At 45.9% G+C, this 144,179-nt stretch overlaps 1 long non-coding RNA gene across 1 annotated transcript; it reads left to right on the top strand.

The window, feature by feature from the left end:
• Positions 1-44,569: 44,569 nt before the first annotated feature.
• LOC121284199 lies at positions 44,570-122,302 on the top strand. The gene is made up of 3 exons (XR_005944452.1): positions 44,570-44,684; positions 44,895-44,981; positions 122,114-122,302. It is a non-coding gene; the product is annotated as an uncharacterized LOC121284199 (long non-coding RNA).
• The last annotated feature ends 21,877 nt before the right edge of the window (positions 122,303-144,179 follow it).

Below are 144,179 nucleotides of genomic sequence, written 5' to 3'. Positions count from 1 at the left end.
GAGTTCCTATTTCAGGATCATTAGCTCAGGTCTCTGGATTACTGGCCCAGTAACTATGCTACCAAAGCCCTACCTACAGAGCAGGAGTCTTTAATTAATCTTGTGAAATACTTTGAGTCAATTACAGGTAACAAGGCCTCACTGTTTAATTATAGTATAACTTTATCAGTCAAACTGAGTGAGTGTATCCCTCAAATACCCGCTGCCACTTCCTATCACAAGTAGCTATGATTGGATGAACAAGTCTTTCATATATTAAAAATGCAAGGGTCCCTCAAAGGAGAATAGGCCAAGTTATTGAAGGTGTTTGTGCTTCCGTAAAAAATTATAACAAAACACTGATAAGCTGGCCTTCCTTTACAGACTAATTGCTTCACATCCCATTTTTGCAACTGCTCTGGGGGGAGCAATATGACTGTCACACTGGTATTATTTAGGAAAGAAAAATCTAAACAATCATTATAAGTGCGCGCTGTTGAAATCCTGCCCTTTTCTGAAGCTTCGACCTTCAGTAATTGATACTCTTGGGTCCATTATTGGCAAAAGGTTATCCTCTGGGCTGAGGCACAGCTTGCCCACTAATTACGCTGGAGAGTCAATCTACCAGGCCTGGTGATTGACAACACAGCCTGCACCTCGACTAATTGCCCATTGCAGGAAGTGCCTGGTTGAAGAACCGACGAGGGATCCCAGGTAACTCTCTTGATGTACTTGCCCACTCCCTTTACCCACCCCCTGCCTCCCAACTTTCTCCACCACAAACAGGATCCTGACACTAAACACCTCAGGTACAGGCTGACGCTCTTTTCTGTCTGCTAGCATCTTTAAAATTCTGGTAGGGTTTGATAGGGTAGACATAGAGAAAATGGTTCTAGTTGTGGCAGAATCCAAATTTAGAGAGCCATAAATATAAAATAGCCACTTAAAAATTTAATTGGGAATTCAGGGGAAATTTCTTCACCCGGAAAGGGGTGAGAATGTGGAACTCATGACCGCAGGGAGTGGTTGAGGCAAATAGCATTACTGCATTTAAGGGGAAGCTAGAGGGAGAGAGAAATAGTTGGAAATTTTGACCGGGTGAGATGAAGTAGAGTCAGATGGCTCATGTGGAGCAAAAACACCAACATGGACCAATTAGGCCAAATGGTATAAGATAAAAGTAAAATACTGCAGTTGCTGGAAATCTGAAACAAAGACAGAAAATGTTAGGAATGCCCAGCAGGTCTGACAGCATCTGTGGAGAGAGAAAAACAAAGTTAACATTTCGAGTCCGTATGGTCCTTCTTCAGAAGGGTTTATGTGCTGTAAATTCAAAGTAACTCTAGTACCAATAACAGGGATGTGTTCTGCATTACTCAGCACATTCACTGAGACACGTTGGGATGCAAGCTGTTCTATTTACTGTGCTACTCTTCCCCCCTCGTGCCCAATGGACTATGAAGGTGATGAGCATGGAGGATCAAAGATCTCTGGCTCAACCCGCAGTCGATACTGAGTTAGCTGCTCTCAGCCAGTGTGGTGGCATCCAGAATGCACAAAAGAAAGGGCGAGGAAAGAAATTTGAGCTAGCCTGTTAGACAATACAGTATTTTGTTATGGAGCCGTGCTTTATATCAAAAATTATTTTATTTATTTATTGGTCCAAAACCATTGGTCGAGTTTTAAAAGACTGAACAACAGCATTTCAATGACTTTAAAGCAGCAGCTTCCAAGATGGCCAGATATTTGCATAACTGTAACCTGCAAATTCCAAAGCCTTTAATATGGAGTCAGGCTGTCCAGAGGAACCCCTCAGAGCCAATCACCTTGTAGGAATGCGAATGGCCCGTCTCCTGACCCATTCACAAAACAGCTAAAAGGTATATTCAACTGGGTGTGGTAGAAGCCACTAGGGGCAATCACTTTGAACAATGGACTCAGGCTGAGCAGGGAACTCTTTCAGCTATAATATAATCATATCTACACCATGGACCTGGAATCAACTTGCATTGACCATGTTTGGGTAACTTGTCAGTTGGTAAGGAGGGATCATGTGAAAGGACAACTAAGACTCTTTTTCAATGAACGGCATGGCACTAGGAAGTTCTTAGGAACAAAGGGACCTTAGTGTGTTTGTCTACAGGTCTTTGAAGATGGAGAGGCATGTTAGTGGGGTGGTGAAAAAGGCATATGGGACACTTGCCTTTATCAATCGAGGCATAGATTACAAAAGTAGGGACGTCATGTTGGAGTTGTATAGAACATTGGTGAGGCCACCAGCTGGAGTATTGTGCACAGTTCTGGTCACCACATTATAGGAAGGATGTGATTGCACTGGAGGGGGTGCAGAGGAGATTCACCAGGATGCTGCCTGGGATGAAACACTTAAGTTATGAAGAGAGGTTGGATAGACTTGGGTTGTTTTCATTGGAGCAGAGAAGACTGAGGGGCAACCTGATTGAGGTGTACAATGTTATGAGGAGCATGGACAGGGTGGATAGGGAGCAGCTGTTCCCGTTAGTTGAAGGGTCAGTCACAAGGGGGCATAAGTTCAAGGTGAGGGGCAGGAGGTTTAGGGGGTATGTGATGAAAAACTTTTTTACCCAGAGGGTGGTGACGGTCTGGAATGTGCTGCCTGGGAGGGTGGTGGAGGCAGGTTACCTCACATCCTTTAAAAAGTACCTGGATGAGCACTTGGCACATCATAACATTCAAGTGTATGGGCCAACTGCTGGTAAATGGGATTAGGTAGGTAGGTCAGGTGTTTCTCACATGTCGGTGCAGACTTGATGGGCTGAAGGGTCTCTTCTGCACTGTGATTCTGTGATTCTGTGAAAGCCAGGTGTCTGACACATGTACACAGACCGGGTCATCTGTTTTATTGAACAGAACAGAATCAGAATGCCACAGAGAACTCCATGTCTCTTCTTTGAAATAATGCCGTGGGGTCTTTTACATACACTTGAGATGGCAGATGCCTCAAGTTTAACATCTCCCTGAAAAGCGGCACCTACGACTGCACCCTCTCAGCGCTACCATCAGAGTGTTGGCCTAGATTTTGTTCTCAAATCTCTGGACTGGGATTTGAACTTCTGATTCAGACACACGAGGACTACCAGCTGGTACCCAACTGATACCTACGGGTAGATCAGTCAGCAGTGTCACCAGCCAAGACAACACTTCACAGTACACTTCATCTCTTGAGCAAGTGTTTTTCGGTGCTCGCTGACCTACATTGGTTCCGGTTTAAGCAACACCTTGATTTTAAAATTCTCACCCTTCTTTTCAAATCTCTTCATGGCCTTGCCTTTCCCTGACTCTGTTATCTCCTTCAGGTCACACTCAGAGATATCTTCACCCCTCTAATTCTGGTCTCGTGAGTAGTCCTGATTTTAGCCACTCAATCATTGGTGGCTTCAGTGGTCAAAGCTTTGAACTTTCCACCCTACACCCTTCCACATCTCTCTCACTCTCTTTCCTCCATTAAGACAGTCTTTAAAGCCTACCTCTTTGATCAAGCATTTGGTCACTTGGCCTAATATCAACTTATGTAACTCGGAGTCGTGTTGCTTTTGGCACTCCTGTGAAGTACCTTGAGACTATTTATTTATTGTTCATTTACCGGGAAGGGCATCCCCTGGCTAGGCCAGTATTTATGTCCATCCCTAATTGCCCTTGAGAAAGTGGTGGTGAGCTGCCTTCTTGAACCGCTGCAGTCCATGTGCTGTTAGGAGGGAGCTCCAGGATTTTGACCCAGCGACAGTGAAGGAATGACGATATATTTCCAAGTCAGGATGGTGAGTGTCTTGGAGGGGAACTTCCAGGGAGTGGTGTTCCCATCTATCTGCCTTCTAGATGGTAGTGGTCATGGGTTTGGAAGGTGCTGTCTAAGGAGCCTTGGTGGATTCCTAAAGTGCATCCTGTAGATGGTACACATTGTTGTTACTGTGCGTCGGTGGTGGAGGGAGTGAATGTTTGTGGATGAGGTGCCAATCAATTGGGCTGCTTTGTCCTGAATGGTGTCAAGCTTCTTGAGTGTCGTGGGAGCTGCACTCATCCAGGCAAGTGGAGAATATTCCATCATGCTCCTGACTTGTGCCTTGTGCGTGTATGTGTAGGAGTGAGAGAGGAAGTGAGTGTGTGTGTATGTGTGGAGGGGGAGAGTGAGTGATGTGTGTGTGTGTATGTGGGAATGAGAGATTGTGTGTGTGTGAGAGACAGCATCAAGCTTCTTGAATGATGTTGGAGCTGCACTCATCCAGGCAAGTGGGGAATATTCCACCGCACTCCTGACTTGTGCCTTGTAGATGGCGGACAGACTTTGGCTGAGTCAGGAGGTGAGTTATTCGCTGCAGAGTTCCTAGCCTCTGACCTGCTCTTGTAGCCACAGTATTTATATGGCTAGTCCAGTTCAATTTCTGGTCAATGGTAACTCCCAGGATGTAGATAGTGGGGGATTCAGCGATAGTGATGCATTGACTGCCAAGTCGCAATGATTAGATTCTCTCTTGTTGGAGATGGTCATTGCCTGGCACTTGTGTGGCGCAAATGTTACTTGCCACTTGTCAGCCCAATCCTGGATATTGTCCAGGTCTTGCTGCATCTGAACTTGGTTGTCTGAGGAGTTGTGAATGGTACTAGGTATTGTGCAATCATCAGCGAACATCCCCACTTCTGACCTTATGATGGAAGGAAGGTCATTGATGAAGCAGCTGAAGATGATTGGGCCGAGGACACTACCCTGAGGAACTCTTGCAGTGCTATTCCGAGACTGAGATGATTGATCTCCAATAACCACAACCATCTTCCTTTGTGCTTGGTATAACTTCAACATTACACTTTACTAAATGTGTTTTCTAAATACAAGTTGTTGTGCATTTGGAAAGGTATGGGCTAATTAAGGATTGCCAGCGTGGATTTGTTGAAGGCAAATCCTGTCTGGCCAACTGGATTGGATTTTTTTGATGAGGTAACAGAAAAGGTTAATCCAGTAGTTGTATATATGCACATTCAACACAGTGCCACACAGGGGGCTTTTAAAAAGATGGAAGTCGTGGAACTAAAGAACAGGACAGGTTTTGTGCACTGAAGGGAAGAAATGGGTGATGGTGTTGAATGAATGATTTTCATTCTTGGAGATGGTTTGCAGTGGTGTTCCCTAAGGGTCAGGTTTGGGTCCATTACTCTTCTCGATTTTCATAAATGATTTAAACTTGCCATTATAAAATTTTCAGATGATAGAAAACTTGGCAAAGTAGTAGATAATGATAAAGATAGTTATAAGCTTCAGGATGACAGACAGGATGGTGAAAATAGCAGATGGAGTTCAAAAGTGTAAAGTGATGCACTTTGGGAGGACGAATATGGATAGACAGTAAATTGTAAATGGTACAATTTTGAAAAAGCTATTTGAGCAGAGATACCTCAGTGTTAAAGTATACAAATCCTTAAATGGCACAGGAAAAGTTGATAAAGTAGTTAAAAACATATATGGATTACCTCGGTGTAAAAGTAAAGGAATACAACATAAAAGCAGAGAGATCATGCTAGAACTTTAGAAATTGCTTGTTCGGCCTCAGTTGGTGCAATGTGGATAATCCTGAGCACCACACTTCAGAAAAAATGTGAAGACCTTAGAAATAGTACAGAGGAGGTATGTCAGGATCAAGTATCTCTTTAGTTATGAGACGATACTCTCTAAAAGACCATGTGAGTGAATTTTACAGCCCCCCAATTACTGGAATATTTGATGGCAGGAGAGCACAAAAAATAAGGCAGGTGGCCTTCCCATCCACCTTTGAGCTGTCCCAAATATCACAGTGGGCAGGTAAGGCGCCAGGCAGCCCACCTGTCCTTAGGTCTATTTAGGCTCTTAAGTTGCCAGTTAATTGCTACTTAAGGACTTCATTTCACCTCCGCCGCTATAATACGTACCGCTGGGGAAGGAAGAAGGAAGGAGGCCAGCCTGCAACTTTAACAGCTTGGGCTAAAAGGTGAGAAGGAAGGTGGCGTGTACCTCCTTTAGGGGTTCCCTGTGCCCACATTCCTCCTAGATGGTATACCCCCCCCCCCCCACAGGGCCCCTCCTCTGTCCTCTAAAGCCAAATCCCCTGCACCCCCCACCCCCTGCACCCTGTCCATCCTGAGTGTGTTCCCAATCCCTCTCCAGCCAAAACCAATGACTTACCTCTAAGTCCAGGAGACATCTTCCTTCTTCTCGGAACTGTTTGTAATCCCAGCATTGGCCACTACTGGCTTCTGGTGCTGCTGGGACTACAAGAGTTGATGGTCACTCTGATTGGCCGCAGCTCTCGAGGGTGGGACTTCCTGTTCCTGAGGGGCGAAAGTCCCACTCTTAGGTAATAAAGGCATCTCCCCCCCACCCACCCCATGTATTATCACTACAGGGCAGCCAGATTTAAAATCGACAAGCTGTCAAATGAGTCTTCAACTGGGCGTGCAAGGAATACATTCCCCCATAAAATTCACCCCCCATGTTCTTAGTCATCTATCCTACTACCTCCTTATGTGGTTCGGTATCAATTCTTTTCTGATGATGCTCCTCTGAAGCACCTTGGTCCATTTCACCATGTTAGAAGTGCTATGCAAATGCATGTTACTATTGTGAAACAATGGAATAGGAATAATCTTGGATAATGCTGGAGATGAAAGAGTCAGCATGGAGATTAAAGGCCATCTGTGCTATAAACATTTATGGTTCAGCAATGAAAAATGTGTTTGGATGGCTTCAAGTCCAACCCCATCATTAATTTTGTTAATGACCTGCTCACCACCATGTGAATCTGTGGTTTGCATGAGTTACTGAGAAAGTTTGTATTGTAGGAGCTATTCCTTTCCCCAGTTGTGCTGAATTCTTGTAAATTAACATCTCGTTAACATTCTGGGTTACACATTCTTAGGGCAATCAAATAATATTCTCAAGGGCGATTAGGGATGGACAATTAATGCTGGCCTAACCTGCGACAGCCATATCCCGTGAACAAATAAATAAAAGAAAAGAATGTTTTCTTACATTACAACATTGACTGCATTTCAGAAGATCTTCATTAGTTGTGAAGTCCTGTGGGATGTTCTGAGATCATGAAAGGCATGAAATAAGCACAAGTTCTTTTTCTGTCAAGCTCATTAAGAATTACTAATCATAAACAGTACATTATTCACCAAAAGTCAGAGGGAAAGGGACGCAGGCTGGGATTTTCCAGCCCCTCCACAATGGGAAGTGACAAGCCAGCCAAAAGTCCCATTGACTTTGGCGGGACCGGAAGATCCCGCTAACAGATGGGACTGGAAAATCCCGGCCGTAAACTAATAGGTAGGATTTGGAACAGCATTCTTTCCAATGAAAGGAAGTAATCACAACTTGGGAGGAATTTAACCCATCCTAACTTGGTGGGAAACATGGTGGCTGGGCCCACTGAATCATGGGGGACACCATGCGTCACCGTTGGTGGTGGGAAAGCCTCCTGTGATTAAGTTGAAGCCAGGAAGGGTCCCATGTGGGGAACTGACCTGCTTGCAGCGGGATGTCGATTAGGTTCATTAATGAATCAATTGACACCAATTATCACTGAGAGCATCAGAATTTTAGCAGTGGCTCAGGGATTAGATGGAGGCTGCCATTGATCTCCTCCACCTCCCAAAGGCCACCCAGCAAACCCCATCAGGTTGCCAGAGGCCTCATAGGGGAGTCCCCCGTTGTCAAGCACCAAGTACCCATCGAGGTACACAGCATCAGGATGGGAGGGGTCTGCTGAGGGTCACCTCCTTCCTTTGCCTTCAACACATCTGCCTTCCTCCCGCAAGCTCCCATCTCACCCTCATTCACCTGAATTCAGCGGTGATCCCTGCTGCAGTCCCTGGGGCACAACTGACACCAGCCACCACTGCTGGTGCCGCAGACTTTACTATTTACTTTGGGACCCCAACGCAGGGGATGAATGAGGGTCCCAAGCCCATATTTGCCAGCAGCAGGACTGACTTGGTGATCTTACCAGAGGCGGCCTCTTAATTGGAACAATGGTGGCAAACATTATTATCTTACATTGGTTGTTAGTGTAGCTATTAGCAAATTGAGGATTTTTTAAAAAAATTCATTTGTGGGATGTGTCTGGCCCAGCATTTATTGCCCATCCCCGGTTGCCCTTAAGAAGGTGGTGGTGAGCTCCCTTCTTGAACTGCTGCAGTCCATGTGGTGTAGATACATCCACAGTGCTGTTAGGAAGGGAGTTCCAGGATTTTGATCCAGCTTCAGTGAAGGAATGGTGATATGTTTCCAAGGGGCCATATCCAACAAGAGAGAAGCTAAACATCACCCCTTGATGTTCAATGTCATTACCATCATTGAATCCCCCACTATCAATATCCTGGGGGTTACCATTGACCAGAAACTGAACTGGACTAGCCATATAAATACTGTGGCTACAAAAGCAGTTCAGAGGCTAGGAATCCTGCAGCAAGTAACTCACCTCCTGACTCCCCAAAGCCTATCTATCATCTGCAAGGCACAAGTCAGGAGTGTGATGGACTACTCCCCACTTGCCTGGATGAACGCAGCTCTCACCATACTCAAGAAGCTTGACACCATCCAGGACAAAGCAGCCTGCTTGATTAACATCTCATCTACAAACATTCACTGCCTCTATCAACGATGCACAGTAGCAGCAGTGTGTACCACCTACAAGATGCACTGCAAGAATTCACCAAGGCTCTTTAGACAGCACCTTCCAAACCCACAACTACTAGCATCTAGAAGGACAAGGGCAGCAGATGCATGGGACCACTACTACCTGGAAGTTCCCCTCCAAGACACTTGCCATCCTGACTTGGAAATATATTGCCATTTCTTCATTGTCGCTGGGTCAAAACCCTGGAACTCCCTTCCTAACAGCACTGTGGGTGTACCTACACCACATGGACTGCAGCAGTTTAAGAAGGCAGCTCACCACCACCTTCTCAAGGGCAACTAGGACTGGACAATAAAAGCTGGCCCAGACAGCGAAGCCCATACCCCATGAGTGAATAAAAAGATTCTGTTTACTTTTTGCTGAGTAAAGAGATCCATCTGTTTTCTGAGTAATTAGACTATTTGCTGAGTAATTAGACTATGCTGTTTGCTGAGTAATTAGACTCTGTTTGTTGTTTGCTGAGTAATTAGACTCTGTTTGCTGAGTAATTATACTCTGATTGCAGTTTGCGAGTAATTAGACTCTGTTTGCTGTTTGCTAGTAATTGGCTGTTTCCTGAGTAATATTAGACTCTGTTTGCTGTAAGTTCTGCAATGCTGCCTGCCAAACCTCTAACTCAGAGGCTGACACAATGGTGCCAATGGACATAGAAACATAGAAACTAGAAGCAGGAGTAGGCCATTCGGCCCTTCGAGCCTGCTCCGCCATTCATTATGATCATAGCTGATCATCCAACTCAATAGCCTGCTCTTGATTTCTCCCCACACCCTTTGATCCCTTTCACCCCAAGAGCTATATCTAACTCCTTCTTGAAAACATACAATGTTTTGGCTTTGACTACTTTCTGTGGTAGCGAATTCCATAGGCTCACCACTCACTGGTAAAGAAATTTCTCCTCATCTCAGTCCTAAATGGTCTACCCTGTATCCTCAGACTGTGACCCCTGGTTCCAGAACCATCAGAAGCATCCTTCCTGCTTTGAAAGGAATTTCATATCTGTCCATATCTGTTCCATATCACAGCAGGAGTTCCTTAGGTTAGTGTTCCAGGCCCAACCATCTTCAGCTGCTGTACTCATGACCTTCCCTCCATCATAAGGTCAAAAATGGGGATGTTCATTGATGATTGCACAATGTTCAGCATTATTCGTGACTCTTCAGAAATTGCAGTTGTCCATGGCCAACAGATCCGAACAACATTCAGGACTTGGCTTAACAAGTGGCAAGTAACGTTTGCACCACACAAGTGCTGGACAATGACCATCTCCAACAAGACAAAATCTAACCATGTCCCCTTGACATTCAATAGCGTTACCATTACTGATTTTTAACCTTTGTTCTTTCATGGGATGTGCGCATGGCTGGCAAGGCCAATTTTTGTTGCCCATTCCCAACTGCCCTTGAACTGAGTTGCTTTCTGAGCCATTTCAGAGGGCAGTTAAGAGTCAACCACATTGATGTAGATCTGGAGTCATATGTCGGCCAGATTTCCTTCCCTAAATGGCATTCGTGAACTAGGTGGACTTTTACGACAAACAATGATTGTTTCAGGGGCACCGTTACTGAGCCTAGCTTTATATTCCAAATTTATTAAGTGAATTTAAATTGTAAGATTTGAACCAATGTCCCTGGAGCATGAGCCTGGGCCTCTGGATTACTAGTCCAGTGACATTACCACAAAGCCACCATCTTGCAGAGTAGATACAGGAAGTCTGTTCCCAATGGTGAGGGAGTCCAGAACCAGAGGTCACAGTCTGAGGATATGGGGTAGACCATTTAGGACTGAGATGAGGAGAAACTTCTTCACCCAGAATTTGCTACCACAGGAAGTAGTTGAGGCCAAAATATTGCATATTTTCAAGAAGGAGTTAGATAAAGCTCTTGGGGCGAAAGTGGAATAAGGATTTGGGGAAAAAGCAGGAGCAGGCTATTGAGTTGGATGATCAGCCATGATCATAATGAATGGCGGAACAGGCTTGAAGGGCCAAATGGCCAACTCCTGCTCCTATTTTCTGTTTCCTATGTTTCCCCTCAATCTCATCTTATGACTCCCCAAAGACTGTCCAACATCTACAAGGCACAACTCAGGAGTGTGATGGAATATTCTCCACTTACCTGGATAAGTGCAGCTCCAACAACATTCAAGAAGCTCAACACCATCCAGGACAAAGCAGCTCGCTTGACTGGCACCCCATCCATAAACATTCACTCCCTCCATCACTGACACAGTGTACCATCTCACCACCACTTTCTCAAGGGCAATTAGGGATGGACAACAAACCTGGCCTGGCCAGTGACAACTACATCCCGTGAAAGAATTAAAAAAGACCCTTTTCACGTTATCCTGGGGACAAGATGAAAAACGGATACTGTACTTTACCTTGGACATTGAATCATTGTTCCTGTTTGGAACAACTGGTCAACTGGAATTCTCAGCCATGTTAACATGTTCATACAGACATAATAGTGTTATCTTATGTAGCGTTTTTGGGAATTGAAGGATTTAGTGAAATCTCATACCTGTGCTCCTGCAGGAACTGAATTGATAAATTCTGAACTCATTTCACTCAAACACTTCAGAACCCCGTCGAGGAGAGCAAAGCATTATCCTTGTTGCCTGGGCTGAGTACCAAGCTAGATCTCGTCAGCAATCGAAAAGACCTCAGGAGAGAACAAAGCCAACGTTTTCATCTGTCAATCTTTTTTTTTGCTTTAGTTAAGAAGTACACTTTGCACCATGAGCTGTCTATTAGACTGACAGTGCCACTGGAGTTGAACATTGAGTGGGAAGGGATGAAATAATAGTTCTGCTGATCTTCTTGGGTTCTTAACTGTAGCTGTTCTGGCGATGAATGAAGGGACGCAGCTTTTTCAGAAACATGGAGAGGTTGAATGGATAAATAATGAAAGATTGGCCATGTTTGAACCTAACATGACTTGATGGAAACCAGACAGGGCTCGGTGGGGTGGAGGACGTTGTGTTTGTTGTGGTGGTGGTGGGGAGTGGGGGAACCTAAAACTTTGTGGGGAACTTACCCGATCCTTTCATGGGCATACCTGCCCAGAGTTGGATTGATGCCCAGTAAAGAAGTGTTTCTTTCTTTGTGGAGCAAGAGTGCTCCTCTGGGCACCCCAAGGAAACAATTGGCCCTCCCTTGCCTCAGGATTCTACCCTTCCCCTAATTGCAATTGTGTTCCGAGTTTCCCTCAACTCTGGCTGCTGAGATATCATTCCTACATCTCCCCATCTGTTATGTTCTGCCACTCAAGTTCCCACTAATGACCACTAGCCACACACTTCTTCTGCACCCCCTCTGCTCCCATGGACAAGAACAATGCCTTTTCAGTCAGACCCAGGCTCAGTCCAAGGCCGAAATAAATTTACCTAATCCTTGCACCTTCAAAGCATTTCCAGCCCCTTGGCAAGGCATCTCCTCTATTATGACACTGCACTGGGTGTCCTACTGACACAGTGGTAGAGATCCTGAAAGGAACCTATCCAGACGTGTCATGAATTACAAACCCAGGAAACAATTTAGAAGGCACGCAATAGGCCCCCCATGTGCCTTTGTTTATGAGGCAAAAAATGAGCCATAGCCATTTTCAAACCCATTCAATCATCTAATTTTTTCCATGGTAGCTGCCTCCAAGTGCAAAGTACTGCCCGGGCTCCTCCAATGGGAGTGTCTTTGAATTGAATTGTTTCAGTTCAAACGGGGATACATGCAGGTTGTAATTGGTGTAAGCAGGGTAAAGGATAGGGTAAGTTTGTTTTTACAAGTCTAAGAGCTAGGCTAACAAAAAAAGTTTAATCAATGGAAAAACTCAGCAGATCTGGCAGCATCGGCGGAGAAGAAAAGAGTTGACTTTTCGAGTCCTCATGACCCTTCGACAGAACTTGAGTTCGAGGCTATAGTTCTGTCGAAGGGTCATGAGGACTCGAAACGTCAACTCTTTTCTTCTCCGCCGATGCTGCCAGACCTGCTGAGTTTTTCCAGGTAATTCTGTTTTTGTTTTGGATTTCCAGCATCCGCAGTTTTTTTTGTTTTTATTTTTGTTTTTATATAAGTTTAATCAATTCTGGGAAGAAAGCACTTCTGAAGAGAATGGCTAAGACAGTAGAGAGATCAAAGGGAAAGAATGCACTTAAGGAAACACTGATGCCTATGTGAGGGGGTAGCTGCTTAACTCCCCCAGGAGACAGCAGGATAGCTGCTTAGATCTCTCAGAAGACAGCGTGAACAAGGCCAGACCTGAAGATCCAGTTGCTGTCAGCCTCAGAGGACAGTCCAAGGAAAAAAAAGCACCGTGTGGTAAAAATTACTGAAATTCTATAGATTTTGAAAATCTATAAGGATAATTGTTGAACAGAAAAGGGAAAGGTTAGCCCTGAGAGTCGTTAAGTTAAGGTCTTGTAGAACTGTTTTAAAGTACTGTTTACTGTGAGCAGCCATTCTTGTGTTTAAGGGTAGAATTTTCCGCTCGGTGTGCAGGTACATGCCCGGCATGCTTGAGCGTGAAATAGCGCGCGATGTCTTTGGGCGAGTGTCCCGATGTCATCGCATGCAGGAGCGATATATCGGTCGATGGGCATACGTGATAGTTGGCAGCACGCCCGTCAACAATTAAGAGGCTAACTAAAGCCATTAAAGTATCAATTAACAGGGATTTTTTGCTGCCCGTCCAGCCTTACAGTTGGTGGGCAGGCAAATTGGCCAGGCGGCCTTTACATGCACAGGATTTTTATAATGTCCACGCACGGGTGACTCATTCTGATACGTGGACATTATTTCCGGATTTAAAATTCTGTCTCTATTGATTTTAAATTTGTCAGCTCTCTTCCTTCAGGGTGTATTCATTCCACACTCCCCGCCACCCGCACTGACTTCAGTGCTTTCCTTCGTCCCGCCCTCACTCCAGCAGTGCTGAGCCTTTCAGTGCAGCCTTCTTGCTAGCTGGCCGTTAATTGGTCAGCCAGCATGAAATTGTGGTGGGGGCCGATTGAGAGCGGCGGCCCATTTCCCCAGCTTCTCCTGCCAATTGCGGCCAAGCTCCAACCTGAAAATTCGACTCTAAGTGTAATTGTGTTTTGTTTTCTCCACTTTCTTTTGATAAACATTTAGTCCACAATAAAATCATCACAAGTAGTTGGGGACATCATTTCATGATTTCAGAACCTCCCTTCACGCTATGTGAATCGCAAAAAAACATTTGGAAGCTGTTTCAAGTTTCTCTCTGGGATTTTGGCAACTCAGGATTTACCATCAGCCATGATGACCCGCTCCCCAGCACTCTGCTGCCCTACGCCCCAGCTCCCTGGCACTCTGCTGCCCTGCTCCCCAGCCAGCTGGCACTCTGTTGCCCCACTCCCTGGCACTCTGCTTCCCCACTCCCCGTCACTCTGCTCCCCACTCTCTGCTACCCGGCTGCCCTGCAGCAGAGAGAAGTGGGAGAGAAGCAATCTGTGATGGGGGGAGCAGCGAATACCAGCAGCAATGTGTTCAGGGTCGAGGCAGCTGAGTGCCGGGGATTAGAGCACCACAGTGCCAGGGAATGGGGAAGCAGAGTGCTGGAGATCTTCGGAGCATGGCAACCAAGTGTCGGGTGCGGGGCAGCAGAGTGCCAGGGAGCAGGGAGCAGAGTGCCGGGGAGTAGAGCAGCAGAGTGCCGGGGAGCGGGGAGCAGAGTGCCGGGGAGCGGGGAAGCAGAGAGCCTGGGAATGGTAAATCAGAGTGCCGAGGAGTAGGGTGCAGGACAGTACAGTGCTGGGGCGCAGGGCACCAGATTGCTGGGAGTGGGACTGCATCGAGCCAGGGCACGGGGTAGCAGAGTGTCTTGGAGCGGAGCAGCAGAGTGCCAGTGAGCTGGTGTAGCAGAGTGCCAGAGAGTGGAGCAGCAGAGTGCCAGGGAGCAGGGAGCAGAGTGCCGGGGAGTGGGGAGCAGAGTGCCAGGGAGCTGAGAAGCAGTGTTCCAGGGAGTGGAGGAGCAGAGAAGCAGGAGTGGGGTGGCAGAGTTCCAAGGAGTGGGCATCAGAGTGCTGGGGAGCTGAGCAGCAGAGAGCCATTGAGCTGGTGTAGCACAGCGCTGGGAGTTGGGCACCAGTATGTCAGGGCAGCAGAATGCCAGGGAGCTGGGGAGCAGGGTAACAGAGTACTGGAGAATGGGGCAACAGAATGCTGGGGAGGGGGTCAGCATAGTGCCGGAGAGCTGGGGAGAGGAGCAGCAGAGAGCGGGGGTATTGGGGCAGCAGAGAGCGGGGGTATCAGGGCAGCAGAGAGCGGGGGTATCGGGGCAGCGGAGTGCCAGGGTGCGGGGAAGCAGAGTGCCAGGATGCAGGGAAACAGAGTTCTGGGGAGCTGGGGAGCAACACTGAAGAGTGTTGGGGAGCTGGACAGAAGAGATCTGGGGAAAGGGGCAGAAGCTTGACAGTGAGTGGGGCACCAGAGTGCTGGGGAACAGAGCAGCAGGGTCTGCCCAGTAGCTGGGCAGCAGAGTGCGAGGAATGGGGCAATAGAGTGCTGGGGAGAGGGCAGCAGAGTGCCGGAGAAGAGAGGAACAGGGTGCTAGGTTGCATGGCAGCAGAGTGCTGAGGAGCTGGGGAGCAGGGCCGAAGATTTCTGGGGATCAGGGCAGCAGAGCACCAGGGAGAGGAGCAGCAGAGTGACAGAGAGCGGGGCAGCAGAGTGCCAGAGAGCAGGGCAGCAGAGTGCCAGTGAGCGGGGTAGCAGAGTGCCAGAGAGAAGGGTAGCAGAGTGCCAGAGAGCGGGGCAGCAGAGTGCCAGGGAACGGGCTAGCAGAGTGCCAGAGAGAAGGGTAGCAGAGTGCCAGAGAGCGGGGCAGCAGAGTGCCAGAGAGTAGGGCAGCAGAGTGCCAGAGAGAAGGGTAGCAGAGTGCCAGAGAGAGGGGTAGCAGAGTGCCAGAGAGCGGGGCAGCAGAGTGCCAGAGAGTGGAGTAGCAGAGTTCCAGAGAGTGGAGTAGCAGAGTGCCAGGGAATGGGTTAGCAGAGTGCCAGAGAGTGGAGTAGCAGAGTTCCAGAGAGTGGAGTAGCAGAGTGCCAGGGAGTGGGTTAGCAGAGTTCCAGAGAGTGGAGTAGCATAGTGCCAGGGAGTGGGTTAGCAGAGTTCCAGAGAGTGGGGTAGAAGAGTGCCAGAGAGCGGGGCAGCAGAGTGCCAGGGAGTGGGGTAGAAGAGTGCCAGAGAGCGGGCCAGCAGAGTGCCAGAGAGCGGGGCAGCAGAGTGCCAGGGAGCGGGCTAGCAGAGTGCCAGAGAGAAGGGTAGCAGAGTGCCAGAGAGCGGGGCAGCAGAGTGCCAGAGAGTAGGGCAGCAGAGTGCCAGAGAGAAGGGTAGCAGAGTGCCAGAGAGCGGGGCAGGAGAGTGCCAGAGAACGGGGCAGCATAATGCCAGAGAGTGGGGCCGCAGAGTGCCAGAGAGTGGGGTAGCAGAGTGCCAGAGAGAGGGGTAGCAGAGTGCCAGAGAGAGGGGTAGCAGAGTGCTAGAGAGCGGGGTAGCAGAGTGCCAGAGAGTGGGGTAGCAGAGTGCCAGAGAGAGGGGTAGCAGAGTGCCAGAGGGAGGGGTAGCAGAGTGCCAGAGAGCGGGGCAGCAGAATGCGAGGAATGGGGCAATAGAGTGCTGGGGAGAGGGCAGCAGAGTGCCGGAGAAGAGAGGAACAGGGTGCTAGGTTGCATGGCAGCAGAGTGCTGAGGATCTGGGGAGCAGGGCCGAAGATTTCTGGGGATCAGGGCAGCAGAGCACCAGGGAGAGGAGCAGCAGAGTGACAGAGAGTGGGGCAGCAGAGTGCCAGAGAGCAGGGCAGCAGAGTGCCAGTGAGCGGGGTAGCAGAGTGCCAGAGAGAAGGGTAGCAGAGTGCCAGAGAGCGGGGCAGCAGAGTGCCAGAGAGCGGGGCAGCAGAGTGCCAGAGAGCGGGGCAGCAGACTGCCAGAGAGTAGGGCAGCAGAGTGCCAGAGAGAAGGGTAGCAGAGTGCCAGGGAGAGGGGTAGCAGAGTGCCAGAGAGCGGGGCAGCAGAGTGCCAGAGAGAGGGGTAGCTGAGTGCCAGGGAGTGGGATAGCAGAGTGCCAGAGAGCAGGGCAGCAGAGTGCCAGAGAGAAGGGTAGCAGAGTGCCAGGGAGAGGGGTAGCAGAGTGCCAGGGACTGGGGTAGCAGAGTGCCAGAGAGCGGGGTAGCAGAGTGCCAGGGACTGGGGCAGCAGAGTGCCAGAGAGTGGGGTAGAAGAGTGCCAGAGAGCGGGGCAGCAGAGTGCCAGAGAGTAGAGTAGCAGAGTTCCAGAGAGTGGAGTAGCAGAGTGCCAGGGAGTGGGTTAGCAGAGTGCCAGAGAATGGGGCAGCATTGTGCCAGAGAGTGGGGTAGCAGAGTTCCAGAGAGTGGGGTAGAAGAGTGCCAGAGAGCGGGGCAGCAGAGTGCCAGAGAACGGGGCAGCATAATGCCAGAGAGTGGAGTAGCAGAGTGCTAGAGAGTGGGGTAGCAGAGTGCCAGAGAGCTGGGTAGAAGAGTGCCAGAGAGCGGGGTAGCAGAGTGCCAGAGAGAGGGGTAGCAGAGTGCCAGGGAGTGGGGTAGCAGAGTGCCAGGGAGAGGGGTAGCAGAGTGCCAGAGAGCGGGGTAGAAGAGTGCCAGAGAGCGGGGTAGCAGTTGCCAGAGAGTGGGGTAGCAGAGTGCCAGAGAGCGGGGCAGCAGAGTGCCAGTGAGTGGGGAAGCAAAGTGCCAGAGAGCGGGGTAGCACAACATTGAGTGCGGGGTAGCAGAGTGCCAGAGAGTGGGGTAGCAGAGTGCCAGAGAGTGGGGTAGCAGAGTGCCAGTGAGTGGGGCAGCAGTGTGCCAGTGAGTGGGGCAGCAGAGTGCCAGAGAGTGGGGAAGCAGAGTGCCAGAGAGTGGGGTAGCAGAGTTCCAGTGAGTGGGGAAGCAGAGTGCCAGAGAGTGGGGTAGCAGAGTTCCAGTGAGTGGGGAAGCAGAGTGCCAGAGAGTGGGATAGCAGAGTTCCAGTGAGTGGGGAAGCAGAGTGCCAGAGAGCGGGGTAGCACAGCACCTGAGAGTGGGGTAGCAGAGTGCCAGAGAGCAGGGCAGCAGAGTGCCAGTGAGCGGGGCAGCAGAGTGCCAGTAAGCGGGGCAGCAGAGCGCCAGAGAGCAGGGTAGCAGAGTTCCAGTGAGCGAGGTAGCAGAGTGCCAGTGAGCGGGGCAGCAGAGTGCCAGAGGGCGGGATAGCAGAGTTCCAGCAAGCGGGATAGCAGAGTGCCAGAGAACGAGGTAGCAGAGTTCCAGCGAGCAGAGTAGCAGAGTTCCAGAGAGCAGGGCAAGAGAGTGCCAGGGAGCGGGATAGCAGAGTGCCAGAGAGCGGGGTAGCAGAGTGCCAGAGAGCCGGGTAACAGAGTGCCAGGGAGTGGGGTAGCAGAGTGCCAGAGAGCGGGGTAGCACAGCACCTGAGAGCGGGGTAGCAGAGTGCCAGAGAGTGGGTAGCAGAGTGCCAGAGAGTGGGGCAGCAGAGTGCCAGTGAGCGGGGCAGCAGAGTGCCAGTGAGCGGGGTAGCAGAGTGCCAGGGAGCGGGATAACAGAGTGCCAGTGAGCGGGGTAGCAGAGTGCCAGACAGCGGGGTAGCAGAGTGCCAGAGAGTGGGGTAGCAGAGTGTCCGAGAGCGGGGCAGTAGAGAGCCAGAGAGCAGGGCAAGAGAGTGCCAGGGAGCGGGATAGTAGAGTGCCAGGGAGCAAAGCAGCATAGTGCCAGAGAGCGGGGTAGCAGAATGCCAGTGAGTGGGGCAGCAGAGTGCCAGAGAGCGGGGTAGCAGAGTGCCAGTGAGCGGGGTAGCAGAGTGCCAGAGAGTGGGGTAGCAGAGTGTCCGAGAGCAGGGCAGTAGAGTGCCAGTGAGCGGGGCAGCAGAGTGCCAGGGAGCAGGGTAACAGAGTGCCAGGGAGCGGGGTAGCAGAGTGACAGAGTGGGGCAGCAGAGTGCCACAAAGTGAAACAGTTACTGAGTGAGTGAGTGTGTGTGTGGGGGTGAGAGTGAGTGAATGTGTGTGGGGGGTGGGGATTGAGATAGTGATTGTGTGAGGGAGTGAGAGAGAGTAAGTGAGTATGTGCGGATGTGAGTGTGTGTGTGTGTGTGTGTGTGTGTGTGTGTGTGTGTGTGAATGTGAGAGAGTGTGAGTGTGTGGGAGAGAGTGAGTGTGTGTGTGCATGAGTGCGAGAGTAAGTGTGTATGGGGGTGAGTGAGTGTGTGGGAGTGAGATATTGAGGGAGTGGGTATGTGTATATGGGAATGAGAGTGTGCATGTGTGTGTGGGACTGAGAGAGTGAGTGAGTATGTGTGGATGTGTGGGAGTGAGTGTGTGAATGTCTGTTTGTGAGTGAGAGAATGATTGTCTGTGTGTGTGGTAGTGAAAGAGTGAGAGAGTGGGAGTAAGAGAGTGAATGTGTGATTGTGAATGTGTGTGAGAGACTGAGTGAATGAATGTGCATGTGGGAGTGAGTGTATACGTGAGGGTGAGTGTGTGTGGAGTGATAGAGTGAGTGAGTGAATATGTGGTAGTAATTGAGTGCATGTCAGGGGGTGAGTGAGAGATTGAGTGCGTGTGTGTGTGCGTGTGTGTGTGTATATGAGAGAGTGAGTGTGTGTGTGGGAGTGAGAGTGAGTGAGTGTGTGTGGGTGGTGGAGAATGAGAGAGAGAGTGGTGTGTTTGTGTGTGTGTGTGTGTGCCCGCGTGGGTGGGGTGAGAGAGCGAATGAGTTTGTGTGTGTGCAAGCGAGACTGTGAGCGAGTGTGTGGAAGTGAGAGAGTGCGTGTGTGTGAGTGTGTATGGGGTGGTTGGGGAATGAGAGTGAGTGTGTGTGTGCGTGCATGTGTGGTGGGGGGGAGTGACAGTGTAAGTATGTGTGGGGAGAATGAGTTAGTGTATGTGAATGAGAGTGAGTGAATGCATGTGGCGGGTGGGGAATGAGAGAGTGTGTGTATGGGAGTGAGAGAGAGTAAATGAGTGTGTGTGGGTGTGAGAAAGTGAGTGTATGTGTTGGAGCGAGAGAATAAGTGTGCGTGTGTATGGGTGTGAGAGAGTGAGAGAATGCAAGTGTGTGGGAGCGAGAGAGTGAGTTTGTGTGTAGGAGTGAGAGTTTGTGCGTGTGTGTGGGTGTGAGAGAGTGATTGTGTGTTTGGGAGTGAGAGAGTAAGTGTGCGTGTGGGTGTGAGAGAGAGTAAGTGTGTGTATGGGAGTGAGTGTGTGGGAATGAGATAGTGAGGGAATGAGTGTCTGTTTATGGAAGTGAGAGCATGCACGTGTGTGTGGGAGTGAGAGAGTGAGTGATTGTATGTGGAGGGGTGGGGAATTGGAGAGTGAATGTATGTGTGTGCATGTGTGTATGTGTGAGTATGGCAAAAGTACAATAATTTTCACAATATTTTTCTGGTTTATTCTGAAGTAGGTTTATGGGTATAAATATAAATGGTTCTGTCTGTGTGAGTTAATTACATTTGGAATCACGTAGACTGCAAGCTTGAGATCATCAAAAGAAGCCAGATGTAGAAATGGGCTTGAAGTACAACTGAAGAAACATGGCTTAGCATGTAAGGTGTGAAGGACATTTGCATTTTTTAGATAAACGAAGGAATTGTTTGGGTTTCAAAGGGATCTTAGTCTGTTTATCACTGACCAGATAAGCAAAGCTGAGCAGTGTGTTTATTTTTCCCAAAGGTTGCTTACAATATTGGCAACATGAAAGATTTTATATTATAAGGTACAATTTCAAAGACATATGGAACAAAAGAATTTACATACTAAAGAGAGAGAAACATATATAAAGGAGAATGAAAGGCCATGTGAGGAGAAGGTCATGTAAGATCTAACAGGAGTGTGTGAAGCAGCCCTTCAAGAAGCCTCCAGCCATTTGTGCAAAAGTCTGCTATGTAAAACAGCTGAAGTTGGGGAAGCCATTTGAAATTCCATTGTCAAGCGGGTGCTGTGTTAACCTGCCGATTTTGCTTTAAATCTAAAATCTATTTTGGACTGTTGCCTTAAAAGGGGTGTGTAACTAGGGCCCGAATCTTCTGGTCGGCATGCGGGGCCAGGCCTCGTTCACTGACTCGTAAAATGATGCGCGGTGACATCGGGCATGTGTCCTGGTGTCACTGCACGTCATTCCGATCTTCAGTTTGGCTGGCGCGCCCCAGAGTCAGCTGCGCGCCCACCGAACTGTCAAAGACCTATTAAGGCCATTTAACAGCCAATTAAAAGAATTAACAGAGCTGCCCATCCAGCCTTAAGGTTGGCGGGCAGGCAAAGAGCCCAGGCAGCCTTATTCCACGGGTGGGATGAGGTTTCGTGAAGTGTTTATTAATGCAATAAAACTTTTTTATTAAAATTTATTGACCTGCCCCATCTCATGTGACACTGTCACATGAAGGGAGATGTCTGAATAATTTTTTCCATTGTTTTTTTGAAGTTATTAATTGAAAATAACCTCCCTGAGGCACGGAGCTGCCTCAGGGGGATTTCTGCGCTCTTTCCTGCGCATGCGCGAAAGAGCCACAGGCCCCAACTCTCCCTCCACCCCCCACTCGCACAGGGATCACTCAGTACTTCCGGGTGCGTGTCACACTGCACCTATTAAGGCCTGCCCACATAAAATGGCGGAATGCAACCGATATCGGGCAGCGGTTGGCTGCGCACCCGCCCAAGCCCGGTCCCACTCAGCCAGCCCGACGGGGAGAAAATTTACCCCCAGGAGTCAGGAATTTTAGAAGTTGTTATAACGTTAAGTAATTGTAGTCTTATATATGTGTTTGAAATCTTTTATTTTGTTAACAAGTTGTTTAATTTAATTTTTAAAACTTCTAAAGGTCTTGGTGGACTCATTACTTCTGAATTCAGTGGACACATCACCTCGTAATAAAAACAAATTGCAAAACCGTTGTGATAGTGCGACCAAGTTTCCCTTATGGATTTGGTCCACCAGACACAAATCATCTCGCATGTCATAACTGTGATGTATTTGTGTGTGAAAGAGTGAGTGAGTGTGGGAGAGAAGGAGTGTGTGGGAGTGAGAGTGGGAGTGAGATGGGAGTGTGTGTGTGGGGGAGGAGTGAGAGTGAGTGTGTGGGGGAGGAGTGAGTGTCTGTGTGTGTGTGTGTGTGTGTGACTGAGGGAGTGAATGAGTGTGTGTTTGGGAGTTAGAGAGTAAGTGAGTGTGTGTGGGAGTGATAACGACTTAGTGTGTGTGTTGGGGAGTGAGAGAGGTTCTGTGTGTGCATGTATGTGTGCATGGGTGTGTGTAAGTGAGAGAGCAAGTGGTGTCTATCTTACTGCCTGTCTCACTTACCCTCACTACCATACTCCAACACTTACCCACTCACAGGGGTTACGGGTAAGTGAGTGAGCACCCTGAGACCGGGATTGAGCACAATCTGACCCTCTCACACTCTGATCATTTTTATTAATTACTCTTTTTTTTAACTTAACAACTTATTGCTATGGCTGGTTTAGTTTTTGAATGCTTAATACCTCAACATTGTTTTTAAAATTAACTTTAAAGTTGTGCTCAACCTTATCGTTCTGAAAGTTGAGGGAGAAAAATGGAAATGTGGCCTCCTCAAGCAGTAATGTTGGACAAGCCTGTCATACATCCAGCTGAGGGAGCAGTCAGGGGTTCAGTTTAACATCTGAGACAAAAGGTGGCACCTCCAACAGTGCAGCATTCCCTTAATACTACATTGGAAGTGTCAGCTTAGATTTGTGTGCGCTAGTCTGTGGAATTGGAATTGAACCCACAACCTTTCTGACCCAGAGATAAGAATGGTATCACCCACTACATGGCTGAACATGGTTAACAACAAAATTAATCATTTCTAAAGTTGATTATAGAAAGGATTACCAGTTAGAAGGAGGCCATTCAGCCTGTCCTGTGCATACCAGCCAAGAAAGAGCTATCTAGCCAGAGAAGCAGCCCCTACATTGGGCTTGAACTCAAGACCCTGAGATGAAGAGTCCCATATCCTGCACAGCTGAGCTACCCAGGCTGTTAGCCATTGAACAGGCATGTTAACTGCACTTTGGATGATCTGGTGAAAGGTCATTGACCTGAAACGTTAACTCTGTTTCTCCCTCAATAGGTGCTGCCAGACCTGCTGAGTGTCTCCAGCATTTTCTTTCTTTATTTTCAGTTTTGATGGTTCAAGCAGATGTGTTGCTGAATTGATTGACTCTCCAGGAGAGAAACAGCAATCTGTGCAGCTTACCAAATGCTGCAAGATCCTGCAGATGCCGGAAATCCAAAATAGAAAGAGTAAATTCCAGAAATACTCAGCAGGTCTGGCAGCGTCTGGAACAGAGAAACCAGGTTAATGTTTCAGGTCAATCACCTTTCAGCAGAGCCCTGTAGAGCTTCCTTGAACTCTATGTGAAAAGGAGAACCAGGTTTGCAGTTTAAGTTGTAGAGGCAGCACAAGGAGCCAGGCTGAGTGGTGTGTAGAGTCAGGGCAAGGCAAGAAGGCACAACTTGAGGAAGCATATGGCAAACAGGATGCTAGATTCGAACTAGAATCTAACCATTTAACAGGTTAAGTTCAAAAAGTGTTGATAACTTCACATGTCATAATGTAATAGTGCACGATAATTTAAATATGTTTTTAATGCAGTGTTTAATGATGGGGCTTTGTTCTTAAAAGGTAAGTGACCATTAAATTGACAAGTGTTAACTGGATAAAGTGATCTTCTGCAATTCAGCAGTATTGAGATTAAGATTTTAATTGTCAATTTCCCTCTGTGATTAAATCTTTTCTTTGAGAGTCCAACCATCTGTTCAGCCTTTTGAAGCAATGAAGCAGATGACCATCTGCTACACTATTCCAAAAGGCTTTAATGTATTCAGGTCTAGAGGCTTTGCGGACACAGCTGTTCTTTGGAATACCAAAATGAATGCTTGGTTGAGCTCCAAACTCCTCTGATGTATTTAGCCCAGCAGGGGTTTTTTGACAGAGCTGTCATGTGGTCTAGGAACAGTTAATAGGACAGATTTATGAGATGTTAATAGGATTAAAGTTTTTTGAAGAAGTTTTTGAATTGCTGTTAGTTTGACAGTTTCATGAAATTCTCAAAGATTTCCCAATGTTATTACTGAACTAATGTTTTCTGCTGATAGTGATACTGGGTGAATGGGCATCTGGGTGAGGAGGGGGCCAGGGGGGTATCAAGGGCCTTGGGGGCATGGAGAGGGCATGGGTGAGTGGGGGTGAGGGGGCTGTGAACAGTGAGGGTTAGGGTATATAACACTCATGTACAGGTTTGGGATGATGTTCCAGTGAATGGAGGTGGATCTTTTAACCTGCTGGCCTCGGCATCTGCCTGCCTATGTTCCCACCTCAGGCCTGCTGTAGGAGACTCCAGCCCGTCCCCATCACCCTGCAATGAAAATCGTGTGGGCGGGCACTGCCAGACAGGAGGAGGGATTGTGATGTCAGGAAATGGCCTGACTCATGATTCCCGCCTCGAGGATGAAAATCCTGAACTTATTGTCCTACCCTAGTTATCCTGAGAAGATGGTGACTTGCGAGTCCATTTAGGGGCTGTTAAGAATTGACCATATTGGTATAGGGACTGAAGTCACACATAGGCACAGACCGGATAAGGATGGCAGGTTTCCTTCCCCAGAGGACATTAGTGAACCAGTTGTGTGTTTCAGGAAGTCAGACAGCTTCAAGGTCGCTTTTAGTCTTTTCAAAACTCAACTGAAATTCTGAAAATACCCTGTTGGGATTTGAACTCTTGACCTCTGAAATAATGGTACAGGCCTTTGAATTACTGCCCTATCTGCCATGGCCCAGTTGGTAGCATCTCATCCTTTAGTCAAAGTTCATGCCCAACTCTAGAGACCTAATCTAGGCTGATACCCCATTGCAGTGCTGAGGGAGTGGAGGAGAATAGGCAGGGGAATGGCACTAGGCCATAATGTCATATTCACTCATTATTCTGAGTGCTGCCTTGTCAGAAGTGCTGTCATTCAGATGAGATATTAAACGGATGCTCTGCCTGCCCTGTCCCACATGGATGTAAGAGGTCCCATGATGGCACTGTTCAAAGCTAGAGCTGGGGACTTCTTGCCTGTGTCCTGGTCAATATTTACCCCTGAACAAACTTCACTGAAAAAAACAAGTGACCTGGTAATTATCACATGGCTGTTTGTGGGAACTTTCTGTGTACAAATATGCTGCTAACATTACAATGGCAACCATTGGCTGTTTGAGAAACCTATTTGAGTTATGAAAGACACTATATAAATGAAAGTTATCCCTTTACCAAACTCCCACAGCCCTCCCCTTCACTTATGCTCCCCTTCAAATTTCAAGCCTCTCATACTCTCCACACACTTTTCTCTAGCTTCTGTCTCTTAACAAATCCCAGCCCCCACACCTACCTTCCTCTCATCTATCTTCCCCTTGAGTGTCAGCCATACCTCAGTTAGTAGCACTCCAGCCTATGTCCAAAGGTGTAGGTTCATCTCAATATAGAGAGTTGAGCCCAAAGTCTAAGGCCGTCACTCCCAGCGCAGTACTAAGGGGGTGCTGTGCTGTTGGAGTTCCTACTTCCAGAATAGACATGAAACCATGGCCCCATCTTCCCTCTCAGGTGGACCTGAAAAATATAAGGATGCTACTTTGACAGACAGGGGCATTCTCCCCAGTGCCCTGATCATATTTATTTATCAACCAACATTGCTAAAAGAGATTACCTGGCCATTGTCTCATTGATGTGTGTGGGATCTTGCTGTGTACAAATTAGCTGTTGCATTTCTTACCTTGCAAAAAGGATTATACTTCATTGGCTGCAAAGCACTTTTTCACGCCCTAAGGCTGTGAAAGGCGCCAAAGAATGCAAGTTCTTACTAGCATAACTACAATGCAGCAATACCTATGTTGTGCCTGAGAAACAAAAATTGGATGGTTAAAAAAAGATTCAACCAAAAATGGAAGTAAAAGAAAAGGGAGAACGATTTTCAGAGTTACAGGGAAAGGGATTGATTATATAGCCCGTTCACAAAATTGGTGCAGGTATGATGGGCCCAGTGACCTCTTTCTGTGCTGTGTCATTCGATGATTTTATGTGGACCTTCTGTTGTAGAAACTTTGTTACAGCCTTTGACCAAATTCCAAGAAGACTGTGGCACTCTACCCTGTGTTACAACCACAGCCAATATTATTCGCTGAGCAAGCCAAAACTCAGAGGAAAACTTGTCTTACTGATCCTAACCTTTTTTTTGTACTTTGAAAATGAGGGAAAAAAAACTGCTGATCTCAGAAGCATAAAATCCCAGTAACACTATTAGGGTTTTAAAATTAAAAGATTTATTTAAAAAAAGGAAAAAAAACTTAAGCAGAGAAGGTTAAAGTTACACAGTTGAAAGGGTTTTACAAACTATTCCCCCCAAAAAACCCTCTTGTTCAGAACACACAAATAAACAACTTGGCAATAGCTGCCTTATAGATTTTTAACCATAAAAATCCAGTAATATTACCCAAGGCAAAAACTGCTGTCACTTTAGTAAGGTATACCACACAACCCCTCACTCTCTTCCACCCAGCTGTGGACATCCAAGAAAATTCAGAAAACAAACTGCTTTCTGAGACAAAGACTTTTCTGGTCCCATTGGATGGCTGTTTCAGCTTCTCTCAGCACAGGGCTAGTCTCTGGACATTTCCCACACAGCCACCAACTCAGTACAACATCTTTCCTTAAATATCCTTTTCCCCTTTCATCTTAGACATTCCATTGTCCTAAGCATCTCTTTGAACTTAACTTAAAAATATAAAAATCTTTCATGTTTTCCTATTGCCTCCACTTTCGGGTCAAATAAAATTTAACAACCTTACCTTGTCAAACTATGAAATCTTTATAAGTTGCAAAAGTCCCTTGTCACTTCTAAACTCCCTTTTGAAATTCAGCAGCTGGAAAATCATTTCTCTACTTACCTCATAATGCAAATTTTAACCAACCTATTTACTTATAAATCTAACCTCACCATAGCCTCTCATTACAAATGCATGAACCTAACACTTTTACCTTTCATCTCTCAGTTCCCAGAGACAAGATCTTTATTAACCTTCCCCCCAGTTCAATTAATCATGGGCACATACACAGCCTTCTTTACAGAATACCACCATATTCCCAAAAATATTTTTAAAATAACATCCATCTTCACACCTGACTGATGCTATTACTAGGCCTCACATAGGATACATGGGTTAATGGGGTTTGTTTGCATGTGGTAGAGAGACAGTAACTAAAGCTACACGTGGAAATCAGTCAGTGTTGGTAACAAGGTGATTGAATATTTACAGATGTTGAGCACGAAAACATCAAATGAGCTCCACCGAAGCACTAAGAATGGAAGGCAGCTCACTGCAATAATCTGTGTGGTTCTGCTGATTATTTGATATCAAACTTTTCAGATTGATGCATGCTAAATGTTAAGCCAGGGATAGGGATTGAAACTTAATCTTAGAAACTGCAAACCCAAAATTAATGGAACACCTGGAAAACTAGAACTAAAATTCCTGTGTCACAAATGGACTTGAATTATTCAGGCTAGTTTCTGTTATGAGCGTAGTATAAGGGTGTTCAGCATGCCAAACGTTAATGTGAGACCGGAGAACAGTACTACCCACATTGTAATATAGAGAGTCAAATGATAGTAGAATGTGTGTGGAGAGAGTTTGAGAGAAGTCGGCATGAAGATAGTACCTAGATAGGGCTATATCTTGGAGATATGTATATAGCTGTGTGTTTTAACAATAAACATTTTATGTTCAACCATACAAGCTTCCAGACATCTTAGTGAGATGCCAAACAACCTTACAACATGGTGGCAGTAGTGGGATACAAACCCACACCTCCTGAGAATGAGACACCAAACAACCTGACAACAATGAGCACAATTGGGAAATTGGCCATGAATCGATCTTGGCATTGGGCTGAATAGTTTATAGTTCAAGGTTTTGCTAAAATACATATGCATGATTACATGAGCTAGAACTTTTGAGCAGATTATTAAAACATAAGTGCCTCAATCCAGAGCGGTGAAATCTGGACTTCAGTCTGTGTTGCTTGCCTGAACCCATCGAAAATCCTGACGCATGTCTAAGCACTGCAAGTCCCAATTTAAACTTCTGAGGGCTGACTTGCACTGCCCCGGACTCTCTGCAAAAGTCTGTTACGCTGACCTCAGTGTTGGAGGCTTGGGCTAGATATGTGCTACTTACTTGGATACTTACTGTAAAATTATTAGGCAGCTTAACTCTGGTGTGACTCATTGATGAGCAATGTACCTCAACCCACCATAAGACATAAGACATAAGACCATAAGACATAGGAGCAGAAATTAGGCCATTCGGCCCATCGAGTCTGTTCCACCATTCAATCATGGCTGATAAGTTTCTCAACACCTTCTCCCTGCAACCTTTGATCCCCTTACCAATCAAGAATCTATCTATCTCGGTCTTAAATACACTCAATGACCTGGCCTCCACAGCCTTCTGTGGCAATGAATTCCATAGATTCACCACTTTCTGGCTAAAGAAGTTTCTCCTCATCTCTGTTCTAAAAGGTCTTCCCTTTACTCTGAGGCTGTGCCCTCGGGTTCTAGTCTCTCCTAATGGAAACTTCTTGTCCACGTCCACTCTATCCAGGCCTTTCAATATTCTGTAAGTTTCAATCAGATCCCCCTCATCCTTCTAAACTCCACTGAGTATAGACCCAGAGTCCTCAAACATTCCTCATATGTTAAGCCTTTCATTCCTGGGATCGTTCTTGTGAACCTCCTCTGGACCCTCCACATGGCCAGAACATCCTTCCTGAGATACAGGGCCCAACCTTGCTCACAATATTCTAAATGTGGCCTGACCAGAGCCTTATAAAGCCTCAGCAGCACATCCCTGCTTTTATATTCTAGTCCTCTCGAAATAAATGCCAACATTGCATTTGCCTTCCTAACTACCGACTCAACCTGCAAGTTAACCTTAAGAGAATCCTGGGCTAGGACTCCCAAGTCCCTTTGCACTCCAGATTTCTGAATTCTCTCCCCATTTAGAAAATAGTCTATGCCTCTATTCTTCCTACCAAAGTGCATGACCTCACAATTCTCCACGTTGTATTCCATCTGCCACTTATTTGCCCATTCTCCTAATCTGTCCAAATCCTTCTGCAGCCTCCCCGCCTCCCAAATACTACGTGTCCCTCCACCTATCTTTGTATCATCTGCAAACTTAACCAGGATGCCCTCAGTTCCTTCATCTAGATCGTTAATATATGAAGTGAAAAGTTGTGGTCCCAACACTGACCCCTGCGGAACACCACTAGTCACTGGCCGCCATCCTGAGAAGGACCCCCTTATCCCCACTCTCTGCCTCCTGCCAGACAGCCAATTTTCTATCCATGCTAGTACCTTGCCTCTAACACCATGGGCTCTTATCTTACTGAGCAGCCTCCTGTGCGGCACCTTGTCAAAGGCCTTCTGGAAGTCCAAGTAGATAACATCCATTGGCTCTCCTTTGTCTAACCTACTCATTACCTCCACAAACAATTCTCACAGATTTGTCAGGCATGACCTCCCCTTGATGAAACCATGCTGACTTTGCCCTATTTTACCATGCACTTCCAAGTATTCTGAAATCTCATCCTTAATAATGGACTCTAAAATCTTACCAATGACCGAGGTCAGGCTAATTGGCCTGTAATTTCCCGTCTTTTGCCTCACTCCCTTCTTAAACAGGGGGGATTACATTAGCGATTTTCCAGTCCTCTGGGACCCTCCCTGACTCCAGTGGTTCCTGAAAAATCACCACTAACACCTCCACTATCTCTTCAGCTATCTCCTTCAGAACTCTGGTGTGTGATCCATCTGGTCCAGGTGCTTTATCCACCTTCAGACCTTTCAGTTTTCCTAGCACCTTCTCCTTGGTAATGGCCACCATACTCACCTCTGCCCCCTAAGTCTCTTGAACTTTGAGGATGTTACTCGTGTCTTCCACCGTGAAGACTGATGCAAAGTACCTATTCAGTTCCACCGCCATTTCTTTGTTCCCCACTACTACTTCTCCAGCGTCATTTTCCAGCGGCCCAATGTCCACTTTTGCCTCTCTCTTACCCTTTATATATCTAAAAATCTCTTGCAATCTTCTTTTATATTACTGGCTAGTTTACCTTCATATTTAATCTTCTCCCTCCTTATTTCTTTTTTAGTTGTCCTCTGTTGGTCTTTGTAGGCTTCCCAATCCCCTGGTTTCCCACTGCTCTTCGCCGCATTGTATGCTTTCTCTTTAGCTTTTATGCTGTCCCTGACTTCTCTTGTCAGCCATGGTTGCCTCATCCTCCCTTTAATATGCTTCTTCTTCCTAGGGATGAATTTCTGCTGTGTCTCCCAAATTACTCCCAGAAACCCCTGTCATTGCTGTTCCACTGTCTTTCCTGCTAGGCTCATCTCCCAGTCAATTCTGGCCAGCTCCTCCCTCATGCCTCTGTAGTTGCCTTTATTCAACTGTAATACTGTTACATCTGATTCCAGCTTTTTCCTCTCAAATTGCAGGGTAAATTCTATCATATTATGGTCACTTCCTCCTAAGGGTTCCTTCACCTTAAGCTCCCTTATTAAATCTGCCTCATTACACATCACTAAATCTGGAATTGCCTGTTCCCTAGTGGGCTCCACCACAAGCTGCTCCAAAAAGCCATCTCGTAGACATTCCACAAATTCCTTTTCTTGGGATCCACTACCAACCTGATTTTCCCAGTCTCCCTGCATATTGAAATCCCCCATGATCACTGTAACCTTGCCTTTCTTACACACCTTTTCTATCTCCTGGTGTATCTTGTGCCCCACATACTGACTACTGTTCAGAGGCCTGTACATAACTCCCATTATGGTTTTTTTACCTTTGCTGTTCCTCAACTCTATCCACACAGATTCTACATCATCTGACCCTACGTCATTTCTTGCTATCGATTTAATTTCATTTCTTACTAACAAAGCAACCCCACCCCCTCTGCCAACCTGCCTATCTTTTCGATAGGATGTATATCCTTGGATATTTAGCTCCCTGTTCTGATCCCCTTGCAGCCATGTCTCCGTAATGCCCACCACATCATACCTGCCAATTTCAATCTGCGCCACAAGTTCATTTACCTGATTTCGTATACTGCATGCATTCAGATACAACACCTTCAGTCCTGTATTTCCCGTCCCCTTTCTCATTGTCATCCCTTTATCTGATGTGCTTGAAGTTAGCTTCCTAGCCCTTTCCAAACACTCCGTCCTATTTTGTGTTCTGGGGACTTTAATAGCCTCTCCTTTCTTTTCAGTTTTTTCCATAATTTTCCATGTAGTTGAATCCACCCCTCCCCACACGCTAACCTGCTGCTTTGTTTCCCATTAGTCATATTTCCTGGAGTTTTACTCTTCCCTCCCCACCACCACCACCCCCCCCCCCCCAACTTTCTAGTTTAAAGTTCTGTTGACCACCCTATTTACCTTTCTCGCTAGAACATTGGTCCCAGATCGGTTCAGGTGGAGACCGTCCCAATGGTACAGATCCCTCCTGTTCCAATACTGATGCCAGTGCCCCACGAAATGGAACCCCTCTTTCCCGCACCACTCCTTTAGCCACGTGTTTGCTTCCCTTATTCTCGCGTCCCTATGCCAATTTTACACGTGGCTCGGGTAATAATCTGGAGATTATAACCCTTGAGCAGCTATTCTTTAATTTAGTTCCTAGTTCCTGATAATCCCCAAACAGGTCCTCTTTCCTACTCTTACCTATGTTATTTGTCCCGACGTGGACCACAACAACTGGATCCTCCCCCTCCCTCTCCAATATCCTTTCAAGCCGGTCAGAGATGTCCCTCACCCTGGCACCGGGCAGGCAACATACCATGCGGACTCTCGATCCTGCTTACAAAAGATGCTATCAATTCCCTTAATTATAGAATCTACTACAACTAACACTTGTCTTTTTGCTCCCCCCTCTTGAATGGCCTCCTGTGCCACGGTGCCGTGGTCAGCTGGCTCATCCTCCCTACAGACCTGTTCCTCATCCACACAGGGAGCAAGTACCTCGTACCTGTTGGACAAGGTCAAGAGCTGAAGCTCCTCTGTTCCTGAAAACAGGATCCCTCTATCTGCCTCACTTGCAGTCACACCCCGCTGATCCTGACCACTGACCGGATTTGAGGTACTTAATCTACCAGGTGTGACCGCCTCCTGAAACAAAGCGTCCAGGTAACTCTCCCCCTCCCAGAAGTGCCGCAGCGTCCGGAGCTCGGACTCCAGCCCATCAATTCTGAGCCAGAGTTCCTCCAGCAATCAACGCTTGCTGCAGATGTGGTCATTGCAGCTCGCAATGGGATCTGCCAGCTCCCAGTCATACAGCTACAGCACATCACCTGCCCAGCCATCTCAACTTCGATAATTAATTTATTAATTAGCTTTGCAGTGTTTTTTTTTCAAATTTGGTGCAGATTTCCTATCAACCATTCAGGTCACAGCTTTCCTATGATGTCACTTTTTCAGTTTTGGCTTCAGTTACCCTGTGCCCCGAGGTCACCGCTCCAGTGCTCCTCCCTCCGAGTCTGCTCCCTGGAGACAAGGCCGCGAATCCCCGAGGTAAGCTAGATTTATACTCACTGCTCCAGTGCTCCTCCCTCCGAGTCTGCTCCCAGACACTCCCTCCGAGTCTGCTCCTACTCGCCACACATACCACCTCCACTGACCTGACCCAGCTACTCCCGGACCTGACTGGGCTATTGTCTTCTTTTTGCTTTGTATTTCATAGATATTTCTTGATCTATTTAAGCATGGTAAATTGGTATAGTTTTATTAAGATAGCTCAAAATGGGCTTATCGCAACCAATTCATTTTTCATTGGAGTGTCTAGTCCTCTGCTACCTGAATTTAAATCATTAAAGATGACATTAATAAAAACTATAGTGAAAGATTTACCAATTCTATTGGTGTACACCAGTCTGTTCTTTGGTAAATTAGACAGCACCTTCCAAACCCACGACCACTACCATCTAGAAAGTCAAGACCAGCAGATAGATGGGAACATCACAGCCTGGAAGTTCCCCTGCAAGCCACACACCACTCTAGCTTGAAAATATATCGCCGTTCCTTCACTGTCGCTGGATCAAAGTCCTAGAACTCCCTCCCTAACAGCACTGTGGTTGTACCTGCACCACATGGACTGCAGCCATTCAAGAAGGCAGCTCACCACCACCTTCTCAAGGGCAATTAGGAATGGGGAATATATGTTGGCCCAGCCAGTGAAGCCCACAGCCCATGAATGGATAAAACAAATTAAGTATTTTTAACATGTAAAGTTTATCTTTGGAATGCTGTAAGCGGATATTTAGTCACTGAGTATATTCAAGACCGAGATTGATAGATTTCTGGACTTTGAGCTTTTGGAATTTTGGATTTGAATCAAAGGGTTTGAGATTAGGGCAAGAATGTGAAATTGAGGTAGAAGATCAGCCATGATCCTATTGAATGGCGCAGCAGGTTTGAGGGGCCGAATGGTCTACTCCTGCTCCTATTTCTCAAATGAAAACTTTGAAAAGGTGCCTCCTAATCACGGTGTGTGAGAGAAGCCAAGCCCAAGTTGAAGAGCCTCCACAAAAAGCAGCAGAGAACGCAATCAGCAGCGGGAACGTGCCATGTTGGTCTGGGGTCATGGCCAATTTTATGGGTGGGGCTGACCTCAGATGAAATGATTTTTAAACCAGTGCTAAAGATTACAGAAACTCATTTTGTACTAGACATAGCTTCCGTTTAAAATGCTCTGTTGATTTGCATTGGTTTGACTGACCTCTACCAGATTGCACTGCTAAAGCTAATGCTAACTGGCTGAAACTCCATCCTGAATTATCTTATTTTAGAAAAAAAACATGCATCCTTGATTAGCTCAGGGCATACCTAAGCACATGACATCCTTTGGAGCAAAGTCACATGTAGGGAACTTAGCAGCCAATTTGCACACAGTGAGAACCCACAGAGAGTAACGTGATATTGACCAAATAATCTTGCTGAAAAGAGAGACATGTTGCCGAAGCTTTTTGTCCTCAAACCATCAGGACAAATGCAAGAATGGCAAATTTCAAACGATCATAATTTATTTTAGAAGAGAAAATGGAGGGGAGGCTGATTGGCTCATAAGTTGATTCTGATTGGCTGTCGCATTTCCCAAGCAAAATGGGACTATAGTCTCCACAAGTTCCGGGTAATTCAAAAAAGGCACGAGGCTTGAGCGTATTCCTTTTGTTTGAAGAGAACGGGTCCCTCCGTCTGAATGTATGTCACTTCTAGCAAGCATAAACGAACTATGTTATAACCTTGACAGATTACCTTAAATTGGTTGTTAATGTACTTAGTAGAGCACTCAGGAAGGTGTTGGTGAGAACTCAGGCTACTCGGCAGGTGCCTCAGCACATCCAACCCCATAGATGGTGGCGGTCGAAGAACCACAGTGTGCTTTGGACAGGAGTTTCCTCCATGTCCTTCACCTGAAGGTAAAGCTATCAACATGAACCTGCTCTTCACAGCCTTCTGCCTCACCTTTGCCCATGTCCTGCCATTATAGGACCCTTGCAATTTTCTGTGCTATCTTCTCCATGGGAGTCAGGTTAATCACAACGCCACCGGATCAAGACAATTCATGACGGCTGCGACAAGGTTGACATATAAGCTTGGTCAAACTGATGGAAAGACAGAAGGAGGGAAGCAAAGAAGAAAGGAAGGAAGGAATGAAGGACTTGCATTTATATAACACCTTTCATAACCTTAGAAAGCCTCAAATCTAATGCTTAATTCTGCGCAATTCTGTGATTTCTTTTCTTGGCGTGCAGGCACTGTTGTAATGTAAGAAACATGGTAGCTAATTTGTGCACAGCAAGATCCTAGAAACTACATGAAACTATTTGAAGAAGAGCAGGAAATGTTTTCCCGGTGGAGGCAGGTTCAATCAAGGTATTTGAAAGGGAATTGATAGTTATCTGAAAAGAAAGAATGTGCAAGCTTTACAGGGAGAAGGAAGCGGGAATGGTGTTAGGTGAATTGCTCATTTAGAGACCCGGTGTAGACACAATGGGCTGAATAGCCTCCTTCTGCACTGTAACAATTCTGTGACTTGCGTCCTGGCCAATATTTATCTTTCAACTAAAATCACTTAAGAACAGATTTTCTGCTCATCATCACTTTACCACGAGGCATCATTGGGTGCCTGGCTTCGGCCATTTGGCTTATGCAGATCCCAGGGCAATGAAGTGCTCCCTTCTGAGTGGATCTGGGTGATCAAAAGCCAGTTATTGGCAGTGATTACTTGATTTCTTGATAGTCTACATATTCCTTATTCTGGGATGGTGATTTCCAGTCTTGTTCATGGTCTGTTCATTCCATGACAGCATTCCTGTTCCCACAAAGTGGTGGATGTGTAGAGTCGGTTCCTTGTTGAATCAATCAATGCCTGGTCCATTAACTGTCTTTTAAAGGAATGCTAGCATAGTGATTATGAGAGTAGACTAATAATCCAAACATTGAGACTGATGATCCACTTTAATAATTTCAAATCCCATGGCAGCTGAGGGGCTTAAACTCATAAATAAACCTGGACTACAGAGTTACTCTCAGTAATGGTGACCGTGTGACTACTGCATTGTTGTAAAAACCCATCTGATTCACTAATGTCCTTTAGGGAAGGGAATCTGCCGTCCTTACCCAGTTTGGTCTACATGTGCCTCCAGATTCACAATTACGTGGTTGACTCTTAATGCCCTAGAAGATAAGGGAAATTAGGGATGGGGCATAAATGCTGGCATTGCCAGCCATGCCAACATGCCGTGAATGAATAGTTAAAAAAAATTCAGGTGGACTTTGAAAATTGGCTGGAATAATTTAAGGAAGACCAGGGAGTTTTTTGGACCAAGATTCCTCCCTCTTCCAACAAAAGCATGCCAAATGGCCATTCCATTTATTATCTGTGGGATTTTATATTGAGGAAAATGGTTGTAATATTTTCCTACAAAACAACACACCCAAAATAATTCAATGAGCACGAAATGTGTTGACATGTCATCTGGGAAGTACAAAATAAGGCGGCATAGCAATGCATATCATCTTCTTTCTTAAAGATCTGAAGAGTAAATATATGAATGGAAGGTTACAAGGAAAGCTACTGATGAGCTAATACTTTACAGGACACAATGGCCCAAAGTTTTGCCCGTGAAAGGTGTCAAAAGGACCTGTCAATGTCACCTGTCAAAGGGAGCTGTCAATGTCACTTGTCAAAGGGAGTGTCAATGTCACCTGTCAAAGGGAGCTGTCAATGTCACCTGTCAAAGGGAGCTGTCAATGTCACTTGTCAAAGGGAGTGTCAATGTCACCTGTCAAAGGGAGCTGTCAATGTCACTTGTCAGAGGGAGCTGTCAAGGCATCTAAAAGTCCTGCTTTCTAAGTCTTTGAAAAAGATTGGAGCCTAGAGTGTTAAAAATATCATTGCCTGCTATTTCACTCTGTCTGTTGACATAAGCCTGATGGTTTCCATTACTGGAGTAGTGCTGCATGACTGATTTCACAATTATCCATTATCACAGCAGGGGGTGGGGTGCCTGCCATTTCACAGTTTGATTGACAGCTACAAGTGGTTAGAGTCTCCTTGAATGGGACAATGAATCACAATGGTTGTTGTAAAGGATTGTGCACTTGAGTGAAATATTTGTTATAAAACTTTATTTAGTTGAAGGAATGTAAATACAGTAAATGAGTTTTTATGAATGAGAGTGTTTTTATTCAATATAGTGAAGCCTGCAAGAGATACTTAGAGTTTTATTTTATCCCATCTTTGCATGGGTTCTGAGATCTGACCATGATGAGTTGGCATGGTAGGTTTAAGAGCAAAGGGTGGTGGGTGGGGGGGCATGAGTTAGCATGAGTGGGTACTAAGTTAGCTTAGGGGCTATAAAGGCTATGGGGGTGGGTGGAGGGACGTATGTTGGTATGGGGGTTATATAAGGCCATGGGATGGGTTGAGAGGCATAGGTTGACTTGGGGGTACTAGGGTCCATAGAGGGTGGTTCGGTGGCACACCAGGGCATTGGGGTAATAGGGGTTGTTTGTGAGGCATACTTCGGGCATGGGGAGCCATGGAGGTGTGAGATGGTATGGGTTGGGGCCCTGTGGGGGGCTGGAGGGATGTTTGATTCTTTTAGTTAATTTTTGGACACAGTGCTGGAGCCCTCGGGCAGGCCTTCCACCCACCTCCGCACACGATACCCGCCTCCTCACTTCTTCAGGGGTCGCCCACCCCAGTCTCGAATACGGCTCACCCCGTCAGACTGAAAAGTCAGTGTCCGGCAGCCATTTTTAAAGGTCAGGTCCGGAGAGCTTGGAATTCTCCTGTTCCTGGGCACCCTGCCCAGGAATGAAAATATGGGCCACTGAGCCTTGGAAAATGTGTTTCATGGGATGTGAGCGTCACTGGCAAGGACCAGCATTTTGTTGCCCATCCCTAATTGCCCTTGAACTGAGTGGCTTGGAGGCAAATATAGGCCAGGCTAGGTAGGAATAGTAGATTTCCTTCTCTAAAGGGGATTAACTTTTACAACAACCAATGATAGTTTCACTCGCTATTAATAAAACTAGCATTATATTCCAGGTGCCATAGTAGGATTTGAACCCAGGTCCCCAGGATTTGACTGCTGGATTATTAGTCCAGTAACCTAACCACTGTACCATCCTAAAGGCACTTACATAGAGGGGAGTAATTTGTTGCAAGTCTGGGTTAGCCAAGGAGAATGGAAGATGCAAGGTTCTCCTTGCACTGCCTCCAACCTTTAGAATACTAAATTTGGGCCCCACAGATTTTACTACCATCACTTTACAGATAAACCAGAATCTGCTTGAGGCTGTCCACTGATGTTGGTGATCTGACCTGTGCAGTATGCATTTGAAAAGGAAGAAAGACTTGCATTTATATAGAAACTTTCATGACCACTGGATGTCTCAAAGTGCTTTACAGTCTAATAAGTACTTTTGAAGTGTAGTCAGTGTTGCAATATAGGAAACAATGTTCACACAGCAGGTTCCTTCAACTAGCAATGTGATAATGACTAGATAATCAGTTTTTCCAACCACATATTCGTGTCATCACTGGGACTGCCTATTTCCATCTCCGTAACATTATCTGACCCTGCTCCTGCCTCAGCTCATCTGCTTCTGAAACCTCTCATTTCATCTCTACTTCTCCTGCTTTCCTTGCCTTAATTGTTACCTCTAGACTCGACTATTTCAATACACTCCTGGTCCCTCTGCCTACTTCCATTCTCCATAAACTTCAGCTTATTTGAAACTCTGTTGTCCATATCCTAACTTACACTAGTTCTGTTCACCAATCACCCCTGTGCCCACTGACATGTATTGGCTCCCCATCCAGCAAATACTTGATTTGAAAATTCTCACCTTTGTGTTCCCCATAGTTCTTCATAGTCACATCTCTTCTTATCTCTGTAACAGCCTCCAGATCTCTGCCCTCCCCCAATTCCATCCACTTGTGCAAATCCTGTCATTAATGCATCCTAGGTTTCCTAAGTTCAAGAGGAGAGGTGAGAATGACAGCCCTTGATATTAACTACTGGTTGGAGTCATACCTGGCACAAAGGAAGACCATTGTGGTTGTTTTAATCTATTCGTTCACGGATGTGGGCATCGCTAGCTAGACCAGCATTCATTGCCCATCCCTAAATGCCCTTGTCAGAGGGTTAACAGTTAAGAGTCAACCATATTGCTGTGGGCCTGGAGTCACACAAAGGCCAGGCCAGGTAAGGACAGCAGATTTATTTTCCTAAAGGACATAGTGAACCAGACGGGCTTTTACGATAATCAGCAATAGTTTCATGGCTATCATCAGACTTTTAATTCCAGATTTTTATTGAATTCAAATTTCACCATCTGTTGTGTTGGGATTTGAATCAAGGTCGCACAGAGCATTGCCCTGGGTTTCTGGAATACTAGTCCAGTGACAATACCACTGGGCAATCACCTCAGCTCCAGGACATCGCTGCAGAAGTTCTTCAGGGTTGTGTCCTAGGCCCAACCATCTTCAGCTGCTTCATCAATGACATTCCTTACATCATAAGGTCAGAGGTGGGATGTTCGCTGATGATTGCACAATGTTCAGCACCATTCGTGACTCCTCAGATACTGAAGCAGTCCATGTCCAAATGCAGCAATGTCCAATACCCAGGTTTGGGCTGACAAGTGCCAAATAACATTCGCGCCACACAAGTGCCAGGCAATGACCATCTCCAACAAGAGACAACCTAACCACCGCCCCTTGACATTCAATGGCATTACCATCACTGAAACCCTCACTATCAACACCCTGGTGTTACTATTGGCCAGGAACAGAACTGGACTAGCCATTTAAATACTGTGGCTAAAGGAGCAGGTCAGAATTTGGGAATTTTGTGACGAGTAACTCACCTCCTGACTCCTCAAAGCCTGTTCACCATCTACAAGGCACATGTCAGGAGTGTGATGGTATACTCCCCACTTGCCTGGATGAGTGCAGCTCCAACAACACTCAAGGAGTTTGACACCATCCGGGACAAAGCAGTCCATTTGACTGGCACCCCATCAACTAAATTAGACCATTGGTGCACCATAGCAGCAGTGTGTACCATCTACAAGATGCACAGCAGCAACTCACTAAGGCTCCTTCAACAGCACTTTGGAAACCTGAGACCTCTAACAGTTAGGCGGGCAAGGGCCACAGATGCATGGGAACACCAACACCTGCAGGTTCCCCTCCAAGGCACATGCTATCCTGACTTGGAACGATATCGTTGTTCCTTCACTGTCATTGGGTCAAAATGCTGGAACTCCCTCCGTAGCAGCACCTGTACCAGATGGGCTGCAGAGGTTCAAGAAGACAGCTCACATCACATTCTCAAGGTCAGTTAGGGATGGGCAATAAATTTGGCCTAGCCAGCGACGCCCACATCCCATGAATGATTAGATAAAAGCTCCACCATTGGTGGCTACACCTTCAGCCATCCGGTCCTAAGCTTTGGAATTCCTGCCTTAAACCTTTCCACATTTCTACCTCTCCCCCTTTTCCTTAAAGCTTTGACCAGGCTTTGACCAATACCTGCCCTAATACCTTCATATGTGGCTCACTGTCAAATGTCACTTTATAACACTTCTGCGAAGTGTTTTGAAATGTTTTACTCTGTGAAAGATGTTACAGAATTGCCCGTTGTTATTGTTGCTGTTGTTGGGTGGAGTCTCAGGGGGGTCTGTGCAGACATTGGAACATGCTTTTCTCATTCTGTATGTTCCCATGTTCTTACCCAAATCTCTCTGTAACACTCTTTGTTTTATTCCTGGCTGAGTTCCTGTACTCAGTCTTCCAGCTAGGAAAACAGGTCAGTAAAAATTGGAGAAGTGCAGGGAACCATGAAACAATCTTTCCATTTGGAAGCCTCTTAATGGGAACAGCCGTCAGTGAGTAAATCATTTCCTTAATGGAATAGTTCCTTATTATACAAACACCAGTAAAAACTGTATATGCTAATGCCACTTGGCAGTGTGGTGTCTTGACAGTGCCCCATATCTTTAGCAATTAATCTATCTCTAACAGCCGTTTTGCATTTGGTGATAAAGAGGATGTGAAACAGGCCCACTGAGCTCTTTAGGCTTAGAAAACTAACAGAATCTCAAATAAACTCATCACCAAGGACCACCGTCTTCATTCTTCCTCAACATCCAATTAAGAGATTAAAGTAACCTCTGCAAATGACGATTGGATTGGCTTGTGGACCATCCACTGCCAGATGGATGACTGTAGATCACGGCATATAAGTCAACCTGGCTTCCAAGACGACCCCAATTTTTCAGGCCCAAAAATCATGTTTCTGCATATACCCAGTGCATAAGTCGACTACGTTCCCCTCTGCCCCCCCCTTTTCAGCCACGATATGCTATACTCACATGAGTGGTCAGCCTCAATTTTTCACCCCACAAATGGATGTCTTTCTTATCGTTACCTTATAACTGAGTGTAAGGGATCAAGCAGATGATATGTTGTGAAGATGTGCGGGAGTTTAAGGCACGCCCCTGCAGAGCAGACCCCATGTGGTGAATGACAAAGATGGTGACCACCCACACCCGCACCAGTGGTTCATTTTCACACTTGGTATATAAGTTGACTACCGTTTTTGGAGGGATTTTTTGAGGCTTCAAAGGTCGACTTAACATCCGACATCTATATTATTTGGATTTGATAGATCAACAAAAAACAACAGCAACTTGCTTTTAGAAGCAGTTTCGAAAAAATATATTAATGACTTAGATTTTACCACAATTTCAAAATCAACAGATGACCCCGAACTGTGTGAACTGTGATGAGGATAGCGATGGACTTCGGGAGGAGATAGACAGGCTGGTGGAATGGGCGGACACGTGACAGATAAAATTTAATGCAGAGACATATGAAGTGACCCATTTTGATAGGAAGAATGAGGAGGGGCGTTACAAAATAAAGTTTACAATTCTAAAAGGGGTACAGGAGGAAAGGGATCTGGTGGTATTTGTGCACAGACCATTGAAGGTGATAGAGCAGGTTGAGAAAGCGGATAATAAAGGCAGACAGGAATCTGGGCTTTATAAATTGAGGCATAGGGTACAAAAGCAAGGAAATTATGATCAACTTTTAGAAAACACTGGTTCAGCCCCAACTGGAGTATTGTGTCCAGTTCTGTGCACCACATTTTAGGAAAGATGTGAATGCTTTAATGAGGCTGCAGAAATATTTACATTTATATTTACATGGTTCTAGGGATGAGGAATTTCAATTACGTTGACGGACTGGAAAAGCTGAGGTTGTTCTTCTTAGAGGAGAGAAGGCCGAGAGGAGATTTGATAGAGGTGTTCAAAATCATGAGGGGTCTGGACAGAGTAGATAGGAAGAAGCTGTTCCCATTGGCGCAAGGGTTGAGAGCCAGCCGAGTCAGATTTAAGATGATTGGCAAAAGAACCAAAAATGACCTAAGGAAAACATCCTTTTACGCTGCGAGTGGTTGGGATCTGGAATGCGCTACCTGAGAGTGTGGTGGAGGCAGATATCCAATTGCGCTTTCAAACAGGAAGTGGAAAATCAGCTGAAGAGAAAACAATTGCCGGGTTACAAAGAAATGGCAGGTGGGTTGCTCTTGCTGAGAGCTGGTGTGGTCTAGAGGGGCCTAATGGCCTCCTTCTATGCTGTAGCCATGGGTGAGATTTTCCGGCCCTTGCCTGCCGCCTGGATCATCTGGTCCCGCTGAAAGCCCCATAGAGAGTCCTGCCACAGCGGGGCCGCAAAATCCCAGGCCATGATTCTATTCTGCGTGCTCTAACTCCTTGGTCAGTGGAAACATTTTCTCAGAATTCACCCTGACAAGCTCCTTAGATTAGATCCCCTATCACCCACGTAAACAGAGAATATAGGTCTAGTCTATTGGAGGAGGTGGTACCTTTTGGATGGGATGTTAAACCATGTACCCAGGTAAGTGGGCACAAAAGATACCAACGTACTATTTTGAGGGAGGGCAGGTGAGCTCACCCCCAGTTCTGTGGCCAGTATGTATCCCTCAATCAAAATTAAATTAAAACAGATTTGTTGGACATTGTCATATTGCTGCGTGCAGATTAGTGGCTATGGTTCCCTACATTACGACAGTGCCTACACTTCAAAAGTACTTCATGGGCTGTAAAACACCTTGAGATGTCCTGAGATGGCAAAAGTCTTTCATTTTATCCAAAGACATCCCATTACGTTGTGGCACTGTACAAATGAATGTTCCTGGCTGGGGTAACGATTGTATCAAATAGAAGTTATGTCTTTATGTGCCCCATTTGATGTCCTGGACTAGCTACAATTACCTGAAGTGGGTGGGTGGGTGGGGGGGGGGTGGAGTTCAGAACACAGTTTTCAGAGTTTTTTCTTCCCTTGTGGACTCTGGGGTTTTTTTTGTGGCTCCTTCAGGTGTTTACATGGTTCCATGGGTGAATGGCACATAGGGGTGTGTGAGAAAATGCCATGATGGTACAGCTATTGTAAAGAATTGCTATATCAGCTAGTTTTTCTCATGCCTATCAATTTTGTAAGCTTTGTCTGCTTCCCTGAAGTGCAAGACACTCAGTTGTAAAAACCATTGGTCATGCAGGGAGAAGGCTCGCAGTGACCTCCTCAGGTCAGCTAGGGGAGGGCAATAGGGCCAGTGACTCCCACGTCCTAAGACCAATTGATGGGTGGAATTGCAAGTCGAGCAGGTTCTACATTGGTGGCTGATCTTCTCCAATGGATAATCAGAAAAGCGGTAGAACAAGACAACAAAGTGGGGGGGCAATTAGGTCCATTGTATCTGTGCCGGCTCTTTGAAGGACATTTCCAATTAATTCCATTCCAATAACAAAAAACATATTTATATAGCGCCTTTAACATATTAAAACCACGCCAAGGAGCGATATCAAACAAAACTTGACACTGAGCCACATAAGGAGGTATTCGGTCAGATGACCAAAAGCTTGGTCCAAGAGCCAGGTTTTAAGGAGTGTCTCAAAGGAGGAAAGTGGGGTGGAACGGCAGAGAGAGATTTAGGGGTGACATTACAGAGTTTAGGACCTCAGCAGCTGAAGGCACGGCCATCAACGGCGCAGCAATTAAAATCGGCCGGAACTGGAGTGGCCCGGATACCTCAGAGGACTGGAGTCGGTTACAGAGAAAGGGAGGGTCGAGGCCAGGCAGGGATTTGAGTACAGGGATGAGAATTTTTCAAATCCCACTGTTGCTTAACCGGGAGCAGGCGCAGCACTGCGCACACCCCACAGCTTTGCAAATTGACGTCTGAAGACTAAAATTCACCCCTAAGTAAACTGAGCAGCTTTTGAAAATGCCCTATTCAGTTTGGCAGCGCTTTTCAGAAGGAAGCCTGCTTGCCTTGTTTGCATTCTGTTCAGGGATCACTTATCTGCTAACTCTTTTAACATGTTGCTGTTTCCCACTGACTTTTACAGGGAACAGGGAGTTATTCTGAAAAAAAAATCCCCCACTGAGCTGAAGCAAATTTTCTTTTTCTTTCTGTGAGTTATGATTTATGACTATTAATTGCGGTATTTATACCCTGCTGAATTGAGGCAGGCAAAGGAGGCTGGGAATTCCACATCTGGAATTGTTACCAAAAGGGAAGCTCTCATCCTGGGAGAGAAAAGGAAAAGTCAGGCAGGATTCGAACCAACTGCTTCTTATTGATAATGATAAAGGGTCCCCTGAGCTGTGCGCCAGATTCCCAGCCTCCTGCTCCCACACCAGCCCCTTGCATTCCCTCCACCACCGTCCCCCCACCCCCACAGCCATCACTGCTGACCCCCTCAAGAAACCTTGGCCCAGATTCCTGAATAACTCACAGCCACAGTCACGCTGTAGTGGAAGAAAAATATTTGGTCAATTTTAAATTAGCATCAAACATACCATAAATCATGAGCAGTTTTTTTTTAACGCTCTGAGTGAAATAACCCAGAGTTTTGCAATATTTTCCACTGTGTCTTTTCCTTAAAAAAAAACCTTTGATGGGAAAATAATATGGCTTTGTTTGCCTCGGACCCTTGGCAACAGCCTTGACTTAGGCCACCTGCAGACCCCTGGATGGTGGGAGCCAAGGCCTAACATAAGGCCTCACTTTAAGATTGGGAACATGTCAAGAAATTCAGGACACTCTCTCTAGAAAACAGACGTGTCTGCCAGTGAACCATACTAATGCCTTAAACTGAAAGACTGAGATTAACAGCGGTTTGCGTAATGAGATATTACTTCAAAGTGCGCAGGCAAAAATTTCAAACGGCTTCTACCAAACAAAGAAAGTATTATGAAGCCGTTCAAATTTTTAAGTGCATTTCATGTGGTGGACCTGAACTCCCAAAGCCCAAAGGTTGGATCTCAGGTACGGTGTCAGGAGTTCAGGCACATAAATGTTTTAATTAGTGCTCAGTGTTTTGATAGGAAATTCTTTAATGTCATATGGCTGTGAACTAAAACATTATGCAGTGTTGCTCACTTCAGTGCATCTTGCTAAGTGTATAATTTTGGATGTGTGTAATACTCCTGAAAACAAAGTGGTTTAACCTCCATTCATATTTTGTTTTCATTTTAGCATAAGAAAATAATTTGTGGCCAACTTGTCTCTCAACTGGAAAACCATAACCTTCCAACCCAAAAGCGAGAACTGTACCAAATAACAGTGAGTTTGCACTTAGAAGTAAAAAATTAACATGAGCGACGTAACCCTCTAACAATCCAAGTTCCATCATTGAGTCAAAAGTGGCTCAATGTCAAACACCAACCAGGAACGTCTCCCAGGCAGTCCCCCCATTTATGCCATCAGCACAGCCTGCTCAAATCTGGATGGACAGAAATTTCCTCCAATTAAATATTGGGAAGGCTGAAACCATTGACTTTCTAACCCACTCCAAATTCCATTTCCTAGCTACCAACTCTATTCCTCTCCCTGGCAACAACCTGAGACTAAACCTGTCTGTTCACAAACTTGACCGTGAGATGAGCTTCTGGCCTCATATTCGTGGTATCACTAAGACTGCCTATTCCCACCTCCATAACATCGTCCAACTCTATCCCTGTCTCTCAGCTCATCTGCTACTGAAACCCTCATCCATGCCTTTTTCACCTTCAGACTTGACTATTCCAACACACAACTGGCTGACCTCCCATATTCTACCCTACAGAAACTTGCTGCCCATGTCTTAACTCGCACAACAACCATTGCCTATTACACCTGTGCTTGCTGACCTACAGTGGCTCCCCGTCAAGTAACGACTTGATTTTAAAATTCTCATCCTTGTTTTCAAATGCCCTTCTCTACCTCTATTTCAGCTCCACAGCCCAGTGAGAACTCTTTACTTGTCAAATTTTGGACACTTGTGCATCACCAATTTTAATTGCTCCACTATTGGTGGAAGTGCCTTCTGTTGCCTAGGCTCTAAGCATTGGAATATCCACCCTCCACCTCTCTGCCTCTCTACCTCAGTATCCTCATTAAGACCTCCCTTAAAGTCTGTTGTACGGTGTTGGTTACAGATCAGTAGGTTTGAAGAAACCTTCGTAGTCATACATAAGTGTCTTTATTGACTCTTAGAACTATTTACTGATATGCAGTAAAGGTTACAAGCCAGGGGCTGTCTCTATGCTCGTTGGAACACAGTTTTGTTCAACAGCAGACTGGCCCTTGGCGCAGGTCAGGTGCTCTCGTACCTCACTGTGCGGGTGGTACTGTACTTAGTCCCACATTAACCCCACATGAAGTGTAGTCACTGTTATAATGTAGGAAACATGAGATAATAAGCAGATAGTCTGTTTTAATGACGTTGGTTGTGGATGAAGTATTGGTCAGGACACAGGGATAACTCCCTGTATCTTTGAAATAGTGTCTTGGGGTCTTTTATATCCATCTGCGAGGGCAGGGAGGGCCTCAGTTTAATGCCTCTCCTGAAAGATGGCACCTCTGACAGTGCTGCACCAAAGTGTCACTTCAGCCCATAGGTGTTTGACCGTGACAAATTATTTTCTTACGTTAAAACCAATTTGAGCACAGCTAGCTCCCACAAAGAGCTTATTCATGGGGCGTGGGCATTGCTGGCTTGTTCAGGGTCAACCACATTGTTGGGTCTGGTGTCACAAGTAGGCCAGACCAGGAAAGGACAGCAAATTTCCCTTCCCTAAAGGGCATTAGTGAAGCAGGTGGGTTTTTATAACAATCAACAATGGTTTCCTCATCATGATGATGAGACTTTTAGCTCAAGATTTTTTATTGAATTCAAATTCCACCAGCCATCATGGTGGGATTTGAACCCAGGTCCCCAGAACATTACCCTGGGTCTCTGGATTACTAACCCACTGACAATACCACTGTGCCACTGCCTCCCCTGGAGCCCCAAGGGTGAAATAAATGAGCAGGTAATCTATTTTAGTGACGTTGGATGATGATATTGGGCCAAAACTCCAGAGAGAACATACTGTATTCTGCTTCAGAATAACGCCATGGGATCATTCATGTTAACCGAATAGGTCAGAGGGATCCTCAGGTTAACAGTTCATTCGGAAGACAGCATTTCTAACATTGCAGCACTCCCTCAGTACCACACTAGAGGAACAGCTTAGGGCTCTGTACTGAAATCTCTAATGTGCAGCTTGAACCAAGACCTTCTGATTTAGCGCCAGGAGAAGTACTTTAGAGGCTTCATTGTAATGCTGTACATTTGCCCAATGTCTGTCTTCATTGTACCCCACAGCAACTGCAGAAACAGAAAACTGCGTTAAAACAAGAAGCCAAAACCAAAATCTGAAACCCGATGAACCTGTGCTCGTAAACCAGTTTTGTCCATGTTGTGCTTGCCCTCAGCCCTCTTGGTTGCAGATTTAACTGACCATCCAGGGCGCTGCTGCCAAAGTGATCGTCTAACAAACGAGGAGTCTCACCATGATGGTCTTCCAGTGGAGCCATCTTACTATGGATCACTGCCAAACATCAAACTTGCCAAATGCCTTTTCCCCTGTTCCAGGCAGTAGCTCAGTGGCTATCACTCTCAACTCTGAGTCTGAAGGTCATGAGTTCTTGGCCTGCTCCAAGTAAACGTGAGCCTAAAGCCTGTGCTGACCACTATCTGGTGACATACTGAGGGAGTGCTGCCCTAATTCTGGTGAAGCTTTAAACTGAGACCCCTCCTGCCTTCTCAGCAGCCCTCAAGTGATCTCTCTGCATTACTTTGAAGAGGAACAGGGCAGAGTCCTGGATGACATTTATCCCTCAACCATTGTTGTGGGAAAAGATTATATGATCATCAATTTTGCTGCTATTTGAGGGATCTTCCAATGGGACGGGAGCTGGTTTCTGTGTTTCCCACCGTACCGCAGGAATCATTCTCTGCACCCTATTGAATTGAGCAAACCAATTTCCCAGACCTCGTTCCAAGTGTGTTGATGAGATGCAGCTGATGTATCAAAAACAATGTATTTCTTTAGCCTGAAGGCCTTTCCTGCTAGTAAAATCCATTAGGCCATGTCTTCTGTGCTGTAGTAGACATGGATCTTTAATTTAATATTTAATCTTCTCCCTCCTTATTTCTTTTTTTAGTTGTCCTCTGTAGGCTTCCCAATCCCCTGGTTTCCCACTGCTCTTCGCCGCATTGTGTGCTTTCTCTTTAGCTTTTATGCTGTCCCTGACTTCCCTTGTCAGCCATGGTTGCCTCGTCCTCCCATTAGTATGCTTCTTCTTCCTAGGGATGAATTTTTGCTGTGTCTCCCAAATTACTCCCAGAAACTCCTGCCATTGCTGTTCCACTGTCTTTCCTGTTAGGCTCATCTCCCAGTCAATTCTGGCCAGCTCCTCCCTCATGCCTCTGTAGTTGCCTTTATTCAACTGTAATACCGTTACATCTGGTTCCAGCTTTTTCCTCTCAAATTGCAGGGTATATTCTATCATATTATGGTCATTTCCTCCTAAGGGTTCCTTCACCTTAAGCTCCCTTATCAAATCTGCCTCATTACACATCACTAAATCTAGAATTGCCTGTTCCCTAGTGGGCTTCACCACAAGCTGCTCCAAAAAGCCATCTCGTAGACATTCCACAAATTCCTTTTCTTGGGATCCACTACCAACCTGATTTTCCCAGTCTACCTGCATATTGAAATCCCCCATGATCACTGTAACCTTGCCTTTCTTACATGCCTTTTCTGTCTCCCATTGAAACCCAACTGAACAAGAGTTTACGCTGCCCGTGCCATCTTGAGCTCATCGCACGGGCAAAGCAGGCAGGCAGACAGCCCACATTTTGCAAAACCTCATCCAAGGGTAGGAGAAAAAGGGTCAGCGGCATTGTCAGTGTGAGTAACGGGGAGTTTTGGAGATAGTTTGCAGTTGGTTGCTTATTTGAACATGACAGCTTCACCTCGGTTCTGAGCATCATTCTTAGCATTTCTAGGCTTCAGCTCAGGACTCATTGGTGTCTCCAAGGCCCCCGGGGGATTTTGACCATGTGGACCCTTCCAGGCATCAGGCAGCCTTCTGTTACCCTGGTAATGGGGATTGTGGTCTCCGCTGGAGGCACCTCTTCTGAGGAGGAGCAGGAGGGAGAGGAGGGAGGTGTCCCAATGCAGCTTTCAGTGGAGGGACCTGTGGGAGGAGAGGTGCAGGCACAAGAGGCTCAGGGCCAGCAGGTGGTAGAAGGCAGAAGGAGCCACAGAATTCGCCACTATCCTGCTGCCAGGGTTTACAGCTACCTCAATATGTCCGAGGTGCAATGCCGAAAGAGGCTCCGCTTCTCCAGGGAGACTGAGACCTCCATTTTCAGATGATTGGGCCTGAGGTCAGCTCCGACTGTGTGGGTGGACACCCCATGCCAGAGGCTCTGAAGGTCACAGTGGCCCTCAAACTCAATGCCTCCGGCTCCTTCCAGGGTTCAGTAGGGGATCTGTGTGGAGTCTCCCAATCAGGTCCACAGTTGCATCAAGCTGGTGACAGAAGCCCAGTTCAGGCAGTTAATTACATTTATTCATTTCTGTAAGGACAAGGCCAGCCAGGCTGAGCGAGGCTGAAACTTTGCAGCGATTGCTGGGTTCCCCAGCATCCAGGGTGCATTCGACCGCACACATGTGACCATCAAGGTGCCAGCGGGTCAGCCGGGTACCTTCGTCAACAGGTCCAGATAGTGTGTGACCACATGATGTAGATTCTGCATGTCTGTGCAAGGTACCTTGGCCACTCCCATGACGCTTATATCCTCAGACACTCCCAAATGCTGAGACTATTCAGTGCTCCAGCCCAACTGGATGGATGGCTGCTGGGTGACAAAGGCTATCCGTTGAAAAGGTAGCTTATGACACCTCTCCACCACCCAAGGGCAGAGGCAGAGCAGGTATAACAGGAGTCATGCCTCAATAAAGGCAGGAATAGAAGACCATAGGTCTTCTGAAGACACTTTTCTGATTCCTGGACTGTTCAAGGGGAGCACTACAGTACCCCCAGAGCACGTGTCACTGGTAGCGGTTGCATACTGCGCTCTGCACAATCTGGCACTGGCAAGGGGGGACCCACTGGAGGAAGAGGGTCTTGACGCAGCTCCACAGGCCACAGAGGATGAATCCAGGAGTGAGTCAGAAGAGGAGCACGGCTAGGAGAAAACTGGGAGTGTGGAGACAAATCTCTGTGTCCTTTAGGGAGGCAGGGACACCAGGGACAGCTTGATCCAACGCTCCTTCAACTCGGCTGCCAAAGGTCAGCTTCCACCTCATGCCAGGGCTGCCACCTCCATCCCGGATGTCTGAAATGACCCTTTCATTTGAACCCAAGGTCCACTCAGTGCCTGTGCAATAAATTTTGGAGCCACTCATACCCAGCATGCCCTGCACCAAAAAAATACAAAGGTGAAGCATACTTGGGCCATAATGGCAAAAACAAAATTGATCTCATTTTGAAAATTCAAAAAAGTTAACATAACCTTCTCTGGTCTTCATTCTCAGACCGGTAAATATAAACAAAACATTACATAATAGAAGGTCAGCTGTGACCAGTCCCTCTTGTGCTCAATGGTTCCTTATACTTACGTTTGTGTGTGCTAAGCTTGGTTCCCTCCACCTTGCTGGCAGCGGCATTGGAGACAGTTGCTGACTCTGGTGTCTTGTTGGCCTTGATGACCTTGGTGGTCATCCTTTGGCCGTGGAGCCTGTGCTGGCCCTGACTGGGTGGGAGCAGCCAGTGCCATGACTGGCATCTCCCCAATCGTCGCAGCCTCATCAGATGCCACGGTCACTGGCAGAGGGGCGGAGGAGCTGGTGCCGTCATCCAGAGCGCCCTGAGTGGAGCCCACAGAGATGACATGCGGCTCGTGCACCAAAGTGAGGTTGATCTGGACCTCCCTGCTTGTCATTGATGGACGGGTACCTGGCTGGGATACTGGGCGCCTCATCCATCTCCCACACTGGTATTGACCACCTGAGGTCATTGCCTGTGTGAGGGCTTGCAGGTCTGAGCGCAACCCCAGGAACCCCTGATTCTGTCCCTGGAGCTGCCTCTCCATGAGAGTCGCCACTCTCTCAATGGAGGAGGCATTGCGCTCAGCCATGAAGGTCAAAGTAGTGCTCATGCTCCACGTGGACACCTCTACAACAGAGACCATGGCACGCACACCCTCATGGATTTCCGCCAGATCCTCTCACATATCCCACTGGATATCCAGCATCTGCTGCCTAATGGACAACTCCAGGTTGCCTGTCTTTGACTCAGTATCGTCCTGGTCTCCAGCAGTCCTCTGACTGCCGGCGCCCTGAGCACTCTCTGCCTCCGCCAGCTCCTCAAGCGAGTGTGAAGTGCTCCGATATTCTAGCCGAGGATCTAATGCCCGCGGAGGTGCTGGTATCTGTGCTGGTGCCTGGTTCAGAGAGCGGGTGTGAGTCAGGTGCATGTGAAACCTGGTGGTCCTCTGGCGTCACGGGTGGCTCTTCAGGCTCCTGCGCTTGAGTGCGTGCTGGTGAATCTAAGGGAGGACAACAACGTGTCATTAGTTTAATCATCACACTGTCACTGTGCATGCCAGGCACCCTGGTGAGACAATGGAGATCTGCTTCATGGTGCCATCGTTTTTCAATGATCAATGGGGAATCCAGTTTTGAGGCTCATGTCAATGACAAGACTACACTAGAATGTTTGCACCATCCAAAACTCTCAGCTCTGTGCACTGCACTCTTACCTTCGTCTGACAGCCCAGCCTCTCCACAGCCGGTTGATCAAGGTGCCTCTCCACCTCCAAGGAGTCCTGCTCAAATCTGGATAGGATTAGGAGGTGTGGGGGTCCCCCGCCAGTCCACGACCTCTCAATATTGTTATGGGATGTTTTCTCCTGAAAGAACAGAGGAGCGTTGATTAGTCCACTCTCTACTTGCGGCACCACTGCAGCCTGGCCAACCCAACCTGAGGAACACCTTGCAGGACACATCCGAGATGTGGCCCTCGAGCCGCTAGGCACTTAGTCCAAGCAACCAGGACTCACCCCTTTGGCCAGCTCTGATGTCAACACCCCTGAGCTCCATGGTGGGGGGACAGCCAGACCTTAACACTTCAACACACAAGCCAACACGGTACTCACCCTTACCAAGCGCAGCGGGTTACTAAACCTTTTGTGGCACTGCACCCATGTGCGCTGCATAACATCGTGACTGATGACCTGTGCTGCCACCTCCTCCCAAAATCTTTTTGTTAGGTGTGGTGGCCTCCTCCTTCTGGCTCTGAGGACAAGGACCTCTTGGCAGCCAGGAGGATCGCGAGGCACTCATCCGAAAACCAGGGGGACAAGTGCCCACCCGACTTGCCCTCCTGCCTGGCATTCCAGCTGCACTTGAGGCCTTAACTTCAGTGTTGACAATGCTGCAAACATGTTCTTCCCTGGCAGCCTTCAGGGAGCTGCCTGAGCCGTTGTTAAGCCGGCCGCCTGGTCACCATTGTACCCTGCGGCTGACAGGCCCCCGTCCCCCGGCGCCTCTTCCCGACCATTGCGAAGATGCCTTTCATGCTGGGTGGGCCTTAATTGGCCAGCCTGGAATCGCAGTCGGGGGCCATTCGCGGGCAGCGGCCTCTTTGCTGACCGATCGTGGGCCCACCCATTGTGCATGCCCATCAAGGGTAAAGTTTAGGCCATGGTGTTGCTTTGGCCATTACTGGTTTGACTGCTACTTCACCTGATTGTTCCGTTTAGGGTTCAGTGATTTCTGATGTAATTCAACACATTATAGAGATGCAATAGGACTCCCTTTAAAGGCAAGTATTTTGAGACTGAGAAAAGACAATTGGGAGCAAGGTAGCAAAAGCACTGCTTCACTAATGGTTGGAAATTCTACCATTTAATCTCCACAGCCAGTGGGGTCTACCCTCAAACCTGTGATGCAGTGTAGTTGGATTTCCAAACGGCATTTGACAAGGTGCCAAATCAATGGTTATTACACAAAATAGGAAAGTTCATGGTGTTGGAGGTAGCACATTAGCATGGATCAGGGATTGGTTAGCTAACAGGGAGCAGAGTATGAATAGATGAATCATTTTCAGGTTAGCAAGCTGTAACCAGTGGAGTGCCACAGGGATCAGTGTTGGGACCTCAGCTATTTACAATTTATATCAATGACTCGGACAAGGGATCAAATGTATGGTTGCTAACTTTGCTGATGACACAAAGGTAAGTAGTAAAGTAAGATGTGAAGAGGATATAAGGAGCCTGCAAAGGGATAGAGATTGGTTAAGTGAATGGGCACAAATTTGGCAGATGGATTATCACGTGGGAACAGGTGAACTTGTCCATTTTGGCAGGGAGAATGAAAAAAAACAGCATATTATTTAAATGGAGAGGCACTGCAGAACTCTCAGGTACAGAGGGATCTGGGTGTCATGATACATGAATCACAAAAGGTTAGCTTGTAAGTACAGTAAGTGATTAGGAAGGCAATGGAATATTGTTGCAAGGGGAATCAAGTTTAAAGAACCTAAGTGTTGCTACAGCTGTGAGGTAGGCTTTTGATCGACAAAGGTGTCAAGGGTTATGGGGAGCAGGCAGGAAAGTGGAACTGAGGCCACTTTCAGACCAGCCATGACCTTATTGAATGGCGGAGCAGGTTTAAGGAGCCAAATGGACTACTCCTGCTCCTAATTCTTGTGTTCTATCATAGACTTTACCCACCTATTCGATTTTCTCCACTACCCGTGCTTTCTGGAACTTGCTAGTGCCTTATTTGAAAGACAATACCTCTGACAATGTACATATGAACAAGGAGCAGGAGTAGGCCATTCAGCCCCTTGAGCCAGCTCTGCCATTTACTAAGCTCATGGCTGATCCGATAGTAACCTGAAATCTGCAGAGCAACTACCGCCGATTCCCTATGAACCCCTTGCTTACCAAGAATCAATCCACCTCTGCCTTAAAAATATTCAAAGACTCTGCATCCACCACCTTTTCAGGAAGAGAGTTCCAAAGACTCACAACCCTCTGAGTGAAAAAAATTTCACCTCATCTCTGTTTTAAATGGGCGACCCCCTATTTTTAACCAGTGACCCCGGTTCTAGATTCTCCCACAAGAGGAAACATCCTCTCCACATCCACCCTATCAAGGACCCTCAGGAATTTAGATGTTTCAATCAAGTCGCCTGTTACTCTTCTAAACTCCAGCAGATACAAGCCTAGTCTGTCCAACCTTTCCTCATAAAACAACGCACCCATTCCAGGTATTAGTCTGGTAAACCTTTTCTGAACTGCTTCCAATGCAGTTACATCCATGTGCTTAAGTTTCTGGAGTGGGACTTGAACCCACTATTATCCAATTCAGAGATGAGCGTGCTACCTACTTTGCCACGGCTGGCAATTTCCTTTGACTCACCCCTGCCCATCCTGGTGACAGTAGTCACATGTTTGGGAGATTGGCAGGCTGTCAAATGTGTTGCATGACATAATGTGTTTACCGCAATAGAGGTTTAACATCTGACTCACCCTGAAGAGTTAATGCAACATGCCTGCCTGGGGCCCAGATGAAACAAATTACTGGCGCAGGAAATGTGTAATAGTTTTCTCTCTTGCAACGTCCCAGCCCAACTTAAACACCTGACAGTGCTGGAAAAGGCCCAAGGAAACATCAGTTGCAATGTACAAAAAAGTTCATCAGGCTAATGAACCTTGGTGTTCCTTGTGGCATGTTTAATTCAGCTCGGAAATTAACCCTGTTTCGGCTCCACTGTAGACAGTGAGTGTAAATCTTTCTGTACAGTAGCCCAGTCGTCTTATCATCTCCAATGCTGACTTTTCCAATCAGTCACTTTAAGTGGCTATGATCCCTTAGCCACAGTTTACTGTTAGAACCTGTCTGTGTGCAGCACGTGAAAGGGCTTTGATTGCTAAGTTATAATAAGAGTCTTGAATGAACGGATGTAATACAGTGGTGATGATGTCACTGGACTGATAATATAGAGAATGCCAGATGAAATTCAGCCGTGACCAGTAAGAATGTGAGAAGTTTTCCAGAAGCCCTTCATTGATTTGGGATATCCCGAGGCTGTGGAAGGGGCTATATAAATGCAAGCCTTTTTTGTAAAAGAAGGGTTAAATAGATGTATTCTTAAGTAATTATTGCCTTTGAGGCTTCAGGACAGAACCTCTTTCCTCAGGTAATGAGATGCATCAGGTGAAGTGCAACATAAAGTGCATGATATGTGGTGTGTGGATGGAGCAGATCTGACAGGTTTGAAAGCTAATCCTTATTCTGCTTGTTCATTCTTAATACCATGTGTTCATGCCTTCCAAATGTTTCCAACATGCACCCAGCTTATTCACTCTGGACGGGGAACACCACACAAAGGGAGCATCGTAACCCCAATATCCACCTAGCCCCGTTTCAGCTCAGTGTACGAATGATGAATTTGCCTTGATGATGTAATTTTCACTGGAACAGGTGCCATTTATTCCCTTTTATTCAGGGTGTTCTATACAGGGAGCAATTTGGCGATTATGACCTATCTAAGGGTGGTTCAGCTGTTCATCCCAAAAAATCCTGGGAGTGCTATTTTCATTTACTATTTCCATCTGGGACCAAAAGGGTTAAATTATGAGAACAGGCTGCATAGATGAGGCTTGTACTCCCTCGAGCCCAGAAGGTTAAGTGGTGATGTTATTGAGGTGTAGAAGATGATCAAAGAAGTTGATCAACTTTATAGAGATAAGCTATTTCCTTTGGTGAGGGGAGTCCAGAACAAATAGGCATAAGCTTAAAATTAGAGCCAGGCCCTTTGGAAGGAAATCAGGAAGCACTTCATCTCAGAAAGAGCAACGGAACTCTGGAACTCTCTCCCTCAGAAAGCTGCGGATGCTGCAGATAAATTGTGTGAATGACCTCAGGGGTCTAAACCTCCACAGGAAGCAGTCCATACGCAAATGCAGCAAGACCTGGACAATATCCAGGCTTGGGCTGACAAGTGGCAAGTAACATTCGTGCCACACAAGTGCCAGGTAATGACCATCTCCAACAAGAGAGAATCTAACCATCGACCTTTGGCATTACAATCACTGAATCAATATCCTGGGGATTACCATTGGCCAGAAACTGAACTGGACTAGCCATATAAATACTGTGGCTACAAGAGCAGCTCAGAGGCTAGGAATCCTGCAATGGGTAACTCACCTCCCCAAAGCCTGTCTACCATCTACAAGGCACAAGTCAGTAGTGTGATGGAATACTGTCCAGTTGCCTGGATAGGTGCAGGTCCAACAACACTCAAGAAGCTCAACACCATCCAGACAAAGCAGCCTTGTAATTGGCACCATATCCACAAGCATTCACTCCCTCCAGTAGTGACGAACAGTAGCAACAGTGTGTACCATCTACAAGATGCACTGCAGGAACTCACCAAGGGTCATTAGGCACATTCCAAACCCACAACCACTACCATCTTGAAGGACAAGGACAGCAGACACATGGGAAGTTCCCCTCCAAGCCATTCACCACCCTGACTTGGAAACATATTGCCATTCCTTCACTGTCGGTGGGTAAATCCTGGAACTCCCTCCCAAACTGCACTGTGGGTGTACCTACACCATGGTACTGCAACGGTTCAAGAAGACAGCTCCACAGCACCTTCTCAGGGCCTCCTTTCCCATTATTTCATCAATTAAAATAAACAGGCACATGGGAGCAGGAGAAGGCTGTCATGTTATTATAATGATATAGGCACCAATCACTCATAAGAGATCAGGTAAACACATTGTGGGTTCATTTATTAAGACTAGGCACATGAGAACAATTATACATGGGTATAAAGCTTGAAGGCATCAGAGATGTACATGTGTGCTCCGCTCAAAGCAAAAGTGAAACTAAGCCTAGATTGCATGACACGTTATTCTTCTAGTGACATCATGCTTAAAGGCATACTACAACACAGGCCATTCAGCCCCTTCCACTATTCAATTGACTGATCTATTCTTAACTCCCATTTTGGTTCCATAACCCTTGATACCCTGATTAAAGTTATTAACCCAGGTTTTGAAATTTTCACTTGACCCCCAACCTGAACAGCTTTTTTAGGGGATGGAATTCCAGGTTTCCATTACACCTTATTTTTTTATTCTTTATGGAATGTAGGTATTGCTGGCAAGACCAGCATTTGTTGCCTTATGAATTGAGTGGCTTTTTAGCCACATTACAATGGATCTTGATTCACATGTAGGCCTAGACTGGAAGATTAGGGAACCTGATGGGTTTTTAAGTCAATTGATGATAGTTTGATGGTCACCATCATTGAGACAGGTTTTCAATTCCAGACTTATTAATTGAATTTAAATTTCACCAGCTGCTCTGGGTGGGGGGGAGCGGATTTGAACCCATGAACCTAGATCACTAGTCTGGACCTACTGAATTACTAGTCCAATGACACTACGACTACACAACGCTATCATCTCCTCTTGCTTCTCGATAAGGACTGTTGGCAGCTTTTCTGGCCTCACAGAAGGAGCTCTACCTCTCCTCACCTATTGTCCACGTTCCATAGAAGGAGGAAGACTGGTGGAGGTGGAGGAGGGGAAGAGAAAGAAAAACACAAAGAGCAGAAAGAAAAGACCAGGCTACTCACTTTGTGTAAATTAGCAGTAGTTAGTATTGGCTCAATTAGCTGACAAGATGACCAGTCCCAAAGCTCTCAAATATTCGGCCTTCTTTCTGGCGATGGGTGCCTCGGTTGTCATGGTTTTCAAGTGTGAGTCTTGCTTTCTCTTTTGGTGAGGGAAGGAGAGGTGAGAGGCCAGCTGCTGCTGTCATACTGAGGTGCATACAATTTGGACTCATACAGTGAGTAAGTGCCATTATGATGCTGAGTATGTCCGGCATTTTCTCTGTCTATTAATCTCTTATTGGTTTGATTCTTATAATCATGGAAAAGCTGCCAGTTTGTTAAAATTTTGCACCTTGCTCAATAACCTAAATTCTTTGCATGATTAAATAACGCTGAGTTTGCCGAGGTCTGTGAAATAATCCCAGGGATGCCATGGCCAAGTGGGTACCCTGCAATAGGATTTGTGGGAAGGAAACTTGCATGAGTCTAGTAACCTGCAGAAGTAAAGCACTTAAACACTGTGAAATGGGTGTTACTATCAATTTGACCAATTGTTTGCGTTGAGTGTGATCTGTGGACTAATTGGGAATGTACAACATTAGGGGAGATGGTGGCATAGTGGTAATGTCCCTGGACTAGTAACCCTGAGAGCCAGGCTAATGTTCTTTTGGCGGGGGGTGGGGGGGGTGGGGGCTGGAGGGGGGGGGGGGGGCGGTGTTGCGTGCAGGGGACATGGGTTCAAGCTGCACCATTCCACCAGCTGGTGGGATTTAAGTGCTGGGATTGAAAGCTAGTCTCAGTAATGGTGGAACTATCATTGACTGTCATAAAAACACCTACCTGGCTATCCCTGGTTAGGGAAGGAATTCTGCCATCCTTACCTAGTCTGGTCTGCCTGTGGCTCCAGACATCCTCAGCAATGTGGTTGTCTCTTATCTGCCCTCTGTTATGGCCTCACAAGCCGTTCAATTTCAAGGACAATTAGGGATGGGCAACAAATGCCGGGCTTTTCAGTGATGCCCACATCCCATTGATGAATAAAAAAATGCAATCATTGTAGTTAGCAAGTAGCTGTCATGGGCCAAATGGCTCTCCTTTCTGCCATAAAGACTCTATGAAAAGGGGTCCTCCAATTAAAAGGTTTGACAACCATTGCTGTGGTAAGCCTCTAAGGAGCAACAGCTGTAGAATTACCGCACAGAAAGAGGCCATTGAGCCCATCAATCCCATGTTGGTAACCAAACCCAGCTCAGACCAAGGACTGAACTGGAACCTTCTGTGTGTTTTTGACATTGGGGAGACCAGGGCAGAGGAGGTGGTAGGGTGAGGGGAGGGTTGGAGAGAGGGCACTGCAATGGCTTTAGCAGTGCAGTTTGGTTGGTCCAATTCTATCACCAAAATAACAACAGCTTGTGTTTCTATAGCATCTTTAACAGGTAAGTTTACCATGGTGTTGCATGGGAGCGAAGTCTGACAAAACTTGACACTGAGTCAAAGACATTAGGACAGGTGACCATATTGCTTGGTCAACGAGGTAGATTTTAAGGAGTATCTCAATGGAGAAGAAAGTAGGCAAGAGGCTTAATGAGAGAATTCCAGGCTTTAGGGTAGTTGAAGACAAAGCCATCAATGGTGGGGTGAAGGAAATGAGGAATGTGCATTGTCAGAGTTGGAAGAACATAGGAACAGGAGAAGGCCATTCAGCCCTTCAAACCTGCTCTGCCATTCAATACGATCGTGGCTGATTGAGCACTTCAATTCTTTTTACTCACACTATCCCCATAGCCCTTTACATTACTGTTAGTCAGAATTTTTCAGTCTCTACCTAAAACATACTCAGGGACTGAGCTTCCACATCCCTCTTGGGTAGAGAATTTCAAAGATTCACAATCCTCTGAGTAAAGCAATTTCTCCTCATTTCAGTCCTAAGTGGCTTCCCCCTTATTTTGAAATTGTGGTCCCCTGGTTCTAGACTCCCAAACCAGAAGAAATATATTACCTGTATCTACCCTGTCTATTCCTTTAAGTATTTTTTAGGTTTCAGTGAGATCACCTCTCATTCTTCGAAACATTAGAGCATACAGGCCCAGTTTCCTCAACCTCTCTTCATAAGACAGTTTCGCCATCCCCAGAACAAGTCTGGTGAGCCTTTGTTGCACTCCCTCTATGGTAATAATATCCTTTCTGAAGTAAGGGGACCAAAACTGCACACAGGTGCGGTCTAGCCAAGCTTCTATACAACTGAAGCAAGACTTCACTACACCTGCACGCAAATCCTCTTGTGATAAGGACTAACATTCCATTAGCCTTCCTAATTGCCTGCTGCACCTACATATTAGCTTTCAGTGACTTATGGACAAGGATACCCAGGTCCCTTTGTACATCTACACTTTCTAATCTCTCACCAATTAGGAAATACTCAGCACATCTGTTCCTTCTACCAAAGTGGATAGCCTCACATTTTTTCCACATTATATTCCATCTGCCATGCTCTTTCCCACTCACTAAGTCTGTCTAAATCCTCCTGTAGCCACTTCATATCTTCCTCACAATACATATACTTGCCTAGCTTTGTATCGTCCACGAACTTGGAAATATTACATTAGGTCCTCACATCCAAATCATTGATATATGTTGTGAACAGCTGGGACCCAAGTACTGATCCTCGTAGGACCCCACTAGTCACAGCCTGCCAATGTGAGAATGACCCGTTTATTCCTACTTTCTGTTCCCTGCCTGTTAGCCAATCCTTACCCCATGCCAATATATTGCCTCCTATCCCATGTGCTTTTACTTTGCTAATCAAACTCAAGTGGGGAACTTTATCAAAAGCCTTCTGAAAATCCAAGTATACCACATCCACCAACTCTCCTTTATCAATTTTGTTAGTAACATCCTCAAAAAACTCCAACACGTTCATCAAACATGATTTCCCATTCTCAAACCCATGCTGACTATACCCAATCAGATCGTTATCATCTAAGTGTCCACTTATCACATCCTTTATAATAGATTATAGCACTTTCCCTACTACTGATGTTGGGCTAACAGGTCTATACCTCCCCGTTTTCTCTCTCCCTCCTTTCTTAAATAGTGGGGTGACATTTGCTACCTTCTAATCTTCAGGAACCGTTCCAGAATTATAGAACTTTGGAAAATGATCACCAATGCATCGACCATCACTATAGCAACCTCTTTCAATACTCTGGGATGCACAATATCAGGTCCTGGGGACTTATCAACTTTCAATCCCATTAATTTCTCCAATACAACCTTCTTAGTTATACTAATTTCCTTCAACTCTTCATTCTCCCCAATCCCTCGGATCTCTAAATCTTGGAGATTTCCTGTATCAGTGAAAACAGACAGAAAATAATCATTTAGCTTCTCTGCCATTTCTCCATTCCCCATCATGAACTTAGAGAACTTGAAGTACTGGAGGATGTAACGGTGATAGGGAGGTATGAGGCCATGGAGGGATGAGAATTTAAAAGTTGAGGTGTTGCCAGTGAACTGAGAGTTTTCATTCATGAGATGTGAGTGTCATTGGCAATACCAGCACTTGTTGCTGGTATTGCCAGTTAAACTCAACCACATTACTGTGGACCTGGAGTCACATAAAGGCCAGGATTGTAGATTTCCTTTACCTTCTATGTAATCTCGCCCTAGCCCTCTGCAAAACTCCAAGGTATGTATGCTCCTCCAATTCTGGCCATTTACACACCTCTGATTTGTGAGCCAGGTGGGATTATATAGCAATTTTTGCAAGTTTCTTGGTCACCATTAGAGAGCCTAGTTTTCAGTTCCATATTTTATTAACTGAATTTAAATTCCTACACCTGCTGTGGTGGTGGGATTTGAACCCATATCACCAGAGCATTACCCTGGGCCTCAGAATTACTAGGTCAGTGACAATACCTCTACACCACCATCACCCCAGTCTGATTTGGTGCACATGAGGATATAGGCAGAAGAGTTTATGGAGGGTAGGCAGGTAGAAGACAGGACAAGAGAGCACTGGAATTGTCGATCTGGAGGTAGCCAAAGCACAGCCACGGCTTTTAGTAGCAGATGGGCTGAGATAATAAACAGGATACTTGTTGGTGAAGATGCCTTTTGGATCGAAAGACATTGTAAAGTGGATGGGCAGGCGGCACCAAGTTATAAAACTTGTTTCTTCCATTGTTTATCAAGGAAAGCTCATAAAAGGACACAGGAGGATATTAGGGGCTGTCAGCCTGGTTTCATTGCCAAACGATTTTCTGTCCACAAAGCATCAAATTAACAGCCTCTGACAGCTGAAACCTCTTGTTGGGGTCAAATTGTAAACTTCAGGTCACCTGAAATCCAATACCTGCCCCGTCACTCAAAAAAAAAAACGATTGAATCTTAGAGAAAGAAAAACTTTGCAGATAATGTAGGAAATTTGGAGGAAATAGGACATAAACTGAAAAGTGAACGAGAGAGAGAGAGAGGGAGAGAAAAATAAACCAGACACCCAAGCCGTCTATCAAAAGTTCAGCCACTTACAATCATGGAATCGTAGAGACAGGAGACCTTTCGGGCCGCTATGACAATGCTAGCCTTCTGAAAGATCTACCCAATTAGACCTGACAACAACAACTTGCATTTCTATAGCATCTTTAACCTAGCAAAATCCCCCCTAAGGCGCTTCACAGACAGTGTTGTCAGACAGAATTTAACAACACATCCTAGAAGGAAGCATGAGGACAGGTGGCCAAAAGCTTGGTCAAAGAAAAAGGTTTTAAGGGCAGTTCTAATGAAGAAGTGAGAGGTAAAGAGGCAGAGAGGATTAGAGAGGGAATTCCAGAGCTTAGGGCCTTAGCAGCTGAAGGCACAGCCACCAATGATGGAGGGAATTAAATCAGAGGCCAGAACTGGAGGAGTGTAGATACCTCGTGGAGTTGAAGGGCTTGAAGAGATTGCAGGGAAAGAGAGAAGGTAAGAGAAGGAAAGCGGAAAACTTGAAAATAAGAGTATTAAAATCCAATGTAGGTCAGCAAATACAGAGATAGTGAATGCCTGAGACTTGGTGGGAGTTAGGGTCCAGGCAGCAGAGCTTTGAATAAGCTGAAGCTTATGGAGGATGGAATTTGGCAGGCTGGAATAGTCGAAACTCTAGGCAACAAAGCACGGATGCTAATGTATGGTCAGAGACAGGCGATGTGAGACAGGTGAAAATAGGTCATCACAGTGAGGCTTTCCTCACAGCCTTGCAAATGTTTCCTTTTTACACATTTATACAAATTTCTTTTGAAATTTCCGATTGAATCTGCTTCCATGGGCCTTTCAGGCAGTGTTAATCTTGATCCAAGTGGTCATACTCTCTCCTCTGTGTCAGAAGGTTGTGAGTTCAAATCTCATTCCAAAGACTTGAACAGAAAAACTAGGCTGGTACTGCAGTGCAATACTGAGGGGGTGCTGCTCTGTCAGAGGTACTGTCATTCCTCTAAGATGTTAAGCCATCTGTCCTCTCAGGTGCATATAAAAGATCACATAGCACTGTTGCAAAGAAGAGCAGGAGAGTTCTCCCTCATGTCCTAACCAACTATCTATTAAACTGCATCACAAACGCAGATATCTAGTCAATTATCGGACAGTTTTTGTGGGAGCTTGCTGCACCTGACTCTGGTGATTGTTGCTTTAAGGCCAGCCTGACTGAGTAAGGGTCACGTGGTCAGAACAGCCAATCCACACTGCGTGTGAGGAATCTTCGATAAGGGGACCAAAAATGTTCACAGTATTCTAGGTGTGGTCTAACTCGTGCCTTGTATAGTTTTAACTCTTTTTGAGTCAACCACATTACCAAAATCAGGGACAAAGTAAAAGCAGCCTCTAAATTAGGGAGACTGCAAAAAGAAAGACTAAATTTAAAGGAAACTTACAAACATTAGACCAAAATGTAACTGAGGGTCATTAAAGCGCCCCAATCCCCGCGGTGCCCACCAGGCACAAAAGGCCTCGACAAGCCTGCAGACACCACGTACTCCCTCTCCAGGGACACCTGGCCGTGAACATAGCCTCAGAAGAGGGGCAGACAGTCGGGTCAGTCGACCCTCTCGATCACCCACTGCCTGGACCTGTTAATGGCCAATTTGGTCAGGCCCAGGAACAGGTTCACGAGGAGGTCCTCCTCCCTCCCGACCCCTCTCCACATTGGGTGCCCATAGATCAGGAGCGTGGGACTGAAGTGCAAACAAAACATTAATAAAAGGTTTTTTAAATAACTGAAAACGGAGTGCGGCCTAAAACACCCTATATAAAGACTTCCCTATTTTTATACTCCATTCCCTTTGAAGTAAAGGCCAACGTTCTATTTGCCTTCCCTATTACCTGCTGAACTTGGTATGCCACCTTTTTGTGATTCATGCACAAGGACCCCCAAATCCCTCTGTGCTCAGCTTTCTGCAGTCTTTCTCCAGTTAAATGATATCCAGCTCCTCTACTCTTCTTGCCAAAGTGCATAACCTCACATTTTTCCACACTATGTTCCATCTTCCAAGTTTTTGCCCACTCACTTAACCTGTCTATATCCCTCTGTAGACTCTTTGTATCATTCTCACCACTTGCCTTCCCACCTATGTTAGTGTCATCCACAAACTTAGAGGTAGTACATTCACTCCCCTCAACCAGTCATTCATATATATTGTAAATGATTGTAACCCCAGTCCTGATCCCTGTGGCACTCCACTAGTTACAGGTTGCCCTCCTGAAAATGCCCCCCTTATCCCAACTCTCTGTCTTCTATTAGTTAGCCAATCCTCTATCCATGCTAATATATTACCCCCAATACCATGGACTCACCTTATTAAGTAGTCTTATGCGCAGTACCTTACCAAATGCCTTTTTAGAAATACAAATATATTACATCTACTGGTTCCACTTTATCTATCCTGCTTGTTACCTTCTCAAAGAAGTCTAAGAAATTTGTCAGGTATGATTTCCCCTTCATGAGGCCATGCTGACTCTGCTCGATAATGTTATGTATTTCTAAATGCTCTGCTATTACATCCTTTATAATAGACTCTAACATTTCCCAATGACAGATGTTAAGTGAACTGGACTATAGTTTTGCCTCCCTCCCTTTTTGAATAAGGGCATTACATTGACAGTTATCCAATCCTCTGGGACTTTTCCAGAATCTAAGGATTCTTGGAAGATTACTGCCAGTGCATCCACTATCTCTGTCGCTACCTCCTTTAATAACTTAGGATGCAACCCATCAGGTCCAAGGGACTTAACGGCCTTTAGACCCAGTAGTTTCCCTAGTACTTTTTCTCTGGTGATAGCTATTGTATTTATTTCCTGCCCCCAACCCCAGACCCACCTTTTGCCCCTTGATTATTTAGTATTTTTGTATTTTTGTTATTAATATCTTCTACCGTGAAAACTGATGCAAAGCATTTATTCAACTCCTCTGCCATTTCCTGGTTCCCTGTTATTATTTCCCAAGCCTGATTCTCTAAGGGGCCGATGTTCACATTGGTCTCTCTCTTTCTTTTTATATATGTAAAGAAGCTCTTACTGTCCATTTTTATATTACTTGCTAGTTTACCCTCAAAGTTTATTTTCTTTCTCTTTATTTTTTCTGGCCCTCTTTTGTTGGTTTTTAAAACTTTCCCAACCCTCTGGTTTACCACTAATCTTGGACACATTGTATGTCTTTTTCTTTCAGTTTGATACCACCCATAACTTCCTTGGTTATCCACTTCCTAGAACCCTTCTTCCTTTCTGGGATATATCTTTGTTGTGAGCCATGAACTCACATTAACCATCATTTCTGCTAAACTCCTTTCCCAGTCCACTCCAGCCAACTCCGCCCTCATTCCTTTGTATTTATCCTTATTTAGCACAATTATTTCTGACCCAAGTTTCTCACTCTCAAACTGAATGCTAAATTTTACCATGTTATGGTCACTGTTTCTCAGGGGATCTTTTACTCTGAGATCATTTATTAAACCTGCCTCATAACACATTACAAGATCCAAAATAGCTTGATCCCTGGTTGGATCCATAACATATTGTTCTAGGAAACTGTCCCAAATGCAATCTATGAATTCTTGCTCATGGCAACCTCTGCCAATTTGATTTTCCCAATCTACATGAGGATTAAAGTCACCCATGATTAATGTACTGCCTTTTTTTACATGCCCTCATTATCTCATGATTTATTCTCTGTCCTTGCCTGGGATGAAACATTTAAGTTATGAAGAGAGGTTGGATAGACTTGGGTTGTTTTCGTTGGAGCAGAGAAGACTGAGGGGCGACCTGATCGAGGTGTAAAGGATTATGAGGGGCATGGACAGGGTGGATAGGAAGCAGCTGTTCCCCTTAGTTGAAGGGTCGGTCACGAGGGGACATAAGTTCAAGGTGAGGGGCAGGAGGTTTAGGGGGGATGTGAGGAAAAACTTTTTCACCCAGAGGGTGGTGACAGCCTGGAATGCACTGCCTGGGAGGGTGGTGGAGGCAGGTTGCCTCACATCCTTTAAAAAGTACTTGGATGAGCACTTGGCACGTCATAACATTCAAGGCTATGGGCCAAGTGCTGGTAGACAGGATTAGGTAGGTAGGTCAGGTGTTTCTCACGTGTCGGTGTAGACTCGATGGGCCAAAGGGCCTCTTCTACACTGTGGGATTCTGTAATTCTGTGATTCTCCAGGATAGCGACTGTTAGGGGGCCTATAGGATCCTCCCACCAGTGCCTTATTCCCTTTTTTACTTCTTACCTCCACCCATATGGATTCTACATCTTCAGATCCAAGATCATTTCTTGCTCTTGTACCATGTTGACGTGAAAGGCCGAATCATTCGTAACCATGTGGATCACCTGCGGAGCAGGGAGGTGGTTCCACAGTCAGTGTTGCCACCAGGGAATGTTATTGAACCTGTAAACACTGAAGTGCCTAATTGACCTGTTATGGAGATAACTGGTTTCTCCATTGAATCAAATAGTGATGAACTGCCTGTGCCAAAAAAAGTACCCGTTATTGCAGTTCCTGTTAGTGTCAATCCTGTAGGGGAGCGTCAGGCTACAGAATTACAACGCTCTCCCGAAATTGAAAATACCCTCAATGACTTAATTTGTAATTGCTGGGCCTATGTATATAAGTGTATAATCTGAATACATGACAAAGTGCAAGTATGATTATTTCTAGGATTTTTGATATTGGTTCCTATTCACCTGTATAAAGTAATTTATGTAAGGAATGTTAAACAAGGAATTAAAGGGGGGAGGGATGTGGAGGTTGTTGCTTTTAAGGCCAGCTTTATTGACTAAGGATCACATGGTCAGAACAGTCAATCAACGTTGAGTGTGGGGAATCTCATAAGGGGGGTGGAGTTTTCCTAGCCTGGGGGAGTATATTGTAGCCTTGCTAGAAGCAGGCAGCTAATCCAACAGCTCTGCAAATAAAGTTCATTGTTCAATTAAAGAAGCCTCGTGGTAGTACATCTCTACACTAACTGTGACGACACTTCAAAAGTGCTTAATTGTTGGAATCTCCTGAGGTTGTGAAAGATGCTCTATAAATGCAAATCTTCCTTTAATTCATTCCAGATCATAAACAATTCACTGCATGAAAAAATCCTCTTCACCTCCCTTTTGAGTGACAGAACCAGAGCTGCAAAAGAAAAGCTGAAATTGAAGGGGGCTTACAGAGACCGTGCTGGGGATGCCCTCTGGCAGTGATACCATTGGAGTCAACTGGAGGGAACCTTACTTGCGTCAGTGAGAGCAAGTGCCCAATTTGTTAAGTAGATGTTCACTGTTCACACCAACAGTGCTGCAACTGTTCCAGTGAGCAAGTATCATCATTCATTTGCGAAAGGGAAGATGAGCAGCATTTGGCACAGATAATTTTCATAAATAAGTAGTCAAGAGGGCGAGATTTGCTCCATCAGTGGCAAAAGTACTGTCCACTTGGCAATGGCACTTTGATAAGGGTTCTTACTTTGGATGTAGCATCCTCAAAGCTGTCTTTTGTCACCTTGAATTAATGAAGCAACCCCTGAAGAAGGTGCAGAGATTTACTAGAATGATAGCAGGCTGAGGATCTTCAGCTCTGTGGAGAGACTGGAGAAGCTGGGATTGTTCTCCTTAGAGCAGTGAAGGTTAAGAGGAGATTTGATAGAGGTATTTGAAGATCATGATTGGTTTTCATAGAATAAATAAGGAAAAGCTGAGGTTCAGTGACTGAAGGACACAGGTTTGAGGTGATTGGCAAAATAACCAGCGGGGAAAATGAGGCAATTTTTTCACGAAGTTGTTATGATCTGGAGGGCACAATCTAAAAGGGTGGTAGAAGCAGATTTAATAATAAATTTCAAAAAGGAATGAGCTTTTTATATTCTTTCATGAGATGTGGGCATCACTGGCGAGACATCATTTATTGCCCATTCCCAACTACCTTTGTGAAGGTGGTAGTGAGCCACAATCTTGAATCGCTGCAGTGTAGGTACACCCACAGTGCTGTTAGGGAGGGAATTCCAGGATTTTGACCCAGCGACCCAGTGAAGGAACGGCGATATATTTCCAAGTCAGGATGGTGTGTGGCTTGGAGGGGAACTTCCAGGTGGTGGTGTTCCCATGCATCTGCTGCCCTTGTCGTTCTAGATGGTAGAGGTCGCAGGTTCGGAAGGTGCTGCCTAAGGAGCCTTGGTGAGTTCCTGCAGTGCACCTTGTAGATGGTACACACTGCTGCTACTGTGCATCAGTAGCAGATGGAGTGAACGTTTGAGGTTGTGGAGGGGATGCTAATCAAGCGGGCTGCTTTGCCCTGGATTGTAAGTTTCTTGAGTGTTGTTGGAGCTGCACGTGGAGACTATTCCATCACACTCCTGACTTGTGCCTTGCAGATGCTGGACAGGTTTTAGGGAGTCAGGAGGTGAGTTACTTATCACAGATTTTCCAGTCTCTGACTTGTTCTTGTAGCCACAGTATTTATAGGGCTAGTCCAGTTCAGTTTCTGGTTAATGGTACACCCCAGGAAGTTGATCGTGGGCCTTTGAATGTCAAGGACATATAGGTTGTCTCTTATTGGAAATGGTCATTGTCTAGCATGAATGTTATTTGCCACTTATTAACCCAAGCCTGGATATTGTCCAGGTCTTGCTGCATTTGGACATGGACTGCTTCAGTATCTGAGGAGTTGTGAATAGTTCTGAACATTGTGCAATTATCAGTGAACATCCCCGCTTCTGACTTTATGTTGGAAGGAAGGTCGTTGATGAAGCAGCTGAAGATGGTTGGGCTGAGGACACTACCCTGAGGAACTCCTGCAGTGATGTCCTGGACCTGAGATGACTGACCTCCAACAATCACAACCATCATCCTTTGTGCTAGGTATAACTCCAACCAGTGGAGTGTTTTCCCCCTGATTTCCAGTGAGTCCAGCATTGCTAGGGCTCCTTGATGCCACACTCAGTCAAATGTGGCTTTGATGTCAAGGGCAGTCACTCTCACCTCACCTTGGGAGTTCAGCTCTTTTGTCTATGTTTGAACCAAGGGTCATTGCTAAACAATTGCCCCTTGGTAGCACTGTTGATGACCCCTTCCAATACTTTATTGATGATCGAGAGTAGACTGATGGGGTGGTCATTGGCCGGATTGGATTTGTCCTGCTTTTTGTGTACAGGACATACCTGGGTAATTTTCCACAGAGCTGAGTGGATGCCAGTGTTGTAGCTGTACTGGAACAGTTTGGCTAGGGGCGTGGCAAGCTCTGGAGCACAAACCTTCAGTACTATTGCCGGAATATTGTCAGGGCCCATAGCCTTTGCAGTATCCAGTGCCTTCAGCCGTTTCTTCATATCACATGGAGTGAATTGAATTGCCTGAACTGTGATGCTGGGGACCTCCGGAGGAGGCCGAGATGGATCATCCACTCAGCATTTCAGTCTTCAGGTTGTTGCAAATGCTTCAGGCATATCTTTTGCGCTGATGTGCTGGCCTCCCCCATCATTGAGAATGGGGATATTTGTGGAGCCTCTTCCTCCAGTGAGTTGTTTAATTGACCACCATTCATGAATGAATGTGGCAGGACTGCAGATCTTAGATCTGAACCATTGTTTGTGGGATCGCTTAGCTCTGTCTATCATTTGCTGCTTATACTGTTTGGCACGCAAGTAATCCTGTGTTATAGCTTCACCAGACTGACATCTAATTTTTAGGTATGCCTGGTGCTGCTCCTGTCATGCCCTCTAGCACTCTTTATTGAACCAGGGTTGATCCGCTGGCTTGATGGTAATGGTAGATTGTGGGATATGCTGGGCCATGAGGTTCAAGTACAGTCCTACTGCTACTGATGGCCCACAGCGCCTCATGATTGCCCAGTCCTAAGTTACTAGATCTATTTGAAATATTTCCCATTTAACGAGATGGTAGTGCCACACAACACGATGGAGGTTACCCTTAATGTGAAGGCGGGACTTCGTCTCCACAATGACTGTGTAGTGGTCACTCCTACTAATACTGTCATGGGCAGTTGCATCTGTGGCAGGCAGGTTGGTGAGGATGAGGTCAAGTATGTTTTTCCCTCTTGTTGGTTCCCTCACCACCTGCCGCAGACCCAGTCCAGCAGCTATGTCCTTTAGGACATGGTCAGCTCGGTCAGTAGTGGCGCTACCAATCCACTTTTGGTGATGGACATTGAAGTCCCCCACCCAGAGTACTTTCTGTGCCCTTTCCACCCTCAGTGCCTCCTCCAAGTGGTGCTCAACATGGAGGAGCACTGATTCATCAGCTGAGGGAGGGCGTTACATAGTAATCAGCAGGAGGTTTTCTTGCCCATGATAGGCCTCCCTCACTGCTTGATCATTCTGTGAGCTGGATTTTACCACTGGCTTTGAGACTCAAGCCCACACTCGCCAAAGTTTTCCTGGAGGCGGCTTCCTTATTGGCTCCTTCTGTGCTTGCCATCTTATTAAGGACAGCGGGCGTGTCCCAATGCTGCCAGCCCAACTAGACTCCCAGCAGCACTGGAGCCTTGGCAGCCTCTCAAAGGGCAAGGTGGGTTCTGCTGAGGCAAGTCGGAGACTGCAAAGGCAGTTCAGCGTGGAAACACCATCGGAAGGCATGCATTTGTATTGAAAATGCTGAGCGCCACAGTCCTTAGAGTGGAGGGAAACCCCTCTGGGTGGATTGCCTCAGGCTGCGTTGTGGTCTTTCCTGCCAGTAGCGTCACTGGCTCTGGGGTCCTTCCTGCCTCCCCCCCTCCCCCGACCTGCCACAGGCTGGTTGCCTCCATGGAGATGGTGTCCTCCGGAGGTGGCAGGAAGCCTCTCCACGAGCAGCAGGGTGTCAGCAAGCCCTCTAAATTGCCCCTTATTGGGGTCTTAAGCATCTCAATTGCTGGCCACATTCAAGGAGCAGGTAGCTGATTCTACTCCCTGCTCATCCTGGGAATGCTCCCCAGCAGCAGGAAAGCTTGGGGGAGGTATCTTGTCGTGACTCCCCTCCCCCACCCAGACCCCCCCTCCAAGGCCGGGAGAAGTACAAACCGAAGTCGGGTTTAATACTTCCCACACTGTTGAAATAGCGACTGGTCATAAATCTTTCAGATATATTTCACTGTGTCTGAGCTGCTGTGATTTAAGGAACTTTGGGGATGCATTAGCACAGCCTATGATGCAATCAGAGTGAAATTGTGGAATCTGAAAGCAATATTTAAAAATATCACAACAAGGTTCACATTTATACAGGAATGAGCTTAAAGAGGCAGCACCCAATGCAACACAAACAGAAAGGAAACATTCTGCCCCATCCAGCTGAATCAAGGGGCAGAATGACTTCTAGCTTCAGGCAGATTAAATGCCCTGACCAATTCAGGAAGTTAAAATCTGAACTTGTCTTAAGCACCGCAATCCAAGGGAATTTTTTTCCTCGTTTTTCATGACTGAGGAGGTAAGATTTGATACAGTGATTTCATCCAATCAGATCTTCATTCCCCTCATTTTGGTGTCAGCTGAAGCTTTTTCAGTTGACTATGCTCCAGCTCCCCAGGCACCTCTCAACTCACTGGTGCTTTAACCAAACAACCATTTTTGATGTTGAAGTCCTGATAATGAGTGAATGACTATTCTAACACAGGATCTATCATAGCTTCACCCACTGATGTCCTCACTTGCAAACATACAGACGAGTACTTGCTCATCCAGGTGAGATATCTGAATGAGGCTTTTCCAGCCTGTTCAAGTAGAGGTAAAGGGTCTCATGCCATTCTTTGTCAAGGAGCTGAGTTAGGCAAGCAGAGTTGACCCTCACTGCGCATTCTATTCTGCAGGTATGTGCTGGATTCTTGACCCCTCACCTCCTGTGGATCAAAAAGTCATAGAAATTTACAGCATAGAAGGAGGCATTTGGCCTGATCCCACTTTTAAGGACTTGAATCATGACTTTGAGAGTTACTATTGAATCTGCTTCCCTCACTCTTTCAGGCATTAGAGTTCCAAATTATAACAACGCACTATATGAAAGAAATTCTCCTTTCATCCCCATTGGTTCTCTTTTTTAAAAATTCTTTCATGAGATGCCAGCATTGCCCATTTGTCCTTGAACTGAGTCAGTTGTTTGGCCATCTCAATGGATAGTTAAGAGTCAATCACATTGCTGTGGATCTGGAGTCACACATAGGCCACACCAGGTAATGATGGCTGATTTCCTTATCTAAAGGGCATTAATGAATCAGATTGGCTTTTTATGGTAATCAATGATAGTTTTATAGTCATTATTACTAAGACTAGATTTCCATTCCATATCTTATTGATTGAATTTAAATCCTACCAGCTTGGGATTTGAACCCATGTCCCTAGAATGTTAGCCTGAGTCTCTAGATTACTAGTCTAATGATATTACCACTACACCACATCTTCCCCCTTGCCCTGCTACCCATGAGAACCAATGCTCCTTATCAAAACCCCCCCTCCCCATATTATTGAACACCTCTCATAAATCAACTCTGTGCCTCTATTTACAAAGCCAAGGATCCCATATGCTTTCTAAACAGGCTTCTCAAATTATCCTGCCACCTTCAAAAATGTGTGTATGTGAAACGCCAGTGTTCCTGAAGCCATTTGTAAGTGTCAGCTGCCAAGTGTCTTCATCCAATAACGGTGTCTCGGACTGGGATGAGGGGGACATCAGGCAGGGTTACTGATCCTGACTTCTGTCCAATGGTACCTGCTGGAAGTGCATGTACGTGAACCTTAGGGTGAAGTCAGCATCGGAGTCAGCTGTACCCCCTTCTGCTCATGGCCTACATTGGCTCTTGGTCATGCTTCAATTTTCAAATTATCATTATTGCTTTCCTGTCCCTCTCTGGGCTTGTCTCCACAATCTCCCCCAATGCCATAATACTCCAAGATATCTGCTCTCCTCTAATTCTGGCCTCTTGAGTATCCCTGATTTTAATTTCTCCGCTATTGGTGACCATGCCTTTAGCTGCCTGGGCCTAAACTCTGGGATCACCCCCCTTGCTAAACGTCTCCACCTCTATCACTCTTGCCTCTGTTATTATGCTCTTTCAATTTTGATCTCTTTTCAAAACATTTGATGGGTTAAAAATTGATAAAGATGAACTATTTGACAGGCTGTACTTGAAGTTAATAAGGCGCCAGGACCAGATGAAATGCACCCAAGGCTACTGAGAGAAGTAAAGGTGGAAATTGTGGAGGCAATGGGCATAATTTTCGAATCATAGGAAGTTTACAGCACAGAAAGAGGCCACTTGGCCCATTGTGTCAGCACCGGCCAAAAAGGCGAGACACCCAGCCTAATCCCACTTCAGGGGCATACACATACACCTTTTAAGTGAGATGAAGGCATCAGCCTTTACCACCCCTTCAGGCAGTGAGTTCCAGACTCCTACCACCCCTTGAATGAAAAGACTTTTCCTCATCTCCCCTGTAATTCTTCTACAAATCACTTTAAATCTGTGGGCCCCTCGTCACTGACCTCTCTGCTAAGGGAAAGAGACCTTTCACATCCACTCTATCCAAGGCCCTCACAATTTTCTATATCTCAATCAAATCTCCCTTCAGGCTGCTCTGTTCCAAGGAGAACAGCCCCAACCTATCCAATCTCTCCTCATGGCTGTAATTTTCCAGCCCTGGCAACATCCCCATAATTCTCGTAAATGTTGTAATCCTCTTTAGATACAGGGGCGGTGCCAGAGCACTGGAGAATTGCAAATGCTGCATTTTTGTTCATTAAGGGTGGAAGGATAAGCCCAGCAACTACAGTCTATTCAGTGGTATAGGTGCTTCCACAAACAATAATTGTGAGACAAAATTAACAGTCACTTAGCCAAATGCAGGCTAACTAGGGAAAGCCAGCACAGGTTTGTTCGGTGCAAGTTTGTGTTTGACTTGTGTTCGGAAGAAGTCATATTGGACTTTAAAAGTTAACTCTGTTTCTCCTTCCACAGATGCTGCCAGACCTGCTGAGCTTTTCCAGCACTTTCTGTTTTTACTTCAGATCCCCAGCATTTTGCTTTTATTTTGAGTTTGACTGGGTTTTTTGATGAGGTAACAGAGAGGGTAGGTGTGAGTAACGCAGTTGATGCGGTGTATATGGACTTCCAAAAGGGAGGAATGGTTCCAGATTAGCACTAAGTGCAGAAACGGGTGGGGCAAAATGACATTTTACCCACCGGCCGCAGTGGCAGCTTTTTAGGATGCATCGTCCCAAACCCGTTGCGTTAATTATGCATTCCCAGGAAACACGCCGTTTCCATGGCGAGCGGGCTCTCATTCACCCGCCACTTCATCATCTCGCCGCTTAATCATGCCAGGTGCTAAATTTAAAGTGCAGCCGCACGCACACCTCTCTCAGTGCTTCCAGCCCACGACTCCTGCAAAGAAGCCATGGCCCTGAAAGGCAAAAAAACTGCAGCCCCCCAGGTTCAATGACACATCCCTCGAGCGCCTTTAGGGGGCAGTGGAGGCTCGCCGTGATGCCCTCTACCTCCACTCGGGCCGCAGGATGGCAGCAACCTCGCTAATCAGGCTTGGGAGGTGGTGGCAGTAGTGCTCAGCGCCAACGCCCTGCAAAAGAGGACAGCCACCCAGTGCCGCCAGAGGATGAAAGGTCTCCTCCATTCCCCCACTCTCAACTCACTCACTCACAAACACATCCAAAGGGCCCTCGCTCACTGCGAGTTCAAGAGACATCACCATTCACTCTCTCACGCACACCTTCATCCCATCCGTGGGACCACTCACCACCCACACATGCCAGGCATACTTATCACCTGGCCTGGCAGGTGTCCTGCTTACGCTCTCTCCATCTCTATTCATGCAGGACAACAAGAGGGAGAGGTCACAGACTGGTGGAGGAATGCCTGAAATCAAGGTCGCCACAGATTTTGAAAACAGAGCCATCCAGCTGGCCGGCGAGGGTCTGGACCGGTCCTGTGCTGATGGTGAGGTCAGTGATGCTCTACCAAGTGCAACATCCATCAGCCAATCATACTGAGTGATGTGTCATGTTTCACAGGTCGCTGCAATGCTCTAATTATCTCTCCTTGCTTTCGCCAGCACATCTGGAAAACAACCGATGAAGTCCATGACCCAGGGCCTCCAATCAAGCCCCAAAGAAACCTCTGAAGGCACCCTCCTTGAAGTCCCGTCACAGCACTCACCCACACCCTCCACCAGCGCAGAGACACACACCTCAGTGGGACCTAGCTGTACGGATCACAATCTGGTGAGCAAATCACACTGTATGATCCAGGACAGGGACTTCCCAGGCCCCCGGCATTCAGAGGATGTCTGGAGGCCAGAAATTTGCTGAGTCCGAGTCAGATGTCGAGCCTCTGGACTCGGTCATGTCACAGTTGCTGGAGCTGCAAAGGCAAACTCGGGAACATCAGGAAGGGATGTCCACTGCACTCCTCAGAATGCATGGCCTGATGGGGGAGTCCGTCCGCCTTCAGGCTGAGGTGATAGCTCCAGCATGCCAATGCGCTTTGGTCAACACAGGTAGGATGGTAGCTACCATGGAGACCTTTGTCGAGGATGTAGCTCATGCACTGCTGCGTGGACTGAATTCCATCACTGACGTCATAGTTGGCCTCCAGCAGTATGTACACAAGAGGGATGCGGGGCAGCTTGCTCTCACTCCTGCTTCTCCTTCTCCTCAGTCAGGGGCCCTTGGGCACCCATACAGCGGAGGATTCCCAGGCGCACACCCCAGGGCCATCCACCCAGGTGACTCCAGGACTGTCCAGTCCATTCAAATTCCTGTGACCTCAGCATCTCCAGCTCCACAGGCTAAGGAAGGTGCCACTGCCACACAGCAGGACCCCGAAAGCAGGCCGGGGCCCTCCACGTCTCAACCCTCCAGAGGATGCCCACCAAAGTCATCACAGACAGGGAGCAATCAGCAGGCTGCCTCCACCCCCATTGTGGATGTCCGGGGAGCACCAAGATGTAGCGGCAGGGTTAGGGAAGTTAAGAAGAATTATTTACCTGGACCCAGGTGTTGATCAGTTGTACATAATGTTCACTATTGTTAATAAACTCCCAAGAACGTCTCCTTGCTTTTGGCTCCTTGTTCTGATGAGCAGTGTTTGTGTCACTCAGAAGTGAAACCTTTCTGCACAAGATAGGGGCTGGTATCTCGATCTAGGGCCTCTTCCCTGTGTTCTGTACAGCCTTCAGACCACAGTGATGGTCCAGCCTCACACCTTCTGGACACATTACTGATGCCTGCACCTCAGCTGTGCTGGTCATTGCTGCCAGAATGTAGTGGGCAGGTGCCACAGAGTTTCTTCATTCTCTCGGTGTGCTCTCAGCACCTTTAAGATGAAACTGGCCCCCATCTCTTCAGCATCTGCGATCGGCGATGCTGTGCTCCTGAAGGGTGCTGAAGGCGGATAAATGATCAGGTGCATTTAAGGTTTCATGGCTGCGTCTCCATGATATGACCCTGATCACAGAGCGTAAGTGAGCTGCCCTCAGCCACACAGGAGTCAGACATTCTCAAAGGCTATGTGACGATTTATGGAGTGTCCACCTGCATGTTGTCATCATCCTCCTGCAATCAAGTGACTATTAGGGCCTCCACTGTGTCTCCATGACAGGAGCCTTATTACAGAGGGTATGTGCACTGCCATAAGTGAGACAGGAGTCAAACGTTCACAGATGTAATGTGAGGATCTATGGGGACACCTCACTGCATGTCGTCATCATCCTCCACAAATCTAGCAGCTATGAGGGCCTCCCAAGTGCACCTGCCTCATCTGGCCAGTGCGAGGGCCCCATCCCTGTCACCATTGCCTTCAAGGACCTCCTCACCCTCATTCCCATTGACATCGTCCTCATCCAAGGAGACATCCAGCTCTCCCCTCTCCTCCTCAGCCAGCTCCTCTCCCCATTGCAGCACCAGGTTGTAAAGGGCACAACAGGCGACAATGGTGCGTGTCACCCTCTGCGGACTGTATTGCAGGACTCCATCAGACCGGTCCAGTCACTGGAATCTGATTTTCAGCATCCCGATGGTTTGATCCACCAAGTTGTGAGTTGCAGCATGAGCCTCATTATAGCGTCGCTCTGCTGCAGTCTGAGGCCGCTGCTCGGGTGTCATCAGCCTCTGTGGGTAGCCCTTGTCCCCAAGGAGCCAACCCTGCAGCCTCTGTGGACTCTGGAAGATCTGTGAACGACTGAGAATGTAGGGGTCATGGATGGTCCCTGGAAACCACGCGCACACCTGCAGGGTGTGTTTGTGGAGGTCGTACAGCAGCTGCACATTCAGCGAATGGAATCCCTTGCGATTGATGTAGTTGACCGTATGTTGTGATGTAGACCTGAGCCCCACACGAGTGCAGTCGATCGCACCCTGCACCTGTGGGAAACCCTAGATCTGGGCAAATCCAATCGCTCTTACACTCTGGCTCTCCTGGTCTTGGGTGGAATGCCCTTGCAAAGATGGCATCAGTGACCTCATGGATGCATTTGTGGGTAAAGGCTTGTGATATCCCACAGAGGTCACCTGTGGAGCCCTAAAGGAGCCACTGGCATAGAAATTGAGGGCCGCGGTCACTTTCATGGCCACTGGCAGTGGATGCCCTCCATGTCCACATGGCACCAAATCCTGCAGCAGATGCCAGATGTGACTGACCAGTTCCCTAGACAGCCACTGTACTTGGCGACACTGGTTCTTGGTCATCTGCAAGAATATAGACCCTGGCTGTTGCTCGGCACCGACCAGTGATGGCTCGCTGTGTCTCTTTGGCATGTGTGCGGAAGCCCCAGCCGCCCCTCCTTCCTGAGCGTGCTGCTCTGTCCTTTGTGCAGCCAGGAGCCTCTGTCACCTTCATCACCCTCTTCTCCGTTGTCTTCACTCTCTGTATGCCATAAGGCATACAGCTAGTTCACCAGGCTCCATGCTCCTGATGTACTCCTCCTGCAGGATGAAAGAGAGACACGTGAGTTAGCCTGGGTGTGCTAAGAACCTCTCTTGGTTAAGTCTTGAGGCCCCTTAACGCAGAGTGCTGGCCACTGCTTGGATGGCCAGAATTAGCGTGCTGTATGGCTGCCCAAAACCCCACCTTCCTTTGTCCCAATCCGCCTGACCGATTGGTGGCACTCCATGCTGCACTCTCAGCTCAGGTTCAGGCATCCTCCTAACCCGCACTGCAAGGCTGCGCTGTTAGCTTGAATCATGGGGGAGACTGGTCCAAACCAGAATGATGACATTGCAAGGGGCTGTGAGCACCTCCACCAGTGAGTGCTCCACAGCTTCAGCAAGGAGATTATACAACGTGCCCAGTTGTCCAACTGTTCTGCAGTCCAGCAAAGCGCTTGTTAGTTTGCAGTCTATGCCCCAGGGGTGAAAAGCTTTGGGGCACTTGGTGACAATTTGATGCCTCTGCATTGCTTGAATGGACAGATAAGCTAGAGGCCCAACTCCAATCATATCAATGTGGCTGTGCCTAAACTGTCTCAGTGGCTGAGGAATGGTTATTTTATACAAGGAGTCCCTAATGCGTGGCTGCTTCCCTCGCCCACTCCCCCAATCCGCATGTGCTTGTGCGCTACCTTCAACCACCGGGCAGCCCTTGCCCTCCCCCCAACATACTTCAACCTTGAAGTCTAGCAGGCGTCCCTCACCAGCACTCCGCAATGTTACTGCGCACTCAGCCCTGAGTTCCCCTCAAAGTGTAGCCCGCCAAGTGCACGCCTTTTATATGCTGTTGTGAAACACATCAATGTGGGCGGATGATCCAGCAGTAAGGGAATGAGTCCAGCAGGCTGGCCTTATGATGATATGTGGATATATTACAATGATGTTCCCGATGTCTGATGGTGGGAAACGTGACTCGCCATCGATGAGCTGAGTGGATGATCGCAAACTGATTTCACAAGGTCTTGAAACTGATTTTTTTGGCCTTCTCGCCATATTGTCCACTCATGACACTGAACACGCCAGCGGGCACGGACAACTCTGCCCAATGTCACACAACAGGAGTATGATCAAAGTTAGAGCTCATGGAATAAAATGGACAGTAGCAACAAAATTGGTTGAGTGACAGGATAATGCAAGACTTGGAGGCATTGTGAACTGTGAGAAGGCTAGTGTAGACCTTCAAAAGAACATCGACAGGTTGACGGAATGGGCAAAACAAGTGGCCGATGAAATTTAATGCAGAGAAGTGTGAAATTATTCATTTTGGTAGGAAGAAAGCAGAGACACAATCATTTCAATCCTAGGACATTGCTGCAGAAGTTCATTGGGGTAGTGTCCCAGACGCAACCATCTACAGCTGCTTCCTCAGTCAGAAGTGGGTATGTTCACTGATGATTGCATATTTCACAGCTGTTCAGATATTGAAGCAGTCCATGTACATATGCAGCAAGATCTGGACAATATCCAGGCTTGGGCTGATAAGTGGCAAATCACATGCGTGCTACATAAGTGCCAGGCAATGATCATCTCCAACAAGAGAGAGTCTAAAGCTCTCCCTTTGATATTCAGTACCATTATCATTTCTGAAGCCCCCACTATCAACATCCTTGAGGGGTTACCTTTGATCAGAAACTGAACTGGACTAGCCATATCGTTAGGAACTAGAGATAGTTTTTAGTGAGTTATATTTATATTCTGTGGCTGTTAGGAACAAGATGCAGCTTTAAGTTTAACTTATATATTTTTTATTTCTTTGTTTGGTTTCATTTCAGAGGTTCTGTGAAATGGAGCCAAGAAGTCTCTATGCTCTGTTTGTATATCTGCATTTTTAATAAGGTTTTACAACTCTTGAAGTGAAGAGCTGGGTTACAAAGTGGTTTAGGGAAGTTAAAAGAAAACACATAGGATAAAACTCTGCTGGTGCCTAGCAACTGGAGATCTAGAGAGACGGGGAGAAACAGAAAGCAGTTTTAGTTCACTGGATATGGGAATGCCACAGGGTGAAATCAGAAAGTCTCAGAACAAAGAAAAAAGTCCCAAAACCTGGGAGTGAGTAGAAAAGGGGTCCCCAAGAAAACCTTTCAGTCAAAAGAAAAGAACAGGAATCTGAAAAGGCCCTGTTAAGTGAAGTTAAGAGTCAGAAGCAGAGGAAAAGGCTCCAAGTTAAAAGACAGCTGCAGGGAGCTTGTAGGGACTTGGAACAAAGTGGGCTTCTGAAAAGTCAAAAGATCCAAGGAGACAGCGAAAGCTGGTGACACCTTACCACCGGCCTGTGAAGTGGTGGCGTTCTGTTGGCACAGCTGAGTCTCTGAGAGACTGCATGGAGGGTGAAGCTTGAATGCGCATGGCAATCCAGGGAAGAGGAACATCAGAAGGAGAGATCGAAACCCTGGAGGTGGATCCTTGTTGAACACATCTGAGAGAAACTGCCGCTTTTTAAAAAAATTTGTTTGTGGGGTATAGGTGTCACTGGCTAGGCCAGCATTTGCTGCCCATCTCTAATTGCCCTTGTCCAGAAGGCATTTTTATTTTTAAGAGTCAACCACATTACTGTGGGTCTGGAGCCACACGTAGGCCAGATGAGGTAAGGATAGCAGATTTCCTTCCTTAAAGGGCATTGGTGAACCAGATGGGTTTTTATGACAACTGACAATTGTTTCATGGTGATCTAAAGTCCAGATTTTTATTGGATTCAAATTTCACCATCTGCCATGGGGGATTCAAACCCAGGTCCCCAGAGAATTACATTTGGTCTCTGGAATAATAGTACAGTGATAATACCACTACACCAGCACCACCATATCCCCTCTGGCTCTTTTGGAACTTGCATTATCCTTATGAATCTGTATATATCTGTAAAGGTACGGTTGTGGATGAAGGAGGTTGTGTAATGTAGTTAATCTTTCTCCTTTTAAATAAATGTTTTATTATTTTGTTGGAAGTTCACAGCTGACTCCTGTGACTCTCCATTCAGTAGCTGCCCTCCATGCCTCTAAACAAAAAATAAAAGTTAGGATCTATCCACCCAGAGATCTGACTTGTCCAGTAGCAACATCAACTGGGATCATGTCAATATAAATACTGTGGCTACAAGAGCAGGTTAGAGGTTGGGAATTTTGCGGCGAATCACTCTCTTCCTGACTCCCCAAAGCCTGTCCACCATCTACACGGCACAAGTCAGGAGTGTAATGGAATACTCCCCACTTGCCTGGATGAGTGCAGCTCCAATAACTCTCAAGAAGCTTGATACATCCCAGGACAAAGCAGCCCCGCTTGATTGGCACCCCATCCCACAAACATTCACTACCTCCACCACCGACTCACAGTAGCAGCAGTGTGTACCATCTACAAGATGCACTTCAGGAATTCATCAAGGCTCCTTAGACAACACCTTCCAAACCCATGACCACTACCATCTCCACTTAGGCTGTCCCTCGGGGACAAGGGTGACTTGCTTCCAGACTAAAAATGAGTTCTCAAGTGACTGAAGAGTCCAATGCGTAACCTACAGCCTCTGTCACAGACGGGGCAGACTGTGGCAAGGTGGGTGGTGTGCCCAGGTTGCCGTGCGCTCTTTTCGCTGTTGGCGCTTGGCTTCAGCTAGCCGTTGGTGATGAGGCTCAAGGTGTCCCGTTCCTTCCCAGGTGCGTTTCCTCCACTTCGGGTGGTCTTGGGCCGGGGATTCCCAGATGTCGGTGGGGATGTTGCACTTTTTCAAGGAGGCTTCGAGAGTGTCCTTGAAATGTTTCCTCTGCCCTCCTAGGGCTCGCTTGCCATGTTGAAGCTCCGAGTAGAGCGCCTGTTTCGGGAGTTTCGTGTCAGGCAAGAGGGCGATTTGGCCCTCCCAGATGAGCTGACCGAGCGCGGAGAGTGCTTCAATGCTGGGGATGTTGGCCATGAGTGAGATCACTGACGTTGGTGAGCCTATTCTGCCAATGGATTTGTAGAGTTCAGAGTTTTGAGGTGCCTGTTGAACGTAGTCCACATCTCTGAGGGCGGGTATCACGACTACCCTGTAGACCATGAGCCGGGTTTGAGGTCCTGGTCTTCAAACACTCTCTTCCTCAGGTGGTTGAAGGCTGCGCTGGCACACTGAAGGCAGTGTTGAACCTCGGCATCGATGTCTGCCCTTGTTGACTGTAGGCTCCCAACGTATGGAAAGTGGTCCACGTTGTCCAAGGCCTCATCGTGGATTTTGATAACTGGGGAGAAGTGCGGTGTGGAGGGGGCAGTTTGGTGGAGGACGTTTGCCTTACACATGTTTAGTGTGAGGCCCATGCTCTCATACATCTCGGTGGAGTTGTTGATGATGGCTTGGAGCTTGGCCTCTGAGTGTGTGCAGATGCAAGCATTGTCTGCATACTGTAGTTCAATGACAGATAATGTGATGACCCTGGATCTGGCCTGCAGGAGGTGGATGTTGAACAGGTTCCTGTTTGTTCTGTAGTTTAGCTCCACTCCAGCGGGAAGCTTGCTGAGGGTGAGATGGAGCATTGCAGCAAGGGAGATCGAGAAGAGTGTCGGTGTGATGACACAGCCTTGCTTGACCCTGGTTCAAATGTGGATTGGATCCATGAAGGATATGTTGGTCAGGATCATGCCTTGCCTGTCAGTGTGGAGCAGGTGGAGGATGGTGACAAACTTTTGGGGGCAACTGAAACGGAGGAAGATGCTCCATAACCTTTCATGGTTGACAGTGTCGGAGGCTTTTGTGAGGTTAAAAAAGGCCATTTTCAAGGGTTGGTGCTGTTCCCTGCATTTCTCTTGCAGTTGCTGCTCGGTGACCAGGAGATCCAGGTACTGATCAGCCTCAAGCGGAGGCATTTCTGAACCTGAAACAGCCCAACTCGAGATCAGGAAAGCAGCTCTACAGGCGGCTGAAGGCTGAGGTCCAGCTAAAAACCTGGAACTTAAAAAACAGAGAAAGCGCAGGAGATCCAACAGTGAGCCGACATCCATGACATACGAGGTTTCTTCAGCGCAGTCAAGACCACCTGCGGCCCAAGCACCCAGGGCCTCACTCCACTGCTGGCCAAGAATGGAGAGGTGCTCATCAAGGACAGGGAAGCAGCCAGTGCCCTCTGGAAGGAGCACTTCAAAGATCTTAACAGAGACCCTGTCTTCAACACGAGTGTCCTGAAATCCATCCCGCATCTTGCTACCCACAACCACCTCAGCACAACCCCAACCCGGCACGAGGTAGAAAAGACCATTCGACAGCTAAAGAGCAACAAGGCATCAGGAGCATGTGGAATCCCTGCCGAACCAGTGAAGCATGGGGGGGAGCACTATTGAATACGTGGCCTCATCTCTCTTACCTGGCAGGGGGAGAAAATGCCAGGAGATCTCAGGGACGCCATAATCGTGACCATCTTCAAGAGAGGTGACAAGTCTGACTGCGTTAACTATAGAGGAATCTCCCTGCTGTCAGCCACAGGGAAGGGGAAAGGTCACTACAAGAATCCTCCTCAATCACCTTCTCCCTGTAGCTGAAGATCTCCTCTCAGAGTCGCAATGCGGATTCTGTCCGCTAAGGGACACAATGGACATGATCTTCACCGTGTGGCAACTGCAAGAGGAATGCAGGGAACAGCACCAACCATTGTACTACCATCTGGAAGGACAAGGGCAGCAGATAGATGGGAATCACCACCTGCAAGTTCCCCTCCAAGTCACTAACCATCCTGACTTGGAAATATATCACCGTTCCTTCACTGTCGCTGGGTCAAAATCCTGGAACTCCCTCCCTAACAGCACTGTGGGTGCACTTACACCACATGGACTGCAGTGGTTCAAGAAGGCAGCTCACCACCACCTTCTCAAGGGCAAGTAGGGATGGGCAATAAATACTATTTGAGCCAGTGATGCCCACATCCTGTGAATAAGTGAATTTAAAAAAAACGCGCCTTCCACAACCTCAGGACATCCCAAAGCTCTTCACAGGCAACAAAGTACTTTTGAAGCATCGACATTATTATCGTGTAAGAAATACAGCAGCCAAGTCTCTGAAGTAGAACTTGAAACCCAAACCTTTGATTTAGAGGCGAGATTGCTACCCATTGAGATACGACTGACATCATTAGGCAGTAGCTACTCTGATGCCAAGTTATGGGTTTTATCCAACTGTGGGGATAGCCTACTCCTATTCAATCATGCTCTCTTTCTGTGCTCCCCCCCACTAATTTTCCACCTCCTGCATGCTATTAGTAGTCTTTAGTGACTCAAATTTGGCACAATTATTAAGCTTTTGAAAAGATGGTTAATGAAGATATGAGTTGACAGTGTGAGAAATGGAAACATCACATGAGTCTAGTCAGGATTAAGCTTTCGTCTTTTTTTATTTTGGCACACAGATTCATAAGAATGTTAGTGAAGTTATGATTCCTTATTTCTATCCTCCCAGATCTCTGCTGTGGGAGGTGTTGTTTATTGGGAAAACTGGATCATAAAATCACCCCAACATCAACAATGGGGATGAACTTAAGGCCAGAATTGAAGCAGCACAGCAATAGAGTCATAAAATGGTAACTACATAGACTCAGCTAGACCCACACCCTTCCATTTTCCCTGTAGTCCTGCAAATGTTATGGCTCTTCAGATAATTATCCAATTCTCTTTCGAAAGCCACAATTGAATCTGCCCCCACCACACTCTCAGGCCATATATCCCATATGCTGACCACTCGCTGCATAACAATGCCTCTGCTTCTTCTACCAATCACGTTAGCTCAGTGTCCTCTGGTTGTCGACCCTTCTGTCAGTGGGAACAGTTTCTCCCTATCTACTCAGCCCAGACCCCTCATGATCTTGCACACCTCTATCAAATAGCCTCTCAATCTCCTCTTCTCTAAAGAGAACAGCCCCAGCTTCCCTAGCCGATCTTTGTTGCTGAAGTCTCTCAACCATTCTCGTGAATCTTTTCTGTGCCTTCTCCAATGCTTTCACATCCATCCTGAAGCGTAATGCCCAGATCTCACCTGTGTCAGCTCTTTGAAGGCACTTTCCAATTAGCCTCATTCTCCTGCTCTTTCCCCTTATGCAAATATTTTCCCCTCAAGTATTTAACCAATTCCCTCCTGAAATCTTTTGAATGCCTTTCCCATCCTCCTTTCAGGCAGCATATTCCAGGTCACACAAACCTGCAGCGTAAAACAAATTCTTGTTTCCTTCGTGGCTCTTTCGTCAATGACTTTAAATCTTTCTCTCAGGTTATTGACTCTTCTGCAGTTTCTCCCCATTTATTTTATCAAAAGTCTTTATAATTTTCAAAACTGTCAAAACTCCCTTTAACTTTCACTGCTGTAAGGAGAACAGCCCCACCTTCTCTAAAATTCCTCGTCCCTGGTAGCATTCTGGTCAATCTCCTCTACACCCCCTTCTAGGTCTTGAGATTTTTCCTAAGTTGCTCTTGCCCCCACCATTCCATCCCCAAGTAGCCGGTTTTCCAATCTCCCTTTGGCCTACACCTCACTGTACTTTTGGGTTGCTCTCTGAGCTAGCCCTTTCTGCATACATGCTCTACTCCTCTAACACCAGGCTTCTTGTTCCTCATTCCCTCCAGACCACCATCAGCTGCCTCTCATTCAGCCCCTGCATTCCTGTCTCTGGAGTTCCCTCCTTTCCTTCAACAGCCTCCATTCTTTGCCTATGCCTTCTGTTCTCAATCCAGCCATTTCATCCTCCTCTTCACCCATTCTCAATGTTGACAGTAACCCCAATTACCTTATCAAAGGTCATGGTTACATAGGAACAGGATGAAGCCATTGTTTTTATTTATTCTTTCATGGGATGTGGGGTTCACCAACAAGATCGGCATTTGTTGCCCTGGAACTGAGTGGCTTGCCAGGCCATGTTGAAAGCAGTTAGTAGTTGACCACATTGCTGTTGGTTTGGAGTCACATGTCAGCCAGACCAGGTAAGGATGGCAAGCTTCCTTCCCTAAAGGACATTAGTGAGTTTACAACAATCATCAACAGTTGTATGGTCACCATTACTGAGACTAGATTTCAATTTCACTAGCTGCCGTGGTGAGATTTGAACCCATGCTCCCAAAGCATTAACCTGGGTCCCTAGTTTGCTAGCCCAATGACCACTACCACTATGCTACCATCTCACCTATTTTGTGCCTTGAATTGTTCCACCTCTTAATTAGATCATGGCTGATCTGTACCTTAACTCCACTTACCTGCCTTTGTTCCATATTCCTCAATATTCTTACCAACAAAAGCTCTACTGATCCCAGTCTTTAAAAAAAAGCAATTGACACCCTACCCCTGTCCTCCAGCACTTTGGGAGGGAGCATCCAATATTTCCACCACCCTTTGTGTGAAAAATAGATTCCTGATTTCATTCCTGAATAGCTTGGCTCTAATTTGATGGTTAGAGTCATGGAGTCACGAATTCATTGTAGGACTGAAGGAGACCCCGCTGCTCTCTGTAGAACAATACTATCTGTCCTATTCCCCCATTCTATTCCTGTAGCTTTGCAAATGTATTTCCCTCAAGTGCCCTTCCAATTTATTTTTTAAATCATTGATCACTTCCACTGCTACGAGTCTCATAGGCAACTCATTACCGGTCACTGCATTCAAAAGGTCTTCCTCGCATCTCTTGCCCAAAATCTTAAGTTTGCGTCCCCTAGTCCTTGTATGATCAGCTAATGGGAACAATTTTCTTTGCCGACCTTATCTAAACCAGTCATAACCTTATACGCCTCTATCAAACCTCCTGTTAATCTCCTCCGCTCTGAGGAGAACAACCCCAGCTTCTCCAACCTAACCTTGTAGCTAAAAGCCCCATCTCTGGAACCATTCTGATAAATCTGCTCTGCCACTCTCTCAAGGATCCTCACATCCTCCCTTATGTGTGGTGGCCAGAACTGAATGCAATGCTTCAGTTATGGCTGAAGGAGAGTTTTATACAAGTTCAGCAAACATCTCTGCTTTTACACTCAATGCCCCTGTGGATCACCACCTTGGTGTGATAGAGAGGCTTGTACTCCAACGGTCCCTTCAGCAATGTCATCGGGAGCTCCAACTGGGTAGGGACAACCATTGGCAGCAAGGTTGGGAGAGGTTCCAGACAAAATGCGATCCAAGAATTCCTCAGCGCAGCACAGGTGAAGGAAGACTGTGCGTCTCACTGAAGGTGCAGGAAGGTTGCAGCAGAAAGGTGGTCCTAGTCATCTCAGTTCAACACGTCACCAAAATCTGACCACCATCCCATCAACAGCATGTGAATAATGAAAGCATCCCAAGGTCTCCACTTTAAACAAAGTCACATGCAGAGTTCTACCAGGGTTGTACTCAATACTTCTATTTTCGAAGCCCAAGATCCCACATCCTTCGCCAACTACTCTCTCAGTATGTCATGGCCAGTTTCAGACATCAATGGACATACACCCCTAGATCCTTCTGTTCCTGTACACACTTGAGAACCATATCATTAAGTCTGTATTGTCTCTCCTTATCCCTTCTGACAAAAGTCATCACCTCACACTTCTCTGCATTAATTCCCAGTTGCCACTTGTCTGCCCATTCTGCGGGCCTATCTATGTCCTGTTGCAGTCAATTGAATCATCGTCACTGCGTGCTACACCTCCAATTTTAGTATCATTGGCATGTTAGTGATCCTAACACCGAGCTTTGGGGAACACCACTCTCTACCACCCTCCAGTCTGAAAAACAACCATTAACCAAGATTCACTGCTTTCTGTCCTTAAGCCAATATTTTATCGAAGCTGACACCAACCCTCATATCCTATGTGCCTCACTTTTGTTAACTAGTCTTTTATGTAGTAATTTGTCAAACAGTGTCTTAAAATCCATACAGGCAACAGCCATTGCTTTCCTTTCATCGAGCTTCTCTGTTACTTCATCAAAAAATTCAATTAGACTGGCCAAGCACAATCTGTCTTTTACAAATCTGTACTGAGTCTTTTTAATTAATTCAAACATCTCCAAGTGACTGCTGATTTTATTCCCCTGATTATTGTTGCTAAAACCTTACCCACCATTGATGTTAAACTGACCAGCTTGTCATTGCTAGGACTGTCCTTACACAGGAATAAGGCTGTCATATTTGCCACTCTCTGTCATGCACTTTGGTAGGAAAAATCAAAATACAGCCTATTATTTAAATGGAGAGAGACTCCAAAAAAGTGCAGCACAGAGGGATCTGGGTGTTCTTGTGCATGAAACACAAAAAGTTAACATGCAGGTGCAGCAAGTAATTAAGAAGGCAAATGAAATTTTGGCCTGTGTTGCTTGGGGGTTGGAGTTTAAAATCTTGTTACAACTGCACAGGGTGTTGGTGAGGCTGGAGTACTGAGTACACTTTTGGTCCCTGTATTTACTAGGCTGATTCCTGGGATGAAGGGGTTGACTTATCAAGAACGGCTAAACAGGTCAGGAATTTATTCATTCGAGTTTAGAAGAATTATTGAAACTTACAAGATTCTGAGGGGTTTTGACAGGGTAGATGTTGAGAAGATGTTTCCACTAGTGGGGGAATCTCGAATGAGGGGTTATAGTTACAGAATAAGGGGACACTCAGTTAAAACTGAGATGCGAAGGAATTTCTTCTCTCAGAGGCTAGCGCATACCTGGAATTCTCTACCCCAGAGAGTTGTGGAGGCTAGATCACTGAAAGTATTTAAAGAGGAGGTAGATAGACTTTTAAAATATTGGGGAGTTGAGGGCTATGAGGAGCTGGCATGAAAGAGGAGTTGAGGCCTGGGGTAGATCAGCCATGATCTTATTGAATGGCAGAACAGGCTTGAGGGGAAGAATGGCTTATTCCTGCTCTTATTTCTTATGTTCTTATGTTCTCTAATTCTCTGGCACCTTGCCTCGTATAGAGGGAAGATTGGGAAATCACAGTGACCCTTCCATTATCTCCGCTCCAACTTCCTTTGGCCACATGGGATGCAAGCCAACTGGGCCAGATGACTTATCCACTCAAGTCATACCCATCATTTCCCTCACCTCCCTCCTATCAATTTTCACCCCATCCATTAATTTACCATCTCTGCTTCTGCCGATATTTTGTCAGCATCCTGTCCTTGCGCAAATGTCGAGACAAGGTGTTCCTTACGTATTCTAGCCTTGTTCTTATTCTGGAATTTCCCCCTCCCCCACCAGAGGAAATAGGTCCTCTCTATCTGTTGTAATATGCCTTTAAGGGATAGCAGCATACCATCACTAGAAAGGGAAGTGCGTCACGTGGTCCGGCCTCAGTTTCACTTTTGATTTTGAGCAGAGCATGTGGCGCACAGCCCTGCTGCTGATGTCTTCAAGTTTTTTTATCCATGTATTTATGTTCTCATGTACCTTGTTTAAATAACTGAACCCCCAGCATGTTTACACAATCCCTTAAGAGTGATTGGTGCCTTTATCTTATTACAAAAACACACTATCTACCTTATTAAACCCTTGAATTATCAGAAATGCCTCAGTTAGATCATCTTCCATACATAAATAAATACAGGCCTTGTCTATTCAACCTAGTCTCACAATTTAACCCTTTGAGCCCTGATACCATTCTTGAGAATCTGTGCTGCATCCTCTCCAAGGTTAATACATATCTCGATGAGATACGGTGCCCAGAACTGAACACGCTTACTCCAGATGGGGTCTGACCCCGGGGCCATGTCTAACTGAAGCATCATTTCCTGCCTTTCGTAGTCAAGGCCCCTTATGACAAAGGACGACGTTCTCACAAAATACCTTTCCGAATGCTTTTTTCTACCGCTGCACTGACTGATAGTGATTTGTATGCACTTGAACATCTTTGCTCCTGCGCAGATTGCCATTATAAAGCTTCTCTGGTGCCTGAGCAGGTTGTTGCATAGTGGCTGTGGTTTTGGACTCAGCGCCTGAGAGGTTGTGGGTAAGCCACCAGTGTCACTGGGAATTATCGGGCTGGGACCTCAAAACTGGCTGGGTTGTTCTCACTTGCTTTCAGGGAAGGGAGCCTGCCATGCTTAAGCGTAACTCCAGCCTGCACTTTGGTGGATGGGTGGCTAATGTGGACCTGCCAGAATCAGGTACACCCCTAAGGGTAATTTTAAAAAAAAAGCAACTCTGAGAAGCCTCCCTGCATGTGAGGAGTGCTGCATAAAAGGGAGTCAGTGCTGCAATATTAACGAGTGTTCTGAAAAGCTTCACACTGCTTCCAAAACAGAAACAATGCAGCCCCAAGGAGATTGTCCTACTGGCAAGAAAGAAAGGATAAGTATTTATACAGTGCCTTCATGCATTCTTCTGAGATATCCCAAGGTTTTTCCCATACAAATGAAATACTTTGAAGAACATGTTGCCATTATTTTAAGTGCCTGGATACAGTAGACACAGCAAGATCCCACAGGCAGCAGCATTGCTGGTTTAAAGGTTGCATTATCATAGAAGCATAGAATGGTTCCAGCACAGAAGGAGGCCATTCAGTCCATTGTTTCTGTGCTGGCTCTCTGCAAGAGCTACTCAGGTAGTCCTATTCACCAGCCCTGCAAATCTTTTCTCTTCAGATAATTATCCAATTCCTTTTTGAAAGCTGTGATTGAAACTGCTTCCAGCACACTCCCAGGCAGTGAGTATTAAAGTTCATTCCTTTGTAGCACAGTAATGTTACTAATCCCTCAATCTTAATGTCAGCCTTGCACCTCATCACTTTTGATGACTCTCCAGTGTTGCTTCAGGCCTAAGAAATGTGATCTGCAATCATGTTTGCCACTGGTTACATTTGCCCATTTTGTTTTAAATAGAAACTTACAGCAAAGAAATGGCTCACTCGGTCTAACTAACCTATGCTGTTTTTTTTACATTTTCTACGAGTTTAGAAATATTGACCTGGACACTGGAGAGCAGTCCCCAGCTCTCCTTCAGAATAGCCTTGTGGGATTTTCTATGTCCACATGGAAAGTTAGGTGAGGCCTCGGTTTAACATCTCTCCAAAGATGTTGCATTTGTCTCGAGCCTTTGATGTCCTCAGGACTTTTCAAAGGTCTTTACCGTCAATGAAGCACTTTTGAAGACATAGGAAACATGGCAGCCAATTTACACACAGGAAGCTCCCAAAAACAGCAGCATGATAATGTCCAAATAATACAATGCCACTGTAACTCCATTTAAAGTCCTTAATGATCAGTATCCCCCAAAAGTGTAGTTATTACAGAGTCCGTTTTGGGCCCCTGTCTGAACGTGCAACAGGTCAGGGTTTGGCTAATAGAAGCATCATTTCTGAGCCACAAACTAATGTTTCAGATTAAAGAGCAGCAAGGTGCAGAAAATTCAGACCAGGTTAGCTGGGAGTCCTCACCGAGGCCTCAAAACCGCTCAGTTACCGTTGCTGATAGCTTTTGCTGCTTTACTTCAGCTACCAGGGACCCGGCTGTGGGAAACCATGATTGTGCTGTGCAAATATCTGAAGCAGTGGATGACATTTCCACCCAAAGATGCATTTACCACCACCTTCTTGAGCTGGGTTCCCTCTTTCATGCCCCAAAAACCATCGGACGTGAATGAGGAGGTCACTTTCATTCATTCAGCAAAGCTTGCTGTTTGTTAGCTGACCACCTCTCCCTCACCTTTAACCTCTGACCCCATTTCTTGCCTCCTTGTTAACTGAACTGATTAGACCTCCCTTTCACACCCAACTTAACCTGCAAAGAAAGAACTTGCTGTTATGTAGCACCTTTCATGACCTCAGGACGTCCCAGTCAAGAACGTGTAGACACTGCTACTTCACAGGATATGCGACAGCCAATGTTTGCACAGCAAGATCCCGCAAATAGCAATTTATTGAAGCTCATATAATTTGTTTCTTTAAAAGCAAAATAGTGCAGGTGCCAGAGATCTGAAATTAAACCAAACAGTGCTAGAAAAGCTCAGCAGGTCCAGCAGCATCTTAGGAGAGAGAAACAAAGTTAATGTTTCAAATCCAAAATGACTCTTCTTCAGAACTGTTTTTCTGTTTTTGACTGTAATCTGTCTTTTAGCTATTCTTGTTGAGGCCTAACTATTGCCAGGTCACCAGGAAACTTCAAATAGTGGTCCTAAAACTTCTGGCAACCAACTGAGAGGGCAACTGAAAACAGCACCCCTGACAATGCAGCACACCCCTCTCAGTACTGCTAGCCTGGATTTTGGACCCTCGTCTCCAGAACAGGATTCACACTCCTGACCATCTGGCTCCAAGATGAGTGTGCTAACAACTGAGTCACCGCCACCCCTTCTCTCAATGAGTTGAATTTGAGAGCAACATAGAAGCAATGAGATGTTATCCAGTGGCTCAACCAGGAACATGGGCATACAGGAGCCAGTGAGGGCTGGATCGGGCTTGGTCATGATGCATGTGGGCAAATAGTCTGCTAACTCTGGGCTCGAATGAGAATAGATACTGGGGTGAGGTTCAAGGGATAGCTTGCTTGCTGTAAGAGGTCAACACCTTCAGAAGCAAAGGTGGGTAGAGACAAAAACTTTTTTTAATGAGAAACAGCATGTTTAAAAGATTACACTAAGAAACACACCCACACTCATGCACACTTGTATACGCACACACATAAACACAGTCACGCACTTGCATGCAAACAGACACACTCATGCGCATTTAAGTACACTCACACCCATACCTCCCACTCAAAAAACCTCAAATGCACCCACACGCACTCACGTGCTCACACACACGTGCTCACAAACACAAACTCAGTTACACACTACACACTCACACACACACAAACACACACACACACATGCCCACACTTGTAAACTCACACATCTGGCAGAGAAAGAGTCTTGATAAGCAAGGGAGTGAAAAGTTATCGGGGGTAGGCAAAATGTGGAGTTAAGGTTCCAATCCGAACTTATTGCATGGAGGAGCAGGCTTGAAGGGCTGAGTGGTCTGCTCCTGCCCCTAATTCATATGTTTGTACACACACACACTCAAACATACTCACATACACTCACACTCACACATACTCACACACACACAAATATATACTCAAACAGACACACACACACACATACGCTCATATATATTCACATAATGCACATACTGATGCACACACATACATGCTCACACACATTCTCGCAGAATGCACATACTCACATACTTACGGACACATACACACACACACACACACACACAAAATTACACATGCTCACACACTTGTACACTAAAAAAGTCATGCACACATAGGCTCACAGGAACATTGTCACACACAAACTCACGAGGAAAGATGCACTTACACAGTCACACACACCCACACACACACACACACACACACAAACCACCAAGCCATGCTTAACTGGAATAAAAATTCTATTCGCCAGAGAAATCTCCCAGATGTATGGGCCTCATCTCGTTTTAATATTTCATCACTGGCCGAGAAAAGAATGAGCTCCAGATGTTTTGGTTCTTTACCTTCCTGTTTCCTCTCACATTTCTCACAGAGCAATAGAATGTGACATTTTTTTGGGGGGGGGCGCGGAGGAATTAATCTCCTCCAAGAAACAAAGGGAAGAAAAATATGTAACGACATTTCGGTCCATACGTTACAGTCAGGCTTTGAACTTGATAGGGTAGCAAAATCTCAGCTTTCACAGTCATTCCAACATTTTGCACAGGGTGCGGGGGCAGGGGAGAAGGATTAAACATAAGACACTGGATGTAATGGATCACTATGGAAACAACATCGTGGTGTGTCCATTCCAAACATTGATATTTATTGAGGTTATTTAACAGTGTACTCTCCACCAATACACTGCCACTGTGTATTGGAGGATGAGGGAGTGAATGTTTAAAGTGCTGAATGAGTTGCCAAACAAGTGGGGCGTTTTATTCTGGATGGTGTTGAGCTTCTTGAATGTTGTTGGAATCACACTCATCCAGGCAAGTGGGGAGTATTTCATCACACTCCTGACTTGTGTCTTGTAGGTGTTGGATAGGCTTTGGGGAGTCAGGGGGTGAGTTACTCACCACAGGATTCCCAGTCTCCAACCTGCTCTTGTAAGCACAGTGTTGATATGGCTGGTCCAGTTAAGTTTCTGGTCAATTGTAATCCCCAGGATCTTGATGCTGTAGGCTTCAGCTATGGTAATGCCACTGAATGTCAAGGAGAGATGGTTAGGTTTTCTCATAATGGAGATGGTCATTGCTGGGCACTTGTGTGGTGCGAATGTTACTTGCCATTTATCAGCCTAAGCCTGAGTATTGTCCAGGTCTTGTTACATCTGGACATGGACTGCTTCAATATCTGAGGAGTCATGAATGGTGCTGGTCATTGTGCAATCATTAGCGAACATCCCCACTTCTGACCTTGTGATGGAAGGAAGGTCATTGATGAAGCAGCTGAAGATGGTTGGGCCAAGGACACTGCCTTGAGGAACTCCTGCAGTGATGTCCTGGGACTGAGATGGTTGGCCTCCAACAATCATAACCATCTTCCCTTGTGCTAGGTATGACTCCAACCAGCGGAGAGCTTTTCCCCTGATTCCCATTGACTCCATTTTTGCTCGGCTTTTGATGCCACATTCGGTCAAATGCAGCCTTGATGTTAAGGGCAGTCACTCTCACCCCACCAGTTGAGTTCAGCTCTTTTTTCCATGTTTGGATCAAGGCTGTGAAGAAGTCAGGAGCTAAGTGGTCCAGGCGAAACCGAAACTGAGCATCAGTGAGCAGATTATTGCTGTGTCAGTGCCACTTGATAGCATGGTCGATGACACCTTCTATCACTTTGCTGATGATCGAAAGTAGACTGATGGGTGTGGTAAATGGCCTGATTGGATTTGTCCTGTTTTTTTGTGGACTGGACATAGCTGGGCAATTTTCCATGTTGTTGGGTAGTTGATGCCAGTGTTGTAACTGTACTAGAACAGCTTAGCTAGGGGCATGGTTAATTCTCGAGCACAATTCTTCAGCACTAATACTTGGATATTGTCAGGGCCCAAAGCCTTTGCAGTATTGTAGTAATTATAGTTTTGAGACATGTAGGAGTTTAGCTTTAAGAATATTCCTGTGTTGTAAGAGCACATGATCTGTGTAAACCAATCAGTATGTAGAGCAGGGAACCGCTAGGGGAGAGTTCTTCTTTAGTTATAGAGTTAGATGCACACAGATAGTTGCTGCTGCGGTCTTGTAAATAACGTGAAATGGTTTTACTAGGAAAAGTTGCCTGGGAAATCAACTCTATACAAGTATCCAGTGCTTTCAGTTGTTTCTTGATACCACGTGGAGTGAATCAAATTCACGGAAGACTGGCACCTGGAGGAGGCCAGGATGGATCATCCACTTGGCATTTCTGGCTGAAGAAAGTTGGAAATGCTTCAGCCTTATCTTTTGCACTGCTGTGCTAGGCTCCCCCATCATTGAGGATGGGGATATTTGTGGTGCCTCCTCCTCTGGTTAGTTGTTTAACTGTCCAGCGTCATTCACAACTGGGACTCCCAAACTTTGGCCTCATCCATTGGTTGTGGGATTGCTTAGCTCTATTGCATGCTGCATCTGCTGATTAGCAAGCATGCAGTCTTGTGCTGTACTCCACCAGGTTGGCAACTCATTTTTAGGTATACCTGGTGCTGCTCTTGGCATGACCCACTCCACTTTTCATTGAACCAGATGGGATTTTATGACAAAAGCAAAATACTGTGGATGCTGGAAATCTAGAACAAAAACAAAAATACCTGGAAAAACTCAGCAGGTCCGACAGCATCTGCGGAGAGGGATACAGTTAATGTTTTGAGTCTGTATGACCCTTTATCAGAACTAAGACATGTAGAAATGAGATGAAATATAAGCTGGTAGAAGTGGATTGGATAGGAGAGCTCGATAGGGGGCCAGTGATAGGTGGATGCCAAGAAGAGACTGCCAAAGATGTCATAGACAAAAGGACAAAGGGGTGTTGATGGTGGTGATATTATCTGAATGATGCGCTAATGGGGACATTAAGGGAAGCAAGCAGGACAAGCGATTGGCAGATGGCCCTAGTGTGGGTGGGGTGGGGGGAAGGGATCGAAATGGGCTAAAAGATGGAGATGAAACAATAGATCGAAATAAATTTAAAAATAGGAAGGAAAAGAAAATTATATTTGTAAAATTGTATATTTAATGACACTCCAGTAGTTTCGTGATCATAATTAATTACTTTTTTAAAAGATTTATTTTAATTTCCCCGAGCTGCTGTGGTGGGATTTTGACTCATGGCTCCAGGTCATTAGTCGGGACCTCTGGATTATTAGCCTAGCAACATTACCACTGTCCTACCACTCTCCTGGCCCTTATCCCATTGTTGTTCATGGGATTTTACTGTGTGAAAATTGGCTGCCGTGCTTCCTATATTTCAATAGTAACTGTATTTCAAGGGCACTTCATTGCTGTAATGCACTCTGGCACATCCGGAGGTCATAAATGCAAGTCACTTCAGTTATGAGGAAAGATTGGAGAAGTTCCTTGGAGAGGAGAAGGCTAAGAGGAGACTCGATAGAAGTTTTCAAAATCATGAGGGGTCTGGACAGAGTAGATAGGGAGAAACTGTTCCCACTCATAAACAGATCGAGAACCAGAGGGCACAGTTTTAAAGTGTTTTGCAAAAGAAACAAATGCGAGGTGAGAGAAAGCTTTTTTACACAGCGAGTGGTTCGGGTCTGGAATGCACTGCCTGCAAGTGTGGTGGGTACAAATTCAGTTGAGGCATTCAAGAGGGCATTAGTGATTATTTAAATAGAAACAATGCGCAGAGTTACAGGGAAAAGGCAGGAGATTGGCACTAAGTTAAAATGCCCAGAGCATGATGGGCTGAATGGCCTCCTTCTACACCGTAGCAATTCTGCGATTCTGTGAAGTTATTCTTTCTTCCTTCACGCTTCCTCTAGGCTGACCCTGTAGCATAAGTATTGAAGAAATCTAAAAGCGAGGTTAAACCAAGGCCCTATCTGACTGCTTGAGATGGGAGGAGGGTGACAGTGGAGATTGAAGAAGAAGGCCATGGGAATTTTCCTGTCTCCCTCACCGACAGTTATCCCTCAACCAAGATAACTAAATCACTGAAAGGCCATTGATCTGAAACATTACCTCTGTTTGTCCCTCTCTTAGATGCAACCAGACCTGCTGGATATCTCCAGCACTTTTATTTCAGATTTTTAACATTCACTGTATTTTGCTTTTGTTTAAATGGCACAGATTGGCCGGCCTCTTCAGAGTTAGAGAATGACTACCGTGCCTCACTTGATCTTTGACCTTTGGAATCTGACAGACCTTAAATCCTAACTTGAGCTTCCAGAGGCTTGGGGTGGTTGAGGAGGGGGCTTTGGAGGAGGGGGCTGGTGGATAGGGCTGGGGTGGCGCAGGGTGCCTGGGTTGGGGGGTTGGGGGGTGAGAGGGGTGAAGGTTACTCACCCTATTTTCAGGCTGCTACTGATTTCTTAATTAGAGGACATAATTGACCCCATAGTGTTAGATGGCAAACCCTGTTAGCTACATAGCAAAGAGATAGACACAACACAACTCCCATTTATATGCTGCCTTTAATATAGAAATAAGTCCAAACACATTTGACAGAGGTGTAAACTCCTCTCTGAAGTGGAGCCGTGGGATGTATTACAACCACCTGAGAGGGCAGACGGGGTTAAAAACAGGAAACGCTGGTATTGCTCAGCAGTCATGCACCATCTGTGGAGGGAAGCAGGGTGAACCCGAGGATTGAAAGCACTAAATTGCAGGAAGACAGGGGAGGTAAATCTCATTGAATCCAGGGAGCTGTAGGGAGGGAAGAAGCACAGAAGATAGATGGACAAACAGGACAATCATTTAACCAACTTCTTTGAGCAGTAGGTCGCTGAGTAAAATTATATGTCACATGAAATCCTTTGTGGTACGTAGCATGGTTACAATGACTTCAGCTTACATTGGTGGAAATACTCAACAGATTGAGCCTTTTAATTACCAAAGAAAGAAATAAATCACTGTCTGCCGCACATGATGCATAAACGGATGTGGTTCTCAAAGGCACCAAATCCACAGTCGACATGAGAGGAGTAACACCATAATTATCATGATTCACTTGTGTTCGTGAGGATGACTTTGTCCTAGATTTTACCAGGAAATTCATCTTAATGTTCTGCATTACTGAGATATAGGTTATTTCCTGATCTATTCATTTTCTCGTTAACTCTAGTGGTAACCTACATTTTAGGGCTTGACCTTTCACCTTGGCTTCCCCGCATGACAACATAATAGGCGTCAAGGTTCTTTCTCACAGGCAAAAATGTCCAGCTCCCCTATCCTTTATTAGCAGTTTCATTCATTTTTTTCTTATTCCTCAATTTTCTGGATTCCTCCTTTGACCTGGCCTCATGCATATTTTCCGATTTCAATCACTCCACCATTGGCAGCTGAACCCCAAGCTCTGCACTCCCCTCCCTAAACCTCTCTGATTCTCTCTCGTTGAGTTATAGCAGCATAGAAGGAGACCATCCAGCCCATCAGGCCCTCCTTTAAGATGCTTCCGAAAACCTCATTCTATGACCAAGCGTTTGGTCTCCTGGCCTCAACTCTCTTTATGTGGCTTGGTGCCAAATTTTATTTGAAAACATTCGTGTGAAGCACCTTGGGACCGTTATTATGTTAAGGGTGCTATCTAAATGCAAGTCATTGTTGTTGACTGGGATACACTTCCACAACTGCTGACCTCCTGCAGGGAACTTCCCTAAAAGGATCATTCTTGGTCGGGAACCTCAAGGGTGTATAACAACGGGATATTTAAACTCCTAAAAACTGTATGGACAGCAAGAGACCATGACCTACAGTCCAGGAGTCTAGATTAGTTATTTTCAACTTTCCTATTTGAATGTCTTATGAATGGAAATACTCCAGAGGGCATCTTGCCATATTAATGCACATTCCTGGAGACCCCTTCCAATTATTGACACACTGTCCAGAACAATACCTTTGATGAAAACTATCATTCTGTCTCACCCTGACTGTCCAATCTCCACTCATTTAAGTCCAAGGGTCACAGGCGTATACAGCAGACAATTATATTCATCTCCAGACCTGATGAACCACATAAAGCACTATTGGGGCTTACTTTCCTCTACCAAAACTGCTTACTATTCCAGGGTCATCCCAGGCTTACTTTCTTCATGGTAAACCCTCTCAATAAACCCCTCTCTCTCCTCAGGTCCTGACCCCACACTTCAACTTTGCTGCCATCCCCCCTTTTCTCACGAAACCAATCCTTGACCCCTTTGAACTTGCAAACTACCACCCCATCTGAAACCTTCTTTTCCTCTCCAAAGTCCTTAAATGTGTTGTCACCTTCCAAACCCTTGCCCATCTTTTCCAGAACTCCATGTTTGAATCTCTCCGATCAAGTTCCTGTCCCTGCCACAGTACCGAAATGGCTCTTACCAAAGTCACATATGACACCTTAGGCAAGCATAGTGAAACCATCTCTCCTCGCCCTTCTCAAACCATACAGGCTTTAACATGGTTGACCACACCACCCTCGTCCAGTGCGTCTCCATGCTGGTCCAGCTGAGTGGGACTGCACACTGCTACTCCCATTCCTATCTATCCAGTTGTTGTCGGAGAAACACTTGCTCTGCCTGCTTCCATACCTTTACCCCAAGGGTAAATCTTTGGCCGTCTCCTATTTCTCATCTACATGCTACTCCTCAGCGACATCATCCAAAAGCACAATGTCAGATTTCACATGGAGACTGACGACACCCAGCTCTACCTCACCACGACCTCTCTCAACCCCTCCACTGTCTAAATTTTCCAGATGCTTATCTGATATCTAGTACTGGATGAGCAGAAATTTTCTCCAACTAAACAATGGGAAGACTGAAGGCATTGTCTTTGGTCCCCACCACAATATTCGTTCCCTAGATATTGCCCCCGCCCCTCTCCTTTGCTGAGACTAAAGCAGGCCGCTCACAATGTTGGTATCATATTTGACCCCAAGATGAGCTTCCGATCACATATTCACGGTGGCAGTAAGAACTGTTTCCACCTCTGCCCCTGGCTCAGCTAATCGGCTGCTGAAACCCTCATCCAGACTTGACTATTCTAAAGCACTGCTGGTAGACCTTCCATCTTCTACCCTCCATTAACTTAAGCTCATCCAAAACTCTACTGCCCGTAATCAAACATGTGCCAAGCCACATTTAACTATCACCCCTGTGCTCGCTGACCTACATTGGCCCCCAGTTAAGCAAGCTTCCGTTTGAAAATACCTGGTTTCAAATTCCTTCATGGACTTGGTCCTCCTTATCTCTGAAATCTCCTCCAGCCCCACAGCCATCCAAGATATATGTGTGCTTCCAATTCTGATCTCTTCCGTATCCGCTCCGCCTTTCTCCAGAACTACCTTTCCCAACTTTCTACTCTCTGGAAAGGTGTCAAAGTAGGTGATGGTAGTGAGATTTGCAGATGACCAGATCCTAATGGCTATCAGAGCAGAAACTCTACACGTACCAATGGAAAGAATGAAGGAAGTGGTGAAAGCTTAGGACTGAAAATTGATGTAAAAAAGACAAAAATGATGAAGCTTAGAATAAATAATGGTGGGAAAGCAGAGATCAAGGTGGCCACCAGCTACACCACAGCTCAAGTATCTGGGAAGCATCTTGTCAGATGATGGTTACTGTAGTGAAGAAGTCAGAGCTAGAATAACAGTGGCAAAGAATTCGCCAAACATAAAGAATTGTTCAGTGTGGGAAGGAGTAGAAATCTAGAGAAAAGAAGTATCAAGACTGTGATTTGGAGAGTCTTTTATCATGGGGCTGAAATGTGGACAAAGAACAAAGAAAAGTGCAGCACAGGAACAGGCCCTTCGGCCCTCCAAGCCTACACTGATCATATTGCCAGTCAAATAAAACATGTTGCACTTCCGGGGTCCGTATCTCTGTATTCCCATCCTATTCATGTATTTGTCAAGCTGCCTCTTAAACACCGCTATCGTACCTGCTTCCACCACCTCCTCTGGCAGCGAATTCCAGACACTCACTATCCTCTGCGTAAAAAACTTGCCCCACACATCACCTTTATAGTTTTCTCCTCTCACCTTAAATCTATGTCCCCTAGTAATTGATTCTTCCACCTTGGGAAAAAGCTTCTGACTATATACTCTGTCCATGCCACTCATAATTTTGTAAACTTCTATCAAGTCACTCCTCAAACTCTGTCACTCTAGTGAGAACAATCCAAGTTTCTCCAACCTTTCCTCATAGCTAATAACCTCCAGACCAGGCAGCATCCTGGTAAACCTCCTCTGCACCCTCTCCAATGCCTCCATATCCTTCTGGTAACCAGAACAGCACGCAATATTCCAACTGTGGCCTAACCAAGGTTCTATACAGCTGCAGCATGACTTCCCAGCTTTTATACTCAATACCCCTGCCAATGAAGGCAAGCATGCCATATGCCTTCCTGTCTACCTTATCCACCTGCGTTGCCACTTTCGGTGACCTGTGGACCTGTACACCCAGATCCCTCTGCCCGTCGATGCACTTAAGGGTTCTGCCATTTACTGTATAATTCCTGCCTGTATAAGACCTTCCAAAATGCATTACCTCACATTTGTCCGGATTAAACTCCATCTGCCATTTCTCCGCCCAAGTCTCCAACCGATCTATATCCCATTGTATCCTTTGACAATCCTCTTCACTCTCTGCAACTCCTCCAACCTTAGTGTCGTCTGCAAACTTACTAATTAGCCCAGTTACATTTTCTTCCAAATCATTTATGTATACTACAAACAGCAAAGGTCCCAGCACTGATTCCTGCGGAACTCCACTAGTCACAGCTCTCCATTCAGAAAAACACCCTTCTACTGCTACCTATTCTATGACCAAGCCAATTCTGTATCCATCTTGCCAGCTCACCTCTGATCCCGTGCGACTTTACCTTCTGTATCAGTCTGCCATGAGGGACCTTGTCAAAGGCCTTACTGAAATCCATGTATATAACATCCACTGCTCTTCCATCGTCGATCATCTTTGTCACTTCCTAGAAAAACTCGATCAAGTTAGTGAGACACGACCTCCCCTTCACAAAACCATGCTGTCTCTCACTAATATGCCCATTTGCTTCCAAATGGTAGTAAATCCTGTCACAAAGAATCTTTTCCAATAATTTCCCTACCACTGACGTAAGGCTCACTGGTCTGTAATTTCCTGTATTATCCCTGCTACCCTTCTTAAACAATGGAACAACATTGGCCATTCTCCAGTCCTCTGGGACCTCACCTGTAGCCAGTGAGGATACAAAGATTTCTGTCAAGGCCCCAGCAATCTCCTCCCTTGCCTCCCTCAGTACTCTGGGGTAGATCCCATCTGGCCCTGGGGAATTATCCACCTTAATATTCTTCAAGATGCCTAACACCTCCTCTTTTTTGATCTCAACATGATCCAGGCTATCTACACACTCTTCCCTAGACAAATCGACCACTAAGTCCTTCTCTTTGATGAATACTGATGAGAAGTATTCATTCAGAATCTCTCCCATTTCTTCTGGCTTCACACACAGATTCCCACCTCTGTCCCTGAGTGGGCCCACCCTTTCCCTGGCTACCCTCTTGCTTTTTACATATGTATAAAAGGCCTTGGGATTTTCCTTAATCCTGGTTGCCAGTGACTTTTCATTACCCCTTTTAGCCCTCCTGACTCCTTGCTTAAGTTTCTTCCTACTTTCTTTATATTCTCCATAGGCTTCATCTGTTCCCAGCTTCTAGCCCTAATGAATGCTTCCCTTTCCTTTTTGACTAATCTCACAATACCCTGAGATCATTGAGACAGAGAAGGGAGGACCTAGTTATACTGAAGTCAAGATGATATCAGACTCAGAGGAGAACCTGGAGGTGATGATGAGAATGCAGGTGCAGCAGGTGGTAAAGAAGGCAAACGGTATGTTGGCCTTCATAGCCAGAGGATTCGAGTACAGGAGCAGGGATGTCTTCCTGCAATTATACAGTGCCTTGGTGAGACCACACCTGGAATATTGTGTGCAGTTTTGGTCTCCTTATCTGAGGAAGGATGTTCTTGCTATGGAGGAAAGTGCTGCGAAGGATTACCAGACTGATTCCTGGGATGGCGGGACTGACATTTGGGGAAAGATTGAGTTGGTTAGGATTATATTCACTGGAGTTCAGAAGAATGAGGGGGGATCTCATAGAAACCTATAAAATTCTAACTGAACTAGACAGGGTGGATGCAGGAAGGATGTTCATGATGGTGGGGGAGTCCCGAGCCAAGGGTCACAGTCTGAGGATACGGGGTAGACCATTTAGGACTGAGATGAGGAGAAATTTCTTCACTCAGAGAGTGGTGACCCTGTGGAATTTGCTACCACAGAAAGTAGTTGAGGCCAAAACATTGTATGTTTTCAAGGAGGAGTTAGATATAGCTCTTCGGGCGAAAGGGATCAAAGGATAAAGGGAGAAAGCGGGAGCAGGCTATTGAGTTGGATGATCAGCCATGGTCATAATGAATGGTGGAGGAAGGCTTGAAGGGCAGAATGGCCTACTCCTGCTCTGAGTTTCTATGTTTCAATGTTTCTATGATGTCTCCAGGTGCCTGCTATCCTTATCCGTCTAGTTGGTGATGATCTGGGAGATTGTTGAAGTCCACACCTAGGGAAGGTTCATCAAAGCTGTTGATCCAGGCGAGACCTCTCAATTTGACACCATCTGGCTGGGACACCCCCGAATTGTTATGCCCTGGGTGAGCAGGGATGAACCAGCTCCCTGTCCTAATTCAGTGCCTCCCTTTTTGTTGGTCGCAACAAGATTTAATCTATAAAGGATCCCTTTCATGGACACCTTTCTCCGAGGCGCAATCATTCTGATTTTGAAGGAGCCAATTTGATCAGACTTTCTTGAGTTCAAGATAAGAATAAGTTTATTAACTACTAAAGGCAAGAAATGATAAACCACATGCATATGCAGTCATACAGGTTAAAAGTAAGACTTTAGCTTGAAGTAAATGAATACATATGTATAAAAAAAGGTATACACAACAGTCCTTGACTCATGGGAGGTAGGTGATTGAGCGTTATGGCCATTGCGATTCGAGATTCCAGTAGAATTGATTTCGGTAGAAGAATGGTCAGTTTCGAGGTTCCAGTAATGTTGACTTCAGTAGATGAATAGTGGGTTTTGAGGTTCCAGTAGTGTTTATTTCAGTAGAGAGAAAGAGAGGGAGAGAGAGATTGATCAGGATAGCTGCAAAATGACGATTTGCAGGGGTATTGTGTGTGGCTGTTACTTCTGAGTCGAGCTTTCAACACTTGCTCTCTCAGAACATCCATCAACAGATGGAGACTGGGGCAGCCTCTCAGCTCACTTTTAACCCCTTCTTTATATATTCCAAGTGGGAAGCGAATTCACAAATCTGCCTGGGCATTGCTCACAGGATTTCTTGATGAGGTGATACTCATCTCCCATTATGTCCCGTTGTCTCTACTGGAGGGAGCAGTTTGTTTCTGGATGTCTTTAGAAGTACCTTGTCTGGCAACAGGGTGGGGTTCCATTACCTCTTAGGGAGTCGCCCTGCAGCACTCCAGCCAGTGGCTTGTCTGCATTTTTTAAAAACTCAGGTCTTAGTTTTAAAGTCCAATATTTCCAAGCGCAATTCGATGCTTTTCCTTCATTATCATAAAACTATCTATTTAAATGAGTGCACAGGAAAGGATTCTTTCTGCCCCCTTTGTAAATCCTCCAAAGGATTAAACAACCAAAATAATTCGACGTGGCAAATTGAACTGAGTCAAAGGTCCCAAGGTGCTCCACAGGAGCTTTACCGGACAAAGTTTAACATTGAGCCACATCAGAATGTATTAGGGCAGCTGATCAAAAGATTTTTAAGAAGAACCTTAAAGGAATAGCAGTGAGAAAGGTGGAGATGTTTAGGGAGGAAATTCCAAAGTTTCGGGCCCAGGGAGCTGAAGCTAAAGACATTGAGAAAATGTATCCATTGTGGGGCAGACCAACATTTGGGAGCAAAAGCTTAGATGTACAGAAGCCACGAATAAATCCGATATGCAATTCAGGAAAAACACCTGATTGGAATATGGAACTTACTACTACAGGAAGTAGCTGAGGCGAATAGTGTTGATGCAACTGGGGGGCAAGTTAGGGGAGTACATGAGGGAGAAAAAAATAGAAATTTATGCATATAAGCTGAGAGGAAGTGGGATGGGAGGAGGTTCGTGTGGAACATGGACACTGGTATCGAATAATTGTGCTGAGTTGCCTGGTTTGTGCTATACATTCTATGTCATGCTGCCAGTCTGTTTGTTTACCAGTGGAATTGTATCAGGATGGATGTATATTAGTAAAAATGCAACCCCTAATCGGTCTGGTGTTACCAGTGTAATCAGTATGCAAGCTTTACTAAGGTGAAGAGAGTAGCCGGAAGCGCATGTGGAGCATAAACCCCGGCACAGCCTAACTGGCTTGTTTCTGTGCTGCACGTCCTTTGTAATTCCATGTAATGAATCGCTGCATTGATCATCTCAGCAACACTGCTGTTAAATTTTAATTGAGATGGTAACCTCGGAAAGGCGACAGCACAGGTTCTCCGCAGGTCTCAGTGGGCACATGATCCGAAACAAGCCTTTAAGCCTGAAAATAAAAAGGAAAATCAATAAAAATTTAATCCTCGCAAACTCCTGGCAGTTGTGCGGATCGGGGGGTCTCGCGCAACATCTGGCCAAGCCAGCGAGTTGTAACTTTTTCTGTTGGAAAGAGAAAAAGCACAAAGTCATTAACTTTGCATGAAAATGCATGAGTTGAGCATCTCATCCTTAATACCTTTGTGACCAGTGCTGCATAATTCAGGCTTGCTCGCTTGCCAAGAAAGTGTCCTCATGTCTTATAATGAACTGTGGTTAATTAGACTTGGATATTTTGGGAGCAGTTGGCATCACATTAACACACTTTATACTACACATGTGGATAGAGGGGAGCAGCTTATGTGCACACGTTCTTTCATGCCAAAGATACTGTTTTCTTATATGTGAGCCAAACTGAAGACTTCAGGCTCAGAGTTAGATCTTGCATTCTTCATTATTGTCAATTTCTGGGTTTTTTTTTCATTTTCTTATCTTTGTCTTTCCTTCTCCCCTTCTTCCTTATTCTCCTTTTTTTTTTCTCTTCTGTGCCCACAGAAACATATGGTAACCCACCTCCTCAACCGCAACGTAGGAACAGAAGAAGGCCATTCAGCCCCTTGAGCCTGTTCCACCATTCTGCTAGATTATGGTTGATCTGTATCTTAGCTCCATCTGCCCATCTTGGATTCTGTAACCCTTTTGTACCCTTGCCAAGCAAATGTCCATCGGTCCCAATTTTGAAATTTTCTATTGACCCCCCCCCCCACCCCTATCTCCTTGAGGGGGCAAGAGTTGCAGATTTTCAATAATGGGCCAGATCTTCTGGCCTCCAGATTGTCAGAGACCCAAGATAGGATCGAAGAGGCATGCCAGGAACCTTTGGATGCCCTGACACATGGACCTACATGGGAAATGCTCAGGAAGTTTCAACTTCCAATGCACAGCTCCCATGCTCCCCAGCACCCAATGCAATTGTCTTCAACTCTGAGCTTTGGTTGGAGGCTTCAGACAGTTCAGGTGTACCTAACTGAATAGTTACCCAGGAAATGTTAGACAGATTAAAAGCTAGTCTAACACTTGGTTAATTACAGAACTGACCCCATAATCACCCCACCCTGAACTTCTCACCTGCCCCACCCAGCGTCCCCCCACCGACAAACTCCCAACTCTCCGACCCCCAGCTGTCACCATGACTGTCCAACTACACCCAACCTGACCTGACCTGACCACCCCCATGCTCACCTGACCTCTCCATCCAACATCCCACCCCCTTGGCTCCCGCCCTAACTCCCCAACCATCCCCCGACCACCTAGCTATCACCCAATCCCCCAAGCTATCATTCTGACTGCCCGACTACACCCCCAACCAGTCTATGAACACCCAACTATCCCACCTGAACCCCCCCCCACTCCGCCACTGCCACCCTTACTCCCTGACTACCTCCCAACTCGACCTGTCCTGATTACCCCACCGACCAGCCGACTATCCAACTCCCAACTACCACACTGATCCCCGACCAGCCCCCAACCCGACCTGACCTGACTAGCCCCCCCCAACCACCTGACCATTCCCCCTAGCTACTGCCCTAACTTCCTGACCAAACGAAGTACCCCTCTGGACATCCAACTACCATCCTGATCCCTGACTACTCAGCTGAACCCCTGGCCACCACCCCCCCATCACCCGACTAGCCCATGACCATCCGACTACCCCCCTCAACACCATACCACCACCTGACCACCTGACTATTCCCCCAACCTGATCCAACTTCCCCCCCTGACATAACTACCCACCTCACCCAATTACCCACTTCATCCATTTATCCACCTACCCACTTACCCATCAACCCCCTACCCACCTACATACTTTCCCACCTACCCACCTACCTACTTCCCCACCTACCCACTTCATCCACTTACCCACCAATCGCCTACCCACCTATCTACTACCCACCTAGCCACCTCACCCATCTACCCACCTACCCACTTACCTAGCTCATCCACCTACCCAACTACCCACCTCACCCATCTTCCCACCTACCTAGCTCACCCCCCTACCCAATTACCCACCTCGCCCATCTACCCAATTCCCCACCTCACCCTCCTACCCACTTCACTCGCCTACTCATCTATCCATTTACCCACTTCATCTACCTACCCATTTAACCATCTCACCAACCAACCACTGATCCACCTCACTCACATATCCACCTACTCACTTACCCACCTTGCCCACCTACCCACCTACTGATTTACCCATCTCATCAACCTATCCACCTACCCACCTACTGATTTACCCACCTCACCAACCTATCCACCTATCTACTAACCCACCTCACGCATCTACTCATTTACCCACCTCACCCACCCAGGCATTCACTCATTCATCCACTCACCCATTCACTAACATTCAAAGATTGGACATTCGGGGACCCCCATCAGAGGAAACAGTTTATCTCCATCTACCCTTTAATATCCCTTAATCATCATAGACATCAATTTGACCACACACTAACCTTTTATACGTGAATACAAGCCAGGCCTTGCATTCATAACTAGCCAGGTAGCATGAACGAAAACAAAGATTGGGAATTTTCCCCAGCAATATAACAAAAGGATTTAGAATAGTTTAGTTGGTTAGCGACACCGTTCAAGGAATTTTCTCGGAGCTCCTGCTCCCATTCTGGAACTTCACCGGAAGTATGATGGAAGTGGCTGTGCAGTGAAATTGCTCTAAGGAAATTCCTGGCCCTGATCCTGATGATGGTAATTCTGGAAAGGGAGGCAGGAGGATGTACCGAGGACAGGAGCAGGGGGAGGGAGAGAGAAGTGGGAGGGGGGAGGGGTTGGCTTCACTGGACAATTGTCAAGAGAAAAAGACAACAAGAGACCCCCAGGTTCAATCCAATTCACAACCTTCTTTTATCTGAACTATCGTTCTGTTCCTCATCTTCATCTCTTAAACTCTCTTTTCTCCATTATCAGTCGCCTTGGCCTTAAACTCTAGAATTCCATCCCTAAAACACTCCACATCTCTACCTCTCCCTCCTCCTTTAAGATGCTTCTTAAATCCATCACTTTGACCAACATTTTATTTGCCCTACATCTCCTTACATGGCTCAGTGTCAATTTTTATTTCGTAATAGCACCTCTGAATGGGGTATTCACCATTTGGGACATTTTGCTATGTATAAAAGTGTAATACAGGTTGTTGTGGTGGATTTAGACCAGTGAGGGAGCAGCTTTTGTGTACTCAACCTCTACCGGACCCCAGGCCAAGATGTTTAATTGGACCTAAGGCCAAATCCTTAAGCCTTCAAATGCTAGGAAAGGGCAGCCACCTCGATTGGCCCCCCTCTCTCGCAAACACTGCCCCCTCAAAACCCTGAACCCTTGCCATTGTTAACGCATAATTGTATTTAACAGCTTTCTGGTGCAGTGTTCAATTGTTCTGTGTTTGATTAGGTGAGCATGGTAACTAACCAATGCTCATTGTGCTTAATTGGTAAATCTGGGTGTGGATACAGAGTAAAGTAAACATGCACCCCCACAGAAGCTACCAGAAACTAAGCTTTGAGTGTAGACATTTTGTGATCACAATTAGGAACTTGTCTCACCTCTGCATTGTCCTGAGAGATATGAAATATACAACATCTGGAAACCTATTTTTGGACACAGGTTTCTCGTTCCCCCATCTAATGTTTCTCCTACAGTTGGTGGTCCTTTGTCGAGCACTCTGGAGCTATGCATTATGTTTAGAAGCATAACTCTCAAAACAAGTCAACTCCAGGTAGAGGGTGTGAGGATAAATCTTTTGCCTTCAAATCTGCTGCTTCAGAGCATTGCAACAAGAGAGTTTAAATCAAGAACTTGGACACAAAGCCTGCCTTTATTTTCTATCATTTAATTTAAAATCGCGCACCCAAACCCAATTTCTGAATAGCCAGTAAGCAGTGGTGAGAGTTTCAGGAGGCTGGAGTTAAAGCATTGAAGAGGCTGAGATGTAAATCAGAAGGTTGGATCATGGCTGAGGTCCTGAAGAGTTTTGCAATCAAAGCAGAGCAAATTCAATGCATTGGAATATTTGGGTGTTGGAGAAGTTGGCAGGGATTGAGGTCATGGCTGAGGAGGGCTTGGACCCAAATAGGAACTACGCCTGAACTTTTGAGTGCTTTAATGTAATGGTTGTGTTACTGGGCTAGCAATCTAGAAGGCTTGCGCTAATTACTCACAGGGATGTGAGTTCAAATCCCACAGTGGCAGTTACTGAATTCTACTCATTGTCATACAGATCCTGGAAACAGAAAGCACAGAAGTTATCATATTGCCGATAAAAATTCAGCTGGCTCACTAATGTCCTTTAGAAAAGAAAATATGCCATCCTACCCATGGCCTGGCCTATATGTTACGAGAGTCCCTTATGTAACTGACACCTTGAGTGCTCTCTGAAGTGATCTTGAAAGCCACTGAGTTGTATCAAACCTTTAGGAAGAATAACAGAGACAAGAAGAACACCGAGCCTCTACCTTCTCAGCAAAACTAGTCACACCCACTTTCTGAGGATGCATTTAAACAAAAAAATGACTTGCGTTGGGGAGAGCTCAGGAAAAAAAAAACGGGGAAGTTGGACCTTGAGCTGACCAAATATGAATAAGGGTTTGAGCGGCAGCATGGACACTGATGTGGAAATGGAGATAAACAGCACCGGCGGTGAGGCTGGTGTACTGAATTTAAAAGGAGCTCTGGGCCAAACAGGACGTCAGAGTTACATACTATCTGCTTCAGGCTAAACCAGCTGCAATGGGTTTGAAGAGCAAAGGTGTGCATTTTAGCATGGAACACATTCGATGAAGAGATGGGGGGACAGGGGGTTGGGGGAAGTGAGGGAGGGTGCTTTCGTGTCCTGGTAACATTGGTTCCAATGAAAACAAGACCAGATAAAGAGTAACCAATTATTTGTATCAGTGCTGTTGGTGGTACAAAACAGCTGCTTACTTTCCTATGAGTGACCGCACTTCAGATAGTCATTCATTGAAGGGAGGAATGTGAGACGGTCTGATGGTGATGAAGCAGCTGATTATTCTCATAGTTCGCCACTGAATAATGTGGAAATCAATTTATGTGTTGGTTCAGCCACTTGTCCAAGTTTGGCTGAACAAGGTTGTATTGAATTGCAACATTACAGAAGCTCCTGACAGTTATTATTAGCTGCAACTCATTCAGTTAGATGGTGGTGTAGTGGTAATGTCACTAGCTTAATAATTCCAAGGCCCAGGCCTAGTAACATGGGTTCAAATCCTACCAAGGCAGCTGGTGGGGGTTTGAATTCAATTAATAAATTTGGACTATGAAACTAATCTCAGTAATGGTGAGCATGAAGCTATTATTGGTTGTTGTAAAAACCCATCTGGTTCACAAATGTCATTTAGGGAAGGAAATCTAGCATCCTTGTCTGTCTCACTAGTGACTCCAGACCTATTGCATTTGTAGTTGACTCTTACTATTCTCTGAAATACCCTAGCAAGCCACTCACTTCAAGGGCAATTAGGGATATGCAACAAATGCTTAATCTAGGCTGACAGTTGCAGTAATGAGAGAGAGTGCTGCACTGTCAGAGGTGCTATCTTTCAGGTTTGATTTCACACCGAGGCCCTGCCCACCCTCACAGGTAGGTGTAAAAGATCATGTGGCATTATTTTGATGAAGAGCAGCTGAGTCCTTGCGTCTATTCTGACCAATATTTATCCATCAGTCATGTGTGTTCAGAATGATTCTGCAGAGTACAGTAGTATGGTGGTTATGTTGCTGAAATAGTAACCCTGGGAGCCTGAGTTCAAATCCCACCACGGCAGCTTGGGAGTTTTAATTTAGTATAAAACATCTGGAAATACAAAACTGGTCTCAGTAAAAGTGATCATGAGGCTGTTGTAAACATCTATCTGTTTCACTAATGATCTTTGAAGGGGAGCCAGAAAAATGGAGTTGGAGCCCAAGATCATCCATGATCGTAAAAAATGGCAGAGCAGACTGGATGGGCCTTGTGGTCTAACCCTGCTCCCATTTCTTACGTTCCTGTTTTTAGGGAAGGTCCTAACCCGGTCTGTGCCTATACGTGACACCAGTCCCACACTGACGGGGATGAGTCTTAATGGTCCCGGAACAGGCTCGAGGGGCTGAATGGCCAACACCCAGTTTCGATATCAGTAGAAAGTACTCAACTGTGTGTGAGGAACAGGCTGACTGTGATACTCCTGGTTGGTCAGTCAGCCTATCCACTACCCAAGAATTCCTGTGACGAGACATTACTTGTGGGTGGGGCTGCTGGTGCCCTCAAAACCCAAGTCCATGCCAAAGCTCATGGTTTAGAGATAGGGGAGGGATAAAAGTTGGCTTTAGGAAAGGAAGGAGAGGTTTAGGGAAAAAAAATGGAAGCTAGGCAGTTTTATTTTAACCACACGGGCAACCTGCATAAAGTCACATGGCAGGTTGCTAACCTTGTCGCTCATAGGAATTTCAATGAGTACATGTGGCACTCCTATAAACTCAGAACCTGAATGATTTCCCATCTGCCGACCAAAAAGTAATAACACAAAATTTAACTGCTAATTTAATGTTTTACCAATGCAAATGGTTCACAGATATCCCTTCCCCCGCCTGCCCTCGCTCCTGCTCTCATGCCCCATCCCCCTTCCAACTCCCCGCTTCCCCAGAAGCGAATGGACCCCACGAGCTGCCAAGAATGATCTTATTCACCAGTTTCAGCGCTCCACTAGTCGGAGTTTTACTGCGAAGCTGGGAATTTTCAGCACAGCTGTGAAAACATTCCTTTTGAGATGTTCGAAGGCAGATTTTGAGCTCGGGATCCAAGGGCCATTCATGAAAGGAAACATTGTTCTCTTTTTCATATTTCACCTCTCCAAAGGAAAAGGCAAATAAAAGACCTGCGTATTGCCCAGAAATTATATCACCTCACCAATGTATTGTGCAGCTGAAGATTGGCAGTACATCAAGATGGGTGTCTTGCAGTTTGAAATATTGGTCTTGGGGCTGTGTCTGATTTTCATTTTACTTTAAATTGGAAGTGAGTTGTATTGGTGTCTGGTACTAACACTTAAGTCACACTTAGTCGCACACTTGCACCCAGAAACATTTGTCAGTTGTCACTGCGGCTAATCAGTATCAGAGTTTATTTCTGATACTGCCCTACAGGTTTGGAAAAGAGAGAAGGAACAACATTGCAGTCAGAGGCCATGAGCACTTTCCTGATTATAAAGAGCAATTATACACGTTGTAAACTTCACAGCTCAACCTTTCTTGCTCCCTCTCCTCGGTTTCAAAAGAACGGGCAGGAATCCCTGGAGGCTTCCACTGCTCTCCACTCCCGAAACTTGAAACATAATCCAGGCTGACACACCCAGAGCTGTGCTGAGGGAGTGCTGAGCTGTTGGGTGTGCCGTCTTTCAGATGAGGCGTTAAACTGAGGCCTTTTTGATGGATGGAAAAGATCCCATGGCACTACGCTGGAGAAGAGTTGGGGAGATGTCCCTGATATCTTAGCCAGTATTTTATCCTTCAAGCAACATCACCAGAACAGATTGTCGTTTGGTAGCACAGAGCTTGAGTATTGCTGAAAAAAGATGTTTTGTCGAAGCTTTTCATCTTGTACTCATCAGGACAATTGCAAGAATACCAATGTTGGTGGTAGAAAGAACTTTATACTGTGGCACATTTGCCTGTACTGAAAGCTGCATATATTAATACACAGGGCCCTGTTCTTTGCAGACAGAAAGAACATGTACACACATTGCACCTGTTTCAGCTAAACAAAATAAGTGATAGCCATTCACTAGTTCTTTCCTCAGGGCAATACCTTGACCAATCAGAGTTAAGCTGCCTGGTTTAAATTTTAAACAATACTTGGCAGTTAACAGTCAGTCACCATTAACTGGTGCATTCTCCATGGCAACGCCTCTAACAACCAGAGTCCACTTGCCAACCAATCAGCACTCTCTTCTCATACAGTACATGAAAGTCTCAGGGATCTTCTTTCTATCTATTCATTTTAATGGGAGCCACATTGTATGGGAGCAATATCTGTCCCAAACACCCATCCTGGAGGGTGTGACACTGCAATAGGGACACAAATTCACAGTCTTTGGGAACATATAGGGACATAGGAGAAACTTACACTAAGATAGCAAAATATCTTTGGAATAAAGACATTTGAACAGTCACAGTGACTTGCACTAAAGTGTCATTAACATTGTAAATCATCCCCAAGGTGCTACTTAGGCTGAAAGTAACATACTGAGGGTGGAATTTCATGGCCCCATCTTGGCAGAGGCAGGGCCAGGGCCAGGGCCGTAAAATGCAGTGAGTCATTCAAAAGTCCATTAGCTTCGGTGGGACTGGAGAATCTCGCCGGTGGGAGGAGCTGTAAAATTCTGCCTTGAGTTTTGAAGGAGAACAGAGAGGTTCAAGGAGGGAATTCCTACAACCTGTTTAGGCATGCTATGGACACACCTTCCTTGGCCATCAAGTCCTGGAGTAGGATTTGAACCCACAGCTTCTAGGCTCAGAGGGACACTACCCACTGCACCACAAGACCTCCTGGTTTTTTAAGACTTAAAGGCAATTACAAAGGAGTGAATTCGGATTGACTAAAGTAAGCTGGGAAAAGGGATTAAGAAGTAAAATGGTAAAGAAGCAGTGGCAGACTTTTTAAGAGATTTTTCAGAACTCTCAACAAACAAATATTCCATTGAGGATGAAAGGCTCTATGAGAAGGATTCACCATCTCTGTCTTACTAAGGAGTTAAGGATGGTACCTAATTAAAAGGAAGATGTACAACGCTGTGAACATTGTAAACATTAGCCACTTAGAGGAAGAGGCTGGGGAATTAATAATGGGAAACAAGGAAACAACAGAAACTTTGAACAAATAAAATGTGGCTCTCAAATCCGGAACTCTAAAATCCAGAAACAACAGTTGCCTGAAATTTTTTTTTGTGTGCACATGCAACTCCAGGGCTGGCAGCAACAGAGTCAATTGGCCCGCATTGATGTTAATGATGTTAATTCTATGATAAAATCTATTACAAATCACAGGAACTTTTCCAGGCTCTACCTTAATGGTCTTTGTCAAGCACAAGTGCCTCTAAAGTATCCAAGCAGGGGGAGTGAGGATAGAAGTGAATGCAGTCAAAGGGGTATTTATCAAGGAGGTGTTTGAGGATCAGTAAAGATATATTTCACACATGGTAATGAGCCCCTGCAACCCCACGTAGAATTCCAGTCTAGGGAGGTTCCAGCATATTGGTTTACCTGTCTTCATGGTGGAAGGAACTAAAATCATCCCAAGGAAAGTAGAAAATCAAGGGGAAAAGGGAGGGAGGAGCTTGAAGCAACAATCACTAGAGTAAAATTACTAGGAAAAAGAATGGGACTCAAGGCTGACAAGCCCATTGGAGCTGATGGTCTGCCTCCTAGAGTCTTAAAAGAAATAACCGCAGAGCTGATTCATGCATTGGTTGTAATCTTGCAAACTTCCCTGGATTCTGGAAAGTTCCTCATGGATTAGAAAAACACAAATATATACAACCTTGTTGAAGAAAGGAGAGAGAAAGACAGAAAGCAGGAAACATCTTTAAGCCTAACATCTGTCGTTGGTAAAATTCTGTAATTAATTACTACTGAAGTAGTAGAAGGACATGTAGAAAATCATAATTTTCTTTTGTTCATTCAAGCGATATGGGTTCTGCTGGCTAGACCAGCATTTGTTGCCCATCCCTAGTTGCCCTTGAGAAGGTGGTGGTGAGCTGCCTTCTTGAACTGCTGCAGTCTGTGTGGTGTGGTTACACCCACAGTGCTGTTTGGGAGGGAGTTCCAGGACTTTGACTCAGTGACAGTGAAGGAACGGCGATATACTTCTAAATCAGGATGGTGAGTGACTTGGAGGGGAACCTCCAGGTGATGGTGTTCCCATCTATCTGTTGCCCTTGTTCTTCTGGATGGTAGTGGTTGTGGGTTTGGAAGGTGCTGTCTCAGGAGCCTTGGTGAGTTCCTGCAGTGCATCTTGTAGATGGTACACACTGGTGCTACTGTGCGTCGGTAGTGGGGGAAGTGAATGTTTGCAGATGGGGTGCCAGTCAAGTGGGCTGCTTTGTCCTGGATGGTGCTGAGCTTCTTGAGTGTTGTTGGAGCTGCACTCATCCAGGCAAGTGGAGAATATTCCATCATGCACCTGAGTTGTGCCTTGTAGATGGTGTTAGGCTTTGGAGAGTCAGGAGGTGAGTTACCCAAGACAGGATTCCTAGTCTCTGACCTGTTCTTGGAGCCACAGTATATATATGGCTAGTCCAGTTCAGCTTCTGGTCAATGGTCACCCCAGGATGTTGATAGTGGGGGTTCAGTGATGGTAATGCCATTGAATATCAAACAGCAATAGTTAGATTATCTCTTGTTGGAGATGGTCATTGCCTGGCACTTGTGTGGCATGAATGTTACTTGACACTTGTCAGCCTAAGCCTGGACATTGTCCAGGTAATGGACTTCGGTATCTGAGGAGTTGTGAATGGTGCTGACCATTATGCAATCATCAGCGAACATTCCAGTTCTGACCTTATGATGATAGGAAGGTCATTGATGAAGCAGCTGAAGATGGTTGGGCCTCGAAAACATCCCTGAGGAATTCCTGCAGTGATGGCCTGGAACTGAAATGATTGACCTACAGCAAGCACAACCATCTTCCTTTGTGCTAGGTATGACTACAACCAGTGGAGTTTTCCCCATGATTCCAGAGATGAGGAGAAACTTCTTTAGCCAGAGAGTGGTGAATCTATGGAATTCATTGCCACAGAAGGCTGTGGAGGCCAGGTCATTGAGTGTATTTAAGACCGAGATAGCTAGGTTCTTGATTGGTAAGGGGATCAAAGGTTACTAGGAGAAGGCGGGAGAATGGGGTTGAGAAACTTATCAGCCATGATTGAATGGCGGAGCAGACTTGATGGGCCGATTGGCCTAATTTCTGCTCCTATGTCTTATGGTCTTATTCCCATTAACTCCAGTTTTGTTAGGGCTCCTTGATGCCACACTCAGTCAGATGCTGCCTTGATGTCAAGGGCAGTCACTCTCACCTCACCTCAGGAGTTCAGCTCATTTGTCCATGTTTGAACCAAGGCTGTAATGAGCTGAGCGACCCTGGCAGAACCCAAACTGAGCTTCAGTGAGCAGATTATTGCTAAGCAACTGCTGCTTGATAGCACTGTTGATGACTTCTTCCATTACTTTACTGATGGTCGAGAGTAGACTGATGGGGCAGTAATTCACCAGATTGAATTTGTCCTTCTTTTTGTGTACAGGACATACCTGGGCGATTTTCCACATAGCCTGGTAGATACCAGTTTTGTCGCCATACTGGAACAGCTTGGCTAGGGGCGCGGCAAGCTCTGGAGCACAAGTCTTCAGTACTATTGCTGGAATATTCTCAGGGCCCATAGACCTTGCAGTATTCAGTGTCTTCAGCCATTTCTTGATGTCACATGGAGTGAATAGAATTGGCTGAAGACTGGCATCTGTGATGCTAGGGACCTCCGGAGTAGGCCGAGATGGATCCGTTCGGCACTTCATCTCCCCCTTTTTTGAGGATGGGGATTTTTGTGCTGGGCTCCCCTTCCAGTGAGTTGCTTAATTGTCCACCACCATTCACGACTGGATGTGGCAGGACTGCAGAGCTTAGATCTGATCCGTTGGTTGTGGGATCTCTTAGCTCTGTCTAGCACTTGCTGCTTATGCTGTTTGGCACGCAAATAGTTCTGTGTTGTAGCTTCACCAGGTTGACACCTCATTTTTAGGTATGCCTGGTGCTGCTCCTGGCGTGCCCTCTTGCAATCTTCGTTAAGCCAGGTTGATCCCCTGGCTTGATGGTAATGGTAGAGTGGGGGATATGCCGTGTCATGAGGTTACAGATTGTGTTTGAGTACAATTCTGCTGCTGCTGATGGCCCACAGCGCCTCATGGATACCCAGTTTGTTCGAAATCTATCCCGTTTAGCATGGTGGTTTTGCCACACAACAAATGTTCCTTACATCTATTCCTTTATCAGGTCACTGCATCTGTTCTCTGAAAATATTACGAGTCCTCTTGGTACATGGGTTATTGGTAATAGAAAATTAATCATTCTGTGTTGCTTCTAATCTAAGAATCAGGCCAAAAGTAAAAAATTAAGTAGTCGCAAAACATCCCCAGAGATCTCAGTTGATTGCACTATTTACTTTACAATCATCCTGATCACAAACTAATAGAAATGCAATGTATCACTAACTCTAAAACAATTACATAGAATTTACAGCAGCGAAACAGGCCTCACTTGAACCTCCTCCCATTCATCTTCATCTAAGCCTATCAGTATATCCTTCTATTCCTTTCTCCTTCATGAAGGAATCTCGACCAGCATCTGTAACATGGGACTGGAATTTTCCGTTGGCGAGCAGGGAGCGGGGCCTGCTTGACGACGGCAAAATGATGTGGGATGATGTCGGGAGGAACCCCCGATGTTATCCTGCCCCATTTAAATTTTCAGGAAGGCGGGTGGACAGCCTAATCAGCTGTCCGCCCGCCAACCTGTCAATGGCCAATTGAGGTCATCGACAAGATAATTAGAACAATTAAAGGCCCTGTCCGTCCAACCTTAAGGCTGGCGGACAGGCCAGGAGCCCCAGCGGGCTTCTGAAAAAACATGAAACCTCATCTCACCGGCGGGATGAGGTTTCATGTTGGGTTTAAGAAAGTTTTTTAAAGTTTCAATGAAATTTATTAACATGTCCCATCTCGTGTGCCATTGTCACATGAGGGAGACATGTTAAGGATTTTATTATTTTTCTATTTTTAATGTTTGTACAGCTGTCAGCGATCTCCCTGAGGCTGCGCTTAGCTTCAGGGAGATGTGCGCTCTGTCATGCGCATGCATGAAAAAGTGCACTCTCGCATTTGGGGAATCCCCCCCACCCCCCACCCAGCCGCACAGGGAGCGCATAGCGTTTCCCACCGGATGTCACGCTGGGCGGGCCTTAATTGGCCCGCCCACTTAAAATGGCGGCGGGGCCCGATTCTCCAGCGGGAATCGGCTCCCCACCCACCAGAGATTGGGTTGGGCCCACCCGACAGGCAGAAAATTCTGCCCATGAAGTTGAGTCCGCACCACTACTTTCACCTGCTTGTTGTCACACAGCCAGAAATAGAACTGCTGAATTGGTCAAAAGCTGCTGAATAAATTTCCCTGCTTGGGTATATGGACTCATCAATTAACCCCTTCCTCCACAGACACACCCTGGGACGTAACCCTGCCATGAGAAACCGAGGCATTTAAATTCAGGCTTTGTAGGCATTTCAGATGGTCGTTCATCAGGAGATTCAGTGATATCTGGCTGTTGCTGTGTGCTGAACAATCTTAAGACCCAGCCATTAGGAAAGACAACCTCCCCTTTTGAACTGCTTGCAGGTTCTGAATTTTTCAAATTATTTTTTTTTCAAGTTTTTGAGACTACTTGCAATTGCACTTAAAAGATTACTGCACACGATGAGGGCTCATGGTGTTGGGGGTGATATATTAGCGTGGATAGAGGATTACCCAACTAACAGAAACCGAGATGAAAACAAAAAAACTGCAGATGCTGGAAATCCAAAACAAAAATAGAATTACCTGGAAAAACTCAGCAGGTCTGGCAGCATCGGCGGAGAAGAAAAGAGTTGACGTTTCGAATCCTCATGACCCTTCGTCAAAGGGTCATGAGGACTCGAAATGTCAACTCTTTTCTTCTCCACCGATGCTGCCAGACCTGCTGAGTTTTTCCACAGAAACCAAGAGTTGGGAAAATTTTTCAGGTTGGCAAATTGTAAGGAGTGGAGCCCCACAGGAGCTGGGACATCAACTGTTTGCAGCCTATATTGATGACTTGGGCTGAAGGGACTGAGTGTATTGTAGGTAAGTTTGCTAACAACACAAAAATAGTTGGGAAAGCAAGCTGCGGGGAGGACAAAATGGGCCAGATTTTCATGAAGAGATGGGAAGCAGGAATCGGGGAAGCTCCCCAGTCCGTATCCTGTACCCGTTCAAGAGGCCCGCGCCTGTCATGTTATCGTTCCAGGGAGGCGGGAGTGAGATGGAGTCAGGCCCAGCCATTCGGAAGCTGGTCGGAGGTGAAAGTGAGTCCAGGAAAGGACACACGTGAATCGCGCCCTGGACCCGATATAAAGGGCAGCATCGGAAGCCATTGTTGCCCTTGCAAGTATGGAAGTGCATTCATAACTGGTGCTTCTTCAGAGCAGACTTCTGGCACTATTCATGTGTGTGATAGTTGCTATCACTAGCCAACAGATTTGATAAGCTGGAAGAGGTGTCCCAACACGAGTGTTCCACAGGAAAGCTCTGATTCCTCTGCTGGTTCCATGAACTCCTTATTAGGATGCACCACACAGCATGAACTCACTCCTGGCACAGATTCACAAGACTCTGCCAAGCAAAAAGGCTGCATTCTGGCAGCTGCTGCCAACATTCTGCATTAAGTGAGATCAGCAGCCCACCTCAAGGCCTGATCTCTAGTCGCTGCTTCAGACCCTTAGCCTTTCGACTAACCCCTCTCCCTCCCACCTCGCGGGATCGGGCGCCCAAATGTACCAAATCAATTCCCCCTCCCAGCCGCAGACTGTCACCGTGGGCAGGTGTGATTCAGGACAACGGGAACGTGGGCGCTTGGGATCGCACCATGCCATGTTGGTGCGCAAACAGCAAAGGCGGGGGTGCCCAGCCTTCATGCTGCATCCTTAGCAAGATCTGTCTGTGCTCAATTCGGTTGTCCTTGCCCAGTATGTAGACAAACCCAGTTAAAGCTTTGCATGAAGTGAGAAAACATGATGGCCGGTGTTCTTTGTTCGTTCCCATGCTGGAATACCACAGAGGAGAAACTCGGCAGTTGGCCAGGAGGAAGGGCTCCCGCGTTTTGTGACCAGGACCTGGAACTGCTGGACCAGGAGGTCAACTTCAGAAAGGACTTACTTTACCTGGCAAGGAGGAAGCAGCTTCCATGGTGAGAGCTGTCAGTGCTCATGGATTCAGTGCCGCAAGCATCCAAGATCTTTCCCGTTCCGGCAAGATGATGATGATTTATACGGAGATGGTGGCATAGTGGTAATGTCACTGGACTAGTTATTCAGAGGCCCAGGCTAATGCTGTGGGGACATGGGTTCAAATCCCACTGTGGCAGCTGGTGGAATTTTGATTCAATTAATAACATCTAGAATATAAAGCTAACCTCAGTAATCATTGATTGTTGTAAAAAACCCATCTAGTTCACTAATGCCCTTTAGGGAAGGAAATCTGCTGTCCTTACCTGGTCTGGCCCACATGTGACCCCAGACCCACAGCAATGTGGTTGACTCTTAACTATCCTCTGAAATGGCCTAGTATACCATTTAGTTGCGATAGAATAGTCAAAAAAATATCAGGCCAGACGGAACACCCTGCATCTACCTAGTCACCAGAAACGACAACAGCACATCCAGCCCTGCTGACCCTGCAAAGTCCTCCTTACTAACATCTAAAGCCTTGTTGCAACACCAGGAGAGCTATCCCACTGACTATCAAGCAACAGCCTGGCATAGACATGCTCAGAATCATTGTAGTGAGGCAGTTGCTGGCGAGGTGCGGAGGGGAGAGAATGGGTAACGGGGTGACTTCCTGCAGGAGTAGATGGTGGCATATTGGTATTGTCACTGGACTAGTAACCCAGACACCCAGGGTAATGCTCTGGGGGACCTGGGCTCAAATCGCAGCACAGCAGATGGTGGAATTTGCATTCAGTCAATAAAATTCTGGAATTAAAAGTCTAATGATGACTGTGAAATGATGGCTGTAGAAATCTATCTGCTTCACTAATGTCCTTTAGGGAAGGAAAGAAATCTGCTGTCCTTACTTGGTCTGACCTACATGTGAGTCCATATACACAGCAATGTGCTCCACTCTTAAATGCCCCCTGAAATGGCTTAACAAGCCATTCAGTTGTATCAGACCGCTAGCAAGTCTATAGGGAATGAAACCAGGTGGACCATGTGGCATCGACCTAGGCACTGGCACTGTGGGTGTGCATGGACTGCAGCGGTTCAAGAAGGCAGCTCACTGTTACCTTCCGAAGGGTAATTAGGGATAGGTAATAAAGGTTGGTCTAGGCAGCAATGCCCACATTCCATGAATGATTAAAAAAAGAGAATACCTTACAGCAAATGTCACAGACACTGCCATCACCATCCCCAGGTATGCCCTGTCCCACTGCAGGACAGACCCAGCAGAGATGGTGGCACAGTGATGCTGGAATTGCCCTTGACTCTGGACCCAGTGAAGTCTCATGGCATGGTTAGAATCATATCTTTCAGGACAATATTTGCTTTTATGGAAGGGCATTGCATTATCTGGACACTTGGAAGATGAGCTGGCTTTGTTTTTTGAAACAGGGTCCTTGGAATGTGCACAAGCATGCATTTTCTAAGAAATCACCTGACCAGCATGGCACTTGAAGCGGAGAGCTGTTTGTTTGCTGGCACAGCAATTATTTTAATTAATGGAAAAAATGGTTTAAAGGCCTTTACTGATTTACTGGAACTCACATGACAGAGATGAACTTTAGGTTTTGAGCTTGTGTTTTTGATTTCAGTTGGAACTGAAAAGCTGCCCAGCTCCTTGCCTCGCCTGAAACAGAGTGGTTATCAGGATCTAGCTAGGAATCTTCACTTCAGTGGAACTTGCCTGCCTTTGGAAAACTGGGAGGCTAGGACGAGAAGGATTGATCTGGCTCTATTTTCCTCCATGCCGAAGCTCCCTTGGTGAGAACATCTAGGCATCTACTGGGACTAGTGATCTGTCTTCATATGAGGAAGCTCAAGATCAACAGTGTTGAAACCCAATGAACTTTATCTCTTTTGTTTGTATGAAGTCTAATCTTCAGTCACCCATCTCCGCAGAGACCCCTATCTGTTTGTCCTTTGTTTGTGTGTGTGTGTGTGTGTGTGGGTTTGTGCTGGGGAATTTTAAAAGGGATAGTTATACTTCCAGATTACAACTTTGTGTTAACCAATTCTTGCAACTTGTTTTAAAAAAGTTTTGTTTCATAATAAATCAATCATTCTGAGGTAAGCCTGGTTAAAGTCTCTTTTATTCTGCGTCTAACAGTATAGAAGGTAAATTATTGGCCACTTTGGCAAATGAATTAAACATTTACACTAATGGTGTGACCTGCAGAGTAGTGGGGCTAGGTCCAATGTGCACTTTTCCCATCCCAGTCGTAGCAGCATCAAGACAAACATGGGCAAGGAATCCTCCTGCTGATTACCACCTACCACCCTCCCTCAGCCAATGAATCAGTATTCTTCCAAATTGAACACCACTTGGGGGAAGTAATGAGGGTGGCCAAGGGTAAAGAATGTATTCTGGTTGGGGGGCTTCAATTTCCATCAATGCTACTGCCTAAGCCAGTCTGAAGACATAGCTGCTAGACTGGGCCTGTGGCAAGTGGTGAGGGATCAATCAACAAGGACAAAACTACTATTCTAGCCCTCACCAATCTACCTGTCATAGATGCACCCGTTCATTATAGTGTAGGTAGGAGAGACCATCACACAGCCCTGGTAAAGACAAAGCTCCATCTTTACATTAAGCACACCCTCCACTGTGATGTGTGGCAATACCATCATGCTAGCAGCTCAAACTGAGTATCCATGAGGCACTGTGGGCCATCAGCAATAGCAGAATTGTATACGACCACAATCTGTAACCTCATGACCCAGCATATCCCCCGCTCTACCATTGCCATCTGACCGAGGATTAACCCTGGTCCAATGAAAAGTGCAGGAGAAGAAATTGAAAGGGAAGAATTACTTCATCGTTTAACATTATTTATGAAGATTTAGCTTAGTCCTTAAAATGGAAGCTTTAAAAAATTATATTGTATTATAGAAATATATTAGAAGGTTGCAAAATGCTAATGGTTAATGTGTTTAAGTGTTATTAACAAAATACTGCAGAAAGTGTGAAAGGAGATATCTTGAGACTGGGAAACAAAATAAACTTGAGCAGGTCCCTGCGCAAACCACAGGAGAGGGTCGAAAGATCAGCCACATTCTTTTCAAAGTTTGTTGTTTAATATTGCAGTGCAGGGAGAATAATTTCCAAGTCATCAGGGACCTGAGTGGGGTCAGGACCCGGAAATGACCCGGGCTGGCCATTATTTTCTATGCTCGGCTGAGGAGGAAAACCCAGGCTGAATGTAAACCCACTTCTAACCCCCCACTTTCGTCTGAATAGCGCCAAGGCCAGCTCAGAACGTGCACTGCCGGAGGCGAACGCAAGGTTAGGTAAACCCAATTCGTTAGCTCAGCCCTGGCCCCCCTCGTCCTTCTCTGGTGACCAGGAATCGGACCTGGGAGAGAGGAAGAAAGGAGTTGTATTTATGCAGTGCCTTTCACGTCCCAAAATGTTTTACAGCCAATGAGGTGCTTTCAAAGTGAGGTTATTGTTCTCACGTGGGAAATGCAGCAGCCAATGTGTGCAAAGCGGGCTCACGCAATCAGTAATGTATTGCTGAAAAAGGAGACATGTTGTTGAAGTTTTTCATCTTGCACTCATCAGAACAGATGCAGGAATAGCAAATTTCAAAGGGAACAGCGTTTTATACTGCATGAGAAGAAAGGTGCTGATTGGACGGTTGGTCAGTCTCTTTTCTCATGCAATATAAATTTGTTGTTTCCTTTGAGATTTGGCATTCTTGCAATTCTGTCCTGATGAGTACAAGATGAAAAGCTTAGGGATGTTTGTTTTTTCAACAGTACTCAAGTGCTGTACTACCAAAAAATAGCAATATGATAAGAACCAGATAATCTGCTTTAGTGATGTTGGTTGAGAGACAGACATTGGCCAAGCCAGCAGAGGGACATGATTGTTATCCATGCTCTTTCTTTTCCAACATTACAACAGTGGCTGCACTTCAAAAGTATTTACTTGGCTGTAAAGTACTGTAAAAAAAAATACTGGCATCAGTATTGGAACAGAAGGGATCTGTACCGTTGGGATGGTCTCCACCTGAAACGATCTGGGACCAATGTTCTAGCGAAAAGGGTAAATAAAGGGTAAAGAAAAACAGGACTTCAAACTCTAAAGTGGGGGGGCGGGGAGGGAAGGGTAAAACTCCAAGAAGTATGATTAATGGGAAACAAAGCAGCAGGTTAGCATGTGGGGGGATGGATTCAACTTCATGGAAAATTATGAAAAAACTGAAAAGAAAGGAGAGCCCAAGAGAGGCTATTAAAGTCTCCAGAACACAAAATAGGACAGACTGTTTGGAAAGGGCTAGGAATCTAACTTCAAGCACATCAGATAAAGGGACGACAACGAGAAAGGGGACGGAAATACAGGACTGAAGGTATTGTATCTGAATGCACGCAGTATATGAAATAAGGTAAATGAGCTTGTGGCGCAGATTGAAATTGGCAGGTATGATGTGGTGGGCATCACGGAGACATGGCTGCAAGGGGATCAGAACTGGGAGCTAAATATCCAAGGATATACATCCTATCGAAAAGATAGGCAGGTTGGCAGAGGGGGTTGGGTTGCTTGTTAGTAAGAAATGAAATGAAATCGATAGAAATAAATTATGTAGGGTCAGATAATGTAGAATCTGTGTGGGTTGAGTTGAGGAACAGCAAAGGTAAAAAAAACCATAATGGGAGTTATGTATAGGCCTCCAAACAGTAGTCAGGATGTGGGGCACAAGATACACCAGGAGATAGAAAAGGTGTGTAAGAAAGGCAAGGTTACAGTGATCATGGGGGATTTCAGTATGCAGGTAGACTGGGAAAATCAGGTTGGTAGTGGATCCCAAGAAAAGGAATTTGTGGAATGTCTACGAGATGGCTTTTTGGAGCAGCTTGTGGTGGAGCCCACTAGGGAACAGGCAATTCTAGATTTAGTGATGTGTAATGAGGCAGATTAGATAAGGGAGCTTAAGGTGAAGGAACCCTTAGGAGGAAGTGACCATATGATCGAATTCACCCTGCAATTTGAGAGGAAAAAGCTGGAATCAGATGTAACGGTATTACAGTTGAATAAAGGCAACTACAGAGGCATGAGGGAGGAGCTGGCCAGAATTGACTGGTAGATGAGCCTAGCAGGAAAGACAGTGGAACAGCAATGACAGGGGTTTCTGGGAGTAATTTGGGAGACACAGCAAAAATTCATCCCTAGGAAGAAGAAGCATACTAAAGGGAGGACGAGGCAACCATGGCTGACAAGAGAAGTCAGGGACAACATAAAAGCTAAAGAGAAAGCATACAATGCGGCGAAGAGCAGTGGGAAACCAGGGGATTGGGAAGCCTACAAAGACCAACAGAGGACAACTAAAAAAGAAATAAGGAGCGAGAAGATTAAATATGTGGGTAAACTAGCCAGTAATATAAAAGAAGATTGCAAGAGTCTTTTTAGATATATAAAAGGTAAGAGAGAGGCAAAAGTGGACATTGGGCTGCTGGAAAATGAAGCTGGAGAAGTAGTAATGGGGAACAAAGAAATGGCGGAGGAACTGAATAGGTACTTTGCATCAGTCTTCACGGTGGAAGACACGAGTAACATCCCTTAAGTTCAAGAGAGTTGGGGGGCAGAGGTAAGCATGGTGGCCATTACCAAGGAGAAAGTGCTAGGTAAACTGAAAGGTCTGAAGGTGGATAAATCACCTGGACAAGATGGATTACATCCTAGAGTTCTGAAGGAGATAGCTGAAGAGATAGTGGAGGCATTAGTGGTGATCTTTCAGGAATCACTGGAGTCAGGGAGGGTCCCAGAGGACTGGAAAATCGTTAATGTAATCCCCCTGTTTAAGAAGGGAGTGAGGCAAAAGATGGGAAATTACAGGCCGATTAGCCTGACCTTGGTCATTGGTAAGATTTTAGAGTCCATTATTAAGTATGAGATTTCAGAATACTTGGAAGTGCATGGTAAAATAGGGCAAAGTTAGCATGGTTTTGTCAAGGGGAGGTCAAGCCTGACAAATCTGTTAGAATTCTTTGAGGAGGTAATGAGTAGGTTAGACAAAGGAGAGCCAATGGATGTTCTCTATTTGGACTTCCAGAAGGCCTTTGACAAGGTGCCGCACAGGATGATGCTCAGTAAGATAAGAGCCCATGGTTTTAGAGGCAAGGTAATAGCATGGATAGAAGATTGGCTGTCTGGCAGGAGGCAGAGAGTGGGGATAAGGGGGTCCTTCTCAGGATGGCGGCCGGTGACTAGTGGAGTTCCTCAGGGGTCAGTGTTGGGACCACAACTTTTCACTTTATACATTAATGATCTAGATGAAGGAACTGAGGGCATCCTGGCTAAGTTTGCAGATGATACAAAGATAGGTGGAGAGACAGGTGGTATTGAGGAGGCGGGGAGGCTGTAGAAGGATTTGGACTGGTTAGGAGAATGGGCAAAGAAGTGGCAGATGGAATACAACGTAGGGAAGTTGAGGTCATGCACTTTGGTAGGAAGAATAGAGGCATACACTATTTTCTAAATGGGGAGAGAATTCAGAAATCTGGAGTGCAAAGGGACTTGGATGTCCTAGTCCAGGATTCTCTTAAGGTTAACTTGCAGGTTGAGTCAGTAGTTAGGAAGGCAAATGCAATGTTGGCATTTATTTCGAGAGGACTAGAATATAAAAGCAGGGATGTGCTACTGAGGCTTTATAAGGCTCTGGTCAGGCCACATTTAGAATATTGTGAGCAATTTTGGGCCCTGTATCTCAGGAAGGATGTTCTGGCCCTGGAGAGGGTCCAGAGGATGTTCACAAGAATGATCCCAGGAATGAAAGGCTTAACATATGAGCAACGTTTGAGGACTTCTGGGTTTATACTTGATGGAGTTTAAAAGGATGAGGGAGGATCTGATTGAAACTTACAGAATACTGAAAGCCTGCATAGAGTGGATGTGGGGAAGATGTTTCTAATAGGAGAAACTAGGACCCGAGGGCACAGCCTCAGAGTAAAGGGAAGACCTTTTAGAACAGAGTTGAGGAGAAACTTCCTTAGCCAGAGAGTGGTGAATCTATGGAATTCATTGCCACAGAAGGCTGTGGAGGCCAGGTCATTGAGTGTATTTAAGACCGAGATAGATAGGTTTTTGATTGGTAAGGGGATCAAAGGTTACGGGGAGAAGGCGGGAGAATGGGGTTGAGAAACTTATCAGCCATGATTGAATGGCAGAGCAGACTCGATGGGCCAAATGGCCTAATTCCTGCTCCTATGTCTTATGGTCTTATGGTCTAAAGCATTTGCAATGTCCAGTGGTTGTGAAAATCATTTTATAATGCAAGTCTTTATTTTCTTTTGAAATAGTGCAATGGATCTTTTATATCCACCTGAGAGTGCAGACATGACCTTGGTTTTGCACCTCATCCAAAGAGGCAGTACCTTCAACAGTGTAGCACTCTCACTGTACTGCACTGAAGTGTCAAACTAGATTTTTGTACTCAAGTTCCTGTAGTGCAGCAGGAACTCACAACCTCTAATTTAGAGGCAAGTGTGTTACCCTCTTGGCCACAGAAAGATGCTTTGTGTGCAAGGTTGGGTGGGTACCAGAAATGCTGTGAAGTCAGAGGAAGCATTCCTGCTACCCTTGGCTCCACTAGATCATTACTTTAAAAACCAAATGGAGCTCCCCTTAGGCCGCTTAAGAAGCCCGAATAGAATTCCTGCTTCCTCGCAATCCAAACCAATTTCTGAAAGGCCAAAGAGACCCTATAACAGGCATCAGCCCCCTCTAAGTTAGGCCTAACTCTTGTCTTACTGAAGCTGCCTGAGGCACCTCAAAGCCACCTCCACCAATATGGCAGCGCCCTTGAGGTTCCAAAGAACAGTTTCTACCCCAATATCTACTAAGTTATAGCCAAACCAGGTTGGGCCATTTCACCAAACAACTCTGCTCACTCAACCCTCAACTCAATCACCGTGAATGTGCATTAAATCAGTTGTGCAAATATATTCTTAAGATAAAAGAAGGGCCTATTTCCAAAGCTGACAGGGAGCACACAAGACCGGGGCCAATCGGTTCGGTCAAGGGCTGAAAGGCCAAAACTTTCACAGTCTAAATCAATTTACATTTCATCATGTTGCTTGTCGACAACTGTGGTTGCCTCTTTAAGCTGATCCCCTACCCTCCCCACCCCACTGCCACCCTCAGATTAAAGGGTCATTTCTTGACTGTACACAATGCCAAGGTTTAAACAGCTGTTGTTTTTTCAAGTGACGGAGAAAAGCAGGGAACAGGTGCAAGCGACTTCAGGCTAAATATGGAATGTTGGCACAGGTCACAGAGCAGAATGGGATGCTACAGGTGGCTGATGCCCAACTGGCAGGGATCAGCAAAGAACCAACACCTGGGACCATGACTGAACCAAAAAATAATGCATTCTGTTGTCTTCTGAGCAATTCCCAAACATTATTTAATATTGATGGCTAATTCCTTCCTGTTACCTGCACCAGCTGTGATTCAAAAAATACTGAATGTAAACTACTCCCACCCTGCTAAGGTGCATATTGAGGGATACATTAATTGGCAAGGAAAAGAAAATAGCTTATTAAAACAATAATCTATAATTCTTAATTAAAATCTGATAGACTTCAGTCAGTACCTGAAAGAAAGGACATGCAGTGATACAAAAATAAAAACAAAAAAACTGCGGATGCTGGAAATCCAAAACAAAACCAGAATTACCTGGAAAAACTCAGCAGGTCTGGCAGCATCGGCGGAGAAGAAAAGAAGAAGAAGAAGACTCGCAGTTCTGTTGAAGGGTCATGAGGACTCGAAACGTCAACTCTTTTCTTCTCCGCCGATGCTGCCAGACCTGCTGAGTGTTTCCAAGCAATTCTGTTTTTGTTATGCAGTGATACAATGTCTCTCGTCAGCAACATCCCCAAAGTGCTTTTCAGCCATCAGGTTCCGCCTCTTAGTGCCATCAATCTTGTTATATAGTCATTCCAGCAGCTATGTGGACAGGAATGTCCCACTAATTGCAAATGAAGGGATAAGCATACTACCTATTTTAAAAAGCAAAATAGTGCGGATGCTGGAAATCTGAAGTAAAAACAGAAAATGCTGGAAAAACTCAGCAGGCCTGTATGATTCTTCTTCAGAGTCGTTTGGACTCAAAACGTTAAATCTGTTTCTCTCTCTACAGATGCTTCCAGACCGCCTGAGTTTTTCCAGCATTTTCTGCTTTTATTACTACCTATTTTTAATATTGATGGTTGAGGAAGGATTGTTGTTTCTTATTCATTCATGGAATGTGGAAGTCACTGGCTAGGCCAGCATTTATTGCCCATCCCTAATTGCCCTTGAGAAGGTGGTAGTGAGCTGCCTTCTTGAACCGCTGCAGTCCATGTGGTGTGGGTACACCCACAGTGCTGTTAGGGAGTTCCAGGATTTTGACCCAGCGACAGTAAAGGAACGGCGATATGTTTCCAAACCAGGATGGTGAGTGGTTTGGAGGGGAACTTGCAGATGGTGGTGTTCCCATGTATTTCAGCCCTTGCCCTCCTAGGTATTAAAGGTTGTGGGTTAGAAGTGCTGTCTAAGGTGTTTTGATAAATTGCCATAGTGCATCTTGTAGATAGTACACACTGCTATCACTGTATATCGGTGGTGGAGGGAGTGAATGTTTAAGGTAGTGAATGGGGTGTATTTCAAGCGGGCTACTATGTCCTGGATGTTATTGAGCTTCTTGAGTGTTGTTGGAGCTGAACTCATCCAGGCAAGCAGGGAGTATTCCATCACACTCCTGTGCCTCTTAGATGGTGAACAGGCTTTGGGGAGTCAGGAAGTGAGCTACTCGCTGCAGAATTCCCAGCCTCTGACCTGTTCTTGTAGCCACAGTATTTATATGGCTAGTCCAGTTCAGTTTCTGGTCAATAGTAACTGTTTAGATGTTGATAGTGGGTTGATAGTGATCAGTGATGGTAATACCATTAGAAGTCAATGAGCAATGGTTAGATTCTCTCTTGTTGGAGTTGGTCATTGCCTGGCACATGTGCGGTGCAAATGTTACTTGTCACTTGTCAGCCCAAACCTGGATATTGTCCAGGTCTTGCTGCATTTGGACACAGACTGCTTCAGTATCTGAGGAGTCGCGAATGGTGCTGAACATTGTGCAATCATCAGCGAACATCCCCACTTCTGACCTTATGATGGAAGGAAGGTCATTGATGAAGCAGCTGAAGATGGTTGGGCTTGGAACACTACCCTGAGGAACTCCTGCAGCGATGTCCCAAGACTGAGGTGATCGAGCTCCAACCACAACCATCTTCCTTTGTGTTAGATATGACTCCATCCAGTAGACTGATTTCCCCTGGATTCCCATTGACTTCAGTTTTGTTCAGAGTCCTTGACTGCACACTCGGTCAAATGCCACCTTGTTGTCAAGGGCACTCACCTCACCTCTGGAATTCTGCTCTTGTGTCTATTTTCGATGAGCAGTTTATTGCTGTGTAAGTGCTGTTTGATAGCACGGTGAACCTTTCATCACTTTGCTGATGATTGAGAATGCACTAATGGGTGATAATTGGCTGGGTTGGATTTATCTTGCTTTTTATTTGGGTAACTTTCCACATTGCCGGGTAGACGCCAGTGTTGTAGCTGAACTTGAACAGCTTGTTTAGGGCCGTGGCTAGTTCTGGAACACAAATCTTCAGTACTTCTGCTGAAATGTTTCCAGGGCCCACAACCTTTGCTGTATCTAGTGCCTTCAGCTATTTATTGATATTGCGTGGAGTGAATTGAATCACATCTGTTATACTGGAGACCTCGGTAGAAGACCAATATTGATTGTCCCTTGTACCTTCCAGTTGAAGATTGCTGTAAACACTTCCGTTTTGTCTTTTGCACTAATGGGCTGGGCTCTGCTATTATTCAGGATGGACATGCTAGTGGAGCCTTATCCTGTGGTTTGTTGTAATTGCACATTATGACTGGGTGTGGTAGGACTGCAGAGCTTTGACTTGATCCATTGATTGTGTGATTGCTTAGCTTTGTCTACAGAATGCTACTTCCACTGTTTGGCATGCATCTAATCCGGCAACGTAGCTTCATCAGGTTGGCACCTCCTTTCTGGTATGCCTGCTGCTGCTTCTGGCATGCTCTACTATACTTCTCATTGAACCAGGGCTGATCCCCTAGCTTAAGGATAATGTTAGAGTGAGGGACATGCTGGGCCATGAAGTTGCAGAATTTGGTTGAATATAATTTTGTTGCTCCTGAAGCTGACAATACCTCATTGTTGCCCAGTTTCAAGCTACTCGATCAGTTTGAAATCTATCCCACTTAGTGCAGTGGTAGTGCCACACAGCACGATGGAGGGTGTCTTGAGTGTGAAGGTGAGAATTCACCTCCACAAGAATTGTGCGGTAGTCACTCCTACCAATGCTGTCACGGACAAATGACCTATGGCAGATAATTATGTTTTTTTTTATTCATTTATGGGATGTGGGCTTCGCTGGCTAGGTCAGCATTTATTGCCCATCCCTAATTTCCCTTGAGAAGTGGGTGCACTGTCTTCTTGAACCACTGCAGTACACCCACAGTGCTGTTAGGAAGCGAGTTCCAGGATTTTTACTTAATGACAGTGAAGGAACGGTGATATATTTCCAAGTCAGGATGGTGAGTGGCTTGAAGGGGAATTTCCAGGTGGTGGTGTTCCCATGTGCCTGCTGCCCTTGTCCTACTAGATGATGGTGGTCATGGGTTTGGAAGATGTTGTATAAGGAGCCTTTGTGAGTTTCTGCAGAGCATCTTGTAGATGGTACTCACTGCTGTTACTGTGAGTCGGTGGTGGAGGCAGTGAATGTTTGTGGATGTGGTGCCAATCAAGTGGGCTGCTTTGTACTGGATGGTGTCAAGCTTCTTGAGTATAGTGGGAACTGCACTCATCCAGGAAAGTGGGGAATATTCCATCACACTCCTGACTTATGCCTTCTAAATTGCGAACAGGCTTTGGGGAGTCAGGATGTGAGTTACTCATTGCAGGATTCCTAGCCTCTAGACCTGCTCTTGTAGCCACAGTATTTATATGGCTAGACCAGTTCAGTTTCTGGTCAGTGGTAACCTCCAGGATGTTAATACTGGGGGCTTCAGTGATGGTAATGCTATTGAATGACAAGGAGCAATGGATAGAAACTCTCTTGATGGAAATGGTCATTGCCTGGCACTTGTGTGGCATGAATGTTTTTATCCACTCGTCAGCCCAAGCCTGGATATTGTCCAGATCTTGCTGCATGTGGACATGGACTGCTTCAGTATCTGAGGAGTCATGAATGGTGCTGAACATTGTGCATTCATCAACAAATATTTCCACTTCTCACCTTATGATGGTGAGGAACTTCTGCAGTGATGTCCTGGAGTTGAGATGATTGACCTCAAACAACCACAATCATCTTCCTTTGTGCTAGATATGACCCAAACTAATGGAGAGTTTTCCCCTGATACTCATTGACTCAGTAGATTCTGCACCCTTGCCACCCTCAGTGTTTCTTTCAATTACTGTTCAACATGGAGGACTACTGATTCAATAACTGAGAGCGATAGGTGATAATCAGCAGGAGATTTACATGCTCTTGTTTGGCCTAATGCCTTGAGACTTCATGGGGTCCTGAGTTAATTTTGAAGCTTCCCAGACTGCACCCACCTGATTGTATACCACTGTGCCACCACCTTGGTTGAGCAGAATATACCCAGGAGGATGATGGAGGAACCTGGGATGTTGCAGACGACACTAAGGTTGGAGGAGTTGCAGATAGTGAAGAGGATTATCAAAGGATACAGTGGGATATAGATCGTTTGGAGACTTGGGCGGAGAAATGGTAGATGGAGTTTAAATGTGAGGTAATGCATTTTGGAAGGTCTAATACAGGCAGGAATTACACAGTAAATGGCAGAACCCTTAAGTGCATCGCCGGGCAGAGAGATCTGGGTGTACAGGTCCACAGGTCACTGAAAGTGGCAACGCAGGTAGATAAGGTAGTCAGGAAGGCATATGGCATGCTTACCTTCATCAGGAGGGGTATTGAGTATGAAAGCTGGGAAGACATGCTGCAGCTGTATAGAACCTTGGTTAGGCCACACTTGGAATATTGTGTGCAACTCTGGTCGTCACATTACCAGAAGGATATGGAAGCATTGGAGAGGGTGCAGAGGAGATTTACCAGGATTCTGCCTGGTCTGGAGGTTATTAACTATGAGGAGAGGTTGGAGTAACTCGGATTGTTCTCACTACAGCAACGGAGATTGAGGGGTGACCTGATAGAAGTTTACAAAATTATGAGTGGCATGGACAGAGTAGACTGTCAGAAGCTTTTCCCCAGGGTGGAAGAGTCAATTACTAGGTGACGTAGATTTAAGGTGAGAGGAGAAAACTAAAGGAGATGTGCGGGGCAAGTTTTTTATGCAGAGGGTAGTGAGTGTCTGGAATTCGCTGCCAGAGGAGGTGGTAGAAGCAGGTACGATAGTGGTGTTTAAGAGGCAGCTTGACAAATGCATGAATAGGATGGGAATAAAGGGATACAGACCCCGGAAGTGCAAAATGTTTTAGTCAATGGGAAATATGATCGGTGCAGGCTTGGAGGGCCGAAGGGCCTGTTCCTGTGCTGTACTTTTCTTTGTTCTTTGTTCTTTGTATGATTCGGTGTCATGGCTATGTCAGGCTGTTGTGGGACTCCTCCATGGGGCAGCTCTCCCAATTTTGGCAAAAGCCCCCAGAAGTTAAGAAGGAGGACTTTGAGAAGTTGACTAGGCTGGGTGTGCCTTTGTTGTTTTCAGTACCTGAGCCAATACTGGGTGGCCTTTCTTCTTTAATGCCCATTGAGAAGCAAGTCATATTATGGGAAAGCAGTGGCACAGTGGTATTATCACTGGGCAATAGTGGTATTCTCACTGGACTAGTATCCCAGAGACCCAGGGTAATGCTCTGGGGACCTGGATTTGAATCCCACCATGGCAGATGGTGAAATTTGATTTCAATAAGAATCTGGAATTAAAAGTTTGCAGATCACCACAAAACCATTGTCAATTGTAGTAAAAATCCATCTGGTTCACTAATGTCTTTTAGGGGAAGAAATCTGCCGTCCTTACCTGGTCTGGCTTACATGTGACTCCAGACCCACAGCAATGTGGTTGACTCTTAAAATGCCCCCTGATTAGGGCAATTAGGGATGGGCAATAAATGCACACATCCCATGAACGAATAAAAAAGCATTCCTGATACAACTGTTAGGCTTGCTAGAGCATTTCAAAGGTCAGTTAAGAGTCAAACACATTGCTGGGTGTCTGGGGTCACATGTCGGCTAGCCAAGGTATGGAGATTTCCTTCCCTGAAGAACATTAGTGAACCAGACAGGTTTTTATGATAATCCAGTGGTTTCATGGTCACGACTACTGAGACAGTTTTTCACTAATTCAGATTTATTTAATTAATTGATAATTTAATGCACTGCACTGTTGTGTGTGTGTGAGAGAGAGAGAGAGATTGGACACCACTAAAGTAACATCTCTGTTTTAAAATTCGCATCCCCGCCTCGCACCTCCCAATCTCTGTACCTTCCTCCAACGCCGCACCCCTATGAGGTATCTGGTGTTCCTCCTCTAGCCTCTTGAGCATTCCCAATTTTAATTGATCCACTATTTGCAGCCATGCCTTCAGCTATCTAGGTCCTAAGCTCTGGAATTCACTCCCTGAACTTCGCTGCTTCTCTCTCCTCAAAACTCACTCTTTGACCAAGCTTTTGGTCATCTGCCCTAATATCCCTTGGTGTCAAATTTTGCTTGGTAATGACTCTGTGAAGTGCCTAGGGACACGTTACAATCTAAAAGGTGCTATATAAATGTAAGTTATTGTTGGGGCTTTGAACGAACAGTAGGAGCTCCTGAGGACAGGGGGAGGGGGGATATTTACCTAAATATTCATCAATATTTAGATCATAGAGACATGCAGGAGGAAACCATTTAGCTAAGCTTTTCTGTGCCGGCCCTTTGAAAGAGTTTTCCAATTAATCCCCTTAATCTCGCCAATGTTACTTTTCATGTCATTCAAATCTCTTTTGAAAGTTACCATTGAATCTCCTTCCATCACCATTTCCGGTAAAGCATTGCAGATCATAACAACCTCCCCCGCTGGCAATTTTGCCAATTAGTTTAAATATGTGTCCTCTGGCTACCGGTCCTCCTGCCATTGGAAACAGTTTTCAAACAAGCTCATTTGAAGACAGCGCATAAACCTCCCCTCAACTTCCCTGCTCCAAGGAGAACAATAGAAAAGTGGTCAACTTTTCAATTCTGTCCTTCATACAGCCAAGTATCGTTGGGTGAATCAATGGGATATATTTCACTGTGACCAACCTGGGCATAAATCAGCCCAGCTAGAGTGCCTACTATATTCCCTGGCACTAGTCAGCAGGACGGTTCACACAAAATAACTGCTGCACCACAGAAGCAGGACAAGAGCTCATACGTAAAAATTATTTACACTTGCAGGAGGCTCCGTAACCAGAGGACAGATGCTGAAGACAATTGGAAAAGAAATTAGAGGCAAGAGAAGGAGGATTTTTTAATATGCAGCGGTTCCATGATGGAAAAGACGTGAGTCAAACAAAGCCAGATCTCCCTGGATGACAAAAGAGGGTAAGATGAAGCAGGAAAAGGGTGCATATGACAGATGTGATATGGATAATATATTTAAGAACCAGGCTGAATATTGAAGGTTCAAAGCAAAATTGAAAATAATAAATCAGATAAGCAAAGAGTGGGTATGATAAGAGACTGGCAGCTAACATGAAAGGGAATCCAAAAGTCTTCTACAGGCATATGAATCATCAATGAGTGATAAAAGGAGGAGAGGGGCCAATTACATGGATCCCAAAGGGAATTTATGCTTGGAGGCAGTGGGCATGGCTCAGGTACTAAATGAATACTCTGCATCTGTCTTTTTTAAGGAAGAAGGTGCTGCCTAAGTCATGGTAAAGGGGAAGCAGTTGAGACATTTGATGGGTATAAATTTGATAAGGAGGAGGTTTTGGTCAGGCTAGCAGTGCTTAAAGTTGATAAGGCACCAGGACTGTATAAAATGCAATGATACCCCAAGAAGTAAGGGTGGAAATTGTACGGGCACTGGCCATAATTTTCCAATATGTGGTGTCAAAGGACTGGAAAATTGCAAATGTTACGCCCTTGAGTATTGCTGCGAAAAGAAAAATGCTGTTGAAGCTTCACGTCTTGCACTCATCAGGACAGTCACAAGAATGCCAAATTTCAAAGTGGGCAACAATTTATACTGCATTAGAAAAGGATGCTGGTTGGTTGGCAAGTAGACTCTGATTGACTGAGGCATTGCCATGGAGAATGCACCAGGGAGCTATTGTTTAAGCTTTTGTTTAATTCAAAAAGGGTGCAATTCCTGGACATGTTCTTTTTGCCGGCAGAGGACAGCTCCCTGTGTATAAATATATGTAACTTCTAGCAAGCATAAATGAGCCACATTGCCAGCCTGAGTGATAATCTTAAAATTGGTTGTTAATGTAATTCTTAACACACTCTGGATTGTTCAGCAAGTATTTGGGGCATAGAGTACAAGAGCAGGGGGGTAATGCTGAATTTATATAAATATTATTAATTTATAATTTATATTGAAGTAGGTGCAGGAGAAGAAAGACTTGGGTGTATATGTGCATAGATCATTGAAGGTGGCAGGCCAGGTGGAGAGAGCAGTTAATAAAGCATATCCTGAGCTTTATTAATGGGGGCATAGCGTTCAAGAGCAAGGAGGCTATGCTGAATTTGTATAAGACACTGGTTAGTCCTCAGCTGAAATTTTGTGTACAGTTCTGGGTGCCGTAGGAAGGACGTGAACACATTGGAAAGAGTGCAGAAGATGTTTACAAGGATGCTTCCAGGGATGAGAAACTTCAGCTATGAGGATAAATTGGAGAGGTTGGGAATGTTCTCCTTGGAGAGAAGACGACTAAGAGGAGATTTGATAGAGATGTTCAAAATCATGAGGGGGCTGGACAGAGTAGATAGGGAGAAGCTGTTCCCACTCATAAAAGGATCAAGAACCAGAGGCACAGATTTAAAGTGATTTGCAAAAGAAGCAAATGTGACATGAGAAAAAATTTTTCACACAGTGAGTGGTTCGGGTCTGGAATGCACTGTCTGGAAGTGTGGTGGAGGCAGGTTCAATCCAGGCAATTGATTGGAAACAATGTGCAGGGGTACAGGGAAAAGGCAAGGCAATGGCATTTGGTCATAATGCTCATTTGGAGAGCCAATGCAGACACGATGGGCCAAATGGCCGCCTTCTGTGCCGTTAAAATTCTGTGATTTTGTGAAGTGCAATCCAATCATGGAAGCATATCTTACATTAGACGTATTGTCCTGAATATAACAAACCAGGGCGGGTTCAGTACTTGCAAAACTCAGCAATACTCAAGTTTTGTACTACCAAGTTCGGTACTATTTGTTATACCCTTCGTCAAAACAGGGTGTAAGGATAAGCCCAGCAATTACAAGCCAGTCAGCTTAACATCAGTGGTAGGGATGTTTATAGAAATGATAATTTGGGACAAATTTAACAGTCACTTAGCCAGTTTGATTAAGGGCAAATCGCGTATTTTTAAAATTCATTCATGGGATGTGGCCTTCGCTGGCTGGGCCAGGATTTATTGCCCATCCCTAGTTGCCCTTGAGAAGGTGGTGGTGAGCTGCCTTCTTGAACCGCTGCAGTCCATGTGGTGTAGGTACATCCACAGTGCTGGAGGGAGTTCCAGGATTTTGACCCAGTGACAGTGAAGGAACGACGATATATTTCCAAATCAGGATGGTGAATGACTTTAAGGGGAACTTCCAGCTGGTGATGTTCCCATCTATCTGCTGCCCTTGTCCTTCTAGATGGTAGTGGTCATGGGTTTGGAAGGTGCTGTTGAAGGAGCCTTGGTGAATTCCTGCAGTACATCTTGTAGATGGTACACACTGCTGCCACTGTGCGTTGGCAATGGAGGGAGTGAATGTTTGTGCATGAGGTGCCAATCAAGTGGGTTGCTTTGCCCTGGATGGTGTCAAGCTTCTTGAGTGTTGTGGGAGCTGCACTCATCCAGGCAAGTAGGGAGCATTCCATCACACTCCTGACTTGTGCCTTATAGATAGTGGACAGGCTTTGGTGAGTCAGGAGGTGAGTTACTCATCACATGATTCCTAGCCTCTGACCTGCTCTTGTAGCCACAGTATTTATATGGCTAGTCCAGTTCATTTTGTGGTCAATGACAACCCCGAGGATGTTGATAGTGGGGGATTCAGTGATGGTAATACCATTGAATGTAAAGGGGCGATGATTGGATTCTCTTTTGTTGAAGGTGGTCATTGCCTGGCACTTGTGTGACGCGAATGTAACTTGCCACTTGTCAATCCAAGCCTGGATATTGTTTAACTAATGTGCTTGAGTTTTTTTGATGAAGTAAGAGAGAGGGTAAATGAGGATACAGTTGATAAAAGCAAAATACCTTAGATGCTGGAAATCTGAAAGAAAAATGGATAATGCTGGGAAAAGTCAGCAGGTCTGACAGCAATGTTGGAGAGAGAAACAAAGTTAATGTTTCGAGTCTGTACAACCCTTCTTCAGAGCTGATGTTGGGTACGTGTGCTTCCAAAAGCTATTTAATAAAGCGCAGCGCAACAGATCTGTGAGTAAAGTTAAACTGATGGAATAAGAGGAACAGGAGCAACATGGGTATGAAATTGATTGAGTGACAAGGAACAAAGTAGTGGTGAACAGTTGTTTCTTTAGACTGGAAGAAGTGTAGGGTTACAGTGGTGTTCCCCAGGGATTGGTATTAAGACCCATGCTCTTCTTGATATATATTAATAATCTAGACTTGATGTATTGGACACAATTTCAAAATTTGCATATGACAACAAACTTGGAAATATTGTGAACTCTGAGGATAAGAACTGCAAAAGGACAGAGACAGGTTGATAGAATGGGCAGACAAGTGACAGATGGAATTTAATACAGAAAAGTTTGAAGTGATTAATTTTGGTAGAAAGGCTGGGAACATAAAATAAAGGGTATAATTCAAAAGGGAGTGCAGGAGCAGAGGGTCCAGGATATGCATGTACACAAATCATTTAAGGTGCAGGGGAGGTTGAAAGAATGTTTAAAGAGATTATCTGGGACCCTGGGCTTTCTAAATAGGGGCATGAAATGCAAAAGCAATGAAGTGAGGCGAGAATGACTGCCCTGGACACCAAGGCAGTATTTGATCGAGTGTGGCATCAAAGAACCTAACAAAAATGGAGTCAATGGAAATGAGGGGGAAAGATCTCCACTGGTTGGAGTCATATCTAGCCCAAAGGAAGATGATTGTAAATGTTGGAGGCCAAGCATCTCAGCTCCAGGGCATCACTGCAGGAGTTCCTCAGGGTAGTGTCCTCGGCCCAACCATCTTTAGCTGCTTCATCAATGGCCTTCCTTCCATCATAAGGTCAGAAGTGGGGATGTTCGCTGATGATTGCACAATGTTCAGCAAAATCCATGACTCCTCAGATACTGAAGCAGTCCATGTCCAAATGCAGCAAGACTTGGACAATATCAAGGCTTGGCTGACAAGTGGCAAGTAACATTCACACAACACAATTGTCAGGTAATGACCATCTCCAACAAGAGAAAACCTAACCATCGCCCTTTTACGTTCAATGGCATTACCATCACTAAACTCCCCACTATCAACATACTGGGGGTTACCATTGACCAGAAACTGAACTGGACTAGCCATATAAATACTATGGCTACAAGAGCAGGTCAGAGGTTAGGAATCATGCGACTGAGTAACTCACCCCCTGACTCCCAAAGCCTGTCCACAATCTACAAGGCACAAGTCAGAAGTGTGATGGAATACTCTTCATTTGCCTGGATGACTTCAGCTCCCACAACTCAAGAAACTTGACATCATCTAGGACAAAGCAGCCCGCTTGATTGGCACCCCATCCACAAACATTCACTCCCTCCACCACCACACAGTGGCAGCAGTATGTACCATCTACACGGTGCACTGCAGGAATTCACCAAGGCTGCTAGAGAGCACCTTCCAAACCACAACCACTACCATCTAGGAGAACAAGGGCAGCAGATGCATGGGAACACCACCACCTTGAAATTCCCCTCTAAGTCACTCACCATCCTGACTTGGAAATATATCGTTACTTCACTGTCACTGGGTCAATATCCTGGAATTCCCTCCCTAGCAGCACTGTGGCTGTACCTACATCACATGATTCAAGAAGTCAGCTCAGCACCACCTTCTCAGAAGCAATTAAGGATGGGCAATAAATGCTGGCCTATGAGTATGAGTGAATAAAATTTAAAAGTTAGGATAAACTATAATGAAACACTAGTTCAGCCTCAACTGGAGTATTGCATCCAGTTCTGGGAGCCGCACTTTAGGAAGGATGTGAAGGCACTAGAGTGCAGAAAAGATTTAAGACAATGTCTCTAGGGATGAGGAACTTCAGTTATATAGATAGATTGGAGAAGCTAAGGCTATTTTCCTTGGAGAAGAGAAGGTTGAGAGGAGATTTGATAGAGGTACTCGAAATCACCAGGGCTCTGGATTGGATAGAGAGGGAGAAACTGTTCCCATTGGTGGAAGGATCGAAAACCAGAAGGCATAGATTTTAAGTAATTAGCAAATGAAGCAACAATGACATGAGGAGAAACATTTTCACACAGCGAATGGTTAGGATCTGGAATTCACTACCTGAAAATATAGTGAAGGCAGATTCAGTCTTGGTTTTCAAAGGAGAATTGGATCATTATCTAACGAGGACTATGGGGAAAATGCGGGAGAGTGGCACTAGGTGAAATGTTTTTGCAGAGAGCTGGCACAGGCACAATGGGCCAAATGACCTCCTTTTGTGCGGTAACAATTCTCTGATTCTATGAGTTGTGATCAGGGAGGAGATTCAATCACAATGTTCAACAGGGAATTGGATAAAAGCTCGATGGATTAATTTTACAGGGTCATTAGGAAAGAGTGGGGGGCAGGGGTGTGGGACCTATGTGTAGCTCGTAGAAGGAGCCGGCACAAGCATGATGGGCTGGATGGCCTCCAAGAGTGCATCATACTGTGATTCTATCAGTTTGTGACTTCATGTGAGGGGCAAGGCAGAAAAAATAGATAAATTTGACAAGAATATGCATGTGGGAAAATATTACTTTCTTGAACTATATTTGTATATTGGAGTGCAGAGGGTCACTGTTAAAGAGGTGAAGATTGTGGAGCTTGTTCTCCTCCCTGTTCTGCTGTTGACTCTGATAATGATTGGAATGCGCAGTGGCCAAATGTTTCCGAGTCGGAAACTTTGCCAACACTGGAAAAGCAGTGATACGAAGTGATTTAGTTTAAAGTATTAAAAGATATTTGTTAACTCCACTCCTTTCATCTTTCTACAGCATTTGTAGACTATCAGCTGACCACAAGGCTGAGAATGCCACATTCCTTCCTGTATCTTGAAGACCCTTTCCTCCCTCAGTGTTTGGTGCCAGCGGAAGTCACTAAAACAAATGACTCTGGCCATTATCACATTGATGAATGTGCCTGCCATTTGATTGTTGGGTTTCAAATTACCAATAGTACTTCAAAAGTACTTTCTTGGCTGCCCGGGAGTGAAATCAGGAAACACATTTTCATACAAAGGAAGGTGGATATCTGGGACTCCCTCCCCAAAAGGGTTGTGGGTGCTGACTGCCGAACACTTCCAGCATTTTTCATGCTTTTGTTGCATTGATATAGCTCCTTTAATGTAGCAAAATGTACCAATTCACAAGACCATTATCCAACAGAGTTTCACACCAAACCACATGAGGAGGTACAAAACAAATACAAAAATAAAAATGCCTGGAAAGACTCAGCAGGTCTGACAGCATCTGCGGAGAGGAACACAGTTAACATTTCGAGTCCGTACGACCCTTCAACAGAACAGAGTCATATGGACTTGAAACGTTAACTGTGTTCCTCTCCGCAGATGCTGTCAGACCTGCTGAGTTTTTCCAGGTATTTTTATTTTTGTTTTTGTTTTAGATTTCCAGCATCCGCAGTTTTTTGCTTTTATCACATGAGGAGGTATTAGGACAGATGCTCAAAAGCTTGGTCAAAGAGGTGAGTTTTAAGGAGCTTCTTCAAAGAGGAGACAGGGAGATGGAGATGTAGAGAGGTTTTGTGGGGGAATTCCAGAGCCTAGGGCCTAGGTGGCTGAAGGCTCAGCCACTAAGTGAGAGGCCTGCAAAAGAAGGATGTGCAAAAGGCTAGATTTGGAGCAGCGGAGCAACCCCGGGGGTGTTATTTAGCGTTATTCAAGGCGGGGACGAGTTACCAGGTGTCTCCAGGGCAGCCAGTGTAACAAAAGGCAGACATGAATGGAAAAGCAAGATATCGCGGATGCTAGAAACCTGAAATAGAAAACGTTGGGAGGGAACTCAGCAGGTCAGGCAGCATCTGTGGGGAGAAACAGAGTTAATGTTTCAAGTTGATGACCTTTCATCAGAACTGAAGAACGTTAGCAATGTAAGGCCAGGATTTTCTGTACCCGCTGGCACCAGGTGTTTTTGGTGGCGTGAGCGGACAATATGGCGCGATTGGTTTCACAATGGCGTGAAACCAGTTTGCGATCGTCCACTCAGTCCGCTGATGGCTGGATCGCCCGCCCATGTCATTGGGAAAACACGCCCATGTGTTTCATAGTTGTACATAACCGACGTGCACCTGGTGAGCTGCACTTTGCTCAGGACTTCGAGGTTTGTTTGCCTACCTTGCTTGGGTCAACATTCGCAGTCATTCATAGCCCAGGCTTCATAGACAGCACCACATCACTTTTAGGGGAGGCTCATGGCAGATCTACTAGATCAGCCATATGTGGGTGGCTTTTCAATGGCTGCAGGGCTAAGGCTTGCTTGGCGAAGGGGGCAAAGTGGCCTCAGGCAAGGGAAGAGGCTGCAGGGCTCGGGCTGTACTGGGGTAGGGGGTATCCCAAGGTGTGTGTGTGGGGGCGCATGTTGATTTGTGCAAATGACCTCAAGATGGTGAGGGTTTAGGAAGCAGTCTCCAGAGGAGATGAGGCCAGATGGACAAATGAGGGTGTGCGTGTGAGAATGGGTGGTGATGTCCCTTGAGCTGGCAGTGAGAGAGATGCCAGTGAATGTACAATGGGCTTGAGTGTGTGAGTTTAGGGTGATGAGATGGTTGCCATAACATGGCTGCAAGGATGAGATCATTTATCCTCTATCTGCATTGGATGGCCAACCTCTTCTGTGCAGCATTGGCACTGACCACCACTGCCATTGCCTCCCAAGCCAGAGTGGTTTTGTAGCTGCCTATCCTGCAGCCAGAGTGGGGATCGAAGACATCACAGTGGGCCTCTACAGTGTCCAAAAGGGGCCGTGTCTTCTTTGCTGTAGTTCTGGGCTGGAAGCACTGAGTGCGGCTGTACTTTAAATGTGGTGCCTGGCGTGATGAAGCGGCGAGGTGATGGCATGGTGGGTGAATGAGAGCCCGCCCACCATGGAAATGGCGTGTTTCCCAGGAATGCATAAGTAATGTGGAGGGTTTAGGACGATATGGCGTGAAAAGCCGCCATCACAGCTGGGAGGTAAAACGTCGTTTTACCCACCC

The sequence above is a fragment of the Carcharodon carcharias genome, chromosome 1 (assembly GCF_017639515.1).
Source record: "Carcharodon carcharias isolate sCarCar2 chromosome 1, sCarCar2.pri, whole genome shotgun sequence".
NCBI classification, from domain to species: domain Eukaryota; kingdom Metazoa; phylum Chordata; class Chondrichthyes; order Lamniformes; family Lamnidae; genus Carcharodon; species Carcharodon carcharias.
This window is presented reverse-complemented; position numbering and strand designations above follow the sequence as displayed.